The sequence below is a fragment of the Phyllobates terribilis genome, unplaced genomic scaffold, assembly GCF_046119375.1.
Source record: "Phyllobates terribilis strain yellow unplaced genomic scaffold, ASM4611937v1 Scaffold_322__1_contigs__length_2175068, whole genome shotgun sequence".
Taxonomy (NCBI): Eukaryota; Metazoa; Chordata; class Amphibia; order Anura; family Dendrobatidae; genus Phyllobates; species Phyllobates terribilis.
The window spans coordinates 2,024,498-2,168,676 of record NW_027363082.1 but is presented as its reverse complement, the minus strand read 5'-3'; the positions used below and the strand labels follow the sequence as shown (position 1 = coordinate 2,168,676).

At 43.8% G+C, this 144,179-nt stretch overlaps 1 long non-coding RNA gene across 1 annotated transcript; it reads right to left on the bottom strand.

Moving 5' to 3' along the window:
* Positions 1-39,185: 39,185 nt before the first annotated feature.
* On the bottom strand, positions 39,186-96,194 carry LOC141221145 (uncharacterized). The gene is made up of 3 exons (XR_012289194.1): positions 96,016-96,194; positions 75,203-75,231; positions 39,186-39,687 (listed from the first exon to the last, which is right to left on the bottom strand). It is a non-coding gene; the product is annotated as an uncharacterized lncRNA (long non-coding RNA).
* Between the last annotated feature and the right edge of the window lie 47,985 nt (positions 96,195-144,179).

The window sequence follows — 144,179 nt, the reverse complement described above, 5'->3', positions numbered from 1 at the left end:
CCATCTCACTGTGCTCTGCCTGTAATGACACCACTTTAATTGTGAGCAGCGGGCATTACAGTAGACAGAGAAGCAGGATGGTGGCGCTAATTATGGCGTTATCGCCACTCACCATCTTGGTGGATTCCTCAAAGTTTTGGAGGATGGCACAGATGTCAGACATCCATGCTGTTAGAACCTTGCTCTTAGTTTTTTTTTCCTTTGCTGGTCACATGACCTTGTTGGCCTATTTAAGCCTGCTCCGCCCTTCTGGCTTTGCTGGACTTCATTGTATATCTACTTTCTAGCTAGCCTGTGCTCTGTGTCTTGCTCTGTTAGTTTGCTTGGTCTACTGACCTCTATGTTCTATATATTTTGTTTGTTCGTCTGTCTGCTACTATTTCTGTTAGGAGGTGTCCCATATTCCTCCCAGTCCTTAGTACTTGTAGGGATTCCTTCCCCACATCTATAGGTCTCCGTACAGACTAGCTTAGGACTTTAGCAGGTCTGATCGCAAGATCAGGTCCCCTGTTACATCGTAGGGATTAAGCTGAGTTCTATCGTAGGGACAGATCTCATCTCTTTCCTTAGCTGTGGTAGCAGAACATAACAGTAAGTCCAGCCTGCAAATTCTCTAAGGAAAGATTTTTCTGTTCCATCATGGTGTCGGTTCAGGATTTGGTTCATCGCCTGCAGGGACTCTCTCTGGAGGTGGCCGAGCTCCGTCAGCACGTGAGTAACTGTCCTGGAGCACATTTCTTGGAGCCTAAGGTATGTTTGCCGGATTTATTTTTTGGTGAACACCGAGAATTTTTTTTCATTTAAAAATGCTTGCTTATTGTATTTTCGTTTGAGACCTAAGTCCTCTGGGGATGAATCCCAGCGCGTAGGGTTCATAATGTCACTTTTGCGCAAAAAGCCTCAGGAGTGGGCCTTTTCTTTGCAACCTAGTGATACATGCTTCAGATCAGTGGATAGTTTTTTTTCTGCTTTGGGACTATTATATGATGATCCTGACCGTGTCGCATCAGCTGAGACTGAGTTGAGACGTTTAAAACAAGGATCAGGTAATGTGGAAAAATATTGTACTCATTTCCGTCGTTGGTCTACTCAAACAGGGTGGAACGATTCTGCTCTGAAAAGTCTTTTTCTTGCTGGGCTCAGTGAAAGGGTTAAAGACCTGCTAATTGCTTATCCTACACCTGAAGATTTGCAACAGGCTATGCAATTAGCTATACGGGTGGATAGAAGACTGCGTGCAAGGGTTAATGAGAGCAAATCCTCTGCTATGTCAGTTTCTGGTTATGAGAATGTGTGTACTAACAGTGGTGAACCGATGGAGATTGGATCGGTGACACCTCGCTCTCAAGAAAAAGACCGTCGATTTTCTGAAGGCTTGTGTTTCTATTGCGGAAAATCTGGTCATTTGATTAAAGGCTGTGAGCTTCGTATGAAGAAAGAAAAAAAAATGGTCAGTCACGCCCGTATTGCCTGTTTAAATTCCAAGGGTATATTTTTAGCTGCTTCCACGATTGCTCAGAAAAAATTAATGGAATTTCGGGTATTTGTTGATTGCGGGTCTACTCTGAATGTAATTGATGGGGGATTCGTGGAAAGACTCAATTTAAAACCTGAACCTTTATCATCCCCCATTGCTGTGGTTTCTGTGGATGGTTCCCCTTTGAAGAATATTACTCTCAAGGTCTGTGAATTTCCTCTCACTATTAATGGTGTTCACCATGAGAAATTGGATTTGGTAGTTTTGAATAACTTGCCTTCTCCAGTAATATTGGGATTGCCCTGGTTAAAATTTCACAATCCTGTACTGGATTGGTCTACCAGTGAAATTAAATCCTGGAGCCATAAATGTTATGACAAGTGTTGTAACAGGCGTATTGCAGCTTTGGATAGGGGAGAATTGCCTGTTCCTATTCAGGATTTTTGGAGAGTTTTTTCTGAGAAGGAATCGCAGGTTTTGCCTCCCCATAGAGACTATGATTGTTCTATTGAATTTGTCCCTGGAGCGACTCTTCCTAAAAGTCGTTTATTTAACCTTACTATTCCTGAGAGGAAGGCTTTGGAGGAATACATACAGACAAGTTTGGCCGCCGGTCACATTAGGCCCTCTAAGTCTCCTGTGGCGGTTGGATTTTTTTTTGTGAAAAAAAAGGACGGCGGTTTACGTCCTTGTCTGGATTTTCGTGAGATTAACAAAATTACTGTACGCAATCCTTACCCACTGCCATTGATTCCTGATCTGTTTAACCAGTTAATGGGGGCCAAGTGGTTCTCTAAAATTGACCTTAAGGGGGCATACAATCTGTTGCGCATGAAGGAGGGTGACGAATGGAAGACTGCTTTTAACACTCCTGTGGGTCATTTTGAGAATCTGGTTATGCCTTTTGGTCTTACTAATGCTCCTGCATTTTTTCAGAATCTGATTAATGACATCCTTAGACCTTTGATCGGCAAAAATGTGGTTGTGTATTTGGATGACATTTTGCTTTATTCGCCGGATCTGGAGTCTCATTGGCGGAGCGTGCGTGAGGTATTACAGTTATTAATGGACAATTCGCTTTTTGCTAAGCTGGAGAAATGTGAGTTCGCTGTACAGAGAATTAGTTTTTTGGGCTACATTATCTCCAGCAAAGGTTTTGAGATGGATCCGGTTAAGGTTCAGGCTGTGCAGGAATGGCCTAGGCCTATTGGTTTGAAATCGATACAGAGGTTTTTGGGTTTCGCCAATTACTACAGAAAATTCATAAAAAATTTTTCTAGTATTGTCAAACCTCTGACTGATCTCACCAGGAAAGGTGCTGATGCTGTTCAGTGGTCTTCTGAGGCCATTGAAGCTTTTGTGTATCTCAAGGAGAGGTTCACCTCTGCTCCCATCCTTATGCAGCCTGATGTTACTAGGCCGTTTTTGGTTGAGGTTGATGCTTCCTCTGTGGGGGTTGGCGCAGTATTGTCTCAGGATAACGGGGATGGATTACATCCCTGTGCCTTTTTTTCAAAAAAATTTTCGGATACTGAACTGAATTACGATATTGGTAATCGGGAATTATTGGCTATTAAACTCGCATTTGAACACTGGCGCCACTTCTTGGAAGGTGCGGAATTTCCCGTTCAGGTTCTTACGGATCATAAAAATCTGATATATCTTGATGCTGCCAAGCGCCTGAATGCCCGTCAGGCTAGGTGGGCACTGTTTTTCTCGCGGTTTAATTTCTCCGTTACTTACAGTTATATGAAAAAGTTTGGGCACCCCTATTAATCTTAAGCTTAATGTTTTTTAAAAATTGGTGTTTTTGAAACAGCTATTTCAGTTTGATATATGTAATAACTGTTGGACACAGTAATGTTTCTGCCTTGAAATGAGGTTTATTGTACTAACAGAAAATGTGCAATCTGCATTCAAACAAAATTTGACAGGTGCATAAGTATGGGCACCCTTATCATTTTCTTGTTTTAAACACTCCTACCTACTTTTTACTGACTTACTAAAGCACTTTTTTTGGTTTTGTAACCTCATTGAGCTTTGAACTTCATAGCCAGGTGTATGCAATCATGAGAAAAGCTACTTAAAGTGGCCACTTGCAAGTTGTTCTCCTGTTTGAATCTCCTCTGAAGAGTGGCATCATGGGCTCCTCAAAACAACTGTCAAATGATCTGAAAACAAAGATTATTCAACATAGTTATTCAGGGGAAGGATACAAAAAGCTGTCTCAGAGATTTAACCTGTCAGTTTCCACTGTGAGGAACATAGTAAGGAAATGGAAGAACACAGGGACAGTTCTTGTTAAGGCCAGAAGTGGCAGGCCAAGAAAAACATCAGAAAAGCAGAGGAGAAGAATGGTGATATCAGTCAAGGACAATCCTCAGACCACCTCCAGAGAGCTGCAGCATCAAATTGCTGCAGATGGTGTCACTGTGCATCGGTCAACTATACAACGCACTTTGCACAAGGAGAAGCTGTATGGGAGAGTGATGCGAAAGAAGCCGTTTCTACAAGCACGCCACAAACAGAGTCGGCTGAGGTATGCAAAAGCACATTTGGAGAAGCCAATTTCTTTTTGGAAGAAGGTCCTGTGGACTGATGAAACCAAGATTGAGTTGTTTGGTCATACAAAAAGGCGTTATGCATGGCGGCAAAAAACCACAGCATTCCAAGAAAAATACTTGCTACCCACAGTAAAATTTGGTGGAGGTTCCATCATGCTTTGGGGCTGTGTGGCCAATGCCGGCACCGGGAATCTTGTTAAAGTTGAGGGACGCATGGATTCCACTCAGTATCAGCAGATTCTTGACAATAATGTTCAAGAATCAGTGATAAAGTTGAAGTTACGCAGGGGATGGATCTTTCAGCAAGACAATGATCCAAAACACCGCTCCAAATCTACTCAGGCATTCATGCAGAGGAACAATTACAATGTTCTGGAATGGCCATCCCAGTCCCCAGACCTGAATATCATTGAACATCTGTGGGATCATTTGAAGAAGGCTGTCGATGCTCGGCGACCATCAAACTTAACTGAACTGGAATTGTTTTGTAAAGAGGAATGGTCAAAAATACCTTCATCCAGGATCCAGGAACTCATTAAAAGCTACAGGAAGCGACTAGAGGCTGTTATTTTTGCAAAAAGAGGATCTACTAAATATTAATGTCACTTTTCTGGTGAGGTGCCCATACTTATGCACCTGTCAAATTTTGTTTGAATGCAGATTGCACATTTTCTGTTAGTACAATAAACCTCATTTCAAGGCAGAAACATTACTGTGTCCAACAGTTATTACATATATCAAACTGAAATAGCTCTTGCAAAAACACCAATTTTTAAAAAACATTAAGCTTAAGATTAATAGGGGTGCCCAAACTTTTTCATATAACTGTACATCCCTGGTACTAAGAATGTTAAGGCGGATGCCTTGTCTCGCAGTTTTTCTCCCATAGTCGGTGCTGAGAAAGAGGAGAACATTTTACAAGAAGGTGTTGTGATAGCTGCTTTGGACTCCGTTTTGGAAAATGAGATTCTTAAAGCACAGGAGAATGCCCCTTCTAACACTCCTCATGGGAGGTTGTTTGTGCCTGGGACCTTTAGGAGAGATTTGTTTGTTGAGTGTCACGAATCTCGGTTGGCAGGTCATCCCGGAATCTCTGAGACCAAGAGACTTGTGGGTCGCAGTTTTTGGTGGCCTGGATGGCAGAAGGAAGTCATTAAGTGGGTGCGTCAATGTACTATATGTGCTAGATCTAAGTCCTCACATACTCCTGCTGCGGGGTTGCTTTGTCCTTTGGAGGTTCCCAGTGCTCCTTGGACACATTTGGCTATGGACTTTATAACTGACCTTCCCCCCTCTGAGGGTTTTACTGTCATCTGGGTGGTCGTGGACCGTTTTAGCAAGATGTGTCACTTGGTTCCCTTTGTCAAACTGCCCTGCGCTAAAACTCTCGCTAAGGCCTTTGTCAAGGAAATTGTCAGACTTCATGGCGTTCCTACTGACATTGTTTCTGATAGGGGTCCTCAGTTCGTGGCTCGTTTTTGGCGTGCCTTTTGTGACAGGTTGGGAGTTCATTTATCGTTCTCGTCCGGATATCATCCTGAATCTAATGGCCAGACAGAAAGGAAAAACCAGGATGTTGAGCAGTTCTTGCGTTGTTTTGTGACAGACAATCAAGAGGGGTGGTCTGAGTTTCTGCCACTTGCTGAATTTGCTCTGAACAATCATACATCTTCTTCTGCTGGTTGTTCGCCTTTTTTTTGTTGTTCTGGGAGACATCCGTCGTTTGGGTCGTTCTCCAAGTTGGGATCTGCCGTGCCTGAGGAGGAGAATTTTTCCGGTGATTTGGAGAGAGTTTGGACGGATGTGCGTGGTAATCTTCAGGAGGCCAACAGAAAATCGAAGGACTACTTTGATAGGAAACGACAGGAGGTTTTGTTCGCTGTTGGTGACATGGTTTGGTTGTCCTCTAGGAATCTGCGGTTGAGGATTCCTTCTAAGAAATTGGGTCCCAAGTTTGTAGGGCCCTTTAAGGTGCTTCAGGTTGTCAACCAATCTACTGTTAGGTTGGAGGTTCCTACCTCCTGGAGAATTAATCCGGTATTTCATGTCTCTCTGTTGAAAAAAGCTGTTGTTTCGGATTGTGACGCCTCTGCCTCTGTTCCTCCGGTGGTGGAGGACGGGGAATATGAAATTTCTCGCATCCTTAACTCTAGACTGTATAGAGGTAGTTTGCAGTATCTAGTGGCCTGGAAAGGTTTCGGACCCGAGGATAACTCTTGGGTGAGGTCGGATGATGTTTCCGCGTCCAGACTTATCAGAGCGTTTCACAGGAGATTTCCTGATAAGCCTGGTCCTAGGGGATCCGGAGGATCCTCTTAGAAGGGGGGGTACTGTTAGAACCTTGCTCTTAGTTTTTTTTTCCTTTGCTGGTCACATGACCTTGTTGGCCTATTTAAGCCTGCTCCGCCCTTCTGGCTTTGCTGGACTTCATTGTATATCTACTTTCTAGCTAGCCTGTGCTCTGTGTCTTGCTCTGTTAGTTTGCTTGGTCTACTGACCTCTATGTTCTATATATTTTGTTTGTTCGTCTGTCTGCTACTATTTCTGTTAGGAGGTGTCCCATATTCCTCCCAGTCCTTAGTACTTGTAGGGATTCCTTCCCCACATCTATAGGTCTCCGTACAGACTAGCTTAGGACTTTAGCAGGTCTGATCGCAGGATCAGGTCCCCTGTTACATCGTAGGGATTAAGCTGAGTTCTATCGTAGGGACAGATCTCCTCTCTTTCCTTAGCTCTGGTAGCAGAACATAACACATGCTCACTCATCAGGTCTTATGAGTGGAGGCTGACCTGAATATCAATGGGCGTGTTGAAGCTGGTACTCAACAACTGCCCTCTGCTGCCCACAAATCATTCCCAACATATGCAACCAATGTGTGGTGACATCACTTACCAGTTGGTGAGCTGGAAGCTGCAAACGCTGCTTAAGTACGGCAAGGGCTGCGGAAACTGTTGCTGACTTTCTGAAATGGGCACACATGTGCGTACTTTCACAAGCAGCTCAGGCAGATCCAGGTAGGTTTTGCAAAACTGCTGAACTACTATGTTGAGCATATGGGCCAGGCATGGTATGTGTGCGAGGTTGCCAAGCCTCAGAGCAGCCACCAGGTTCCGGCCATTGTTACACACGACCATGCCTGGCTGTAGGTTCAGTGGTGAGAACCACAGATCATCCTGCTGTTACAGCTTTCAACAACTCTGCAGAGGTGTGTGCTTGTCAACTAAGCATACTGTCCAGCTCATTGTTATTGTAACCCCAAAAAGATACAGCAAATTATGTGCTCTCAAATCCAAATGACCCAATCCCTTCTGAGCCCCACAGTGTGACTAAACCACATATAGCATCCATGTTTTTGGCAGGGGTATAATTTACAAAATTGGGTCACTGGAGTTGGAATTCTTCTCTTCTAATACTTAGGGGCTTTGTACATGAAGTAAGCAAACAATTCAAAGAATATCAGCGCTCGAAGAGGCAAATAGCGCTCCTTCTCTTCCGATTCTCACCGTGTGGCTATGCAGTACTGTACAGCCACATCTGGGGTATTGCCACATTCAGCAGAAATAGTGTGACAAATTTTGGTGCCAATTTTACCCATTTCCTCTTTTTAAAATGTAAAATCTGGGGTTGAAACAAAATTTTTGTGTTAAAAATGTTATTATTCTTTCTTCACCACCGAACGGTATAAATTTTTGTGAGGCTCATATGGCGTCAATATGATCAGTGCACCCCTAGATGAAATAATTGAAAAGTGTAGCATGTAAAATGACATCACTTATAGGGTTGTTCTACTGTTCTGACACCTCAGGGGCTCTGCCAATGTGACATGGCACCCTCAAACTATTCCAGCAAAATCTGTTGTGCAATTTCTCATGCATGTGCCAATATGGCGCTCCTTCCCTTCTGAGCTTTGCACCTTGCCTCAAAAGTAGTTTTGCCCCGCACATGGGGTATTGGCAAATGCATGAGAAATTGCACAGCAAATTTAGGGTCCATTTTCTCCTGCTACCCTTGTGAATAAAAAAATTGGGGCTAAAAGATAATTTTTGTGGAAAAAATTTGATTTTATTTATTTTCTCTGTTCTACGTCATAAACTTCTGTGAAGCATCTGGGGGTTCAAGGTGCTCACCACACATCTTCATAAGTTCCTTGTGGGGTTTAGTTTCCAAAATGGGGTCAACTGTGGGGGCTATGCACTGTTTAAGCACATAAGGGGCAATCCAAGTGCACCATGGCGTCCACTCTCAATTCCAGCAAATTTTGCATTCAAAAAGTCAAATGTTGCTCCTTCCTTTCCGATCCCTGCAGCGTACTCAGGAAAAATTGCACAACAATTTTTGGGGTACATTATCTCTTGTTACAATGTTAAAATAAAAAGATTGGGTCTAATGTATTTTTTTTGTGAAAGAGTAAAAAGTTAATTTTTTCCTTCCACATTGCTTCAGTTCCTGTGAAGCACCTGAAGGGTTAATAAACTTCTTGAATGTGGTTTTGAGCACCTTGAGGGGTGCAGTTTTTAGAATGCTGTCACTTTTGGGTATTTCTGTCATACAAACCTCTCAAACTCACTTTAAATGAGATGCGGTCCCTAAAAAAATAGTTTTATAAATTTTGTTGGAAAAATTAGAAATCGCTCATCAACTTTTAACCCTTATAACTTCCTAACAAAAAAAAAATTCTATTTCAAAAATTGTGCTGATGTAAAGTAGACATATGGGAAATGCTATTTATTAACTATTTTGCATGACACAAGGGCTCTTTCACACGTCAGTGTCTCCAGTGTGTGTAGTGACAGCTTTCACACGCATCGGAGACACATACACAAGCAGATGACCAAATGAATGGGTCTGCGCACATGTCAGTGTTTCCACAGACCGTGACCGTGGTCAAAACACATTGACATGTCCGTTTTTTTTCGCGCTGCACAGACCACAAAACGTCCCACACTGATAAGGATGACATCAGTACTGGCGCCTGGGAATCAGTGTACAGTTAGTGCTATTCTCAAGCACCGGATGCTGAATGCTGTCCTCATCATAGTTCCCTGCTTGTGCTGCGAGATACGCCAGCAGGGGACAATGATGAGTGTAGTATTCTGTTCCCTCTGTGTCCTGGTGTAAAAAATAAAATAAAAAATCCTTATACTCACAGAGATGTCCCCCACTGTAATTCATGTGTCCGCTCATGCCAAGGAGTCAAGGTAAATGACTCGCTCCAGTGAGCAGGCCCCGGTCCTTAAGGGGTTAAAGGGAATCTGTCACCAGTAGGGATGAGCGAGCACTAAAATGCTCATTGCTCGGGTTCAGCAAATTGTAATGCTCAGGAGCTTGACCCGGGCAATGGGTCCAATGTATGTCTATGGGAAACTGAAGCATTTTTCCAGAGGTCTGCAGGGAGCCTAAAAATTCCCCAAATCTATGGGAACAGCATGGGGAAGACCCCTGGAAGCATCTCTGACTCCCAGGTTACTGCTGTGAACAATGTTGTCAGAGTATTTTGCCACTTTTACAGGGTCACAATAAAACATACAAAAACTAAACCAAAGTGGATTTTCATGGGAAAAATGTTAAAGATCATCCTTTCCATTATAATGACTTGTATATAAAGTAAAATACACTGCTCAAAAAAATAAAGGGAACACTCAAATAACACATCCTAGATCCGAATGAATGAAATATTCTCATTGAATACTTTGTTCTGTACAAAGTTGAATGTGCTAACAACAAAATCACACAAAAATCACCAATGGAAATCAAATTTATTAACCAATGGCGGCATGGATTTCGAGTCACCCCCAAAATTAAAGTGGAAAAACACACTATAGGCTTATCCGACTTTGATGTAATGTCCTTAAAACAAGTCAAAATGAGGCTCAGTATTGTGTGTGGCCTCCACTTGCCTGTGTGACCTCCCTACAACACCTGGGCATGCTCCTGATGAGGTTGCGGTTGGTCTCCTGTGGGATCTCCCCCCAGACCTGGACTAAAGCATCCGCCAACTCCTGGACAGTCTGTGGTGCAACGTGACATTGGTGCATGGAGCGAGACATTATGTACCAGATGTACTCAATCGGATTCAGGTCTGGGGAACAGGCGGGCCAGTCCATAGCTTCAATACCTTCATCTTGCAGGAACTGCTGACACACTCCAGCCACATGAGGTCTGGCATTGTCCTGCATTAGGAGGAACCCAGGGCCAACCTCACCAGCATATGGTCTCACAAGGGTTCTTCATCATCCACCACCTCGTCTTCGATTTCCGCACTCTGGTCCTCCTGCTGACTTTCTGGCAATTGTGTCTCATCATCATCCTCCTCTTGTGACAGTAATTGCACTCTCCCACCGTCGCCTTCGTGTGACCGTGGCTGCTTAAATATGTGGGCATCGCTACATGCGATCTCCTCTTGCCCGCTTGAAGCTGGCCGGAAGAGAGGCCCGAATCTATAAATGGAAAAGTGAACAGCTCTTCAGAGTGTCCAAGTGTGAGATCATTTGTCTTCGGTCACTCGGCATGGTGGGAGGAAGGAGGATCAGGGTGAGGAATTTGCGGTCTCACTACTGAGACTTGACCATGTGGAAGAGAGGATGGTGGTGGTGGCAAAGTCACTGAAAGCATTATCTGCTATCCAACCAACAACCTTTTGACACTGCTCTGGGTTCAATAGTGGAGTGCTGCAGTACCCTAGTAATTGGGACAGGAAGGTCGGGAAACAAGATTCATATCCCGTGAACTTTTCCACATTTTTTTCACATCTCCCCCACAAAATTAAATATATTTTATTTGCATTTTATATGCTATACCAACACAAAGTAGAAAGTATTTGTGAAGTGCAAGGGAATGTGCACACGTTAAGTATTTGGAGCAGAAATTTCTGCACCTCTTGGCAGGAAAGACACGTCATCAAAGACTTGCTTTTTTGCGGTGTTTTTTACATGAATTTTTTGGTGCAGATTTTTTCCAAACTCAGTAGAATGAGTGAAATCTGCAGCAAAAAGCTGAAAGAATTGACATGCTGCAGATTTAAATCTGCCCCGATCTCTGCAAGTCACAAATACGGTGGCATGTAAAAGTTTGGGCACCACTGGTCAAAATTACTGTTTTTGTGAACAGTTAAGCAAGTTGAAGATGAAATGATCTCTAAAATGCCTAAAGTTAAAGATGATGGATTTCCTTTGTTTTTTAGGCAAAATATATATTATCATATTTTACATTTTAAAAATTACAAAAAGGTAAATGGTCCAATGTAAAAGTTAGGGCACTCTGAATGGTTAGTACCTAGTAGCACCCCCTTTTGCAAGTATCACAGCTTGAAAACGCTTTTTGTAGCCAGTTAAGAGTCTTTCAATTCTTGTTTGAGGGATTTTCATCAATTCTTCCTTGGAAAATTCTTCCAGTTCTGTGAGATTCCTGGGTTGTCTTGCCTGCACTGCTATTTTAAGGTCTAACCACATATTTTCAATGATGTTCAGATCAGGGGATTGTGATACCTTCAGCTTGCGCCTTTTGAGGTAGTCTATTATGGATTTTACCCTGTGTTTAGAATCATTATCCATTTGTAGAAGAAATCCTCTTTTCAACTTTAGCTTTATTACAAATGGTGTTATGTTTGCATCATGAATTTGTTGAAATTTCATTGAATCCATTTTTCCCTCTAACCGTGAACTGTTCCTCGTACCATTGGTGTATGGTGCACAGGGCAGTAGTCATGGGTGAGGGGCTGCTGTGTTCACACACCCTGGCACCCTACAAATAAACAGTGTCCTGATTCACCTGTGCTATGCGTGTGGTGCGTAACACTCACATTTTGGTCACAGGCCTCTGCTGTCTCCGGTTCTTCAACTTCAGAAACCTTCGCACACACATTAGGGGACATCAAATTCATATTATAATAAAGAAGTTTCCTTAACTCTCCATTTTCATCATATTGAAACAGTATTGGGCACAAACTTTTCTGTTTTCAAAGTCCATAGCACAGCACGTTCTGATGTCCACTGTTCGCTTGCCCTGAGCTAACCCTTTCCTGTCTGGCATCTCTGACCTCTGGGAATCTCTGACCGGTTCTGCATCTTTCATGAGTCCAGTCCCAAGTCCCCTAGGCATTTACCCCTACGACTGCCTCTCATAGGAAGATATTCAGACACACTTCTCAGTGCCTCAGTTCGATTGCAGGCCCCCGGATGTTCCAGGAATGTCCGCTCTAAATTTATGGCTGACGTTCTCTTGCTGCTAAACAACCCGTGTTCCTCGTGCCCTCAGACCTCCAAATACTGCTCTCTCCATTTAATCTCCTACTCTTGACTGTGTAACATTGCACCAGGTGGTAGTTGTAGGCACGTGTCATGACTTTGACACTCCGGCATGCTACTGAAAACAGTGGTCTGTTTCCAGTGTGTCTGTTGCTGTTGTGGCTGTGGACACTTCTTGCCCACTCTGGTCTGCCTTAGCGTGGCTGTGATTTCCCGCGACCCCACAAATGGGAGACCACCACAGTGTACAGGAACATTTTAAACTTTACACAAAGTACAGCAGGAGACATCTTTCTTTAGGTTGCAGTACAGAGACAAACTATTGGAATTAGTAGCTTTCAAGCTTCCTAGACAGCCTCTTTGGCTGCTTCTTCCTACTTTCTCAAGCTTAAGCCACATTCAAGAACCACGTAAAGAAAGAGTCTGTGGCTAACTTCTTAACTGTATGTGCCCCCAATCTCGCTAACTAGTCTCTTCTTAGACCCACAGCTCTCAAGCTTTGGCTGACCCTTAGCATTCACGGAGTCCCATAGGATCTCTCCTAAGTTGCTGAATCAGAGTTCACTTCCCCAACTCGCCTACAAGGAGTATTCCACAGTCACCACTCAAGCTCTTCTTAGTCGCTTTCCTTCTCTGTCTGTCTGCTTCTCTGTTTTCCTCTTCCACACATACACTCACCGCTGCAGATCACCTTGACCAGAGGGTGTCCTGACTTCTTTCCTTGTCTGCGTTCACTCTTAGGCTATGTGCACACTGTACATTTTTTATGTGTTTTTGCAGCGTTTTTTCCATGCGGAAATGCACCAAAAGTGCTAGGTAATCGGTGTGCCAGCTAATGCAACGACAATCCTGTCAGAATTATCACTGCGTATAGATTGGCAGCTTGTCAATTCTTTGTGCGTTTTTGCGGCATTGTTCACCCATAGACTTGAATTGAGTCAGTCAAGTCCGCAGCAAAAATGCAGGTATAAAAATATTTGTGGATTTGCTGCGGAGGTTTGCTTCATATTTGACTGACTCAATTTAAGTCAATGAGTCAAAACTGTGGCATAAAAGCACAAAGAATTGCCTGGGGGAGGCTACTCCTCCCATGATCCGACGGCCGCTCCCGTTGACAATAGCGTGATCAGGTGCGGCTGAGGGGATGAGTAGTCTGTGTAAAAAAATAAAATAAATCAATATTAAAATAAAAACACCTGTCTGCTATACCCAGGGTGTACTACGGCAATCTGATCATCCGGCGTTACACTGACGGGAGCGTGATCGCTCCCGGCAGTGTACAGCGCTGCTGGAACTGAGTTCACCGGAGTTCATCAGCTGAAAACCAGCTGACGAGCTCCGGAGACCTCACTTGTGGCACCGATGCTGCGTGTGAATTTTGTCACGCAACACTGATGCAGTAAGTGAGGTCACTGGAGCTCTCAGCTAATCATCGGCTGATTGAACTCCAGCGACCTCTATCCTGCAGCACAGCAATGTACACTGTGATTACACTCCTGTCAGTGTATTGCAGCGCTGTCTTCTACAACAGCCACATTGGTGATTGCTCATGTGGCTGCTGTAGAAGTGACCCGGATCATTGTGGGACACTGTTGATTACATCATCATGGCGGGTTAGGGTGTTTTTTTATTTTTGCTTTCTTACAGGAGATGAGGGCATCAGCAATTAGGAGTTAAGTGAGTATACAGTGTTTTTTTATTTTTAAATAAAAGATTAAAAACCGTGTGGAATTTTATTTAAAATAAAAGACTTCATTCTGGCCGTGTCTATTTAAAAAATGTCAAAAACTGTACTACGGGGTTATTAAGGGGGTGTCTTATAGACACCATCCATTATTAACCTGGGCTTCATGTCAGCTGCCAATACACGGCCTACATGAACCTCAACCATATTACTACACTTGCCACCGCACCAGGGCAAGTTGGCGAGCATAGACTAAGCGCCAGATTTGGTGCATCTCATGGACGTGTCAGTAGTGGGGCTGCTGAGAGCTGATATTATTAGCCTCAGCGGGGACTAGTATACATGGCCCCTTCTCTCGCTATTAAAATCAGCTCACAGCTGTCTGCTGGTTAGATTCTATAGGGGTACCCTATGTCAATTTTATTCTGGGGTCCTCTGTAATCTAGCCAGTAAAGACGGATTTTGGTAAGACCTTACCTGTAAAATCCTTTTCAGCGAAGGAAGGAAGGGAGACACAGATCCATTACTAGTGGATAGGCGGAGCCCCACAGGATAGTTCACCTCAGATTTATAAAAAGTGACGACCGGCCCCTCCAGCTTAGGCTCCTCCTACTCCCATGTTCTTCAGTCCGTACACAAGCTAAGGAAGAGCAGACAACACCAGCGGAACAACACCACCCCTTCCGAAAATTCAGAAATGCAAGAGAACAGGTTATGCATATAACAGAAAAAAAACACACAGTCCCAGGCACTACTCACTGGACCTGACAACTGCGATGAGCTGGCAATACTGGAACAGAGCCCTAGCACGCCGACCCCAGCCCAGATGACCGCCATCAGAGAGGAGTCGCGCCGCATCTGGAAAACAATAATGCACTTCTGCCATGGGAGGGTGCTGTGTCTCCCTTCCTTCCTTCGCTGAAAAGGATTTTACAGGTAAGGTCTTACCAAAATCCGTCTTTCAGCAGCAGAAGGGAAGGAAGGGAGACACAGATTCATTACTAGTGGGACGTCCCAAAGCAGTCCAGAACTCAAGGGTGGGAAACAGTGGCAGAATCGCCAACACCCCAACAACTTAGTAAAGCGAGCAACAAGCGCCAAAACTAGATAAAGAGATAACCTAAACCACCGCCGCCTGCAGGACCCTGCGTCCCAAGGCCGCATCGGCGGAAGCACTCACGTCCACTTTATAAAATTTAGTAAAGGTGTGAATGGAGCGCCAGGTAGCCGCCCGGCAGAGCTGCGCTGCCGAGGCCCCCTGATGAAAAGCCCACGACGAACCAACAGCTCTCGTGGAATGAGCTCGAACCTTAACCGGACAAGGCTTGCCCTTGAGCCGGTACGCTTCCAGGATAGCCGAATGTATCCACTAAGCTATAGTGTCCTTGGAGGCCCGCTGACCACGCCGACGACCAGCAGAAATCACAAAAAGAGAGTCCGACTTCCGAAACCGTTGTGTGATTGAAAGATAGAACTTCAAAGCCCGCACCAAATCCAACGAGTGCAAGGCTCGCTCCTTTGGACTTTTCGGATTCGGACAGAGGGAGGGCAACACGATGTCCTGATTGACGTGGAAACGCGACACCACTTTAGGCAGAAAATCGCCACGGGTACGAAGCACCACGCAATCCGAGTGGAACTCGAGAAAAGGGGGCGAGCAAGACAGTGCCGCCAACTCAGAAACCCTTCTGAAAAGAGGTGACCGCCATCAGGAAGGCCACCTTCCAAGAAAGCAAGTAAAGCGTAGTTGAATCCATAGGCTCAAACAGCCCATGCTGAAGAGCCTCCAAGACTAGATTGAGCTGCCAAGGAGCCACAAACGCCCTCCGAGGCGGAAACTGACGTGCTACCCCACGAAAAAAAGAGCGCACATCCCTGCGCGAGGCAATCGCCTTCCGAAAAAGCAAGATACCTGACCCCGCAAGGTACCAACCGCCAGACCCTTGGCCAAACCGCATTGCAGAAAAGCCAAGAAGTTGGGAATGGAAAAAACCCTCGGGTTCCTTGACAATCCAGAACACCATGAATAGAAGGCCTGCCAAGTTCTGTGATAAATCCTAGTCGTAGCTGGACCTCTGGCTGCCCGCAAGGTGGCAATGACCTCGGCCAAAAACCCACGACGGGTCAAGATCTCGGTCTCAAGTGCCACGCCGTCAAACAAAGCGACTTCAGGTCCGGATGACAAATGGGCCCTTGGGTTAACAGGTCCGGGCGAAGAGGCAGTGGAAACAGAGGCGCCGCCAGGAGAGACACCAGCGTTGAATACCACGCCCTCCGTGGACAATCCGGCGCCACCAAAATTGACGGAATTCGTTCGAGTTTGATCCGCCGGATGACCAGAGGAAGTAAGGATACCGGCGGAATCAGTTCGAACTGGTCCCACGGGGCCACTAGAGCATCTACCGCCACAGCCTCCGGGTCCCTGTACCTGGACATGAACGTCGGAATCCTGGCGTTCAGCCTGGATGCCATCAAGTCCCCCAACGGGAGCACAGCAGTGCAAAAACATCCGGATGAAGACTCCATTTTCCGGGATCCACCTGCTCGCGACTGAGGAAGTCCGTCATGGTATTCAGCACTCCTGGGATTTGAATCGCGGAAATGGCTGGAACCCTGGACTCAGCCCAAACCAGGATCCGAGAGACCTCCATCATGAGTCTGGAACTCCTCGTCCCGCCCTGATGGTTGATATACGCGACAGCTGTCGCATTGTCTGTCTGAATCCGGACCGGCAGACCGCTCAAAGGGACCGTCCAATGTCGGAGGCAGAGAAATATCGCTTTCAACTCCAGGATGTTGATCGGCAGAGAAGACTCCTCTGACGACCAGACCCCCTGAACCCAGAGATCGTTCCAAACCCCCCCCAGCCAGTCAGGCTGGCATCGGTGGTAATGACCGACATCCGTGGGAGGAGGAAGGATTTCCCCAGGGATAAAGCCTCCGGACGTAAACACCATCCAAGAGATTCTCGCACCCTGCGGGAGATACCGATACAGCGATCCAGCGATCAATCCCAACGGGTCAGAATAAGATCTTGGAGACCCCGGGAATGAAATTGTGCAAACGGTACCGCTTTCATTGCCGCCACCATCAGACCCAGAAGGCGCATACACTTCCGAAGGGACATCGCCATCGCCGACCTCATAGCCTGGACATGGTGACGCAGGTTCGCTTGTTTGTCCGGAGGCAGGGACACCACTGCCCCTAAAGTGTCGAAATGCATCCCCAAGAACAGGATTGACTGCGACGGCTCCAATGACGACTTCTTCCAATTGACCAGCCACCCGAAGTCCTCCAGGTGCTGAAGGGAGAGATCGCGAGCTGTCACCGCCTCCTCCGCTGTGGGCGACACAATTAACAGGTCGTCCAGGTAGGGGAGAATCGTAACTCCTTGCCTTCGAAGGAGCGCCATGAGCGGCGCCAGAATCTTTGTAAAAACCCTGGGAACCGAGGCCAACCCGAATGGTAGGGCCACAAATTGGTAATGGGCCTGAACTATGGCGAAACGTAGGAAGCGCTGGTGAGCCCTGCCGATAGGGACATGCAAATAGGCGTCGAGGATGTCGATCGACACCAAGAAATCGTACTGTGACAGGGCCGCCACGAACAGAGCGAAGAGACTCCATACGGAATTTCCGGGTCCATACATGAACATTCAATTCTTTTAGGTCCAGAATGGGGCGAAACTTGTACTCCTTTTTGGGAACCACAAAAAGGTTGGAGTAAAACCCCCTTCCCTGGTCCTCCGGTGGAACCGGAACCACCACACCCTGCTGCAGAAGAGAGTCGACCTCCCGCAGCAGTGCGGCAGCTAGCTTGGGCTCGGACGGGATACATGACTGACGAAACCTGTCCGGGGGTCGAGAATGAAACTCTATGAAATAGCCTGCCAACATAACCCGCGTCACCCAGGCGTCCGATACGTGGGACGCCCAAATCGACCCGAATTGTAGCAGACGACCTCCCACCCGAGAGCCTTCGAGAGGGTTCCTGGCGTCAGTCCGCCTTAGCGGGCTTTTTGTCAACCTCCCGTTTGTCCTGACGGAAATGTTGTTTCCAGGGAGTACGGGATTTCTGGGTGGTCTTTTTCCCGGAAGACGAGGGACGACCCGATCTCCAAGAGGGCTGACCGAACCGTCCCCTGGGCCGAAAGGACCAATGACCACTACCGGAACTTGACTTGCCAGACGTAGAAACCGCTGCTTTCCGCTGCGGCAAAGCCGAATCCTTGGCCTTGGCCTTAGCAATCAGCTCCATGAGGTCCGAACCAAAAAGCTGACCGCCCTTGTACGCCAGACTCAGCAGACCTTGTTTGGATACTGCATCTCCAGTCCACTGTTTAAGCCACAGTGCTCTCCTGACTGTGACGGCCGAGGATTGAGTCCTGGACAGAACCGAAGTAGTATCCAGCACTGCGTCCCTGCCATATCAGGCCGCCTCTTCCAACAGCTGGAAAAGCCTTTCCACCTCAGACAGCGGAGTCCCATCTTGCCACGCCGTCCGCAGCTGAGCCAACCACCGCAGAGAAGCCTCACTAGCCCACATGGCCCCCAAGGCCGCTCGAAATCCATGACCCGCGGCCTCGTAGATGGACTTCGCCGCTAACTCCGTCCTTCTGTCCAGCGGTTCCTGTAGACTCGCCTTCCCTTTAACAGGAAGCAAAGAGGATTTGCTCAGCTGAGACAATGGCACGTCCACTTCCGGAGAGGGGACCCAATTAGCGATCGTCTCCGTGGAGCAGGGATACACGGCATCAAAACACCGCATCCCCTGGAAGCGTTTATCCGGACACAGGCGTTCCTTCTCCACCACCTCGTTAAGTTCGTCGTGCGCTGGCAGCATCGAGCGAGCCCGACACGACTCCTGATACAGCCGGGCCGACTTGCCAGGGCGCCTCTTCAGACAGCTGTAACGCTTCCCGCATAGCTCCAATAAAGGCGTCCACGCGGCCCGAAAGCGAAGCAGAGCGACCCTGCCGATCCTCTTCATCAGAATCGGAGATCTCACCAGCAAAGTCTGTCGGTGATTCCGTAGCCTCCGACGCACTGCGCGGAGGAGACAGCGCCACCACAGGCCTGTGGCGCTTCTTGCCTCGTGACGTCGGTTGGGACTTAGCTGATACCCAATGACCCAGGAGGTCAGACTGTCAATGGAGCTAGTGAGCGCCTCCACTTTAACATCACTGAGACCCCCGACCAGTGTCGAACCTGACGCCGAAGACCCCGGCGTATCAGTTACGCGTGACCGATCCTGAAGCGGGCCGGGAGAGAGGTCCGCGCCCCCTGATCCGACATGCCGCCACACAGTTGCGAGCGTCGCGGATAAGGCGGTAATAACCCCTTACAATGGGTACAGGAACCGAGGATGTGTGATTCTGCTACCACAGCTGGGTCAGCTCCAGCGCGCGCTTTCCTGGCACTTCCTGTCTGAGGCTATGATGACAGGCAGCAGAGAGGCGCGAAGCCACGCCCCCTGCTGCCGCTACTAACGGAGCCCGCGCTCCTCTGTCCCCGCTCCCCTGCCGATAACACAAACGCCTGCAGCGGAGATATCCTCCTGCAGGGACAAAAAAAGCAGTCACCACATGAAACAGTAACAGCGGCTGCCGCAGCAGCCGCTGAAGCCCTCAGACCACAGAGAGCACTTACCCAGCTGAGCGCCACAGGGACCCCCAGGGATGTGTGGATCCGTGGCCCTTTGCTCCCCCCCACGGCGGAGCGCGCAGGGACCCCACAGAAGCGGTGTGCGTCTCCGCCAGGGAGCGCCCTGTATCCCCCGGGGCCGGCAGGCTTCTGCGGGGACCTCCTTAGGGGGTACACAGATCTGCCAGGGGAGGGTCAGGGGTCCCAGCAGCACCGAGACCCCCTGAGACCTCTAGACCACGGCGAGTCCAGGTCTCCGGAGTAAAATAAAAAATTCTTCTGAGGAGCTGCAAAGGCAGCGACTATCCTCTGCGACCTCAAATTTTAGACTGAAGAACATGGGAGTAGGAGGAGCCTAAGCTGGAGGGGCCGGTCGTCACTTTTTCTAATCTGAGGGGAACTATCCTGTGGGGCTCCGCCTACCCACTAGTAATGGATCTGTGTCTCCCTTTCTTCCCTTCTGCTGCTGAAAGGCTAAGCAAATAGCTGTGGGCTGTTATTAATAGCCAGGGAACATTTTTGGCTAATGGCCCCTTTCCCGGCTACTAATATCAGCTCCCAGCAGTCGGCTTTCCCTCTACTGGCTATGAAAATGTGGGAGCACAAGTCATTTCTTTTAATTTTAGGCTATGTGCCCACGATCCAGACATGGCAGCGCTTTGGACGCAGCATATTTTTTTGTGTCCAAAATGCTGCGTTCTAGTGAACACAGATAAATCTGCATGTGTTCACGGATGCAGATTTACAGCATTCAATACATTAAAGCTGCTAAATTTCTGTTGCAGAGATTAGCGACTCGGCAAGTAAATTTTACATGCTGTGGTCCTGAGAGACACGAGCACGTCAGTTTCCACGGGTGCTCCGCAGCCTCAGATGCATGCATAGTGGACATGGAATTTACAGAAATTCCATCCACTATGTTGTAACATCTGGCCGCTGCAGAACTGATGCTGCATCTTCAAACTTGCAGCATTTCCTGATCATGGGCACATACCCAAACTCACTCACAGCAGATCAATTTCTGTAGCGGAGACGTTACTCTCCACTGCAGATTATGACTGATTGAAATGTCATTACATGCGGTGGATCCGCATGTATTGACAAAACAATATGCAGCATAATAACACAGCTTTTTGGATGCAGCAAAAATATGCTGCATCCAAAGTGCTGCTGGTTGCTAATCATGGGGATAGTGGCTGAACATGTTTGCCTTCCTAGGTTAAAAATAGCAGCTCGCAGCTGCCCCAGAAATGACATTTGTATTCAGCCCCCCTGAGTCAATACTTTGTAGGATGCAATTACTGTTACAAGTCGTTTGGGGTAGTTCTCTACCAGCATTGAACATTTAGAGACTATGTTTGCCCATTCTTTGCAAACTAGCTCTAGCTCATGGAAGGAGAACAAAAAGGAGTGCGGCACTTCCATCCAGCGATTTACTAAAATGGGAACTTTATTGAAAAACTTTGCAACCCAAATCACATGTTAAAAGTCCGATGCGTTTCTGGTGCACAGTGGCCGTAGTCTGGAAACGCATCAGGAATTTAACATGTGATTTGGATTCCAAAGTTTTAATGTTATTTCAATAAAATTTCCATTTTACTAAATCGTTAGTTGGAAGTGCCGCACTCTTTCAATTCTCCTGCCATTGGCTGTGCTCTACTAGCAGTATCAGGCACCCTCCACACAGTCTACAACCGGGATATAGTGACTACACAGAGTGGTGAGCTCTTCCCCCTCTTTCCTTCCTTACTAGCTCTAGCTCAGTGAGATTGGATGGAGAGTGTTTGTGAACAGAAATTTTCACATCTTGCCTTAGATTCTCAATGGGATGTAGGTCTGGACTTTGACTGGGCCATTCACACACAAGAATATGCTTAGATCTAAACCATACCATTGTAAGTCTGGCAGTATGTTTAGGATCGTTGTCCTGCTGGAAAGTGAACCTACGCCTCAGTATCAAGTGTTTTTCACCTTGAAACAGGTTTTCCTCCAGGATTGTTCTGTATTTAACTCCATCCATCTTCTCTCCCTGCTGAAAAAAAGCCTCTTTCCACTCCACATCATAATGCTGCCACCATCATGTTTGATAGTGGGGATGGTGTTTACAGGGTGATGTGTAGTGTTAGTTTTCCACCTCGCAGTGATTTGAATTTAGCCCAACATTTTCTACTTTGATCTCATCTGCCCAGAGCACCTTCTTACATATGCTAGCTGTGGCACCTACATGACTTTTTGCAAACTGTAAATGGGATTTCTTATGGTTTGCTTTCAAAAATGGCTTTCTTTTTACAGTAGAACACAGGCAAGAAATTGTGAAGTTAATGCTGGATAAAGGTGGCCATAGTTACTATTTATGGAGTTCTACTATGTCCTCTGTGGTCTATTTGTATACACCTGTATAGGATGTGATTAACATCAGCGTGTGATATTGGGCGGATATAAAGGGACGTGTTTTGGATGACGAGAGGTAGTAACTGCACATGTGCATTATGTATACTGAGATTATTTGTAAAATACACATGGGTACAGGGTGTATGGGAGTCCTAAGGTGTCTTACATATAGATAGTATTCCTCTGCCAAGTATTTGGGTGGTGCATGCATAAGGAGTATGTCACAGATTGGAAAGTGGTGTTCGTATCGAGAATATGACTTTTAGAGGTAGAAGAGGAAGGGAGAGGAATATATGGATGCATTAAACAGAGAAATAAAAAAAGAGAGGATAGAGGAGAAAGATTATAAGTTGAAAGATAAAAAGGCCCATATTGTAAAGAAAGGGGAAATAAGGAAAAAAGATAATGAGGAATAGAAACTGTTATAAGGAAAGGAATATACCAATAATATGGATGATCTGTGTCCTAGCCATTCTGTAGAAAGAGGGATGTGAGTAAACCCATATAGTAATCAATTTATAAGCGATGGGAAAAAATTTGTGTATAAAACTGGAAATGTGATACTCCCCATAAGACCCTTAGGGTGAAGAGTTTGTAACCGATGGATCTATAATGCTTCCTTTCGCTTTAAATCCTGTTGATAATTACCAACTCGTCTAAGCGTTGTGTTGTGAATGTGTTCCAATACCTGAAATCTAAATTGAGCAATGGTGTAATTAGCTTGATGGAAATGGCATAGAGCTGAAAGACCTTTTTACCGGGAGTCTATAGGCAGCACAGTATGGGAAAACGTGCTGGCGACGGACTATATGAAAATTGCATCTATTCTTTTTTTTTGCAACTTTTGCAGGATATGCAGTCCCTTATGTGTTAGGTACTTAATAAATCTGTTATCATTTATAAATCAGTCCACATAGATATTTTATGGCATATAACAAAAAGGATGATTCACATGTGAAGCATTCTTTTATTGGGATGCCCTCCCGTGTGTGTGGATGGCACATTTTGTCACTTTTCATGATGTTGTTACACTGGACAAAATTTACTATCCACTGAAAGGTGGCTAATGGTCGCATAGTCGATGGGAGGTATGTGTCATAGAGATGGCTGCCCTACGTGATGCAGCCCGGAGTGTTTCTCTAGTGCACGTAAGCACTAAGAAGATTATTTGGTGCACCTGGGACCGGGTTATTGGTAGCTATGAGAGTTGGACGGGTCTAGCTACCGACATACCTCACCTCTAGGTGTGGTCAACAGCCTATATAATGGAGGCTGTTGTTTGGCACATTGTCTGTGTATCTGGAGGGAGAAGGCCTCCTGTGTGTGGTTGTTTCCCGACTGAGCTGTGTACTGGATGCTATCCAGCCTGTGTGACCACAGGACCGGTTTACTAGAGACTTTTCTTAAAGTACTGTTTTCTTTGTTTTTGCCTACACTAAAGGCTTTTTGTTTGCATTTTGCTTTTGACCGGTTTATGAAGTAAATAAACCGCTATGGACATTTAAATGAAAACGCTTCCTGTTTGCCTTCGACGCTCCCAAGTGGGTAACATCCCTTCACCACACATAGAGGTTCAGGCCAAAAACTGTTACTACATTTTCTGTAAGGAGATATTACAGCTGATGGTACAACAAGAATACCTGTGTTCCCAATATAAGGCTGACCCAATATATCTAGTTTATTAAGCAATAACACTTTGACATTTTTGTACTAAAAAAAGGCCAAAAAAAGTGAAATCTCTGTTTCTAGCTTGGCTGATTGGATTAGAATTCAATGAGGGTCCTCATAGCTATTGGAGGGATAACCCGTAGTTGGTGTAGCTTTTGGGGGGAGAGAGGGGGGTTTGCAAAGTTAGAAGTTGCTGTCAGGCCCTCCTACCATATAAGAAGACATCAACATTAGGCTATGCTCACACAGTGCGTTTTTTTTTCTGCAGCAAAGCCTGATCTCTTGTCAGGAAGGTTTGTTCAGGATTTTGCTACAGAAAGCTGCTGAGACCATGCCCACAGTATGGTCTCAGTAGCTTTCACTATAGGTATAATGCATTACAATCTAGTGCACTGCAATACATTGTACCTGTGATCAAAGGAAAAAAAGTGAAAGTCCCATAAAGATACAAAGTAAAAAAGTAAAAAAAATATTACAAAATAATAATAATAAAAATATTACACTAATAAATACACATTTTTAAGTAAAAAATAAATAAATAAATGAAATACAAATATTTGGTATCGCCACTTCCAGAACGACCCAACCTATAAAAGTGTCACACTAGTTAACCCCTTCAGTGAACGCCGAAAAAAAAAAAAAAAAAAAACAAAGAGGCAAACAATGCTTTATCATCATACCATTGGAAAAAAAGTGGAATAAAACGAGATAAAAAAACGAATATAATACAATGTTGGTACTGGTGAAAATGTCATCTTGTCCCGCAAATAACAAGCTGCCATACAGCTCCATCATCTGAAAAATGAAAAAGTTATAGCTCTCAGAATAAAGCGATGCAAAAAAAAAAAAATTTTTTATAAAAGGTTTTATTGTGTAAAAGCGCCAAAACATAAAAAAAGCTATAAATGTGGTACCCATGTAATCGCACCAACCTGAAAAATGAAGCTGCCTGATCAATTTTACCACACGCAGAACAGCATAAAAAAAAAACAATTCCTGAATTGCCGGTTTTTGTTCATTCTCCCTCCTTAAAATTTGGAATAGGAAGCGATCAAAAAATGTCATGTGCCCGAAAATGGTACAAATAAAAACATCAACTCATTCCGCAAAAAACAAGCCTTCACACGACTGTCCCCAAGGAAGATTCCCTATAATGAGGCAGATGGAGGCACTGTGTACTCCGTCTGACCTGTGATCCGGCGGCGTCTGTCTTTATGCGTGCATGAAAACGCGGTCGGCCACAGTTTTGGGCACCTCTGAAAAGAAGGACAACGCTGAACAGAGGCCAGACAGAGTCCAGAGTAACTCTGCTACCTCGTTAGAGTGAATGGATCCCTGCAGGGGTGTTATTTGAATCACGTCACTCAGAGATTAGGATGGAAGCCCCAAAGCAATTGCCCAGCATAGAGCGCAGGATAAATGTGACCCCAAATGTTATGTAAAATGTTCCCAATAAAAGCTTCAACTCAATCCACAAAAAATCCATCTATAAATGGAAACACAGGGGGCTTCCACGTCACTGGTAGCACAAAGGATCTGGAAAAGTGAAATTGCCCCCAAAAGAAATTCAGCAAATTCTGCACTCTGAAATTCTAATCCCCCCCCCCACTTCTGAGCTCCAGTGTGTGCCTAAACCACAGTTAGCATCCACATGTTTGGCAGGGGTATAATTTCCAAAATAGGGTCACCTGAGGGGGGGATTCTGCTCTTCTAGCATTTAGGGGCTCTGTATATTGAGTCCGCAAACTATTCTAGGAAAATCTACACTCCAGCAGGCAGATAGCGTTCCGTCCCTCCCGAGTGTCGCCGTGTGGCTAAGCAGTACTGTACAGCCACATATGGGGGGGTATTGCCAAGTTCAGAAGAAATTGTGGTACACACTTTGGTGCCAGTTTTATCCATTAAAATGTAAAATCTGGGGCTAAAGCAAAACTTTTGCGATAAAAATGTAATTATTTTTTGATCACTGCCCAATGGTATAAAATTCTGTGACATCTGTGGTGTCAATATGATCATAGTTTGTAAAATGGGGTCACTTACGGGTAATTCTGCTGTTATGGCACCTCAAGGAATCTCCCAGTGGGTGATGGCACCTGCAAACCATAACAGTAAAATCTGCACTACAATATAATGCTCCTTCCATTCTGACCTTTGCACTATGCCTCAAAATTAGTTCCTAATTACATGTAGGGTATTGGCAAACTCAGAAGAAATTGCACAACAAAATGAGAGGTCCATTTTCTTCTGTTACCCTTGTGAAAATAAAAAATTTGGGGCTAAACATTTTTGTTGGTGGAAAAAAAATGATCTTTTCATTTTCATGGCTCTATGTCATAAAGTTCTGTGAAGCACCTGGGGGTTCAAAGTGCTCACCACACATTTAGATAAGTTCCTTGAGCGGTGTAGTCTCCAAAATGGGGTCACTTGTGGGGGGTTTCCACTGTTTAGGCGCATTAGGGGCTCTCCAAAATGTGACATGGGGTCTGCTCTCAATTCCAGCCAATTTTGCGATCAAAAAGTCAAACGGTGCTCCTTCCATTCCGAGCCTTGTGGTGTGCCCAAACAGTGATTTTCCCCCACATATGGGGTATCAGCGTACTCGGGAGAAATTGCACAACTTTTTCAGTCAATTTTCTCCTGGTATGCTTGTGAAAATAAAAATATTGGACCTAATTACATGTAGGGTATTGGCAAACTCAGAAGAAATTGCACAACAAAATGAGAGGTCCATTTTCTTCTGTTACCCTTGTGAAAATAAAAAATTTGGGGCTAAACATTTTTGTTGATGGAAAAAATTAGATTTTTTATTTTCACGGCTTTACGTTACAAACTTCTGTGAAGCACCTGGGAGTTCAAAGTGCTCACCACACATCTAGATAAGTTTATTGAGGGGTCTAGTTTCCAAAATGGGGTCACATGTGGGGGTTTTCCACGGTTTTGGCACATCAGGACCTCTCCAAATGCGACATGGTGTCGACTAATTATTCCAGCAAATTTTGAATTCAAAAAGTCAAATGGCACTTCGTCCCCTCCAAGCCCTGCCGTGTGCCCAAACAGAGGTTTTCCCTCACATATGGGGTATCAGTGTGCTCAGGAGAAATGACACAATACATTTTGGGGTCCATTTTTATCTGTTACCCTTGTGAAAATAAAAAAAATTGGGTCTAAATTCAATTTTTTGTGAGAAAAAGTTAAGTGTTAATTTTTTTCTTCCTCATTGCTTTAGTTCCTGTGAAGCACCTGAAGGGTTAATAAACTTCTTGATTGTGGTTTTGAGCTCCATGAGGGGTGCAGTTTTTAGAATGGTGTCACTTTTGGGTATTTTCTGTCATAAACGCCCCTCAAAGTCACTTCAAATGTGATGTGGTCCCTAAAAATTGGTTTTATAAATTTTGTTGGAAAAATGAGAAATCGCTGGTCAACTTTTAACCCTTATAACTTTATAACGAAAAAAATTTTGGTTCCAAAATTGTGCTGATGTAAAGTAGACATGTGGGAAATGTTATTTATTAACTATTTTGTGTGACATATCGCTCTGATTTAACGGTATAACAATTCTAAATTTGAAAATTTCCATTTTTTCACAAATGAACGCAAGTCATATCTAATAAATTTTACAACTATCATGAAGTACAATATGTCACGAAAAAACAATCTCAGAATAAGTGGGATCCGTTGAAGAGTTCTAGAGTCATTAACTCATAAAGTGACAGTGGTCAGATTTAAAAAAATAAGGCCTGGTCATTAACCTACAAAGTGGCTTGGTCCTTAAGGGGTTAACCATAATTTCAAATGTAAAAGTGGGGGAGGTGAATTGTTTAAGAATAGTTTAACTAAAACACTGGCAGTGCATTGAGTTTGTATGATACTATTTATTTTCACATTATGATCTGTCAATGAATTGCTCAGGCATTATTCAATTTCACACGTATACTGTGAAAATTTACATGGGCCACAGGAATAGTTCAATCTTACACCTAGCTGAGCCAATGTTTACGCATCACTAATTTAATTAAACTGTACAATCCAAACTGCCATCTCAGGTGACCAAGACAAGATGGTAAAACCACAAAAATAAATGAGTTTCACATACTGCTCTACTTGCTTTTTTCACTAAAAACGCAGAAAAACCTGATAGCTATGTTCACACTAGGTGTTTTTTCAGCACCCATTAGTTCCAATGGATGAAAAATGCTGAAAAAACGCTGAAAGTAGTGACATGCTCTGTTCTCAAAAAAAAAAACATGCAAAGCACAATATACTGATCAAACAAAAAACAAGGTGTGTGCACGAGATTTCTGGAATCTTACAGACTTTGCTGGTACTGTAAAATACAGCATAAAAAAACTCTTAAAAAATGCCATGTGTGAACATAGCCTTATAGGTACCACAAGTGAAGCACACAGTTCCAGATTTCCCATTGGTGCTCATGTCACTTATGTTTGTCTCTTCTCAGTGAGAGGATTGTTTAGTATATTCTTCAGCAGGTCCTTCCTCCATACCGGGGTACTCCCGTACCTCGGTTATCACTGTATCTGTCTGCACGGCTCAGCTATGGAGTAGTGTGTTCATCACCGACAATGTAACCTGCTTATAGGTAAGACAGCTTTGTACTTTGCACACTGTATGCCACATAATATTACTCATGTATTATAGACATCATAGACATCTACTTCATCCCACATTTTGTTCGGTTGAACTTCTATTGTGTGTCACTTGAATTACAGTTCTATGTAAATATGTAGGCATCTCTGGTAAAATTGTGCTATCGATTTTCACAATGTAAAGCATACAACACAACCAGCACACAACAGTGGCCCATGAGTCGCAGCCCATCGGTATCATATTTACATGACTTCTTCATAAATTAGAGGTAACAAGGTTATTGGGATTCAGCTATGCAATTACAGATAAATGTTGCTGTCTGTACCAGTGCAATCATGTAGGTGAACAGAGGTCAGTGATAAAGGATCAATATAACTAGTTATCTTAGCTGTTAAACATCAGCATGTACTCAGTGTGAGGCTGGGGAGAAAAATGCTCCAATTTTGCTAATCAGAGTGGGATCTGATTTTCTCAGAGGTGGAGAGAAAACTAAAGTTTCTACACCTTCACCAGTATGTTAGTCTGGATAATCTGAGTCCGGACCCATTTTTTTCACAGACGCATAGACTAGAATGGTCAACCGCCATCCGATTTTCTGTGGCAAATCATGCGTGCTGCCAACATGGGAATGAGTGCTAGCCTTCAAAACCACAGACAGCGCTCGTTTCATTTAAACAGTTGTGTGCATGAGCCCTAAAGGTGGTCATAAGTATAGTAGTGTTACACCTGACCATTGTAATCCATGATTCTGCAAAGCGGTAACTCTGAATAGCTTTTTGTGTTTTTTTCAAACTTACTCACTTGGACAAGATATCAATGCACGCCTGAACTCTAGAACATGAAAAATGGTCATAGAGTGAAATATCACATATTAGGGCTCATGCAGACAAATGTGGATCACGAACCACAATGCACGGACTGGTCAAAGTTCCAGCTTCATATATTTCTGTTCTGGTTGGTAGACCCGTGGCCAGTCCGTGCATTGTGGTCCGTGATCGGACTGATATCCACAGACGTCTGCATGAACCCTTATGCTGTATGTAACATCTGATGCTCATCCAGTATACAGGAGAATATGTGTCTGGTGTATGATATACTGACACCCCATGTCACATACAGGATAATATGTGATTGTATATAAAGGCATAGAATATGAGATATTCTACCAGCTGCATTTTATCCTGAATATAACCTCTGTAGTCCGTATATCATGCACCAGCCACAATATACCACATACAGTGCACAGGATAATATGTGACTGGTATATGATATAATATGATGGTGTACTAATATGATGATATACAAATATCAGATGTGATAGAGTATAGTATCTGATGGTATATATTATACTAAGAGTACAGAACATCAGATATTATACCAGCCACATCTTATTTAGTATATGCAACCTGATGTCAGTACACATAATATATTCCAATAGAGAGAAGATGATGAAAAGCTGCACTCGCCGTTTATGTAAAAATAAGAGTCCTTTATTTCATATTCAAATAAAATGAATGGAAAGCAGGGAGTGCGGGGAGGAGGTGGAGGACAGCTGTGTCACATGGACCCGCAGAAGCGCTAGTCAGAGCGTGAAACAGCTGTCCTCCACCTCCTCCCCGCACTCCCTGCTTTCCATTCATTTTATTTGAATATGAAATAAAGGACTCTTATTTTTACATAAACGGTGAGTGTAGCTTTTCATCATCTTCTCTCTATTGGACTATTGTTTCTGCATTTTAAAGCTGGCACCGCAGGTTTATGCGATGTGAATTTGCCGTTAAGATTCAGGTGCGGTCATTATGCGCTTAGAAGGTGGTGCAGGCTCATTCTCCATTTAGCTACACATAATATATTACATACAGGAGAATAATATGTGACTGGTATATGTCATAATGTGGCTACAGCCATCACACGGTATAATATACAATAGTCACATATTATCCTATGATTACAGACATCATATATTACACCAGCCACATTTTATCCTCTATATAACAGGATGTCTGTGCACGTCCAGTATATGGAACAATATGTCACTGGTATATCATATACTGTGGCTACCGACATCAGACGGCATATACAGGATAAGATGTGATGGCATATATCAGGGGTGGGCATTTAATTTTCCTGAGGGTCCACATGAGAGACTGTGACTGATCTTGATGGCCAAACCAATAGGCTGGAATTAATTATGCTCAATATTAATATTAACATATTAATTATAATTATATTAATATTCTCCCTTAATATTGAGCAGAATTAAGTATGCGGAAAACCCCCTACATCCCACATGAGCCTCCACACGGCCTCTTGAATACAGTATGAGCCCCCATATAGCCCCTCTGTATACAGTATGAGCACTCACATAGCCCCTTTATATACAGTACAAGCACAAACATAACCCACTTTATTCAGTATGAGCCCCACACAGCCTCATAAACAATATGAACCCCCACATAGCCCCACTATATAAAGTATAAGCATCTACATAGCCCCTCTATATACCACATAAGCACCCACACAACCCTCTATATTTAGTATGATCCCTACATAGTCCCCTATATACAGCATGAGCCCTGCATAGCCTCCTATATACAGTATGAGCCCCCACATAGCCTCCTATATACAGTATGAGCCCCCACATAGCCTCCTATATACACTGCTCAAAAAAATAAAGGGAACACTTAAACAACACAATGTAACTCCAAGTCAATAACACTTCTGTGAAATCTACCTGTCCAGTTATGAAGCCACACCGATTGTGAATCAATTTTTCCTGCTGTTGTGCAAATGGAGCAGACAACTGGTGGAAATGATAAGCAATTAGCAAGATACCCCCTATAAAGGAGTGGTTCTGCAGGTGGTGACCACAGACCATTTCTCTGTTCTCATCCTTTTTGGCTGTTGTTTTGGTCAGTTTTTTCATTTTTCTCACCCCTAGATGTACAGTAGCATTAGGTGGTGTCTACAGTACAACCCACAGAAGTTGCTCAGGTAGTGAAGTTCATCCAGGATGGCACATCAGTGTGAGCTGTGGCAAGAAGGGTAGCTGTGTGTGTCAGCACAGTGTCCAGAGCATGGAGCAGATACCAGGAGATGTGGAGGGAGCCATAGGAGGGCAACAACCCAGCAGCAGGACCGTTACCTCCGCCTGTTGCACAGCCAATAAGCATGCGGGGATTGCCTGGGAGTCACTGTAATGCTGTAGCGATCTTGGTTGTGGCATTACTGTGATTGGCTAGCCATCTAACACCATTAGGCATTATAAAAGGACAGGCGGTGCCCGGCACACTGACACCATTGCACAGACACACTGAGAAGCTCTTTACAACATGATTTCTTGATTGTGGCCTCTCAACCTGCATGTTCCAAGAGGGACATGCTGTTTAGTGATGCACTTACCTTACAGCAGTCATGGCCACAAAAAATGACCCTGGATTTGGGATAAGTAGGAAGATGATGATGAGACACAGTAGCTGTTAAGTCTTGTTGTTAAGTCACGATATTAAGAGAACCAAGGTGCAATGCTGGAAGTCGAGGTGGTGGATGACAAAGTCATCATCCTTACCTAGGAAGCTGGCATGCACAGCGAGGCCAGCAACGCTGAGGGAGAGAGATTGGCAACATTGAAACAGACAGGAAGAGGCAGTGGGGTGACCAGAGGGAGAAGGCGGGCAACTGTTCCGCAGAACACCGACACTTCTGAATTTCTCCGTCAAAGACTTAGGTGTTCCCCAGTCTGGGACTCTTTTTAAAGAGTTCTAAGACAAACAAAATGGCCATTTGCAACCTATGACATGCAAAGATCAGCAGGGGCCTAACCACTAAAAATGTAACCACCACCAGCATGATCAGGCACATGTCATCTAAGCACCTGACTCGGTGGGCCGACACCTGGGTGACACCTCTGCCTCTTCCCTTATGCTAGGCGATTCCCAATCCCCTGTCCAAAACACTGACCTATCTTTGCACTTTGTGACTTATAATAAACAGGCACTTCCAAATCTTTCTCCCAGCCTAGCGTTTAGCTGTCCCTACCTCAGTGCTTGGAACGAAAATGAAAGTTTCTAGTGTTGCCATTTCGGCTGGCAGACACGGAGGATTTACGCCAATTTATGGCGGTGGTCGTTCCTTGGTTCCCAGCCGCCAATTTTTCTTTCAATTTGGCGTCCCCGCCTTGCATCAGCATGTGTACAGGAACATCAACTGCGCCCTTACCAACGTACTTACTAACATTGTCCACTTAATGACCGACATGTGGACATGCGCTTGTGGCCAGGGATGCTATATTTTCGTAACAGTCTACTGGGTGAACATTGTGAAGGCTGGGGCCAAGTCACACCTTGGCACGGCGCATGTGCTCCCAATCCCGAGGATTGCTGGCCCTACTTCTCTCAGGGTTTCCTCCACCTTCTACACCAGTTCCTGCATCCCCTCCTACTCCTTCTCATCCTCCACCTCTGATGTGCTATCTCAGAGCACATCATCCACATATCAGCAGGAAGCTCTGTAGCACTGCCTCTGCAAAGCAGCAACAGCCTCTGCTGAAGCGAGTTTGTCTAGGAAACAAACCGCACACTGCGGCAGAGTTACTTAAAGGAATAACAGACCAGACAGATCTGTGGTTTTTGAAGCTGAACCGTCAAACAGGCACGGTCGTATGTGATAATGTGCACAACTTGGTGGCAGGTGTGAAGCTTGGCAAGCTCACACATGTACCATGCTTGGCACACATGCTCAACGTGGTAGTTCAGCGGTTTCTGAAAACATACCCAGATTTGCCAGAGCTTCTGGGCAAGGTAAACCGCGTCAGCGCCCGTTTATGCAAGTCATATATAGCTGCCACCTCTCTGGCAGTTCTGCAGCAGTGCATGGAAGTGCCAGCTCATTGACTGGTTTGCAATGTGCCCACTTGCTGGAACTCCGTACTGCACTTGCTGGCAAGGCTTTGTGAGCAGCAGAGACTAGTGGTTGAGTACCAGCTCCAACACTCCCATCGTTATTCTGGTTAGCCTCCACACATAATAACTGAAGAGTAGGCATGGATGTCTGACAGATGTGCAGTTCTCCAAGACTTTGAGGACTCCACAAAGATGGTGAGCAGCGATGACGCCATAGTCAGTGCAACAATCCCGCTTCTGTGCCTACTTAAACAGTCGCTGCTCACAATTACACATGAAGCTATACATGCAGATCATTGAGTGACAGGACACAGCTCAGTGAGCTCAGCGCAGTTCAGGGGCCCGCTCGCTGTAGCGAATCATTCTACTCAGCTCCTCAGCGTGTGCGGCCGCCTCACGGCGCCGATCACACTGATGAAGAAATGTCAGTCAGATGGATTACAGGGTGGCACACTTATTTAATCTTCAGACAGGTGAGTATAAGGATTTTTTTATTTTATTCTTATTTTTACACTTGGAGTCAGCGGGAGCAGAATATTACTCTCAACATTGTCTGTTGCTAGCGCTGATCGCTCCCCAACCAGGGGACTATGATGAGACGTGCCTTCAACACCCAGCGCTTGGGAACAGCGGGAACTGTACCACTGATTCCTAGGCGCGGGTAAGTGTCACACTGATGACACAAGGATGCCATCAGTGTGTCATCAATGTGCACAGGTGTGGGACATTTTGCGGCCCGTGCTGCATGTAAAAAACGGACATGTCAGTGTGTTTTGCCCACGGACACATGGTCCGTGAAAACACACTGACATGTGCAAAGACCCATTCATTTGAATGGTTCTAGATGTGTAAGTACCTCCAGTACGTGTGAAAACTGGCACCACACGTACTGGAGATACCAACGTGGGAATGATGCCTAAGATAGGGTATACGCCACCAGGCAGATATCGCACTTAATTTTTTCACCTGTGGTCAAGCCTCCTAGTGGAAGGAGGTACAATCATGATCCTGTGTCCCCAATGCTAACATAGAGAAACATACAATTAGATAAAAAAAATATTTTCTGTGCCTTCATATTCTGAGAGTCATATCTTATATATATTTTAGTCTACAGAGCTGTGCAAGGCTATGTTCACTAGATGCGTTTTGATGTGTTTCTTTCTGCAGGAAAAACCTGCTCTATTGGCAGTAAAGAAGCAAGTAAAAAAAAGCAGGTTTTGCTGAGTTTTTGACAGCATTTTCTGTGGCGTTTTTGTCAGTGTACATTTGTTTCTTCTGCATGCTGATAAAGTTTAGTGCATAAAAAAATAATTGACTCAAAGTCATGAGGTTTTGGCACCAAAAAACGAAGCAAAACCTGATACTTGCGTTTTTTGCTCTACCCATTTCTTTCAACTAAGTAAAAAACGCGGCAAAAACGCTGAAAGAAGTGACATGCTACATTTTGCAAAAACGCATTTCTTTGACAAAACAGTCAGGAAAAAAAACAAGGTGTGTGCATGGGATTTCTGAAATCTCATAGACTTTGCTGGTACTGTAAAAAAAAAGCTGAAAATTTGCACTAAAAAAAGCATAAAAAACGCTGCAAAAATGCGTGAACATAGCCTAAGGGATTTTTTAGCATAATGAACTGTAGATTTAATTGACACCATTGTGTATTGTTCCGTATAGCAGACATGTTATATCTATTCTGCTGGACAATGTCATTTTTTTATTATCTTTATTTGGTCACCGGCTTAATACACTGTGTTCCAAATTATTATGCAAATAATATTTTCTCAGATTTTCCCAAATTACCTATATGAATTGCAGTCATTGTAATTTTCCAGTCAAATAACTATTAGAGTACAATTGAAAGGTTTTTGTACAAACTGCCTATGATAACAGTATAGTTTTAAAAAAATAAAAAACTCAAACTGCACTCAAAGCTTATAGCAGCCAGAGATGCAGATGTGTTATGTGCAGCATGAGACGGGGCATTATCATGCATTGAATGATCTCGATGGTCCAGATGGATGGAGTGGAGGATGGCTGGTTGATGGACACCCCATGCAAACACGGCTACGGCGCTAACAAGGAGGAGGTGGAGTAATGTTTTGGGCTGGAATCATGGGGAGAGAGATTGTCGGCCCCTTTTAGGATCCCTGAAGGGGTAAAGATAAACTCCATAATGTATGTTGAGTTTCTCAAACAGCACTTCCTTCCATGGTTCAAGAAGAAGAACCGTGCATTCCGCAGGAACATCATTTTCATGCATGATAATGCCCCGTCTCATGCTGCACATAACACATCTGCATCTCTGGCTGCTATGGGCATAAAAGGGGACAAACTTATGGTGTGGCACCCATGCTCCCCAGACCTCAACCCCATTGAGAACCTCTGGAGCATCATCAAAAGGAGTGTCTATGATGGTGGGAGGCAGTTCACATCTAAGCAACAGCTCTGGGAGGGTATTCTGTCCTCATGCAAAACAATTGAAGCAGAAACCATCCAAAACCTGACAAATTCAATGGACGAGAGAGTTCAGAAGCTCCTTGCGAACAAGGGGTCCTATGAGCAAATGTAACATCACCTAGAATAAAGTTTTGAGTTGAAAACTGTTTTATTTCAGTTTGTAATAACCTGCTAATGCTTATAATTTCAAAAATGACCATTTTTTTGTTCTTTATTAAAATGAAAAGTTTGAAAACTCTGCTGTGCATAATAATTTGGAACATGCATTTTGAGTGCAGTTGAGTTTTTTATTTTTTAAAACTATACTGCTATCATAGGCAGTTTGTACAAAAACCTTTCAATTGTACTCTAAGGCTGAGTTCACACGATGCATTTTTCATGCGTTTCCGCGGCGTTTTTGCAGTTGCGTAAACGCCGCGGAAACGCATGAAAAACGCATGGTAGAAGGGCAGCAATGTTCCCCAATGGAAATCCGCATGTGCTGTGCCCATGATGCGGATTTTTCCGCAGCGTAAACGCTGCGGTCAAAAATCCGCAGCATGTCAATTAATTTTGCGGAAACGCTGCTCTTTTGCCGCCATTGACTTGCATTAGACCGCATGGAATTCGCATCACTGTATATGTTGATGCGCTTTTCATGCGGTCTAATGTGCGGATGGTACCCGGGTGTGGATGAGAGGACTCTCATCCAGACCCAGGTACCATTAAAAAAAAAAGAATAAAATAAAAAATATATATATTCTCACCTTCTGACGGCCCGCGCTGCGTCCTGCTGGCTTCCCGGGCACTTCGCGGTTGAATGAAGGACCTTCGCTGACGTCAGAGTCATGTGACGGTTCACGTGACGCTGACGTCGGAAGGTCCTAAAGTCTTCACTGCCGGCAGCCGGGACCGATGAAGCAGGACACCGGGGGCCATCAGAGGGTAAAGTATAGATTTATTTTTTATTTTTTGACATTCACACACTATATAAATCCATGCCGGTTGCATGGATTTATATAGTGTGAAGTTGACAAGCACTTTCCAAGTGATGCTAAAATCTCTTGGGAAGCGCTTGTCAACCCGCATGCGGAAATGCATGTGGAGAACGCTTCATTTCCGCATGTCCCTGGCAGGAAACCGCATGTACAATCCGCATGCGTTTTTTCCTGCCAGAGAGATGCAGAAACGCTCAGGAAAAAATCCTGAGCATTTCTGCATCGTGTGCACATACCCTAATAGTTATTTGACTGGAAAATTACAATGACTGCAATTCATATAGGTAATTTGGGAAAATCTGAGAAAATATTATTTGCACAATAATTTGGAACACAGTGTATTTGCCGAATAGGATAATAATAATCTTTATTTTTATATAGCGCTAACATATTCCACAGTGTTTTACATACATTATCATCGCTGTGACCATCAGGGTTCACAATCTACATTCCCTATCAGTATGTCTTTAGAGCATAGGAGGAAACTGGAGAACCCGGAGGAAACCCACGCAAACACGGGGAGAACATACAAACTCCTTGGTGGGATCTGAACCCAGGACCCCAGCGCTGCAAGGCTGCAGTACTAAACACCGAGCCAGTGTGCTGTATGTATTTTTTACTAGTATTTTGGGGTATTTTCTCATTTTTAATCAATTTTGTTAGCAAGGATGAACAAAACAAAGAATAAATGTGCAATTGTTCTTAATGTTTATTGTGTTCACCATGCAGTATAATGTTCATGCTATTATTTTGGTTCAATATGATTACGGAGACACTCAATTTACACTGTCTTTTTTGTTGTTTTCATTGTGTGGGATAAATAATGACATTATTATCTATCAAGTCATTACAGATGCAGCAACATACTTTTTTAAAAACATTTTATGGAGTTTTTCTCCAAAAGTGACCCACATTAAGTTAAAGGGGCTCTAAATCCCTCTTACAGTTATATGAAAAAGTTTGGGCACCCCTATTAATCTTAAGCTTAATGTTTTATAAAAATTGGTGTTTTTGCAACAGCTATTTCAGTTTGATATATGTAATAACTGTTGGACACAGTAATGTTTCTGCCTTGAAATGAGGTTTATTGTACTGTTGTAAGTTCTCTCATGCGAGAGAATCGGGCTGATTATGCTAAGGACACTCGGCTCACACTCTGTCATTTTGATCTGGGTGTCATGTTAGTGTGATCCCATTCTCTCACATGAGAGAATCTCAGCACAGGTGTGGAGAAGACGGAGAACTTAATTTCTCAATCTTCTCCATTGTCTCTGTGCGCATACATCACACTGCACTCAGATTAAGTCCGAGTGCAGTCCGATATTTCACACACACCCATTGACTCGTAGCGAAATCATAGTGAAATCATAGTGATTTGCCCTGTGATTCACGGTCCAGGAATACCTGTCCTTTCATCTCTGGATACACTTGCAGATACACCTGATTCAGAACATGAAGAGCAGGATTCTGACGAAGGTTTCATACTAGTCCCAATGAGCCACAGCTTTTTCTTCACACTTTGAATAAAATGATTTAGTCAAGGACTTCCTAAATATTCTGCACAACTTTTAGGCTCTAGACTAAAGGAAAAGAACCCACTATTCCTGTTAACTGTTAATTCTTGGTACAGAAGCAGAGAAAAGGAATTCCTTCCATACTTTACTCAAGACGGTGCTCTAGTGTATTGCAGTGATATTCCTAGGCTGATGGAAAAATGTAACATTGAGTACAATGTGAGCAAGTGGAGATTCTTTATTGATTCATGAAAAAGTATGAAAGCTGTGCTACTGCACAATGGCAGCAAGTATGCTTTAGTGCCTGTAGAGCATTCTATGCACTTGAAGAAATGCTATGAGAATTTTGACTTTATTCTAAAGAAACTTAAAGAAGTTGTCCACTACTTTCACATTGATGCCCGTAGGAAAGGGCATCCATGTATGATCGGCCGGGGAACCCTCGCCGACCAGCTGTTATCGGTCCCAGCCGAAAGTCCTTACCTGCAGTGCTTGGCTGTCCATCTGTAGTGGCCGCCGGGGGGTACTGCACATTCAATTGAATGGGAGGTGGATGAGCAGTAACAAGCGCCAGCCACTACAACTTGACTGCCAAGCACCGCAGGTAAGGACTTCCGAAAGGCACCGATATCAGCTGATCGACGGGGGTGCCGCGTTCAGGACCCCAGCCGATCATACATTCATGCCCTATCCTAAAGATAGGGTATCAATGTGAAAGTAGTGGACAACCGCTTTAATTACAAGGATCAAGGAAGGTCAATATGTGGTGATCTGAAAGTTCTCTCATTGCTCCTTAAGCAGCAAGAAGGATGCGTGAAGTACCAATGCTTTTGTGAGAATGGCACAGCCGGGATAGGACTCATTACTGGAGCAAAAACAGTGGGTCAATAAGAACATCTTTGCAATCTGGGATTCAAGAACATAGTTGCGGAATGTTTAGTTAATTCCACTAAAGTTCTCCTGCCACCACTCCACATTAACATGGAGAGGAGAACTGAAGAGAAAAAGAAAAGGAATAAGAATTAATTTGCAATAAAGTTGCAGAATGAATGTTCAATAAATTTAAATTATAATATTGTTTGCATTTTTGCCTACAGTAAAAATTTTCCTTGTTCATCTCACTTGTAGGTAATTTCATGCGCATTTTGTGCATTATCCATATGTGATGGTTAAATTTATTAAAACAGTCATTGAATTTGAAAACATTTTCATAAACCCAATCGCTGCATACCTGTGCAGGCTGCAATTGTTTTTTCATACTGAATTGGCATGAGAAAATAGTCGGTGCTATGTACTGCCCCTTAGTATAATATTGGGTTGAGTGCTATTCGATAAAATATTGGATAGCTCAAGGCCGTGTTTTACGCCAGTGTGAGTGAGCCCTAAACATTACTCCCCGATGCAGCACTTCATAGGAAAACATACGTACAAACGTGTACAACAAAACACACACAAATATACACCTTACCATCAGTAAAATAGTAGTCGGGGTACTTCTCCTCAAACACGTAGATGGGTTTAGGCTTCCCTTTCAGCCTCTCGCTGACTCTCCTTACAAGCTCATACCTGCCAGCAAGCAAAATGCGAAATATAGTTACTAACATTTACTACATGTCTACTTTACGTCAGCAACATTTCTGACATCCCTTTTCTTAACATGTTTAAATGTTCAGCAGCATTTTTTCAATAACATTTCCAAATCTTTTTTTTTTTTTTTTTTAGAATGGATCACTTCGGTTCTGAAGTGACTGAGGGGCCTATATTTCAGAAACCCCACAATCAAGACCACATTTTAATAACGGCACCCTTCAAGGTATTAAAAACCACATTCAAAAGTTTGTTAACCTTTCAAGTATAGAAATTGGAGCCCAAAATTTGTTGTGCAATTTCTCCTGCATATGCCGGCACCCGATGTGTGGCCGGAAACTACTGTTTGGGCACACCATAACCATAGGGCTCGGAAGAAAAGGAGGGCTACTTGACTTCTGATGCAGAATTTTGGCAAAAATGCTTTGAGACTGCCATGTAACATTTGAGAAGCCTCGAGGTTGCCAAAACAGCAGAAACCTGCTGCAAGTGAAGCCATTTTGGAAATTACACCCTCTCAGTTGCGGTTGGACTGCACAGGTGTTCTCCAGAAATCAGAATGCAATTGGTGTTGCAGAGTGAAATCTGTATATTTCAACTGCATGATGATGAAACTGAGTGAAAACTTGTTTTTTGTGAGTTGAGTGGCAGCTTTTCTTGGTACCATTTTGCAGTAGATAACATTTTGCTTTTAAGGCTAAGTTCACAATTATCCCATGCTCTGCGCTGAGCACTTATGTCACAGCTTCCATTTAACAGACTTTACTTTAACCCCTTCACGACCTTCGATGTATCCATAAGTCCAGGTTGGTAAGTACTTCCAGATTTGTCACGCACAGACTCTGTGGGAGCACGAACACCGCCGGGTGTTCAGCGATTCTGACAGCTGACACCCAGCTCTCACTGAAGGGCAGTTTAACCCCCTACACACTGCGATCAATATCGATCGCGGCATTTACAAGGCAGGGGCCGATCATTGCCATGGTGACTCGACGTTGTCATGATGACATCTGGGTCACGAGTGCTAGCAAGCCAATTAGATCAAGAGCAGTGCATGATCTAACTAGCACTGACAGTTTATAAATCACTGCAATGCTTGTGCATTGCTATGCTTTAGAATCTTTATTATGGTGATCAGAGCTGCGAAAGTCCCATAGAGAGATTAAGTAAAAAGGTTTAAAAAAATATTGTAAATTATTTTTTATTCCCTTCACCCAGAACCTGTTTTCACCTTCCTAACCAGGCCATTTTTTTCAATTCTGACCATTGTCACTTTATGAGGTAATAACCTTGGAACGCTTCAACGGATCCCACTGATTCTCAGATTCTTTTTTTCATGACATATTCTGCTTTATAATAATGTTAAAATTTCTTCGATATGACTTGTATTTATTTGAGAGAAAAAAATCTGAAAACTGGCGAAAATTTTGCAATTTTTAAAATTGTAATTTTTATACCTTTAAATCAGAGCGATATGTCACACAAAACATTTAATAAATAACATTTCCCACATGTCTACTTTACATCTGCATCATTTTTAAAACATATTTTTTTTCTGTTTGAAAGTTAGAAAAGTTAAAAGTTGACCAGCGATTTCTCATTTTTAGGGACCACATCAGATTTGAAGTGACTTTGAGAGGTCTATATGACAGAAAATACCTAAAAGTGACACCATTCTAAAAACTGCACCCCTCAAGGTGCTCAAAACCACATTCAAGTATATTAACCCTTCCTTCAGTTGTTTCACAGGAACTAAAGGAATGTGGAAGGAAAAAATTAACATTTAACTATTTTCACAAAAAATTTACTTTAGACCCAAATGTTTTTATTTTCACAAGGGTAACAGGAGAAAATGGACCCCAAACACTGTAAAATTTCCCAAGAGTACAACATAGATGGGGGAAAACTACTGTGTGGGCGCACAGCAGGGCTCAGAACGGAAGGAGTGCTATTTAACTTTTGAAATGCAAAATGTGCTGAAATCATTGGAGGACATCATGTCACATTTGGAGAGCCCCTGATGTGCCTACAGAGTGGAAACCCACCACAAGAGACCCCATTTTGTTAACTAGACCCCTTAAGGAATTTATCTAGATGTGTGTTGAGCACCTTGAACCCCCAGGTACTTCACTGAATTTTTCAACACTGATCTGTGAAAATTAAAAAAAATATATATATTTTTCTCACAAAAATATTGCTTTAACCGCAAGTTTTTTCATTTTTACAAGGATAGCAGGAGAGAATGGACCCCAAAATGTGTTGTGCAATTTCTCCTGAGTACGCAGATACCCTATATGTGGTCCAAAACTACTTTTGAGGCACAGTGCAAAGCTCTGAAGGGAAATTTATACCGTAAATTTATCACTTAAACATGAGCCATGTATGAGGGTGTCAGAGCCGGAGTCGTGGAGTCGAAGGTGGAGTCGGTGTCATGGAAATTGAGGAGTCGAAGGTTTGGCTTACCGACTCCACATACCATTGGGCAGTGAAGAAAAATAATTAAATTTTTACCACCAAAATTTTGTTTTAGCCCCAGATTTTACACTTTCACACTGGGCAAAAATGGCACAAAAAAAATTGTCCCACAATTTTAGCTGAATGTAGAAATACCCCATATGGGTCATTTTCTGTCAAGTGATCCAAATCTGAATATTTTTTTTACCTGATGTCTTCGGATTTTTTTTTTCTTTGTTTTTTTTTCAGTGCTAATTTAGTGAATTTCAAAATAAGGTAGTTAATTTTATATAGATTTCTAAAGTTTTGAAAAAGTTAGAATTTTGGGCTTGCATAATGATAAATTTTTGATATGTCATATCTCGGGTTAGAAATAAGATAAAGAGATCTCCCACCGTTCTGTTTAGAAAGGTACAAGCTTTAATTTGACATGTCACAAGATTATGTTTGCTAATATTTTGTTTTTGAGGAGTCAAATTAAAAAGGAGCCATTACAGGTAAGAGGAGTGTATGGTGCCGGAGATCGCGGTAAGCGTAAGCACTGAACGCATACCGCGATCTAGGGCGCCATACTTTCATACTTACCTAACCGGGAGGTGTGTTGCCCCGGCGCCTCTGTTCTGGCCGGAGACTGGGTCAGGAATGCGGGGTCGGAACCGGCGCATGCGCATAGCGTGCTATCCGGCGCCATTTTACTGAAGACACATTTGCCATGCATACCAGGACTGGGGATGAGGGGTACCATACATACCAGGATACGGATGAGGGGTACCATACATACCAGGATTGAGGATGAGGGATACCATACATACCAGGATTGGTGATGAGGGGTGCCATGAATACCAGGATTGGGAATGAGCGGTATCATGCATACCAGGATGAGGGATGGGATGCCATGCATTCCAGGATGGGGATGAGGGGTACCATGCATACCAGCATAAGGCTGAGGGGCCATACATACAAGGATTGGGGATGAGGGAGCCATGCATACCAGAATTGATATGAGGGGTGCCAAGCATACCAGGATTGGAGATGAGGGGTGCCATGCTTACCAGGACTGAGGATGAGGGGAACATACATACCAGGATTGGGGATGAGGGGGGCCATGCATACCAGGATTGGGGATGAGGGGTCCCAAGTATACCAGGATTGAAGATGAGGGGTGGCACGCATACCAGGATAGGGATGAGGGGATACCATGCATACAAGGATAGGGATGAAGGGGTACCATGCATACCAGGATAGGGATGAGGGGCCATGCATACCAGGATACGAATGAGGGGCCATGCATACCAGGATAGGGATGAAGGGGTACCATGCATACCAGGATAGGGATGAGGGGCCATGCATACCAGGATACGAATGAGGGGCCATGCATACCAGGATGGGGATGAGGGGGTACCATACATACCAAGATAGGGATGAGGGATGGGGTACCATGCATACCAGGATAGGGATGAGGGGTACCAAGCACACCAGGATGAGGGATGGTGTGCCATGAATACCAAGATTGGGGATGAGGAGTGCCATGCATACCAGGATGGGGGTAAGGGGCCCATGCATGCCAGGATAAGGCTAAGGAGGCCATACATACCAGCATTGGGGATGAGGGAGCCATGCATACCAAGATGAGGGATGGGGTGCCATGTATACCAGGATTGGGATGAAGGGTGCCATGCATACCAGGATTGGTATAAGGGCTGCCATGCATACCAGGATTGGGGATGAGGGGTGCCATTCATACCAGGATAGGGATGAGGGGTACCATGCATACCAGGATAGGGATGAGGGGGTACCATGCATACCAGGATAGGGATGAGGGGTATCATGCATACCAGGATAAGATGGGGCAGCACATAACAGGATGGGGGAACAGGATTGGGTAGCACAAATACCAAAATGGGGAGCCACAAATACCAGGATGGGGGCTGCACAAATACCAGGATGGGGACAGCACAAATATCAGGATGGGGACAGCACATAACAGGATGGGGGCGCAGAATAGGGGCAGCACATAACAGGATGGGGGACCATATACCAATAAAAATGCTCGCCACCCGGGCGTAGAACAGGTTCAATAGCTACTATGTTATAAAAAATTTTAAATAGGTATAAGTGTTACCTGTGTTTTTGGTTACATTTGTACAAGGACTCAAGTTGGGATCTCTCCTTGGGACAATACTTTTATATGTTTAATACTAAAGTAAAAGAAGCAATATTAACCCCTTTAAAGGCTGTTTGCACGTTAATGACCAGGCTAATTTTTACAATTCTGACCAGTGTCACTTTACGAGGTAATAACTCTGGAACGCTTTAACGGATCCCACTGATTCTGAGAAAGTGTCTGGCTGTGACGGCATAAAGATGAGCCGAGGTCATGTCCAATGAACTCAGCTCACCTCATGCACGTCACTGACAGCGTGGGAGAATTCTACTGCGCATGCGGTGAGCGTGAGAGAATTCTCCCATGCTGTCAGTGACGTGCATGAGGTGAGCTCATGTCCAATGAACTCAGCTCACCTCATGCACGTCATTGACAGCGTGGGAGAATTCTCCTGCACTCAGCTCTTGAGCAGGAGAATTCTCCCACGCTGGGATGGCATTGAGATGACAGGCTGGATCGCAGCTGAACGCTGCCATCCAGCTTTTCATCCTTCAGAGACACTGCAGAGTGCAAGCATGCCTGCGCTCTGCAGTGTCTATGAAGGATGGCATGCTGGATGGCAGCGCTCAGCAGCGATCCAGCCTGTCATCTCAATGCCATCCCAGCATGGGAGAATTCTCCTGCTCAAGCGCTGAGTGCAGGAGAATTCTCCCACGCTGTCAATGACGTGCATGAGGTGAGCTGAGTTCATTGGACATGAGCTCACCTCATGCACGTCACTGACACCTTGGGAGAATTCTCTCACGCTCACCGCATGCGCAGTAGAATTCTCCGACGCTGTCAGTGACGTGCATGAGGTGAGCTGAGTTCATTGGACATGACCTCGGCTCATCTTTATGCCGTCACAGCCAGACACTGAGGAGCGCAAGCATGCCTGCGCTTCTCAGTGTCTGCGGCATGGCAAGCTGGATGGCAGCTTTCGGCTGCGATCCAGCCTGTCATGTGAATGTAGCAGAGCTGGAGCCATCCTGGGAACCATCGAAAGGTAAGGATGAAGTTGCTTTATTATTTTACTTTTATTGCAGGAGATCGTTGGCTTTAGCTGGAATGGGCGTGATGGTAAGTATGGTTTAATTTAGAACAATAAAGAATTGTGTGTTTATTTCAATTAAAGGACTTTATTCTGGGTGTTTGTGGTTTTTTTTTTTACTTTGACTATGGGGTTAGTAATGGGGGTGTCTTACAGACGCCTTTCCATTACTAACCTGGGCTTGATGTCAGCTGGCATTATAAGCTGACATCAACCCCAGCCCTATTACCCCACTGCCACCGCTACAGGGCAGTGGGAAGAGCGAGGCTAAGTGCCAGAATTGGCGCATCCTATGGATGCGCCATTTCTGGGGCGGCTGACGGCTGGTGTTTCTAGCCTGGGAGGGGGCCAATATTCATGGCACCCTTCCTGGGCTACTAATATCAGCCCCCAGCTGTCTGCCTAGCCTTTGCTAGCTATTAAAATAGGGGATTCCCCACATCATTTTTTTGGGGGTCCCCCATTTTAATAGCTAGTAAAGGCTAGGTATTCAGCTGGGGGCTGATATTAGTAGCCTGGGAAGCTCCGTGGGTATTACCCCCTTCCCAGGCTTCAAACATCTGCCCCAGCCATCCGCTTAACCTCCGCTAAAGACTAAAATTACAGGGAACCCCACGCCAATTTTTTTTTTAATAAATCCTTTATTTTAACACTAAATGACAAGCACAGTAACCAACACTATCACTGTACTTCTTATATATGTGACTGACATGTTTCTATCTATCTAATCTATGTGTGATGCTCTATTCTTTCTATTCTAAATTGTCGGGTACCGATGCTGAATTGCCGGCCGGCTTTTTTAAAGAGACTGTGCATGAAAACACTATTATTTTTTTTAATAAATCCTTTAACACTAAATGACAAGTACAGTAAGCAACACTGTCACTGTACTTCTTATATATGTGACTGACATGTTTCTATCTATCTAATCTATGTGTGATGCTCTATTCTTTCTGTTCTAAATTGTCAGGTACCGTTGTATGCCGCTGCTGAATTGCCGGCTTTTCATGTAATACATTCTACATTATTCTTAGTTGTTTTCCTTCATGTAGAATTAACCTACAAGGAAAGAAAGGGTTTATTTTCATTTCGATATTTGTGTCCCATTGACTTGCATTGGTTTCCAGTATCGGAATCGGCGATATCCAATATTTTTTGGGTATCGGTCCGATCCAATCCGATATTTCGCGATATCGGAAGGTATCGCTCAACACTAGTTGTCATATATCAGTTGTGTAAGTCAGAAATGAATTTAGTAGCCCATGGATGTGTGGTACAGGCTGAAGCATTCTTTCATACACAGGACAGGTTTGTCAGTGCAGGTGTCGCATTCCGTAGCACACTCAGCACCTCTTTTGTGACTTACCTTTTTTTCTGCTTTGAGGGACTTCCCCCGGGAAATGTTGGCATTGTACTATACGAGCACCTTCAGTTCCGGAATTACTGGGGCCTGCTCCTTCCTCACTGCCAAATAACAGGGCCTTGATCACTACCTCCTGGAACCGAAAATACGATGTAGCGGTCTGGCCTGCACATCGTGATAAAAGAAAAGTGTTATGCATTGCCATCTGTACGATGTGCACGGCCACCTTCTTGTACCACACCTTGGCCTTTCTCAAAGCACTGTACGGCTGGTGGACTTGATCAGAGAGATCAACTCCCCCCCCCAGTACACAATCTGGTTTGACGACCTGTGTAGAGGTACCTCGTACAGTGCTGGGAGTGCTGCCATCACCATGTATGGTGGTCAAGAGAAGGACATCCCTCTTGTCCTAGTACTTGACCACCAGCATGTGGTTGCTGCATTGGGCTCTGCTCTCACCCCTTCTGAGCAGCTGCCCAATTAGCATCTTCGAGAGGCATCTGATTTTTGCGGACAGTATTTCAAGGCTGCGGTACCTCACACAAAGAGGGACTTAAAGAGTGGGATGTTGGTATAAAAGTTATCCACGTAGAGGTGATAAACTTGATCCAGCAGTGGGCGCACCAAATCCAACACAATTTTACCACTCACTCTCAGGACAGGGGGGCATTCAGTGGGCTCAATGCAGGAGTCCTTTCCTTCATAAACCCTAAACTTGTGGGTGTACCCTGAGGTACTCTCACACAGTTTGTACAGCTTCATTTCGTACCTGGCCCTCTTAGTGCGCAGGTACTGCCAGAATTTAAGCCTCCCCTTAAGATGAATTTGGGACTCATCCACGTAGATGTCATTTTGAGGCATGTACATTTCAGTAGACTTGTTGTTGAAGTTCTTCGATGACCGGCCGAACTTTGAAAAGATGATTGGGATCATCTCGGTGAGAACAACGTACATTATCATTTAATGCAAGAATTTGTGGATGGTCTCAAAACGTGTCTGGATCATGACCATTCGGAACAATGGAGTGTTATACAAAACGTTAACACTCCAATGAACTTCTAGCTTCTTCAGTATCCCCATGTGAAGGACCAGGCCCCAAAACTTCTAACTTCAAGTTAGAAAATGATGAGTGGTTTTGTGACAAAAATTGTTGAGCGTACAAATTAGTTTCGCCCACCATCAGGTTTAAAAAATCCTCAGAGAAAAAGACTTTGAAAAAGTCTATTTCTGTGAGGCGGGTGGTGTCAAACTTGATTCCTTATTGCACCAGAATATGCGGAATCTGTGGCTCATAATTTTCGAGGGTCTAGGTCCACATGGGGTCAATAATGGCTGGCGCTGGTTCAGCTTTTGTCCTAGGGCGTCTTTTTGGCGGTTCAGAATCACCCGAGGAGGAAGAGGGGGACGAGGATGAGGAAAAATAAAGAAAGGTGGGATCCTCTCCCTTACTGTCAGTGTTGAAGGCAAGGAAAGTAGTGTATGGCTCCTTTACTGAATACCGTGTGTGGGACAAGCGGGACAACATTTTTTTTTTCATGTATGTGGTGTTTGTATCAGTACTTTATTCAGTTGTGTGTGTGAGAGTGCTTGGTGTAAACTTTTTTTTTTTTAAAGAAAAAAAGCAATAACAGGAGGTGGTGCAAAGGGGGGGGGGAGAAAAAAAAGTCTATGAAACAAAACAGTGGAAAACAGCAAGCATGAGTGCGGATCAGAGATGTGCGCCACTGATCAACACTTGGCGGCTGCTGGATGTGCGCACGGAGGTGGTGCAAAGGGAGGGGGAGTGCAAAACAGCAAACACGAGTGTGAATCAGTGATCTGCATCACTGACTAACGCTCGATGGCTGATGGATGTGCACAAGGAGGTGGTGCAAAGGGAGGGGAGAAAAAAAGTGTAATGCTCGGCAGCTGCTGGATGTGCGCACAGAGGTAGTGCAAAGGAGGGGGGGAATGGACAGAGACAAAAAAAAGTCCTGGAAAACAGCGAGCACAGACGTTGATCAGTGATTTGCGTCATTGATCCATGCTCAGCCGCTGCAGGACGCACGAAAAAAAAAATCTGCCAAAAATCAAGTACTGATCATCACTCGGTGGCAGAAAGGGGGAGGTGGGGAGTTTGATAAAAAGAGGGGGAAAGGAGGAAGAGGGGGATTGAGGTGGATGAGGAGAGATCAGGCAGGGATCTTCTTTCTTCTATTTTCTTTATTTGCTAGCAGCAGGAGCAGCAATTGTGGGGTCACAGGCTTTTGTCGCACCACAAGGCCAGCACGGCACACAATCTGACAGCGTGACCGCCCTGTACAAGTCCTCAGCTACTATGAGGAAGTGCAGGACAGTCACAGCCAGGTCACAGCGCATCTGTGCGCTGTGACTGGTGCGATCGATGTCATCGTCGATAACACCAATCATAGCGGGCTCAGGTGAGGCCTGGCGTTGCCAGGCACCAGCCTGTGATCGGTGCTCTTACAGCCAATCACAGCGGTCATAGTTGCAGGGGGGCGGTGACATCCTCCTAGGATGACGACGCCTTCTACCCTGAGGTAAGATGCACCAGAATTTAAATGTGATCACTACGACTCCGGTCACGGTGCCTCATTAAAGATGAGAAGTAATAATAAGTACCTGGTCCATAAGACCCAGGGCACAGGACAGTATTATTACATACAATGTCAGAAAGGGTTATTTAAATACACGTGTTTCAATTTTTTTATTATTAATATTACAACACTAGATATGTACTTTTTCAAGTTTTTAAACAGAGTATAGTAGTTAAATCACCAAGCTTTAAAATAAAACAAAATTAACTAGTCTGAACAATTGAATTAATAGTAAGTCCTTTTGTTTCATCAATTTGTCCCTTCTACTGGGCAAGATTTAATCTTGTCAACAATCTCTTATAACAATGGCCGTTTTCTTTTGTGTCAGTATGTATGGTTGTTATGGTGTTAGAGTCCACCTGAGTTAATATCTGATTTTTGGTTACTTTTAATAGCTTTGGTTTTCTTGGATACACAAAGGAAGGGGACGGACCAGAAGGATGCAGAAAAATCCCTTCTACTTCTTCATTAGCATAATCTTGGCAGAGTACATTAGCCGGCAGCCACCAGTGCTGATCATATTCACAGGTCACATAACCAGTTATGTCACCATTGCCAATCTTGTGCCATCTTCAATCACTTCATGGACTTCACTGTCGTTGCTGAATGAATGTTTTTATTTCTGTGTCACTCAGTGGAATGAAAGTGTGGTATTGTGAAGTTCTTGTGATGGGTTCTACTTCCTGTAACTAATGTTTTAACAAAATCTCCTCTTCTTTGTAGTCCTGGTTTGTACAGTACATGAACTGAATGTTAGGAATATTTTCTCACTGCAGCTGAATAGTTGGCGGTGTGTTAAGATGTGGTCTGAATATGGCCTCTGGAGGCTAGCCCGAGCTGCAAGACGTTGCACGCTGCCTTCTTAACCATCACATACACCTTTGCCATGAGCTGTAGAAAAAAGAGCCATTCAGCTTCCACTCCAAATTCTTTCTTGTGATGGCAGACATTTATAAAAACATGAGTTTTTTATTTGTAAAAAAAGACCTTATACTTTTAGACCACAGACTGAACAGATCTGAATTCAAGATTTTCGAATTGACAGTGTTTATACTGTTTTGTTTTAGTTTGTTTTTTAACCACTTAACAACATCTGACGTACTAATACGCGTCTGTGCCCTGGGACTTTAGAGCCAGACCCGTATTAGTAAATCATGGCGATCACGAGCGCACACAGGCTGTGCGGGCGTGATCGCCGCCGGGTGTCAGCTGATTGTCACAGCTGACACCCGGTACTATGTGCAGGGAGCGCTCAGGCACCGCTCCCAGCACATTAACCCCCGCGATGCTGCGATCGAAGTCGACCGCAGCATTGCGGGGGCAAGGGGAGGTGATCGCAGATACTCACCTCCTCTTCTGGCTTCCAGCGCTGTCTGCCGTGGCTTCCAGGATGTTGCCATGACAACCCGATGTCGTCATGACAACATCCGGGTCACCAGACAGCAGGAAGATTGTTTGGACATGCTCAGTGCATCTCCAAACTATCTTCTCCCTGTCCAGCACTGACAGCCTGCATGGCACAGGGATGGTGCTGCATTCCTGTGCCATGCAGGCGATCAGAGAAAAAAAAGTGAAAGTCCCATAGTGGGACAAAGTAATAAAGTATAAAAACTATCAGAAAGTGAAAAAAAAAAAAGAATTGTAAAAATATATAAAAAAAAATTAAAAAAATAATCAACCAAAAATAAAAATATAATGTACCCATCAATAAATATTATTATAAAAAAAAAAAAAAAAAACAATCAATAAAAGTACACATATTTGGTATCGCCGCGTCCGGAACAACCTGACCTATAAAACTGTCCCACTAGTTAACCCCTTCAGTGAACACGGTAAAAAAAATGAAAAAAAACGAAGCAAAAAACAATGCTTTATCATCATACCGCCAAACAAAAAATGGAATAACACGCGTCAAAAAGACGAATATAAATAAATATGGTACCGCTGAAAACGTCATCTCGTCCCCCAAAAAACAAGCTGCCACACAGCTCCATCAGCCGAAAAATAAAAAAGTTATAGCTCTCAGAATAAAGCAATGCTAAAAAATATTTTTTTCTATAAAATTGCTTTCATTATGTAAAAGTGCAAAACATAGAAATACGATATAAATGTGGTACCGCTGTAAACGCACTGACCCGAGGAATAAAGCTACCTTATCAATTTTACCACACGCGGAACAGAATAAAAAAAACAAAAAAAACAATTCCTGAATTGTTGGTTTTTGTTTATTCTGCCTCCCAAAAATCGGAATAGAAAGCGATCAAAAAATGTCACGTGCCTGAAAATGGCACCAATAACAACGTCAAGTCATCCCGCAAAAATCGAGCCGTCATATGACTGTCTGCCAAAATCTGGAAAAATTATAGCTCTCAAAATATGGCGATGCAAAAACTAGATTTTACAAAAAATGCGTCTTTTAGTGTGTGACAGCTGTCAGTCAGAAAAACCCCATAGGATTCTGGTATCGCTGTAGTCTCACCGACCCGAAGAATAAGGTCGTCTAATCACTTATACCGCATGAGGAACGACGTAAAAAATAAACTCTCAGGTTAGGGTTGTGCTAGGGTTAGGGTTGTGCTAGGGTTAGGGCTGGGTTGGGGTTAGGGTTGTGATGGGGTTGTGATTTTTTACAAAAGAAAAAAACATGACAATAAGGCGACTAGTGTTGAGCGCAAGTGCTCGCTACTTGAGTTTGCATCGGGTGCTCTGGTATGCATTGAGTATCGTGGGTATTTGAGTGACATGCTCGAGTCTCCGCCCCATAAGCTTCACGGCCCAAAAAACTTTGCGGGGATTGTCTGCCATGCATGAGCGATCCCCGCATGTTTTTTTTTGGGTGTCTAATAACCGTGAAACATCCGGGCGGGGACTCAAGCATGTCACTCGAGCACACGCAGTACATGGTGCATACCTGAGTACCCGATGCAAACTCAAGTAGCGAGCACTTGCGCTCAAGACTAATGACAACTTATTCAATATAATGACCTAATGTTATCAAATTCTGTGTCGTACCTCTGGGTTCAAAATGTTCACTATACACCTTAATAAAATCCTTGAGGGGTTTAGTTTCCAAAATGGGGTCACTTGTGGGGGAGCTCCACTGTTTAGGCACATCAGGGGCTCTCCAAACGCGACATGGTGTCCGCTAACAAATCAGGGGCTCTCCAAACGCGACATGGTGTCCGCTAACAAATTGAATGGAAAATCGGCTCAAATTGTTAGAGGACGCCATGTTGCGTTTGGAGATCCCCTGCGTGCCTAAACTTTGGAGCTCCCCCACAAGTGACCCCATTTTGGAAACTAGACCACCCAAGGCACCTATCTAGATGCATAGTCAGCACTTGGAACCCTTAGGTGCTTCACAAATTGATTCGTAAAAATGGAAAAGGATTTTTTTTCCACTTTTTCATTTTTACAAATCAATTTGTGAAGCACCTGGGGGTTCCAACTGCTCACTATGCATCTAGATAGCTGCCTTGGAGGGTCTAGTTTCCAAAATGAGGTCACTTGTGGGGGAGCTCCAATGTTTGGGCACACAAGGACTCTCCAAACGCAACATGGTGTCCGCTAACAAATTGTCGGCTCAAATTGTTAGCGGACACCATGTTGCGTTTGGAGAGCCCCTGTGTGCCCAAACATTGGAGCTCCCCCACAAGTGACCCCATTTTGTAAACTAGACCCCCCAAGGCACCTATCTAGATGCATAGTGAGCACTTGGAACCCCCAGGTGCTTCACAAATTGATTCATAAAAATGAAAAAGTGTTTTTTTTTTCACTTTTTCATTTTTACGAATCAATTTGTGAAGCACCTGGGGGTTCCAAGTGCTCACTATGAATCTAGATAGGTGCCTTTGGGGGTCTAGTTTCCAAAATGGGGTCACTTGTGGGGGAGCTCCAATGTTTGGGCACAAAGGGGCTCTCCAAACGCAACATGGCGTCCGCTAATTATTCAAGCAAATTTTACAATGAAAAAGTCAAATGGCGCTCCTTCCCTTCCGAGCCCTGCCGTGTGCCCAAACAGTGTTTTTTCCCACATATGGGGTATCTGCGTGCCCAGGGGAAATTGCACAACAAATTTTGCGGTCCATTTTTTATTACCCCTGTGAAAATAAAAAAAATTGGGTCTAAAGTAACATTTTTGTGAAAAGAGTTAAATGTTCATTTTTTTCTTCCACATTCCAAAAATTCCTGTGAAGCACCTGAAGGGTTAATAAACTTATTGAATGTGGTTTGGAGCACCTTGAGGGGTGCAGTTTTTAGAATGGTGTCACTTTTGGGTATTTTCTGCCATGAAGACCTCTCAAAGTGACTTCAAATGTGATGTGGTCCCTAAAAAAATGGTTTTGTAAATTTTGTTGAAAAAATTAGAAATCGCTGGTCAACTTTTAACCTTTATAGCTCCCTAACAGAAAAAAATTTTGGTTCCAAAATTGTGCTGATGTAAAGTAGACATGTGGGAAAATTCAAATTGTGAAAATTGCCAAATTTTCAACATTTTCACCAAATTTCCATTTTTTTCACAAATAAACGCAAGTGATATCGAAGAAATGTTACCACAATCATGAAGTACAATATGTCACGAAAAAAACAATCTCAGAATCAGGGGGATCCGTTGAAGCGTTCCAGAGTAATTACCTCATAAAGTGACAGGGGTCAGAATTGTAAAAATTGGCCTGGTCATTAACGTGCAAACCACCCTCGGGGGTTAAGGGGTTAAGTATGATCCCATTGAGATGCCAACTTGAATTTTGGTACAGATGTGGCTAGGAGCATAGGAGGTACATGTTATTTTTTTTGCAAATTTAATATTAGATTGATTTTTTGGAAATCCATTTTGAAATTTTGTGTTTGATTCCGCATGGGTAAAATATTAACAATATTAATAATCTTTATTTTTATATAGCGCTAACATATTTCACAGCACTTTACATACATTATCATCGCTGTCCCCACTGGGGCTCACAATCTAAATTCCCTATCAGTATGTCTTTGGAGTGTGGGAGGAAACCAGAGAACCCGGAAGAAACCCACGCAAACACGGGAAGAACATACAAACTCCTTGCAGATGTTGTCCTTGGTGGGATTTGAATCCAGGACCCCAGTGCTGCAAGGCTGCAGTGCTAACTATTGAGCCACCGTGCTTTTTCCACAGTAAGAGCTCAGGTGTGATCTATATGGCAACCTGCCCATATCCACTTAATTATGTGGGCAAAACTAAGAGAGAACTGAGGAGGAGAGTGAGTGAACATCTGGGTGACATCAGGAATGATCGACATACCCCACTGTCAAGACATATGAGAACAACACATCTGGGTGAAGTAGATGAAATTCTCTTTACAGTTATTGAGGTTGTGAAATCTAGCCCCAGAGGGTGCGATCAGGATAAGGACCTATTGAAACATGAATGTGAATGGACCTTTAGAGTGGATTCCCTTACCCCTAAGTGGATAAACAAACAAATTACATAGGCCTGTTTCTTATAACCATGAGACGTTATGATGGACCTTTGAATCGATTGGATTGTTTTGGCTGACCATATAAGCTAGTTTTTTGTCCCCTCATTGTGGGCTGCACAAATTCTTGTGTCTATTTTTTTATCTGGATTAGACTTCATCATTATATATAGTTTCTGCAGCTAGCACCTGTTCACACTTAGGATGTGCTGGTCAGTTTTCTTATTATATATTACTATAGGAGGTTGTAACTGCCTCCTGTCTGACCTGGCATTCCCCCCATTTAACCAGCAGGTGATGTATATTCTATTCTACCAGCCCATTTGAATTGTAGGTGTTTTAGCCCAGAAGTGACATGTTCTGTCCAGAGTTATAGGCTTGTAGCCCAAGAGAGGCACGTAGGCAGAGAAGTACCCATCAGACGGGAGGTCACCTTGCAGCGGTTGATGGGCACACATGAATTGGCCAATTTATGCGCTAAGAACCTCCGTTTATTGTAAGTAAAGTCCATTGAGTAATATCACAGTTTATATCAAACGTTTTTATTGTCTTTATGTATTTTGGCCATAATAGAGTGCTGCTGTGCTTTCTTTTCATATATCTTATTCAGTTTCTGCAGCTTGCACCTGTTCACATTTAGGATGTGCTGGTCAGTTCTTTTTACACATTTACACATATATATACAGTACAGACCAAAAGTTTGGACACACCTTCTCATTTATAGATTTTTCTGTATTTTCATGACTATGAAAATTGTACATTCACACTGAAGGCATCAAAACTATGAATTAACACATGTGGAATTATATACTTAACAAAAAAGTGTGAAACAACTGAAAATATGTCTTATATTCTAGGTTCTTCAAAGTAGTCACCTTTTGCTTTGATGACTGCTTTGCACACTCTTGGCATTCCCTTGATGAGCTTCAAGAGGTAGTCACCGGAAATGGTCTTCCAACAATCTTGAAGGAGTTCCCAGAGATGCTTAGCACTTGTTGGCCCTTTTGCCTTCACTCTGCGGTCCAGCTCACCCCAAACAAATCTTGATTGGGTTCAGGTCTGGTGACTGTGGAGGCCAGGTCATCTGGCGTAGCACCCCATCACTCTCCTTCTTGGTCAAATAGCCCTTACACAGCCTGGAGGTGTGTTTGGGGTCATTGTCCTGTTGAAAAATAAATGATGGTCCAGCTAAACGCAAACCGGATGGAATAGCATGCCGCTGCAAGATGCTGTGGTAGCCATGCTGGTTCAGTATGCCTTCAATTTTGAATAAATCCCCAACAGTGTCACCAGCAAAGCACCCCCACACCATCACACCTCCTCCTCCATGCTTCACGGTGGGAACTAGGCATGTAGAGTCTATGGCTGTGTGCACACGATACGTTTTTTATGCGTTTCCGCAGCTGCGGAAAAGCTGCGGAAACGCATTAAAAAAGCATGGTAGAAGGGCAGCAATGTTCCCCAATGGAAATCCGCATATGCTGTGCCCATGCTGCGGATTTTTCCGCAGCGTTTATGCTGCGCTCAAAACTCCGCAGCATGTCCATTAATTTTGCGGAAATGCGGCGTTTTCGTCGCCACTGACTTGCATTAGACCGCATGGATTACACATCACTGTATATGTAGATGCGTAATCCACGCGTTCTAATGTGCGGATGGTACCCGGGTGTAGATGAGAGGAGAGTCTCATCCACACCCAGGTACCATTAAAAAATCTGTAAAAAAAAGAATAAAATAAAAAATAAATGTATACTTACCTACTGTCGGCCCGCGTACCGCTCCTGCTTGGTTCCCGGCACTTTGCAGTGAGTTGAAGGACCTGCGCTGACGTCAGAGTCATGTGACAGGTCACGTGACGCTGACGTCGGCAGGTCTTTAAATTCAGTGTTGCCGGAAGGGAGAACGGAGTGAGCTGGACAGCGCGGGCCATCGGAGGGTAAAGTATACATTTATTTTTTATTTTTACCACTCTCTCGGGTCACACTATATAAATCCATACTGTTTGCATGGATTTATATAGTGTGACCTAGTTGTCAAGCACTTTCCAGGTGATGCTAAAATCGCCTGGAAAGCGCTTGTCAATCCACATGCGGAAACGCATGTGAATCCGCATGTATTCCGCAGGAAAAACGCATGCACAATCTGCATGCGTTTTTTCTGCCAGGGAGATGCAGAAATGATGCAGAAATTTTCTGCTTCATTTCTGCATCGTGTGCACATACCCTATCTGTTCACCTTTTCTGCGTCGCACAAAGATCTCAAATTTGGACTCATCAAACCAAAGCACAGATTTCTACTGGTCTAATGTCCATTCCTTGTGTTCTTTAGCCCAAACAAGTCTCTTCTGCTTGTTGCCTGTCTTTAGCAGTGGTTTCCTAGCAGCTATTTTACCATGATGGCCTGCTGCACAAAGTCTCCTCTTAACAGTTGTTGAAGAGATGTGTCTGCTGCTAGAACTCTGTGTGGCATTGACCTGGTCTCTAATCTGAGCTGCTGTTAACCTGCGATTTCTGAGGCTGATGACTCGGATAAACTTCTCCTCAGAAGCAGAGGTGACTCTCGGTCTTCCTTTTCTGGGGCGGTCCTCATATGAGCCAGTTTCTTTGTAGCGCTTGATGGTTTTTGCAACTGTACTTGGGGACACTTTCAAAGTTTTCCCAATTTTTCGCACTGACTGACCTTCATTTCTTAAAGTAATGATGGCCACTCGTTTTTCTTTACTTAGCTGCTTTTTTCTTGCCATAATACAAATTCTAGCAGTCTATTCAGTAGGACTATCAGCTGTGTATTCACCTGACTTCTGCACAACACAACGATGGTCCCAACCCCATTTATAAGGCAAGAAATCCCACTTATTAAACCTGACAGGGCACACCTGTGAAGTGAAAACCATTTCCGTTGACTACCTCTTGAAGCTCGTCAAGAGTGTGCAAAGCAGCCATCAAAGCAAAAGGTGGCTACTTTGAAGAACCTAGAATATATGACATATTTTCAGGTGTTTCAATCTTTTTTTGGTAAGTATATAATTCCACATGTGTTAATTCATAGTTTTGATGCCTTCAGTGTGAATGTACAATTTTCATAGTCATGAAAATACAGAAAAATATGTAAATGAGAAGGTGTGTCCAAACTTTTGGTCTGTAGTGTATATATATTTACAGATATACACACATACACATTTGATTGTCCTATATGGTCAATGGAGCTCCTCCTTGCTCTCCCCTCTTCTTGTCTTGTCCTCTACCCCTCCCTAAAAAAAGTTATTGTATCATCAGTCTTCATCATCCCCTTATTTTTAGTATAATTTTTTGCCTTGCCGCTCTGTAAATATATGTGATTATAAAATACTCTATCATATGTATAAGTATTGAAGGTGAGGTTTAGAGAGTAATTGCAATTTTATCTGTCTCTCAATTTCCCCGTTTATCAACCAATAGAGTAGTTGTGATAAATATGGTATCCACAGTTTTATCTTTGGCTATGTATATTGGTGGTCAGTGGTTGCGCTCCCGTTTGGAGCGAATCAGAGGGTTGGGCACACCTAAATTGGTTGTTGCTGTTATCCAGCGGAGTTTCTGGTCATGCACAGTACCGTGCGCTCCACAGTAGCAAGGAGAATGTCTGAGGCTGGATCGCACTGCTTCATCTGCACACGTTATTTCCGGTGTAAAGTTTCCGGTCATGTGCAGTACTGTGTGTTCCATAGCATTAAGGTGAGCATCCTGAGTCGGAACGCATCGCATCAGTGGGACGCGTCACTTCCTGCGGTGGCTGATAGGCGCGTACTCCGTGATAATGTATGGTGGTGGATGGGTTGCGCTTTCTGAGCTTTAAATGATCTTAGCCTGACTGCTTCATATGTGGTTTATATCAGGGCACACTGAGCGGCGATTATTGAGTAATGGGGGTTATATCTAGAGAGGGTCAAAGGGGCGGTTACACAGGAAGTTATCAAAATGATTGGGGAGGAGACTGTTTGAGAGGGAGCTCTATATAAAAGGACATGTAAACAAACTGCGGCCCACATAATAGATAGTGTGGGTAGGGGGTCTAAAGAGGAGGGCCAACCCCCATCTTCACACACAAGTGCCTACTCAAAACCATATATATATAAATAGGAGAACTATTGAGTATAATGGCATAAGAAGCTTTATTTCATAAATAATTCATTTAAAATTAGTACATCACATCAAAAATATGAAATATTATAAAGACAGAGACATACAGACAAATAGTCCCAATTTTTATTGCTGACCTCTACGAAGGGTCCATCCAAGGGGTCATAAAGCATACTAGTGCAGGGATAGAGAGAGAAGCAAGTGATCAAACGGCTTACATGCAATTATACTAAGTTCATGGAGCCCACTCTACCACAAGAGCTAAATTGCACCTCACTCACCGAGTAAAGGAGAGCCCAAGTCTGAGAGGAACGGCACAGGGACTGGTCAATGGCAAAAGAGAGCCTCGACGCACGTTTCGCCAGTGATTAACCTTGGCTTTCACAAGAGGCATGTGTGGTTGCGCTTTCAGGACCTTTAAATACGCCCCCAAGAGATCACGTGTATAGTCACGTGACTCTCCAATATGGCTGCCGAACATCAGATGAAAGGCGGCGTATGTGCTGCGGCTACCACCGCCTCCATGTGCGCGTCCCAGCCGTCATGACGTCAGCACGTGACCGGAAGTGCGGGTAAGCGATATTCCCGGCGACGCGCCGAAGGCTTATTGACAGCTGAGCGCAGCCATAGGGCGGGGGAGACCGGGCGCATGCGCACAACATCTGTGCACAGACAGGCATAGGGGGAAATAATAATATTCATGCATTGAACCTAATATCACATAAAGTATGAGGGATTATAGCACTCAATGATAATCATAAGGATGCTAGCAAACATCAAAATACAAAGGGGAAACATACATTATACAAAAATATATGTGCATATATTCTTTGCCATCTATCCAATCTATTACAGATATCAGGATGAGAGGGGTCCACAGACAAAGTTCGTCTCTACAAATGGTATGGGATAGACGGTTCTTAAGGCGCCATCAATTATACGAAAATATATATGCACAAATTCTTCACCATCTATCCAATATATTGCAGATGTCAGGATGGAAGGGGTCCACAGACAGAATACGTCTCTACAGATGGTATAGAGTAGACGGTTCCTAAAGTGCAATCACTATATAAAAGAAGTGAGTACAAAGAATAAGAACAAATAAAATTTTAAAAAATTAAGAATAAAAACATAGAACCATGGTCCCTAATTTAGGGACCATGGTTCTATGTTTTTATTTGTTCTTATTATTTGTACTCACTTCTTTTATATAGTGATTGCGCTTTAGAAACCGTCTACTCTATACCATTTGTAGAGACGAACTTTGTCTGTGGACCCCTCTCATCCTGATATCTGTAATAGATTGGATAGATGGCGAAGAATATATGCACATATATTTTGTATAATGTATGTTTCCCCTTTGCATTTTGATGTTTGCTAGCATACTTATGATTATCATTGAGTGCTATAATCCCTCATACTTTGTGATATTAGGTTCAATGCATGAATATTATTATGATCGGATGGCACTTTAATTTGCTACCACATTGATTCTTGGCAGTAGATTTGTCCATTACATACATATTTCCCCCTATGCCTGTCTGTGAGCAGATGTTGTGCTCATGCGCCCGGTCTCTCCCGCCCTATGGTAGCGCTCAGCTGTCAATAAGCCTTCAGCGCGTCGCCGGGAATAGCGCTTACCCGCACTTCCAGTCACGTGCCGAAGTCATGACGGCTGGGGCGCGCACATGGAGGCGGTGGTAGCAGCAGCACATGCGCAGCCTTTCATCTGATGTTCGGCGGCCATATTGGAGTCACGTGACAATACACATGATCTCTTGGGGGCATATTTAAAGGTCCTGAAAGCGCAACCACACACGTCTCTTGAGAAAGCCAAGGATAATCACCGGCGAAACGCGCGTCGAGGCTCTCTTTTGCCATTGACCAGTCCCTGTGCCGTTCCTCTCAGACTTGGGCTCTCCTTTACTCGGTGAGTGAGGTGCAATTTAGCTCTTGTGGTAGAGTGGGCTCCATGAACTTAGTATAATTGCATGTAAGCCGTTTGATCACTTGCTTCTCTCTCTATCCCTGCACTAGTATGCTTTATGACCCCTTGGATGGACCCTTCGTAGAGGTCAGCAATAAAAATTGGGACTATTTGTCTGCATGTCTCTGTCTTTATAATATTTCATATTTTTGATGTGATGTACTAATTTTAAATGAATTATTTATGAAATAAAGCTTCTTATGCCATTATACTCAATAGTTCTCCTATTTATGTATAAAAGGACATGTGTTGAATCAGACAGACATGCAAATATCCACCACATTTACCTGCCATCAGGCCTCCTGAAGAGCTAACAGGGCGAAACGTGTAGAGGCGATGTAGAGGATCTTTATCACACATTGATAAGTACTTTGTTTCTATCATGGTTTATTATCCTTGAAGTATAATTGCTCACATTGCTAAGGAAGATATTATTAAAGTCTCCTTATATGTATTCATAAATCGATATAAGTGTGATCCATATGGGCTGCTGGTGCAATTGGTTAAATCACATTTATATGGTCAATTTTGTCTCATGCACAGTGCACTTAAACTATGGTATAATCTTTTAAAATGTATAGGTCTGATCAACTAAATATTGATCTGCTATGGACCTGATTGTTATAGCACTATGAACTTTGAATCACTTCTCTTTCCATTATTATCAGTAAGATAGTGATTTCAAACAGAGGTGTGTGATAATGACACTACTTTAATTTCATATAATTTGATTGATTATCATTTGTTGCATTATGACTTACCCTTAGCACACTAGGAGTGATCTATGTATAGAAACAGAGCTTCCTGTTAGGAGATATAGACATTTATGCAACAAATAGAAAAATGAATAGCAGCACTCACCTTAGTCCTTTGGCTAAAAAGTCCTTTTTGTCATAGCATTCTGGACAATCATATGCAGCGGTCTATCGGAGGTGCAGCGGAGACAGCGGGGAGACGAGAGGACGACGGCCGTTTCGCGACTTACAAACGCTTCTACGGGTCCAAACTTTAAAGGAAGTGCAAAAGATTCTTCCTTTATAGGAGGAGTTTAGTATACATAATTAAAAGCTAATTAACATAAAAACATTCATTAAAAAAACATACAGATGCTATACAATATTCTATAAAAAGACTGCCATATCTAGCTTTTCATTTAGCCCTAGCGGGCCCTGGGCTTCTTCTTTTAATATCCATTTCCCTTCTCTTGCTAACAGGAAATGATTGTGATTTCCCCCTTGTATGGGGTATTTTAACTGTTCAATGCCTGGAAATTGCAGTACACGAGGGTTTGCATTGTGACATTCCCGAATGTGTTGAATCAATCTAGGTGAGCCTTTACCAGAGGAAATGGAATCATAGTGTTCTCTAAATCTGACAAATAAAGGGCGGATGGTTTTTCCGATATAATAGAATTTACATGGACAGTATAATATACACTGCTCAAAAAAATAGAGGGAACACTTAAACAACAGAATGTAACTCCAAGTAAATCAAGCTTCTGTGAAATCAAACTGTCCACTTAGGAAGCAACACTGATTAACAATCAATTTCACATGCTGTTGTGCAAATGGAATAGACAATAGATGGAAATTATTGGCAATTATCAAGACACCCTCAATAAAGGAGTGGTTCTGCAGGTGGGGACCACAGACCACATCTCAGTACCAATGCTTTCTGGCTGATGTTTTGGTCACTTTTGAATGTTAGTTGTGCTTTCACACTCGTGGTAGCATGAGACGGACTCTACAACCCACAGAAGTTGCTCAGGTAGTGCAGCTCATCCAGGATGACATATCAATGCGAGCTGTGGCAAGAAGGTTTGCTGTGTCTGTCAGCGTAGTGTCCAGAGTCTGGAGGTGCTACCAGGAGACAGGCCAGTACACCAGGAGACGTGGAGGGGGCCTTAGGAGGGCAACAACCCAGCAGCAGGACCGCTACCTCCGCCTTTGGTCAAGGAGGAACTGGAGGAGAACTGCCAGAGCCCTGCAAAATGACCTCCAGCAGGTCACAAATGTGCATGTGTCTGCACAAACGGTTAGAAACCGACTCCATGAGGATGGTATGAGGGCCCGAAGTCCACAGATGAGGGTTGTGCTCACAGCCCAACACCGTGCAGGACACTTGGCATTTGCCACAGAACACCAGGATTGGCAAAGTCACCACTGGCACCCTATGCTCTTCACAGATGTAAGCAGGTTCACATTGAGCACATGTGACAGAGTCTGGAGAAGCCGTGGAGAGCGATCTGCTGCCTGCAACATCCTTCAGCATGACCGATTTGGCAGTGGGTCAGTAATGGTGTGGGGTGGTATTTCTTTGGAGGGCAGCACAGCCCTCCATGTGCTCGCCAGAGGTAGCCTGACTGCCATTAGGTAATGAGATGAGATCCTCAGACCCCTTGTGAGACCATATGTTGGTGCAGTTGGCCCTGGGTTCCTCCTAATGCAGGACAATGCCAGACCTCATGTGGCTGGAGTGTGTCAGCAGTTCCTGCAAGATGAAGGCATTTAAGCTATGGACTGACCCGTCCGTTCCCCAGACTTGAATCTGATTGAGCACATCTGGGACATCATGTCTCGCTCCATCCACGAACGTGACTTTGCACCACAGACTGTCCAGGAGTTGGCGGATGCTTTAGTCCAGGTCTGGGAGGAGATCCCACAGGAGACCATCCTCAACCTCATCAGGAGCATGTCCAGGTGTTGTAGGGAGGTCATATAGGCACGTGCAGGCCACACACAATACTGAGCCTCATTTTGACTTGTTTTAAGGACATTACATCAAAGTTGGATCAGCCTGTAGTGTGTTTTTCCACTTTAATTTTGGGGGTGACTCCAAATCCAGGCCTCCATCGGTTAATAAATTTGATTTCCATTGGTGATTTATGTGTGATTTTGTTGTCAGCACATTCAGCTTTGTACAGAACAAAGTATTCAATGAGAAGATTTCATTCATTCAGATCATGTGTTGAGTGTTCCCTTTATTTTTTTGAGCAGTGTATATACCACATGTTTGGTCCTGCATGAGAAATTATTTTACTTCGTGCCATATAGCTCCTATTTTTAGATTTTTCCCTGTAATGTGTGCCTGGCAAAAAGAACAATTACCACACCTGTAATTTCCAGTCAACGAATTTTCTTCTAACTATGTCTTTTTTTCGGTAGTGCGTCTAAATCTATTATGTATCAATAAATCTCCCAAATTTTTATTCCTTTTATATGAAAAAAAGTAACAGCTACCAATATGCTACTTCATTATGACAGTGCACATCTTTCTCATACTAAAAGAACTGTACCATATAGTCAATACTTGAGCATAAGAAAAATTAACAATACTGATCAAGGTTTTTTGAAACAGGCAGAGGAACTAACAGGTTCTCTAGGAGAGGATAGATACCCAATTACACTACCGAGAGAAGCACAAGATAGAGCACACAAGAAAAAACAACATGAATTAATCAAACAACAACATAAAAATGCAAAAGTAGATTCTAACCAAAAGAGAAAATGTATTTTTAATTTTAAACAAAGTGCCAACACAGATCTAATACAGAATGCAGTAAGGAACAATTGGCATTTACTTGAAAGTGATCCGGATCTCTGTGATATAGCTTTGAACAAACCATTATTTTCATATAGAAGGAATAAATATTATATTATAATATTATACTGTCCATGTAAATTCTATTATATTGGAAAAACCATTTGTCAGATTTAGAGAACACTATGATTCCATTTCCTCTGGTAAAGGCTCACCTAGATTGATTCAACACATTCGGGAGTGTCACAATGCAAACCCTCGTGTACTGCAATTTCCAGGCATTGAACAGTTAAAATACCCCATACAAAGGGGAAATCACAATCAGTTCCTGTTAGCAAGAGAAGGGAAATGGATATTAAAAGCAGAAGCCCAGGGCCCGCTAGGGCTAAATGAAAACCTAGATATGGCAGTCTCTTTCTAAAATATTGTATAGCATCTGTATGTTTTTTTTAATGAATGTTTTTATGTTAATCAATTAACTTTTAATTATGTATACTAAACTCCTCCTATGTGTAGAAGCGCTTGTAAGACGCAAAACGGCCGTCGTCCTCTCGTCTCCCCGCTGTCTGCGCTGCACCTCCGATAGACCGCTGCATCGAAATAAAGGACTTTTTAGCCAAAGGACTAAGGTGAGTACTGCTATTCATTTTTCTACTTGTTGCATAGATGCCATCCTTTAGCCTTTGCACCACTATTATTGTCCTTTATCACTGCTGGTGTTCAGCTATATAAATATCACACAGTGGTGCCTGAAGATTTTTTCCATTCTCCTGTTGGATATAGACATTTGACTCGGGTCATCCAGGGCATCTGAGGGCTAGCCGCCGTGGAGCGGGGGCGCCGTAACGCTTTCCCGATAGGGTGCCAACCTCCGCTGTTAGGCAGGGAAATTGATAGGTGTTAAATTAGGGTCATTTAGATAGTCAATATACAGAATTTTGAGGTATTTGAAAAGTTTCTTTTGGGTAAGGGTATGTGCACACTGTCAGGAATGGCAGCGCTTTGAAAGCAGCATACTGATGCTGCGTCCAAAGCGCTGCACACAGGTAAATCCGCATGTGTTTATTGAACACATGCGGCGTCACCGCAGCCTATACATTATACTAGTAGAATTTCTTTTGCAGTATGGAAGAGAAATTCTACTAGTGTAATGTATAGTCTTCACAGACAGCAGCATGTCAATTTCTCTTGCGGAGACTAGCATTTCAGCAAGAGAAATTGACATGCTGCGGTCTGTGAAGACGTGTCGCATGTCCTTCTCCGCGGGTGAGCCGCAGGAGCAGACAGACGGATAGTGGGCATGGGATTTATATAAATCCCACCCACTATGCTGTAACATCTGGCCGCTGCAGATTGGAAGCAGACCAAGTGTGCTGCGTCCAATCCGCAGCAAACACTGACCGTGTGCATGCACCCTAACACTTTATGGTGTCTGTGTGTTCGTGGTCATATTTTTGACATTTTAAAAGCCCTCGTCAATAAAAATTTATGTTTTAACTGGTCCTATTATGATTCATAAATTAGCTTTTCGGGACATTTTTCTTAAATAAAATTCAGGAGCTTACAGGTCATCGCCCCTGGGTGACCCCGCGGCCATCTTTCGGCCCAGGGTCACCATGGAGACCATCGGCACAACGCCGATGGGCGCAGAGAGGGAGCTCCCTCCCTCTGTGAAACTCCTCGATGTCGCTGTCACTATTGATAGTAGCATCATAGGGGTTAAAAGCCCGCGATCAGTGCTAGCACTGATCATGGGCACTGCTACAGGGTGTCAGTCCTCATATAGAGCTAACACTCGCACTTGATCGCGGTGGCGGTCTCTGTGAGCCTGCCCGATGCGAGGAAGTATATGTAGGCGGTTTGCGGGATAGCAGCTCCCGTGGCGCCGTACATATACTGCTAGTCAGGAAAGGGTTAAAGAATCACAAAATAATGAAAAAAAAAACATGGTATGCGCTACCGATTCCAGACAATTTTGCATTCAAAAAGTTGAATGGCGTTCCTTCCCATTTGAGCCTTGCACCCGAACAGTAGATTTCCACAACATATGGGGTATCGGCAAACTTAGGAGAAATTGCACATCAAACTGTATGGTGCAATTTCTCCTGTTGCCCTTGTGAAAAAAAAAAAAATTGGGGTTAAAAGAACATTTTTTTTGTAAAAATTTGATTTTTTTTATTTTCACAGCTCAACTTTATAAACTTCTATGAAGAACCCGGGGGTTCAAGTTGCTCACCACACATCTGGATACATTCCTTGAGGGGTCTAGTTTCTATTGTTTAAGCACATCAGGGACTCTCCAAATGCGATATGGCGTCCGCTAGTGATCCCAGCAAATTTTGCATTCAAGAAGTCAAATAGTTATTTCCCTTCCGAACCCTGCCATGCGCCCAAACAGTAGTTTTCCATCACATATTGGTCATCGGTGTACTCAGGAAAAACTGCATAACAAATTGTAAAGTGCACTTCCTCCTGTTACCCTTGTGAAAATGCAAAATTTGGGGCTAAAAATTTTGTAGGGAAAAATGTGATTTTTTTTTTTTCATAAGTTATGTTATAAACTTCTGCGAAGTATTGGGGAATTCTAGGTGCTCGACACACATCTAGATACATTCCTTCAGGGGTTTAGTTTCCCAAATGGGTTGACTTGTGGGGGGTGGCTTTCCACTATTCAGACACACCAGGAACTCCCCAAACACCACATGGCATCCGCTAATGATGCCAGCCAATATTGCATTCAAAAACTCAAATGGCACGTCTGTTCCGAGACCTGATATTCGCACCAACAGTACTTTTCCTCCACATATGGGGTATTGGCGTACTCAGAAGAAACTGCACAGCAAATTGTATTGTGCATTTTCTTACCCTTGTGAAAATTCTACTGTGTCATGAAAGTTAGCCGCCATCTTAGGTATGATACGTCATACCTGAAGATATTCCCTATTGTCACACAGCTTCTACCATGTCAGATTTCTGCAGCCCCTGGTAAACAGAGCAATTCGCCCCCACCTCTGGAGATCAGTCTCCAGAAACGTTTTTGATATGGTAAATAGATGGGCCATTTTTTCTGTGTCCAAGAAGGACAGAGTCAGCTAGGCCCCAGGGGGGTAATTAACACCTTGATGTCACTGGAAACCAAAAGCAAACCATTTGTGCATGCCTGCAAACCTTTCCATTGTCCAGGAACCATGTGCTTTCTTTGTGGAAAATGGCCACCCAAAAGCTACAAGATACAGTATCAATTTCTAACCACACGATACAAGTTAGGGAACCCAAATAAAATGTATCATGTGAGGAAGGTGCCCGCGGACACAATCATGGGACTCATAAATCCCTGAGTGGCCTGGAAAGCTGGATATTTAGAAGAACCATATACAAGGTCTCAGGGGAGGCATGTTTAGAGTCAATGGCTTCCCCACAAGAGGAGGATCACGATGAGACCTCTGGTGATACGATGAGGTCACCCCAGGGAAAGTTATGGGTACTTTTCTAAAATGAAGCTAAAATGAGCATTGGTTGGGGGGCGGGTTTTAGTAAACTGACATCACCAAGAGTGGGCGTGACAGGACTTTAGTATAGCCGACAGTCAGAAACCCCCTCAGTTTGACCCAGGAGATGATGTGAACAACTCCTACCGTCGGGTCCAGGTATCTGAGTGGGAGGAGCACCTTTGCCATGTGCTACTGAGGCCTGGACGACTGCAACTAAGCTTGAACCTGTGGGATCGCAATCCTCCCTTGCACCACAAGAACGGTAACTGATTTATCGTTGTTATTCCTGTGTTTTGTACTTCTAATTGCTATATTTCTTATTCTGGCCAAAATACCATTGTATAGTTAATGGTATAGCCTTGTAATCTAGTGTATTCTTATAATCGATTAAATCATAAATTAATCGTGGGCTGTATCCTTTACTCTGCATATACGAATCCATTGGTCCGGAAACGCTTGGCTGAAACGCTACTGGGTTGGTTCCTGACCCGATACAAGTCTATTAACGGACCGGGCTTGTATCAAACGAGAACTGGTGGCAGCATACCATCTGGGGGATTTGAGGAAGGCTAGCAGTGACGGTCAGAGGTGTGGATATATATTACTGGCGCAGCCAGGGGAATATATATACCGCCCTCACTGAAGAGGGCCTCAAATACCCAGAGGGCTACAGGACGGCCTCTCCGGCGACCACTCACTCTAGGTGCAGTACCTTGACTGACCTGAGAGGCAAGGGGGCGCCAGAGAGTTGTGCCTGTATCGTGGCGTCACGGATTGGTGACGTGTAAGGGACAACACACCACCGTGCTTTCCCCCCCTGGTAGCAGCTTCCTGGCACCACTTACTCTAGGTGCAGTACCTTGACTCACCTGAGAGGTAAGGGGGAGCCAGAGAGCTGCACCCACCGGCCGGCTTTCATCAAATCTACATTTGGGGCTTAATGAACATTTTTGTGGGAAAAATGTGACTTTTTATTTTCACGGCTCTACATTATAAACTTCTGTGAAGCATCTGGAAGTTCAACGTGTTCAACACACATCTATATACATTCCATGAAACAGGGGCGGACATACCGTCGGTGCAGCTGCACGTGGGCTCGGAGGTGCAGGGGGGCCCTTGCAGGGTGGCTAATAATGAGGGCAATTGCCCTCATTATGAGCAGCGGGCAGGGAGCGATTGATGCATCTCCGTTGCCAACAGGAGATAAGATAATGGCTGTGGAGCTGCACGAATCCATCCTCTGCTTCCTGCCCAGTGCTTTCTCTCTCATACAGGCGCGCACGGCTTGATGACATCAGCATGTAGTGCGCGCCTGTGGTAGAGGACAATGAATGGAGTGGGGAGAGGACAATGAGGAGTGGGGGAGATTATAATGGGGGGGTGCAGAGAGGTCAATGATGGGGGTGGGGAGAGAACAATGAATGGAGTGAGGAGAGGCCTCAACTGTACTTGAGGACACTTTCAAAGTTTTCCCAATTTTTCAGACTGACTGAATATATATATACAGTACAGACCAAAAGTTTGGACACACCTTCTCATTTAAAGATTTTTCCACATTTTCATGACTTTGAAAATTGTATATTCACACTGAAGGCATCAAAACTATGAATTAACACACGTGGAATTATATACTAACAAAATAGTGTGAAACAACTGAAAATATGTCTTATATTCTAGGTTCTTCAAAGTAACCTTTTGCTTTGATGGCTGCTTTGCACACTCTTGGCATTCTCTTGATGAGCTTCAAGAGGTAGTCGCCCAAAATGGTTTTCACTTCACAGATGTGCCCTGTCAGGTTTAATAAGTGGGATTTCTTGCCTTATAAATGGGGTTGGGACCATCAGTTGTGTTGTGCAGAAGTCAGGTGGATATACAGCTGATAGTCCTACTGAATGGACTGTTAGAATTTGTATTATGGCAAGAAAAAAGCAGCTAAGTAAAGAAAAAGGAGTGGCCATCATTACTTTAAGAAATGAAGGTCAGTCAGTCCGAAAAATTGGGCAAACTTTGAAAGTGTCCCCAAGTGCAGTTGCAAAAACCATCAAGCGCTACAAAGAAAATGGCTCACATGAGGACCACCACAGGAAAGGAAGACCAAGAGTCACCTCTGCTTCTGAGGAGAAGTTTATCCGAGTCACCAGCCTCAAAAATCGCAGGTTAACAGCAGCTCAGATTAGAGACCAGGTCAATGCCACACAGAGTTCTAGCAGCAACATCTCTACAACAACTGTTAAGAGGAGACTTTTTGCAGCAGGCCTTCATGGTAAAATAGCTGCTAGGAAACCACTGCTAAGGACAGGCAACGAGCAGAAGAGACTTGTTTGGGCTAAAGAACACAAGGAATGGACATTAGACCAGTGGAAATCTGTGCTTTGGTCTGATGAGTCCAAATTTGAGATCTTTGGTTCCAACCACCGTGTCTTTGTGCGACGCAGAAAAGGTGAACGGATGGACTCTACATGCCTGGTTCCCACCGTGAAGCATGGAGGAGAAGGTGTGATGGTGTGGGGGTGCTTTGCTGGTGACACTGTTGGGGATTTATTCAAAATTGAAGGCATACTGAACCAGCATGGCTACCACAGCATCTTGCAGCGGCAAATTATTCCATCCGATTTACGTTTAGCTGGACCATCATTTATTTTTCAACAGGACAATGACCCCAAACATACCTCCAGGCTGTGTAAGGGCTATTTGACCAAGAAGGAGAGTGATGGGGCGCTACGCCAGATGACCTGGCCTCCACAGTCACCAGACCTAATCCCAATCAAGATGGTTTGGGGTGAGCTGGACCGCAGAGTGAAGGTAAAAGGGCCAACAAGTGCTAAGTATCTCTGGGAACTCCTTCAAGATTGTTGAAAGACCATTTCCGGTGACTACCTCTTGAAGCTCATCAAGAGAATGCCAAGAGTGTGTAAAGCAGTCATCAAAGCAAAAGGTGGCTACTTTGAAGAACCTAGAATATAAGACATATTTTCAGGTGTTTCACACTTTTTTGCTAAGTATATAATTCCACATGTGTTAATTCATAGTTTTGATGCCTTCAGTGTGAATGTACAATTTTCATAGTCATGAAAATACAGAAAAATCTATAAATGAGGTGTGTCCAAACTTTTGGTCTGTACTGTATAACAAGTGTATTCTTGTTATTTCTGTTAGTCACAGTGCCCTCTTTTATTACATATATAAAATGCCATAAAAGGAGGGGTTCTAGGCACATTTCTTGCACAGGGTCCCCAAGATGTCAGTGTTCGCCCCCGCCTTGAATGGTCTAGTTTATGGAGGTTTCCATTTTTAAATCACATCAGGGGGTCTCCAAAAGTGACATGGCGTCCGCAGTCGATTCCATCCATTTTTTGCATTCAAAAAGTCAAACAGTGCTCCTTCCCTTCCGAGCCGCTGTGCGACAAAACAGTAGCTTTCCCCCACATATGTGTTATTGGCGCACTCAGGAGAAATAGCACAAAATATTTTGGAGTCCATTTGTGAAAATAAAAAATTTGGGGCTAAAGTTACAAATTTTAGAAAAAAAATAAAATGTTAATTTTTTTCCTTCCACATTAATTCTTGTGATGCATTAATTCCTGCGAAGGGATAAACTTCTTGAATGTGGTTTTGAGGACTTTGAGGCGTGTAATTTTTAGGCCCTGTTCACACATGTTGTTTTTTTATGTCAAAAATCTGCAGCAAAACTGATCTCTGGAAGGAAATCAGCTGGGTCAAAAACAGAGGTTTTGCTGCATTATTTATGTTGTTTTGGTGCGTTTTTGGATTTTTTTTTTGCAGAATTATCTCTTGTTCATGCTTTGTCTCTTTTATGCATGTAAATTAAGTACAGTGAAAAAAAAAATCTCATTCTGGTTTTGGCATAATAGTGGGGGAGGTAAATTGTTCAGGATTCATACTCATACGTCCAAGGTTGTAAAGGGGTTAAGGGTATAAAAATTAAAGGTTTGAAAATTGCGACATTTTCACCAAATTTCCATTTTTTTCACAAATAAACGCAAGTCATATTGAACAAATTTTACCACTAACGTGAAGTACAATACGTCATGAAAAAACAATCTCAGAATCAGTGGGATCCGTTGAAGCGTTCCAGAGTAATTACCTCATAAAGTGGTCAGAATTGTAAAAATTGGGCTGGCAGAAAGATGAAAACAAGCTTGGGGGGTGAAGGGGTTAAATAAAATTTGGTGAGATCATGGTCAAATGACCTTGATGTCACCAAACGTCCTTAGGAAGTCTTAACCTCGGAATAAAAACGCTGGTGACCTCTAAGGCTATGTGCCCACGATGCAGAAATGCTCAGGATTTTTCCCGAGCGTTTCTGCATCTCCCTGGCAGAAAAAAACACATGCGGATTGTACATGTGGATTGTACATGCGGATTGTACATGCGGATTGTACATGCGGATTGTACATGCGGAATGTACATGCGGATTGTACATGCGGATTGTACATGCGGATTGTACATGCGGATTGTACATGCGGAATGTACATGCGGATTGTACATGTGGATTGTACATGCGGATTGTACATGCGGATTGTACATGCGGAATGTACATGCGGATTGTACATGCGGATTGTACATGCGGATTGTACATGCAGATTGTACATGCGGATTGTACATGCGGATTGTACATGCGGTTTTCCTGCCAGGTACATGCGGAAGTGAAGTGTTCTTCACTGGCATTTCCACATGCGGGTTGTCAAGCGCTTTCCAAGCGATTTTAGCATCACTTGGAAAGTGCTTGTCAACTTGGTCACACTATATGAATCCATGCAACCGGCATATAGTGTGACCCGAGAGAATGTCAAAAAATAAACAAATAAATATATACTTACCCTCCGATGGCCCATGCTGGCTTGCTTCACCGTCCCGACTGCTGGCAGTGGTAAACTGAAGGACTTGCCGACGTCAGCGTCGCGTGACCCGTCACATGACTGTGACGTCAGCGCAGGTCCTTCATTCCATCGCGAACTGCCACCAAGCAAGGAGGAGCGCGCCGCGGGCCGCCAGAAGGTAAGTATCATATTTATTTTTTATTTTATTCTTTTTTTCACAGTTTCTATGGTACCCGGGTCCGGAGGAGAGTCTCCTCTTCTCTAGACCTGGGTACCAGCCGTACATTAGAACGCATGGAATGTGCATCTACATACAGTTATATGAAAAAGTTTGGGCACCCCTATTAATCTTAAGCTTAATGTTTTATAAAAATTGGTGTTTTTGCAACAGCTATTTCAGTTTGATATATGTAATAACTGTTGGACACAGTAATGTTTCTGCCTTGAAATGAGGTTTATTGTACTTACAGAAAATGTGCAATCTGCATTCAAACAAAATTTGACAGGTGCATAAGTATGGGCACCTCACCAGAAAAGTGACATTAATATTTAGTAAATCCTCCTTTTGCAAAAATAACAGCCTCTAGTCGCTTCCTGTAGCTTTTAATGATTTCCTGGATCCTGGATGAAGGTATTTTTGACCATTCCTCTTTACAAAACAATTCCAGTTCAGTTAAGTTTGATGGTCGCCGAGCATGGACAGCCCTCTTCAAATGATCCCACAGATGTTCAATGATATTCAGGTCTGGGGACTGGGATGGCCATTCCAGAACATTGTAATTGTTCCTCTGCATGAATGCCTGAGTAGATTTGGAGCGGTGTTTTGGATCATTGTCTTGCTGAAAGATCCATCCCCTGCGTAACTTCAACTTTGTCACTGATTCTTGAACATTATTGTCAAGAATCTGCTGATACTGAGTGGAATCCATGCGTCCCTCAACTTTAACAAGATTCCCGGTGATGGCATTGGCCACACAGCCCCAAAGCATGATGGAACCTCCACCAAATTTTACTGTGGGTAGCAAGTGTTTTTCTTGGAATGCTGTGTTTTTTTGCCGCCATGCATAACGCCTTTTTGTATGACCAAACAACTCAATCTTGGTTTCATCAGTCCACAGGACCTTCTTCCAAAAAGAAATTGGCTTCTCCAAATGTGCTTTTGCATACCTCAGCCGACTCTGTTTGTGGCGTGCTTGCAGAAACGGCTTCTTTCGCATCACTCTCCCATACAGCTTCTCCTTGTGCAAAGTGCGTTGTATAGTTGACCGATGCACAGTAACACCATCTGCAGCAAGTTGATGCTGCAGCTCTCTGGAGGTGGTCTGAGGATTGTCCTTGACTGATCTCACCATTCTTCTTCTCTGCCTTTCTGATGTTTTTCTTGGCCTGCCACTTCTGGCCTTAACAAGAACTGTCCCTGTGTTCTTCCATTTCCTTACTATGTTCCTCACAGTGGAAACTGACAGGTTAAATCTCTGAGACAGCTTTTTGTATCCTTCCCCTGAACAACTATGTTGAATAATCTTTGTTTTCAGATCATTTGGCAGTTGTTTTGAGGAGCCCATGATGCCACTCTTCAGAGGAGATTCAAACAGGAGAACAACTTGCAAGTGGCGACTTTAAGTAGCTTTTCTCATGATTGCATACACCTGGCTATGAAGTTCAAAGCTCAATGAGGTTACAAAACCAAAAAAAGTGCTTTAGTAAGTCAGTAAAAAGTAGGTAGGAGTATTTAAAACAAGAAAATGATAAGGGTGCCCATACTTATGCACCTGTCAAATTTTGTTTGAATGCAGATTGCACATTTTCTGTTAGTACAATAAACCTCATTTCAAGGCAGAAACATTACTGTGTCCAACAGTTATTACATATATCAAACTGAAATAGCTGTTGCAAAAACACCAATTTTTATAAAACATTAAGCTTAAGATTAATAGGGGTGCCCAAACTTTTTCATATAACTGTATACAGTGATGCGTAATCCATTTGTTCTAATGCAAGTCAATGGCGGCGAAAACGTAGCACTTCCGCAAAATAATTGGTAGTGCTGCGTTTTTTTCCGCAATGATAATCCACAGCGGAAATTTCTGCAGCATGTGCACAGCACGTGCGGATTATCATTGGGGAACATGGCAGGCCTTCTACCATGCGTTTTTTAAGCATTTCTGCAGCGTTTTTGCCGCTGCGGAAACACTTAAAAAACGCATCGTGGGCACACAACCGACGAGAGTTGGGGTCTTGGTCAATTGCCCAGTTTGCTCTCCACCCACTTTAATGCTGGCCTTAACTGTAACTAGGGCTTATTTTTGGGGATTATATTTCAAGCATACGCCAAAAACTCTGTAAAATCATGCAAAGGCTTATTTTAGGTGTAGGTTTTATATCCAGGAAAACACAGTATTTATAAAGATATTGTCCTAGTAATGGACATAAGAGAATGAAATCAGACTTACCCTCTTCTGTGCCGTTTAAGCTTTGTCTGCTGAAGAAAAAAAAATGTCAAGTATTTAGGATTTACACAGAGAGTGATACTACGCATCAAACACGTTCCTCCAACCTGGCCCAAACAGGTTCTGGGCAATAGAACTGTCACCAAATTGAGTTATTAGAAAATTTTCTGCGCAGAAAAAATCCTGACCATGTGCACAGAACTTGCAGAATGTCATAGGAAGTCATGGGAAAAGGTATGCAATGCGTTTCTGGAGCGTTTATGCGCTGCAAATACGCAACAAAAAACGCACCAAAAAAGCATCGTGGGCACACAGCCGAATAACTTGTGTTTTTGAAGGGTTATATAACCCTGAGCCACTGATCTCACACCATAATTACAGAAAAAGTGATGCCCTGCATCAAATTCAGGTAATTCCAGCCTAGTCCAAATGGGTTCTGGGTATCAAAAATGGCATCAAAGTAGGCAATTAGCCAGTTTTCACAGATTTGAATAAGTATCTGGTGTTGCTAAATGGTTGAATGAATATTGGTCTTACATCACCAGCACACAGAAGAGGAACACCCATATTATAATCAATTTCCTTCAGGATGGTCAAAGTGGTTACTGATCTGAAAAGCTGGCATCAAAGTGGACAAAAATTGTAACTTTGTACTGATTTGAAGAAGTTACTGGTTTATTTTTAGAGTTAGAGGGGTTGTCCGGCCTTAGGTTACAAGTCTGAAGTCACTGCATGTGATTGCAGACTTGTGAATCCTCACAATGCACACACTGCTCACTGTGAGGATCCTCCGGTGCCAGCGCCATTAGTGGGCAGTCATGTGACCACAAGTATGCAAATTGCATACTTCCAGCCACTTTCTGACTAGATTGTATCCAGCCTCACTTAATACACTTGCATTGAGGGAGGTCACGCTCATATAGTCAGGATATGGCTGAAGTATGCAAATTACACATGACCGCCAACTCCTTGTGCCGCCATCGGAGAAATCTTACAGTGAGCAATATTTGCGATGTGAGGATTCACAAGTCTGCAGGTACATACAGTAGCCTAAGGCCGGACAACCCCTTAAACTCTAAAAAAAACTAAATCAGTAACTTATTCAACCCACGACAAAGTTGAAATTTGCCCACCTTGATGCCAGCTTTTCTGATTAATAACCACTTTGGCCATCCAGAAGGAAACTGTGATGTGGGTCTTCCTCTTCTGTGTGGTGGTGCAGTAAAACCAGTAGTACTAAGTCATACAACCATTTGCCCACTTTGATGCCAGTTCACATGCCCAGAACCCATTTGGGCCATGCTGGAGTGACCTGAATCTCATGCAGGGCATCACTATTGTATAACAGTGATGTGAGATCACTGGCCCACAGTTATTTAAAAGGGGTACCCCAGGGAGATAGACATTTATTTTGGACTGTTCCTGCACTCAAATTATAAAGAGGAGATGCCCAGTGCAGATACATAATCTTTTTAACCCTTTTAATTCCGTGACAGGATCTGCTCTTTCACTGCTACCCCCTCCCGCCTGGGTCATTACATCATACACTAAGTGCTGCTCCCGCATGTAGGGAACAGGTAGCCTGAGGAGAGGAGGCGAGGCAACTCCCGTTGTCGTCAGGGAAACAACTATTAGACTGGGTAATAACAGCGAGGAGCTGCACACTGCTGTAATGTCCCAGACAGAGGGGTGAGCAGTGCAGTGAAAAGCAGCGCCTGTCACACCAGCCCCATAATGTCTCCCTGTCTGCAGTCCCAGGTGAGGGGACATGTCGAGGGCATCGCCTGCTCACAGCTTCTAATAGCAGCCCCTTGATAATGTCTCATTCACAGGGCTACTAGCAGGGAGCAGGAGTTATAAAGATTATTATAGCGCGCTGGGCATATCATCTTTATAGTGTATGAGTGCAGGAACAGTACAACTTTTTTTTTTTTTATCTCCCCGGAGTACCCCTTTAACCAATTAAAAAAAGTAACTTATGCAAATCTGTAAAAATAAGCTAATTGCCGACTTTGATGTCAGTCCTGATGCACAGAACCCGTTTAAGCTGGGCTAGAGAATTTATGTTTGATGAAGGGCATCCCTATATGTGTAACAGTGGTGTGAGATCAGTGAACCAAAGTAATTTAACCCCTAAAAATACCAGTTCTAATGCTTGAGACAAGTTAAAGTGACCTGATTTTGACTCGGACCATCACTATTGTGGGGAGTTCACACTACATACCATATAATGTATACATAGCACTATACTATATACCAGTGTTTCCCAAACTCCAGTCCTCATGGCCCCCACAGGTCATGTTTTCAGGATCTCCTTAGTATTGCACAGGTTAGAGAATTCATGATGCCTTGATAGTAATTCCATCACCTGTGCAATACTAAGAAGATCCTGAAAACATGACCTGTGGGGGCCATGAGGACTGGAGTTTGGGAAACATTGCTATATACCATCATCTAGTAGACACCTCGTAGTGTAAAACTGTACCTGTGTATATAATATGCAGTGGGGAGTTCACACTATATACTAATGTATACATACTCTATACTATATATTATTGTATAGTATATAGCTCAGAGTGAAGCTTTGCATGTGTACATCATATTTAGTGGGGCATTCACACTATATCTTGTATACAAAGTGCTATACCACATACTATCACATAGTATATACCTCATTGTGTAAAGCTGTGCCTGTGCATATAATATATAGTGGGGAGTTCACACTATATACTACATATTGTATACATAGCTCCATACTGTATACTATTTGTCAGGAAATATAAAAAATATCTCTCTCTCCAAGCCCCTCATCCCCACAAACCCTATACCATAGTAAGGAGTAAAGCTGACAATCTAAAAAGCTGCTTCAATGTAAAGTGGCAGTGCACACAAGAAGTGCCAAACTTAATTATTCAGGCTAATTACCATAAGAAATGGAGCCCTTAGTAAAAGACACATGCGATGAATAGACACCTTGAAACATATGGACTAGAGCAGGGGTCCTCAAACTACGGCCCGCGGAGGATTTTTATCCGGCCCGCCGAGCTGGGGGCAGAGGAGAGCGGTGCCAGCGCCCGCCCTTCCCCCCGCTTGCTCATGGCCCCGGCAGCCGGATACTTACCTCTCGTGCCTCCGCAGATCCACTGTCTTCCTGGAGCATGCTCCCTGTGACGTGTCAGGTCAGAGGGTGCGGTGACGTCTTTACACCGTGCCCTCCCCTGAGCCATCACAGGCAGCGCAGAGCAGGATGAGGCCGGCAACGCTGGAGTCCGGAATTGAGCAGCTGCAGCAGGTGAGGAGGAGGGAGGTGAGAATTGCATTTTTTTTTTAATGTATGGAGGCATGGGACATAATATTAAGGGTGACATCCTGCATGGGGCATTATATGGGGGAGGGGTGACATGCTGCATGAGGCATTATATGGGGGGGGTGACATCCTGAATGGGGCATTATAACGACAGGGGAGTGATATCCTGCATGGGGCATTATATGGGGGGGTGACATGCTGCATGGGGCATTATATGGGGGAGTGACATGCTGCATGGGGCATTATATGGGGGAGTGACATGCTGCATGGGGCATTATATGGGGGGGTGACATGCTGCATGGGGCATTATATGGGGGAGTGACATGCTGCATGGGGTATTATATGGGGGGGGTGACATCCTGAAAGGGGCATTATAACGACAGGGGAGTGATATCCTGCGTGGCGCATTATATGGGGGGGTGACATCCTGAATGGGGCATTATAACGACAGGGGAGTGACATCCTGCATGGGGCATTATATGGGGGGGGGGGTGACATCCTGCATGGGGCATTATAACGACAGGGGAGTGACATCCTGCATGGGGCATTATATGGGGGGATGATATCCTGAATGGGGCATTATAACGACAGGGGAGTGACATCCTGCATGGGGCATTATATGGGGGGGGGGTGACATCCTGCATGGGGCATTATAACGACAGGGGAGTGACATCCTGCATGGGGCATTATATGGGGGGATGATATCCTGAATGGGGCATTATAACAACAGGGGAGTGACATCCTGCATGGGGCATTATATGGGGGGGGTGACATCCTGAATGGGGCATTATAACAACAAGGGAGTGATATCCTGCATGGGGCATTATATGGGGGGGTGACATGCTGCATGGGGCATTATATGGGGGGGTGACATCCTGCATGGGGTATTATATGGGGGAGTGACATGCTGCATGGGGTATTATATGGGGGGTGACATCCTGAAAGGGGCATTATAACGACAGGGGAGTGATATCCTGCGTGGCGCATTATATGGGGGGGTGACATCCTGCATGGGGCATTATAACGACAGGGGAGTGACATCCTGCATGGGGCATTATATGGGGGGGGTGACATCCTGCATGGGGCATTATAAAGACAGGGGAGTGATATCTTGCATGGGGCATTATATGGTGGGAGAAAGGGACATCCTGCATGGGGCATTATATGGGGGTGACACCCGGAATGGGGCATTATAACGACAGGGGAGTGACATCCTGCATGGGGCATTATATGGGGGGGTGACATCCTGCATGGGACATTATAAAGACAGGGGAGTGATATCTTGCATGGGGCATTATATGGTGGGAGAAAGGGACATCATGCATGGGGCATTATATGGGGGGTGACATCCTGCATGGGGCATTATAAGGGGGGAACAGCCTGCATGGGGCATTATAAGGGGGAAATAGCCTGCCTATTGAGGACCTATGCTGCCTATTGGGGTCATTTACCTGCCCATTGAGGACCTATGCTGCCTATTGGGGACTTTTACCTCCCCATTGAGGACCTATGCTGCCTATTGGGGACATTTACCTGCCTATTGGGGACATTTACCTGCCTATTGGGGACCTATGCTGCCTATTGGGGATATTTACCTGCCTATTGGGGACCTATGCTGCCTATTGGGGATATTTACCTGCCTATTGGGGCCTATGGTGTCTATTGGGGACATTTACTTGCCTATTGAAATACCGGTTTATCTAACTTTACTTGTTCTTCATTTTAAATATTGTATTAGTTCCTGTATTGTTTTTTTACATCAAAATAAGATATGTGCAGTGTGCATAGGAATTTGTTCATAGTTTTTTTTTAAAAAAACTATATTCCAGCCCTCCAATAGTCTGAGGGACAGTGAACTGGCCCCGTGTTTAAAAAGTTTGAGGACCCTTGGACTAGAGACTGAATGAGTTGTGTAAAGGTAACCATTATGACACCTGAGAGAGATAGGAAACATCTCCTTAGGCTTCAAAGGGAATCTATCACACTCCTGAGAATAGCCGGGTCATTTCCAGTTGCAAATGCGTTTAATCTCCAGACTTTTAGGTACCGAAAGTAAGTGTGGAATAGGGGAATTTCTATAATTCTGATTGTGATGGGACCTATATTTTTAGCAGCGGGGCTATGTGGGGAACAGTATGCATATTTTTCCATATCTGCGAGCCCTGCCGTTGAGCTGTAACGCAACAGGGCAAAGATAACTGAAAGCAGCCATGTCATGTTTGATCTCTAAGGAAAAGTAAAATCACAATAAAAAATATGGATTCACTTGCTAACTTCTGCGATCATCGAGCGAGGAGATATCACAGAAATTAAGAGATTTAAAAAAAAACATGAAGGGCGCAGACCAGCCCACGTGACATCATCACAGGGGAGTGTGTGGGCAGGGCCCAATCAGGCATAAAAGATCAAGCCGAATATTGATCTTCGCTCATGCTGGAAGATACATATTTTCGTGTAAGCAAGGGCCACGTTCCTTAACAGTCAAATCGAAGCGCTTTCCTTCATCTAAACTGAATCGTCTCTGCGATCGGTATAGTAAGCTTTTCTGTTAATCCCTTTTATTTCTGTAACTGTATATGCTGTATTGTTTTGTCTCCCTTTGTAAAATCTTTTGTATATTTTTTCATAAACACTGTCTCCCTTTGGATTAAATATAAAATGTAATAGTTCTGTTTCTTTTGCTCTGTAATCGTTCCTCCCCCAAAGCCACACGCTACCTATAAGGCATCCAATCGACCGGAACTGATTGGTGGTGGCAGCTAATAATCTTAATTGGGTGATCGTGAAGCTAGTAGTGATCTACGGAGCTCTATACTATATACAAGGTATATACTATATGATAGTATAGCGTATTACTATGTATACAATATAAAGTGTGAACTACCCACTATATATTATATACACAGGCACAGTTTCACACAACGAGGCATCTACTATATGACAGTATAGAGCTATGTATAAACTGTATAGCTTATAGTGTGAATGCCTCACTATATATTGCACTAGCTATTAAACACGTTCTACGCCCACGTGGCAAGCATTTTTACTGGTACATTTTTAATTTTATTAAAGAAGTTGTCCAGTACTTTTTATTACCCCACAATGGATCCCCCCCCCGGGGCCCCTAAGGATTTTTGTAAATACCTTAGGTTGCTGTTTCTACCTGTGAGCGGTGCTATCCTTGGCCGCTCACAGGCATCACGTGACCCCGCGCTGACATCACAACAAGTGAGGAGTGACATCAGTGATGCGGTCCCCGCGGTGGCTGCTGGGTTGTGGGCGGGGCTACCCCGTGTCACACCCAGCATCCACCGCGCGCTTTCCCAATGAATGGGGAGAGGCAGAGCACACAGTAGATGCTGGGTGTGACGCGGGTAGAGGGTAACCCCGCTCACAGCCTGGCATCCACCGCGGAACGCAGAAGACAGAGACCCCTGGCTGCTGCCAGCACTTGTCGTGACATCAGCGGATGTCAGAGCCGGCTGTAGTCGGGGTTCACGTCATGCCTGTGAGCGGCCAGTGATCGTGCTGCTCACAGGCAGTATCTGCAACATAAGGTAATTACAAAAATCCTTAGGGGACCCGGGGGGATACATTGGGGGGGGGGGGGTAATATAAAGTACTGGACAACCCCTTTAATGGCGCTGGAGTCAGCATGTGCACATACAGCGCTATCCTGCACCATTTTTTTAAAGAAACTGGGTCTGCAAATTTGCATACACAGTGTCTTCAATAAAACAGCGCCTATTTTATTGAAGTAATGTACTCCAACGTCAACATAGCAGTGCGCACAAGCTGACTATAAGGATAATGGTGATGGCCGGCTTGTAAGCACTGCTATACTGATGTTGTAGTAGAATTCTTCAATAAAATGGTGCAGGAGTAGACACGTGCGCATCCTGCGATATCCAGCTCCATTTTGTTGAAGACACTGTATCTGCGAATTCGCAAGCACAGTGTCTTCAATAAAATGGCGCCGTAGTGCGGTATGCGCACGTGCTGACTCCGGCGCCACACTGAGCAGTCTCCGCCCATCCCGGCTTTGGAAAGAAAGACGAGTCCAGCATTATATAGGATGTACTGATAATACAGGGGTGTACTCACTTATGCTAAGCGCTGTATGTGTGTGTGTGTATATATATATATATATATATATATATATATATATATATATATATATATATATATATATATACTGTATATACAGTACAGACCAAAAGTTTGGACACACTTTCTCACTTAAAGATTTTTCTGTATTTTCATGACTATGAAAATTGTACATTCACACTGAAGGCATAAAAACTATGAATTAACAGATGTGGAATTATATACTTAACAAAAAAGTGTGAAACAACTGAAAATATGTCTTATATTCTAGGTTCTTCAAAGTAGCCACCTTTTGCTTTGATGACTGCTTTGCACACTCTTGGCATTCTCTTGATGAGCTTCAAGAGGTAGTCACCGGAAATGGTCTTCCAACAATCTTGAAGGAGTTCCCAGAGATGCTTAGCACTTGTTGGCCCTTTTGCCTTCACTCTGCGGTCCAGCTCACCCCAAACCATCTCGATTGGGTTCAGGTCTGGTGACTGTGGAGGCCAGGTCATCTGGCGTAGCACCCCATCACTCTCCTTCTTGGTCAAATAGCCCTTACACAGCCTGGAGGTGTGTTTGGGGTCATTGTCCTGTTGAAAAATAAATGATGGTCCAACTAAACGCAAACCGGATGGAATAGCATGCCGCTGCAAGATGCTGTGGTAGCCATGCTGGTTCAGTATGCCTTCAATTTTGAATAAATCCCCAACAGTGTCACCAGCAAAGCACCCCCACACCATCACACCTCCTCCTCAATGCTTCACGGTGGGAACCAGGCATGTAGAGTCCATCCGATCACCTTTTCTGCGTCGCACAAAGACACGGTGGTTGGAACCAAAGATCTCAAATTTGGACTCATCAGACCAAAGCACAGATTTCCACTGGTCTAATGTCCATTCCTTGTGTTCTTTAGCCCAAACTTGTCTCTTCTGCTTGTTGCCTGTCCTTAGCAGTGGTTTCCTAGCAGCTATTTTACCATGAAGGCCTGCTGCACAAAGTCTCCTTTTAACAGTTGTTGAAAAGATGTGTCTGCTGCTAGAACTCTGTGTGACATTGACCTGGTCTCTAATCTGAGCTGCTGTTAACCTGCGATTTCTAAGGCTGGTGACTCGGATAAACTTATCCTCAGAAGTAGAGGTGACTCTTGGTCTTCCTTTCCTGTGGCGGTCCTCATGTGAGCCAGTTTCTTTGTAGCGCTTGATGGCTTTTGCAACTGCACCTGGGGACACTTTCAAAGTTTGCCCAATTTTTCGGACTGACTGATCTTCATTTCTTAAAGTAATGATGGCCACTCGTTTTTCTTTACTTAGCTGCTTTTTTCTTGCCATAATACAAATTCTAACAGTCTATTCAGTAGGACTATCAGCTGTGTATCCACCTGACTTCTGCACAACACAACTGATGGTCCCAACCCCATTTATAAGGCAAGAAGAAATCCCACTTATTAAACCTGACAGGGCACACCTGTGAAGTGAAAACCATTTCCGGTGACTACCTCTTGAAGCTCATCAAGAGAATGCCAAGAGTGTGCAAAGCAGTGATCAAAGCAAAAGGTGGCTACTTTGAAGAACCTAGAATATAAGATATATTTTCAGTTGTTTCACACTTTTTTGTTAAGTATATAATTCCACATGTGTTAATTCATAGTTTTGATGCCTTCAGTGTGAATGTACAATTTTCAAAGTCATGAAAATACAGAAAAATCTTTAAATGAGAAGGTGTGTCCAAACTTTTGGTCTGTACTTTATGTATAATGTATTGATAATACAGGAGTGTGCTCACTTATTCTGAGAGCTTTATATATAATTTTGTGAAAATACAGGGGGTGCACTCACTTACTCTAAGCACTCTATATAATATACTGATAATACAGGGTTTGTACTCACTTATGCTGATTGCTGTATATATAATGCACTGATAATATGGGGGTGTACTCAATTATGCTGAGTGCTATATAAAGTACTAATAATAAACGGGTGTACACACACTGAGCACTTTGTATATAATGTTCTGATAATAGAGGGGTGTACTTACTTAAGCTGAGTGCTGTATATATAATGTACCAATAATAAGGGGGAGTACCTACTTAGGGCTCTTTCACATGTCAGTGTGTCCAGTACGTGTGGTGACAGGCGAGTAAATGTATTTTATTATTTTAATCTTATTTTACACTGAGACACTGTAGGAGCAGACACTACTACACCCAACTTTGTCTCTTGCTCGTGCTGATCACAGCGCGAGCAAAGAACAATGATGAGGGCAGAATATAGCACCCAGGGCTTGGGAACTGTACACTGATTCCCAGGCGCCGGTACGGGTGATCCTGATGCGCCACAAGTGTGACACACACAGACACACCGGATATGTATATCTCCGATATGGGTTTTTCCAGTCCCGGAAATATCCAGACGCATGAAACCGCCCTTATGCTGAGCATTGTAAAAATAATGTACTGATAATACAGGGGGTGTACTCACTTATGCTCAGCACTGTATACAAGTGCTTCTCACTAAATTAGAATATCATCAAAAAGTTAATTTATTTCAGTTCTTCAATACAAAAAGTGAAACTCATATATTATATAGCGTCATTACAAACAGAGTGATCTATTTCAAGTGTTTATTTCTGTTAATGTTGATGATTATGGCTTACAGACAATCATTATACAAAAGTCATTATCTCAGTAAATTAGAATACTTCATAACGCCGTCTTGAAAAATTAATTTAAAATCCAAAATGCTGGCCTACTGAAATGTATGTTCAGTGAATGCACTCAGTACTTGGTCGGGGCTCAATTATTGCATCAATGCGGCAATGTGGCATGGAGGCGATCAGCCTGTGGCACTGCTGAGGTGTTATGGAAGCCCAGGTTGCTTTGATAGCAGCCTTCAGCTCGTCTGCATTGTTGGGTCTGGTGTATCTCATCCTCCTCTTGATAATACCCGATAGATTGCCTATGGGGTTAAGGTCAGGCGAGTTTGCTGGCCAATCAATCACAGTGATAGGCTATGTGCCCACGATGCAGAAATGAAGCAGAAAATTTCTGCAGCATTTCTGCATCTCCCTGGCAGAAAAAACGCATGCAGATTGTGCATGCGTTTTTCCTGCAGAATACATGCGGATTCACATGCGTACCCACATGCGTTAACGCATGTGTTTCTGCATGCGGACTGACGAGCACTTTCCAAGCGATAGCATCACTTGGAAAGTGCTTGACAACTAGGTCACACAATTTAAATCCATGCAAAAGGCATGGATTTACATAGTGTGACCGTAAAAATAAAAAAATAAAGCTATACTCACCCCCGATCCCCCGCCGCGTGTGCTGTCGCGCTCGTCCTGGCTTCTTCCGGGTTGCCGGCATCTCGCGAGACAGCCTGCGGTCACATGACCGCGACGTCATCTCAGGTCCTGGAAGGAGAAGCGCTGCAGGGGCCGCCGGACAGGTGAATATAAACTTTATTTATTATTTTATTCTTTTTTTTACAGGTACAATGGTACCCAGGTCTGGATGAGAGTCTCCTCTCCTCCAGAACTGGGTACCATCCGCACATAGAGACGCATATAATCCGCTTGTATAAATGTACAGACGCGCATTATATGCGTCTCAATGCAAGTCAATGGCGGCGCTTCCGCAAAATTAATGAACATGCTGCGGATTTATTTGCGCTGCAGAAACGCTGCGGAAAAATCCGCAGCATGTGCATTGACATTGCGGAATGCCATTGGGGACCATGGGGTGCGGATTACCATGCGTTTTTGATGCGTTTAAGCAGCGGAAAATCCGCAGCATAAACGCATGAAAAAAGCATCGTGTGCACGCAGCCATACTGTTGTTTTTAAACCAGGTATTGATACTTTTGGCAGTGTGGACAGGTGCCAAGTCCTGCTGGAGAAATTTTCAACTCTTAAAAGCTTGTCGGCAGAGGGAAGCATGAAGTGCTATAAAATATCCTGGCAGACGGCTGCGCTGACTTTGGTCTTGATAAAACACAGTGTACCTGCACCAGCAGATGACATTGCTCCCCAAACCAGCACTGATTGTGGAAACTTCACACTAGACCTCCAGCAGCTTGGATTGTGGCCTCCCCACTCTTCCTCCAGACTCCTGAGACCTTGATTTCCAAATGAAATGCAAAATTTACTATCATCTGAAATCAACACCTTAGACCACTGACAACAGTCCAGGTCTTTTTCTCCTTGGCCCAGGTAAGACGCTTTTGGCGTTGTCTATTGGTCATGAGTGGCTTGACACAAGGAATGCGACACTTGTAGCCCATGTCCTGGATACGTCGGTGTGTGGTGGCTCTTGAAGCAGTCCACTCCTTGTGAATCTCCCCCAAATTTTTGAATAGCCTTTTCTTAAAAATCCTTTCAAGGCTGCGGTTATCCCGGTTGCTAGTGCACCTTTATCTACCACACGTTTTCCTTCCACGCAACTTTTCATTAATATGCTTGGATACAGCAGTGTGTAAAAAGACAGCTTCTTTAGCAATGACCTTTTGTGGCTTACCCTCCTTGTGGAGTTTGTCAATGACTGTCTTTTCGACAACTGTCAAGTCAGCAGTCTTCCCCATGATTGTGGAGCCTACTGAAACAGACTAAGGGACATTTTTAAAAGCTTGTTTTTTGTTAATTATTCTAATTTACTGAAATAATAACTTTTGTGTTTTCATTGGCTGTAAGCCATAATCATCAACATTAACAGAAATAAACACTTGAAATAGATCACTCTGTTTTTAATGACTCTATAAGTTTCACTTCTTGTATTGAAGAACTGAAATTAACATTTTGATGACATTTTAATTTAGTGAGATGCTCTTGTATATAGTATAGTGATATGTATACATTTTATGGTATGTAGTGTGAACGCTTCATTATATATTATATACACATGCACAGCTTTACACGACGAGGTATATAATATATAATAGTATATAGTATAGAGCTATGTAAACACTTTATAGTTTATAGTGTGAACTCCCCACTAGATGTTATATACACAGGCACAGCGTCACACTACTATCATACCTTATAGTGTGAAGCTGTGCATGTGTATCTATAATATAACACTACAAGCGTCCCTCTGTCTGAAGCCTCTATAGACTGCACAAGCTAGACACGCCTGCGCAGTCTGGCTCCAGACAGATAAATGCATGGAGCTGTTACAGGTAAGAGGAGTATATGGCGCCAAAGTTCGCAGTATGAAAAGACACTGAACGCATACCACGATCTCCGGCGCCATACTTACATACTTACCTGACCGGGAGGAGCGTTGCCACAGCACCTCTCTTCTCGCCAGAGACCAGGGCAGGAGTGAAGGTGTCGTAGTCGGCGTATGCGTATAGCGCTATCCGGTGCCATTTTACTGAAGACACATTTTCAGTGTGTCTTCAGCAAAATGGCACAGGACAGCGAAGTATGGGCACGTGCGTACTCCGGCGCCGCACTCCTCAGAAGAACAGGACACCGCAGCGCTGGAGCACAGAGAAGAAAGGTGAGTATAAATGTTTATTTTTTTGTATGTGTGCAGCGTGAAAGGGATGAGGGGACCACACATACCAGGATTGGGGGATGAGGGGGCCACGTATACCAGGATTGGGGGATGAGGGGGCCACTCATCTCAGGATTGGGAGATGAGGGGGCTACGCATCCCAGGATTGGGGGATGACGGGGCCACGCATCCCAGGATTGGGGGATGACAGGGACACTCATCTCAGGATTGGGGGATGAGGGAGCCACGCATCCTAGGATTGGGGGTTGAGGGGGCCACGCATACCGTGGAGTTTTGTGTGAAATGATCAATGATTTGATTTTTGCTTCGTTCTCTTTTGTGTTTTTTCCTTGCAAGCAAATTAAATGAAGAGAATAATACCAAAGAATTTGTGATTGCAATCATTTTCAGGAAGAAACTGAGTATTATCTGACAGAATTTTAGGGGTGACAATACTTTTGGCCACCACTGTAGTAGTATGAAGCTGTGTGAAGCACGATGCTGCAGTTGGTTTCTTATTAGGCAGTTTCTTATTAGGTAATTTATTTTTTTCTGTTTTTTACAGATTTAAAGCGCACCTGTCAACAGGACTGTCCTCAGTAGGCTGTGTGCCCACGATCCGGAGCCGCTGCAGGTTTGACGCTGCGGACTTATGCAGCGTCAAATAAGCAGGAGACAAATGTTACAGTACAGTGGATGGCATTTCTAGAAATTCTATGTCTACTATGCGTCTGTGGCTCACTCACGGAAACTGACATGTGGCGCGTCTTTCCAGACCGTAGCATGTCAATTTCAGTTGCAGGTCCGCTTGCAGGCTTTCCCCATAGACCTAACCTCTATGGGGAAAGTCCGTAGGTAAAAAAAAAAGGTGCCGCTCATTTGAATATCCGCATGCGGCCCCTCCGCAGCATCGGGGCCATAGGCTGGGAGGCATCGTGGGCACACAGCCTTAACCACATACACTGTCAGGTGGGCGACATTAAACTGATTAAAATTATACCTTGGTTGATGAAATCCGTCCTGTGGTTCTTGTGTAGTCTTTACTTTCAGTTTGGAGATAATGATATGCTCGTGCTTCGGGGCGGCCTGTGGGGGGGGGGCGCTCTATCTGGTGCTCTGCTTACATATTCATCTGTATGCTCTTATTACAGGTCACTGTGCCTTCACTGACCTGACTCTTATTTTACCCCGCACTAATGGATGCATTATGTAAAATAGGAGGCTCCTCAGGCCGTCCCTGATCACGAGCATATTATTATCTCCAAACTGAAAGTAAACATTACACAAGAACCACAGAATGGATTTCATCATTTTAATCAGTTTAATGTCGCTCACCTGACCGTGTATGTGGTTTACTGAGCACAATCTTTCTGACAGGTGCGCTTTGACAAAAAAAAATGCATTAATATAATACAATGCAGCGAGGTGCCCTGATTAGAATACAATTAAGAGCAGCTACAAAAGTTATAACAATGGCACAAAAATGGGCATCAAAGTGGGCAGTGGGGTTAAGTGTTTTTGGGCCCCTGATCTCACACCACCATTACATAGTGATTGCCCGCATCAAATACAAGTCACTCCAGCCTGGCCAAAATAAGTTTTGGGTATCAAAACTGACATCAAAGTGGAGATATAACCAATTTTCACATATTTGAATAAATAATTGGTGTTTTTCAAGGGTTAAATGACTTTGGGTCACTGATCTCTGACCACCATTACATACATAGTGATGGGCGCATCAAGTTCAGGTCATTCTAGCCCGTTTAAATATGCTCTGGGCATGAGAACTGCCATCAAAGGGGGCAAATAGCCAGTAACTGGTGTTTTTCAAGGGTTAAATGACTTTGGGCCACTGATCTCAGACCATCTTTACATATAAGCCACGCTCACTGAACAGTCGAGTCACTAGTTGGGGCGCAGCCTCACTTTATGCAAGTGCATGAAGCGAAGCCACACCCACTAGTCGGAATCTGGCCAGGAGTATGTATAACGCATATGGCTCAGACACAGGCGAATCCCCGCAGCTCACAGTGTGTGCTCTGAGGGATTCATAAGTCTGCAGTTACATAGAGGGACTGCAGACTTATAGATTTAGAGTTGTCAACCCCTTTAAAGTGCACCTGTCAGTAGGATTGTACTAAGTAAACTACATACACTGTCAGGTTGGCAGCGTTACGCTGATTAAAATGATAAAATTAAGAGCATTGCTTGCTGATATGTGCAACTGAGCATGCGCCGTGGCCGTTTTGCTGGAGCCAGATTGGCAGTGGTGCGTGTGCAGTAGTATCTATCACCAAGAGATGCTCTCAAACTGGGCAAGCGCCGCCCACCTTGCGCAGATTAAAAGCATCGCTTGTTGATAGATGCAACTGCCCACACGATGCAGCAATTTTGCTGAAGACTAATTTTTTTTGCTCCAACAAAATGGCCGCAGACCATGAGCAGTATTATCTATCGCCAAGCGTCAAACAAGGTATCATTTTAATCAGTGTAATGGCGCCCACCTGACAGTGTGGGCACACAATCACAATCCTGCTGACAGGTGCGCTTTAAAGTCAGAAAAGATCAGAGGCATAAGCACGATGCTGAAGTAGATTTCTTTTTCGGCAATTTATTTTTTCTGGGGTTTTTTACGGGTTTTACGACAAAGAAAATTACATTAATAAAATACAAAACAGTGCGCTGCTCTTATGTGAGTAAGCTTAAAGGCAACCTGTCACATCCCCTATACCCTCCAACCCAGCAGCATTCACCTATGTATCAGCAACTTCCCTGCCTAACCAGCCCCGTATAACATTACTGAGTGAAAACAAAGTTTACAAAACATTCACATGCTCCCCATTGCCTATGCTTATGAGGGCTTTGACTAGTTGATGGGGCATGATTACATAATTTGCACGAGCGGCGTCATTGTCGCTCATGGAAATCTTGCACATGCGCCGCTCATTCCGGCACCGTCACTGCTTTTCTGAGGCCGGGTGTACGCTTCTTGGCTACAGAGGCACACTGCACATGTACGGAAGTCATCTTCTAAACTTCCGAACATGCACAGTGCGCCTCTGATGCGGAGAAGCATACACCTGGCTTCAGAGATGCAGTGACGCTGCCAGAATGAGCGGCAAATTATCACGCCAACACGGGCGTGATAACATGGAAAGGAGGCTGACTCTTCTGGGAGCAACTAACACCCACTAGTCGAATCCCTGATTAGCATAGGAAATGAGGACCATATAAATGTTTTTTAAACCTTGTGCTCTGTGGGGATTCAGAAGTCTGCAGGCACACAGAGTGACTGCAGACTTAATGATTTAGAGCAGACAACTCCTTGAAAATTAACCTGTCAGCAGGATTGTGCTAAGTAAACTACATACACTGTCAGGTTGGCGCTGTTACACACATTAAAATGATACCTTGGTTAATGAAATCCGTCCCGTGGTTCTTGTGTAATTTTTACTTTCAGTTTGGAGATAATGATATGCTCGTGCTCCGGGGCAGTCTGTGAGGTGGGCTCTATCTGGTGCTCTGCTTACATCTGTATGCTCTTATGACAGCTCACTGATCGATCACTGACATGTCTCCAATTTTTAATTTACATAGTGTATACATTATGGGGGGAAAAAAATGACATCAATCAAAATGGCGCTCGCGCAGGCGCATCTATCTCATGCCACGGCCATTTTGTTGGAGTAAAAAAATTATTCTCCAGCAGAATGTCTGCGGCGCAAGTGCAGTAGCATCTATCGGCAAGTGATCCTCTTATTCTGCGCAAGCGGCGCCCACCAGTAGGCAAGGCCTGCGCAAAGTAAGAGCATCGCTTGCCGATAGATTCAACTGCTCACGTGCTGTGGCCATTTTGCTGGAGCCAGATTTTTTGCTCCAACAAAATGACAGCGGAGCAATTGCAATAGTATCTATCGCCAAGTGATGCTCTCAATATGCGCAAGAGCCAGCCACCAGTGGGCGGGGCTTGCGCAGATTAAGAGCCTCGATTGCTGATAGATGCCACTGCGCACGTGACGTGGCCATTTTTCTGGAGACAAATTTTTCTTTTGCTCCAACAAAATGGCCACGGCACGTGCACAGTAGCATCTATGGCCAAGCGATAGATGCTATTGTGCCTGTGCGGGCGCCATTTTGCTTGATTTGTTTGTTTTTTCTAACCCCACATTATGTATATAACATGTAAAATAGGAGGCAGGTAACTGAACGATCAGTGACCTGTCATAAGAGCATATAGCTGACTGTATAAGCAGAGCACCAGATAGAGCCCACCCTACAGGCTGTCCCAGAGCACGAGCATATCATCATCTCCAAACTATAAGTAAAAATTAACCCCTTTTTGACGTGTGCCATAATAGTATGACAAACGTGAGAACCCCCTGTTTGGTGCGAGCTCCAGCACTGAGCCCGCAGCTTTCCAGGTACACGACAGCTGATATATACAGCTGACATGTGCCCGCAACAGCTGCGGGTGGAATAGCGATCCCCCCCCCCGTGGCTGTTAACTACACAGTGTTCCAAATTATTATGCAAATAATATTTTCTCAGATTTTCCCAAATTACCTATATGAATTGCAGTCATTGTAATTTTCCAGTCAAATAACTATTAGAGTACAATTGAAACAGTTTTCAACTCAAAACTTTATTCTAGGGGATGTTACATTTGCACATAGGACCGCTTGTTCGAAAGGAGCTTCTGAACTCTCTCGTCCATTGAATTTGTCAGGTTTTGGATGGTTTCTGCTTCCAATTGTTTTGCCTGAGGACAGAATAGACTCCCAGAGCTGTTGCTTAGATGTGAACTGCCTCCCACCATCATAGACACTCCTTTTGATGATGCTCCAGAGGTTCTCAATGGGGTTGAGGTCAGGGGAGCATGGGTGCCACACCATAAGTTTGTCCACTGTTATGCCCATATCAGCCAGAGATGCAGATGTGTTATGTGCAGCATGAGAAAGGGCATTATCATGCATGAAAATGATCTTGCTGCGGAATGCACGGTTCTTCTTCTTGAACCATGGAAGGAAGTGCTGTTTGAGAAACTCAACATACATTATGGAGTTCATCTTTACCCCTTCAGGGATCCTAAAAGGGCCGTCAATCTCTCTCCCCATGATTCCAGCCCAAAACATTACTCCACCTCCTCCTTGTTAGCGCCGTAGCCGTGTTTGCATGGGGTGTCCATCAACCAGCCATCCTCCAATCCATCCATCTGGACCATCGAGATCATTTCATGCATGATAATGCCCCGTCTCATGCTGCACATAACACATCTGCATCTCTGGCTGCTATGGGCATAAAAGGGGACAAACTAATGGTGTGGCACCCATGCTCCCCTGACCTCAACCCCATTGAGAACCTCTGGGGCATCATCAAAAGGAGTGTCTATGATGGCGGGAGGCAGTTCACATCTAAGCAACAGCTCTGGGAGGGTATTCTGTCCTCAGGCAAAACAATTGGAAGCAGAAACCATCCAAAACCTGACAAATTCAATGGATGAAAAAGTTCAGAAGCTCCTTTCGAACAAGCGGTCCTATGTGCAAATGTAACATCACCTAGAATAAAGTTTTGAGTTGAAAACTGTTTGATTTCAGTTTGTAATAACCTGCTAATGCTTATAATTTCAAAAATGACAATTTTTTGTTCTTTATTAAAATGAAAAGGTTGAAAACTCTGCTGTGCATAATAATTTGGAACATGCATTTTGAGTGCAGTTGAGTTTTTTATTTTTTAAAACTATACTGTTATCATAGGCAGTTTGTACAAAAACCTTTCAATTGTACTCTAATAGTTATTTGACTGGAAAATTACAATGACTGCAATTCATATAGGTAATTTGGGAAAATCTGAGAAAATATTATTTGCATAATAATTTGGAACACAGTGTAGTTAAATTCTGCTCTCAATCTCTGACAGCGGCATTTAACTCGCGCTTCCCGGAAGCGTGTCGTTGGCTCCGCACATCGGCGACCGTGTTACATGATCGTGGGTCGCCGATAGGTTGGCATGACAACCCAGGTCTGCAGGAGACCCTAGCCATTGTCATTGCCAGATTGTGGTCGGCGCTCATAGCAGGTGAGCATTTCTGCTACACACAGGAGATCTGATCATCCCCTGTGTGTAGCAAAGGCGATCAGAGAATTGCAGCTTCTAGTCTCCCATTGTGACTATTGAAGCTAGTGTAAAGTAAAAAAAGTTTAAAAATATTAAAAAAATTATATTAAAGTTTAAATCACCCCCTTTCGCCCCATTCACAATAAAACAAAAAAAATCACTCATACACATATCCACATTCAGAATCACTTGATCTATCAATATGAAAAAATATTTAATCCGATCGATAAACGGTGTGACGTGAAAAAAATTCAAAATGCTATAATTACTTTTTTTTGGTCGCCGCAACATTGCAATAACCGCGATTAAAACATTGGATCTACCCCAAAATGGTATCAATAAAAACGTCAGCTTGGCGCGCAAAAAATAAGCCCTCATCTAGCTCCAGATCGTAAAAAATGGAGATGGTATGGGTCCCGGAAAATGGAGCCATTTTTTTTTTTTTTTTAAGCAAACTTTGGATTTTTTTTCACCACTTAAGTAAAAAAACTATACCTGTTTGGTGTCTACGAACTCATAATGACCAGGAGAATAATAATGGTAGGTCAGTTTTAGCATTCAGCAGACATGGTGAAACAAAACCCCAAGAAAACAACTGTGGAACTGCACTTTTTTGCAATTTCACCGCACTTGGAATTTTCCTGTTTTCCAGTACACGATGTAGTAAAACCAGTGGTGCTGTTCAAAAGCACAACTTGTCCCGCAAAAAATAAGCCATCACATGGCCATAGTGACCAAAAAATAAGAAAGTTATGGCTCTGGGAAGAAGGGGAGCAAAAAACGAAAACACAAAAATGGAAACTGGTCTGGTCATGAAGGGGTTAAACAAGAACCACTGGATGGATTTCATCAGCCAAGGTGTCATATTATTCATGGTAATGGCGCCCACCTGACAGTGTATGTAGATTACTGAGCACAATCCTGCTGACAGGTGCGCTTTAAGGTCAGAAAAGATCAGAAGCCCAAGCACGATGCTGAAGTAGGTTTCTTATTCTGCAATTTATTTTTTTCTGTTTTTTTACAGGTTTTACCACAAAAAAAATGACATTAATAAAATACAATGCAGCGTGCTGCCCTTATGTGAATATGCTTAAAGGGAACCTGTTAGGTCCCCCATGCCCTCCAACCCAGAAGCATTCACCTATGTATCAGCAAATTCCCTGCCTAACCAGCCCCGTATAACGTTACTGAGTGAAAATAAGGTTTAAAAAACATTCACAAGTTCCCCATTACCTATGCTAACGAAGGTTTGACTAGTCGATAGGGCGTTCGTTCCCCAGACTAGTCAGCCCTCTTTCCATGTTGTCACGCCCCTGTTGGCGTGATGACATAATTTGCACGAGCGGCGTCATCGCCAGCTGATGCTAATCTTGCGCATGCGACGCTCATTCCGGCAGCGTCACTGCTTCTCCGAGGCCGGGTGTACGCTTCCCCGCATCAGAGGCGCAAACCATCTTCTAAACCTCCGAACATGCGCAGTGCGCCTCTGATGCGGGGAATTGTACACCTGGCTTCAGAGATGCAGTGACGCTGCCGGAATGAGCGGCGCATGCGCGAGATTTGCATGAGCGGCGATGATGTCGCTCGCGCAAATGATGTTATCACACCAACAGGGGCCTGACAACATGGGAAGGAGGGACCTAACACCCACTAGGCAAAGCCCTCATTAGCACAGGAAACAGGGACAGTAGAAATGATTTCTAAAGCTTTTTTCCACTCAGTAACATCAGGGCTGATTAGGCAGGGAAGTTCTATTGCCTGCTCTTCTCACAGCCCATCAGCACACAGCGCCTCCATCTTGTAACTTACCAGCCTCGCCATTTTAGGTGTTGATAGAATGGCCATCTCCTGCCAGCTGCCACAGTCTCCTGGAGATGAGAAGATGTCTTCTTGTTCGCAGTGGATGTCGCTGTATCTGTAGTAACGGTCGCTCTCTCTCACCCGCTCCCGCCAGATACGTTGTGTACTGCACGCAGTATACCAGCGACTGCCTCTGCGGGCGTTAGCTCGAGATGCTAGACTCTGCGGTGACGTCATCGGGAGGGGCGGAGCCTCCACGTCACACGGCTCTCATTGCTGTTGTCTCCAGGAAGGGAAGCTGCTTTTGCTGTGTGTGGAATATGGCTTCCAACAGGTCTCCATTCTGAATAGAGGTGACCAGACTGGAGCCTCTGAAGGGGAGGCTATCACAGCAGGCACCAGCTGTAGACAGTTTATCAGTGACATGGCTGCTGGAATGGAGGGGATTCTAGTCTGCCTACAGAGCAGGCTGCTGAGAGAGTCCCCAGTGCTATTCTCCCAGGCCTTTATCCTGGAGTAATGTGTATATAGCCACACATATGGAAATCCTTGCGCTGACACACAGCACAGTCACCCACATGTGTACATCCATGTACACTATATGCACAGTCCACAGGTCCGTATTCGCCACTAGGCACGGGGGTCCAGTGTTTAGGGAGCGACGCCTGAATCAAGATTAAAAATATTTATTATCCCCTTAAATGACAGCTGGCATTCTGTGGCATCGGCCCGGACGGATTTGGAACCGATGGGGTCCGATTAACCCGTTAAATAACGCTGTTACTTGCAACAGCTGTATCTAAAGGGTTAAATGACCCCATGTGATGACCACAGGGTACAGTGGCTTGTTAGAGACCAACGACGATCAAAGTAAAAATTATATATGTCCCGCAGTGAGACTAAGTGAAAAAGTAAAACAAAAAAAAAATAAAATGTCTGTAAAAATCCAAAAAGAAGCACACACAAATCACAAAAAGCAGCATTTGCGTTATAACAAAGATAAAAACTCGTACACATAATTGGAATTTTCGCGTCTGAAACGACCAGATCTATAAAATTGTCACATTATTTAATCCGTATGGTGAACACAGTAAAAAAAAAAAATAACACCAAAAATGTCGCTTTTTCATCATATTAACACACAAAAAATGGAATAAAAAGTTATCAAAAATACATATATAAAGAAAAATGGTATAAAAGAAAACTCAAAATTGTCCCGCAAAAAACAAGCCCTAATATGACTTACTCTAGAAAAAAATAAAACTTATAGCTCTCATAACATGGCGGAGCAAAAACAAATCCATTTTTGTAAAATATTGTTTTTAGTGTATAAAAGTAGCAAAGCATAAAAATTATATAACATCAACCACACAAAAATAAATTGAAACAATCAATCATTTAATTGCTGTTTTTTCTTCATTCTGCATCTAAAGAATTTGAATAAAAAGTGATCAAAAAAATGTTATGTTCCCCAAAATGGGGCTTCGCGCAAAAAATAAGCCCTCGTGCAGCTCTGTTCGCCAAACAATAAAAAAAATACAGCTCTCAGAATATGGCGATGAAAAAAATATTTTTTATAAAAAAGCATTTTACACTGTGATGGCAGCAAAACATAAAAAATATATATAACGCTGGTTTCGCTGTAATTGTACCGACCCAAGAATAAATCCACCTTATCTCTTATACCGCACGAGGAACCGCACAAAAATAAAAATAAGGACTATTGTACTGCTATTTTTTTGTTCATTCTACCTACCAAAAATCAGAATAAAACTCAGGTCACGTTTATCCTGCGCTCTCCATTGACCACTTACATTGGGGGTTCCTTTTAACCCCTTCACCCTAAAAGCCTGTTTTCACCTTCCTGACCAGGCAAATTTTACAATTCTGACCAGCGTCCGTTTATCTGGTAATAACTCTGGAACGCTTCAACAGGATCCCGGTGATTCTGAAATTTTATTTTGCTAACTTATTGTACTTCATGCCAGTGGTAAAATTTGTTCAATATGACTTGCGTTTATTTGTGAAAAAATCTGAAATTTCGCAATTGCAAACTTTTAATTTTTATGTCCTTATAACAGAGAGTTATGTCACACAAAATAGTTAATCAATAACATTTCCCACATGTCTACTTTACATCTGCACTATTTTTTTAAACTTTTTTTTTTTTAGGAAGTTAGAAGAGTTTAAAGTTGACCATTAATTTCTAATTTTTCCAACAAAATTTACAAAACCATTTTTCAGGGACCACATCACACTTGAAGTGACTATGGGGGGCCTATATGACAGAAAATACCCAAAAGTGACTCCATTCTAAAAACTGAACCCTTCAGGGTACGTGCCCACGATCCGTAATAGCAGTGCTGCGTCCAAAACGCTTTGTTCCATATTGGAAGCATAGTGGTGGGATTTATAGAAATCCCATGCCCACTGTGCTTCTATTTGATGCCGCGTAAACTCACCCGTGGCGCGGTTTTTACGAGCCGCAGCATGTCAGCATTTCCGCAACAGAAATTTCCCCAATAGAATGTATTGGATGCAGTAAATCCGCATGTGTTTAATGAACACCTGCGTGATCGGTCCCAGCTTTTTGGACGCACCGAAAATACATTGTGCCCAAAGCACTGCTATAGCCTAATCGTGGGCACATAGCCTGAAAGTCCTCAAAACCACATTCAAGAAGTTTATTAACCATTCAATTGGTTCACAGGAATTAAAACAACGTGGAAGAAAAAAATTAGCATTTTACTTTGTTTCACAAAAATGTTGCTTGAGCCCCAAATTTTATATTTTCACAAGGGTAACAGGATAAAATGCACCCCAAAATTTGTTGTGCAATTTTTCCAGAGTACTCCGATACCCATGGCCGGCTCCAGTTTTTCGTAGACCCTGGGCGAAAGTGTCTCATGGGCCCCTTTTACACATACCATGGTACATGATGCACAGATACAGCAGAGAAATATACTGTAGGTATAGTACAATGCCCAAGATTTCACTTATTTCTTACATTACATGAGTGATATCTATTGTAAATAGCTCAGAAACTGGTGAATCCCCGCAGCGCACAGGGCGTGACCTGGGGGGATTCTAAAGTCTTCATTTTAGACCGAACAGTATAGTCTTCCATACAGTATTCTGGGCACCACATATTCCTCCATACAGTATTATGGGCACCACATAGTCATCCATACAGTATTATGGGCACCACATAGTGCTCCATACAGTATTATGGGCACCACATAGTCATCCATACAGTATTATGGGCACCACATAGTCCTCCATACAGTATTATGGGCACCACATAGTCCTCCATACAGTATTATGGGCACCACATAGTCATCCATACAGTATTATGGGCACCACATAGTCCTCCATACAGTATTATGGGCACCACATAGTCCTCCTTACAGTATTATGGGCACCACATAGTCCTCCATACAGTATTATGAGCCCTATATATTGCTCCATGCAGAATAATGGGCCCTATATAATGCTCCATACAGAATAAGGGCTTCCATATAATGCCTCATACAGTATAATGAGCCCCATATATTGCTCCATACAGTATAATGGCCCTATATAATGCTCCATACAGAATAATGGGCCCCATATAATACTGCATACAGTATGGGCCCCATATAGTGCTCCATGGAGAATGGGCCTCATATAATGCTCCATAGAGAATGGGCCCCATCAGTGGCGTACCTACTGGGGGGTAAAGGGGGCGTCACGTTGAGGGGCCCACCCTGTTAAGCAGAAGGCGACCGCGGCTCTCTGAGGTGACGCTGCTGTTCTCTTTCTGAGCTGAGACTCTGCAGGCTGCACAGCACAGCAGCCAATTGCAGAGTCTCAGTGCAGTGCACGGTGAGGGCTAAAGTGCTGCTAACCTCATCTTCTTCTACAGGCTGGCAGCGCTGCGGTTAGCTCCACACCATCAGTGCTCTGATTGGTCCACGCTGGACCCTGGGTCCTAGTGAGCTGCTGCAGTTAGGTTGTGCAACCTGTGCCAAGACAGGGCCTGGCCCGGACCAGTCATCAATCACCTTCATATGTAAGTGCTGCTGGAACCAGTTTTTTTAGTTTTAAAATAAATGACAGCATATGATGTTACTGTGGGAGACAGTGGGGTGAATGTGAGGGGAAGAGGGGGAGCTGAATTGGGGTAGTGGGGGTGGGGGTGGCGCTGAGGGCCTTGTGTTCTGAGATTATGTGCAATCTCATGTCATAGTTGCTGTCTGGGGAGGGTGGAGATAGGGAGGTAGGGGACTTAGGGCTCGTTCACAGGTCAGGATCTCCGGTACGAGTGGTGACAGTTTCCACACGTACTAGAGACACTGACACACGCAGACCCATTCAAATCTATGGGTCTGATCACATGTCAGTGTGTTTTCACAGACCGTGTGTCCGTGTGCTCCACACACTGACATGTCCGTTTTTTTGCAGATGCACGGTCCGCAAAACATACCACACGGATTTTATTATTTTATTCTTATTTTTACAAAGGGACACTGCAGGAGCAGACACTACTACTACCCTCATCATTGCCACTGCTGGTGATGATCGCAGTGATGGCACTGAACCATGATGAGGGCAGCGTTCGGCAGCGCTACCTGGACACTGATTCCCAGCCGCCCGTACGTGTGATCCTGATGCGGCACACGGGCCGCACACGGGTGCAACACGTATAACACACACCGGCATACAAGAAACAGATATCTCCAGTAGCGGTTTTTCCGATACCGGAAATATACGGACATGTGAAACCAGCCTTATTATATTTACCGTTTAGGTCTTATTATAAGCCCCTGCCTGATAGTATAACAAACCCCCATACACTAACCATGGCATGAGCTGTACAACATTTAAAGGGATTGTCTGGTCTAAATGTACAAGTCTGCAATTACTTTATGTGGCTAAAAAACCAAGCAATGTGAACTGAGGTCTAAGATGGTACACATGCAAGAAATAGGAGCATGTTCACACTAGCAAAAAGAAGCAAAACCTACAAAAGACAAAAAATATATCTCATACCCTACCATCATTATATATAAATGTAAAGCAAAGTTGCATATTAAATATAGGGTACTTAGTGAACTATTTTTGTATACTTTTTTTGATCAAAAATAGTTCACTAAGTACCCTATATTTAATATGCAACTTTGCTTTACATTTATATACAGTTATATGAAAAAGTTTGGGCACCCCTATTAATCTTAAGCTTAATGTTTTTTAAAAATTGGTGTTTTTGCAAGAGCTATTTCAGTTTGATATATGTAATAACTGTTGGACACAGTAATGTTTCTGCCTTGAAATGAGGTTTATTGTACTAACAGAAAATGTGCAATCTGCATTCAAACAAAATTTGACAGGTGCATAAGTATGGGCACCTCACCAGAAAAGTGACATTAATATTTAGTAGATCCTCTTTTTGCAAAAATAACAGCCTCTAGTCGCTTCCTGTAGCTTTTAATGAGTTCCTGGATCCTGGATGAAGGTATTTTTGACCATTCCTCTTTACAAAACAATTCCAGTTCAGTTAAGTTTGATGGTCGCCGAGCATCGACAGCCTTCTTCAAATGATCCCACAGATGTTCAATGATATTCAGGTCTGGGGACTGGGATGGCCATTCCAGAACATTGTAATTGTTCCTCTGCATGAATGCCTGAGTAGATTTGGAGCGGTGTTTTGGATCATTGTCTTGCTGAAAGATCCATCCCCTGCGTAACTTCAACTTTATCACTGATTCTTGAACATTATTGTCAAGAATCTGCTGATACTGAGTGGAATCCATGCGTCCCTCAACTTTAACAAGATTCCCGGTGCCGGCATTGGCCACACAGCCCCAAAGCATGATGGAACCTCCACCAAATTTTACTGTGGGTAGCAAGTATTTTTCTTGGAATGCTGTGGTTTTTTGCCGCCATGCATAACGCCTTTTTGTATGACCAAACAACTCAATCTTGGTTTCATCAGTCCACAGGACCTTCTTCCAAAAAGAAATTGGCTTCTCCAAATGTGCTTTTGCATACCTCAGCCGACTCTGTTTGTGGCGTGCTTGTAGAAACGGCTTCTTTCGCATCACTCTCCCATACAGCTTCTCCTTGTGCAAAGTGCGTTGTATAGTTGACCGATGCACAGTGACACCATCTGCAGCAATTTGATGCTGCAGCTCTCTGGAGGTGGTCTGAGGATTGTCCTTGACTGATATCACCATTCTTCTCCTCTGCTTTTCTGATGTTTTTCTTGGCCTGCCACTTCTGGCCTTAACAAGAACTGTCCCTGTGTTCTTCCATTTCCTTACTATGTTCCTCACAGTGGAAACTGACAGGTTAAATCTCTGAGACAGCTTTTTGTATCCTTCCCCTGAATAACTATGTTGAATAATCTTTGTTTTCAGATCATTTGACAGTTGTTTTGAGGAGCCCATGATGCCACTCTTCAGAGGAGATTCAAACAGGAGAACAACTTGCAAGTGGCCACTTTAAGTAGCTTTTCTCATGATTGCATACACCTGGCTATGAAGTTCAAAGCTCAATGAGGTTACAAAACCAAAAAAAGTGCTTTAGTAAGTCAGTAAAAAGTAGGTAGGAGTGTTTAAAACAAGAAAATGATAAGGGTGCCCATACTTATGCACCTGTCAAATTTTGTTTGAATGCAGATTGCACATTTTCTGTTAGTACAATAAACCTCATTTCAAGGCAGAAACATTACTGTGTCCAACAGTTATTACATATATCAAACTGAAATAGCTGTTTCAAAAACACCAATTTTTAAAAAACATTAAGCTTAAGATTAATAGGGGTGCCCAAACTTTTTCATATAACTGTATAATGATGGTAGGGTATGAGATATATTTTTTGTCTTTTGTAGTTACTTTATGTGGCTGCAGACTTGTGAATCCTCACATTACACACACAGCACACTGTCTGGGCTCTCTGGTTCGGGGAGCGGGTTGTCATGTGACCTTAACCCCTTAACAACGCTTGCCGTATTGGTACGCACATTTGCGTACCCCCCGTTCAGTGAGGGCTCCGGCGCTGAGCCCGCACTGAACGGAGCACATGTCAGCTGATTATTACAGCTGACATGTGCCCGCAACAGCCGCGGGTGGAATCGCGATCCACCCGCGGCTGTTAACATGTTAAATGCCGCTGTCAATCTCCGACAGTGGCATTTAACGCGCGCTTCCGGGTAGCGCGGCATAAGCCCCGCCCATCGGCGACCCCGTCACGTGATCGCGGATCACCGATGGGTGGGCATGACAACCCAGGGTCTGCAGCAGACGCCTGTGGTTGTCATGATCTGGTCGCTATGAGCGCCACCTATTGGTCGGCGCTCATAGCACAGGACCATTTCTGCTGCATGCAGGGGACCTGCTCGTCCCCTGTATGTAGCAGAGCCGATCGGACAGTTGCTGCTTCTAGTCTCCTATGGAGACTATTGAAGCATGCAAACAGTAAAAAAAAAAAGTTTTTAAAAATATAAAAAAAAGTAAAAAAATATAAAAGTTTAAATCACCCCCTTTCGCCCCATTCAAAATAAAATATTAAAAAAAAAAACCTACATAGACATATTTGGTATCGCCGCATTCAGAAACGCCCGATCTATCAATATAAAAAAATAATTAATCCGATCGGTAAACGGCGTAACAAGAAAAAAATTCTAAACGCCAGAATTACGTTTTTTGGACGCCGCAAAATTGCAATAAAATGCAATAACGGGCGATCAAAACATCGGATCTACCCCACAATTTTATCAATAAAAATGTCAGCCCGGCGCACAAAAAATAAGCCCTCACCCAGCCCCAGATCACGAAAAATGGAGACGCTATGGGTGTCGGAAAATGGCGCTATTTTTTTTTTTTTTTACCAAATTTTGGAATTTTTTTCACCACTTAAATATAAAAGAACCTATACACGTTTGGTGTCTATGAACTCGTAATGACCTGTAAAATAAGAAGGGCAGGTCAGTTTTAGGATTCAGTGAACGTGGTAAAAAAAAAAAAACAACTGTGGTATTGCACTTTTTTTGAATTTTACCGCACTTGGAATTTTTTTCCCGTTTTCCCGTACACGATATGGTAAAACTAGTAATGGCGTTGAAAAGTACAACTCGTCCCGCAAAAAATAAGCCCTCACATGGCCATATTGACCAAAAAATAAAAACGCTATGGCTCTGGGAACAAGGGGAGCAAAAACGAAAATGCAAAAACGGAAAATGCTCCGAGGCTTAAGGGGCTAAAGGGTTTTTCCCATGAACCAAAGTTGATTTTAATCAATAGATCTTGGAATAATAATAAGTTCCACAATTGGATGTGTTTAAAACGTTCCTGTGCTGAGATAATCTTATAAATGTTCCCCTGTGTAATGGCCTTGTCTGACCATACAGGAACATGGTCTGATCATACCACATCTCCTGAACAGGGTGGGAAACAAAAGAGTATACAGACATTATAGCACGGGATCACAGATGATTCTTTCTGTGAGGTAAAACATTTCCCTGTCCATTTTAAACAATGTTTTACTTAAAAGAAAGAATCAGCTGTGCTCCCCGGCTGTAATGTCTGTACGCTCTTTTGCTTCCTCCCCTGCCCAGGAGGTGTGGTACAATCAGACCATGTTTCTGTACGGTCAGACACAACCATTACACAGTACACAGCAGGGGAACATTTATAAGATTATCTCAGCACAGGAACATTTTTATAAATACATCCAATTGTAGAAATGATTATTATTACAGTAACTATTGATTAAAATGTACTTTTGTTCGTGGGAAATCCCCTTTAAGTATGTGATTTACATGCTCCTGGCCCCATTCCAACTTCGCGGCCCCATTCAATACAAGTGTATTGAGCAAGACCGGAAACAGTCTAGTCGGAATGTGGCCAGGTGTATGCAAATCGCATACTTGAGGTCTCATGACAACCCGCTCCCCGAACCAGAGAGCCTAGACAGTGTGCTGTGCATGCAATGTGAGGATTCACAAGTCTGCAGTCACATAGTCACAGCAGACTTGTAGCTTCAGACTAGACAATCCCTTTAATAATAATTTCATAATAAGCAGCTTATTATTTGTATAAAGTTATTAAAGGGGTTGTGCGGGCTTGGGATAAAAGTCTGCAGTCACTCTATGTGACTGCAGACGGGCAAATCATGACAGGGTATGGTGCGCCTGCTGTCATGAGCCCCCAATTTCAACAGTGGGATCGGGCGGGCATGTGACCACATGTATGCTATTTGCATATGTCGACTAGCTTCTCTCAATACAAGAGAATTGAGACAAGCTGTGAGAGTCTAGTCAACACATGCAAATAACATACATGTAGTCACATGACTAACCGACCACATAAACAATGCTGGGGACTCATGGGTCATTATTACTGTACATGGGGGAATCAGTGGACATTATTAAATGTTAAGTGGGCACTTAAGAATCATTATTGTTATAGGGGCACTTACGGTATTGTGGCCGTCAACGGTGCACCTGACGCATTATTACTTTTAGGGGCAAAATGTGGGCACTGTTTTCTAGGGCACTTGCACAGGGCAGTAATATTTTAAAGGGGTAGTTTTACCATCTAGAGAGCACAAAGGGGGGATTTTACTTTGTAAGAGGCACAGTGTTAGCATTATTATGAGGGGGCACAGTGGTGGGCTTTATTATTTGGGATACTAAGAGGATCAGTAATAGGGACACATTCAGCAGCAGCGGCTCAGCATTGGGGTATCAGCAGGATGAGGGGTTTGTGCAGGTTGGGATAGATGGGGCTGGTGCCTGAAATGTGAGAAGTCATATGTGTCTTTGTTGTGATCTCTGCAGATGAGCTGTGGCTGGAGAAGTCGTTATATCGGTCTGGGACAGGTGGAAAAGACGGGAAAAGTGAATGACTCTAGCAGAAAGGACGTCACCTGTAAGGTACTATATATATCTGTACTGTAATCTCTTATATGCTCTGCAATACTGGTATCTACTACTATATGGTCAACACAGTATGGCAGTAATATCAGTGTTAATCATTGTATAAAGATTTCTTTTAGCAACAGCACGGTCATCTGCTGAAGTTCTCCTACTTCCACTATTAGGGTGCACCACCATATTTGTAATCAGGGTTACATGGTTAGGGGCCCACTCAGAAGTTTTGCCCCCCCTGAACCCAACCCTTAGCTATGCCTCTGGGCACATGCTCCATAGAGAATGGGCCCCATATAATGCTCCATAGAGAATGGGTCCCATATAATGTTCCATAGAGAATGGTCCCCGTATAATGCTCCTTAGAGAATGGGCCCCATATAATGCTCCATAGAGAATGGGCCCCATATAATGCTCCATAGAGAATGGGCCCCATATAATGCTCCATAGAGAATGGGCCCCATATAATGTTCCATATAGAATGGGCCCCATATAAAACTCCAAACAGTATGGGCCTCATATAATACTCCATAGAGAATGGGCCCCATATAATGCTCCATAGAGAATGGGCCCCATACAATGCTCCATAGAGAATGGGTCCCATATAACGCTCCATAGAGAATGGGCCCCATATAATGCTCCATAGAGAATGGGCTCCATATAATGCTCCATACATTTAAAAAAAATAAATAAATACTCACGTTTCATTGCTGGTGGCAGGTCAGGACTCCTCAGCGTCTTCTGACTCTCTGCACTGTCAGAGCTGAGGGCGCAGTGTACTGATGTCATTGCGCCCTCTGCCCTGACACATCACAGTGTCAGAAGACACGGAAGACACCGGAGCTGCAGAGCATTGAGATGAGGTAAGTATAAATGCCAGGGCCCTGAACAAAGCATGGGGGCTCACTCGCGAATGCTGGCACCATGCTCCCCCGACTCACTGACCCCATAGCGCACCAGGGTCCCTAACGGTGAGTGAGCACCCCCGCTTGCCCAAGTGCTGATGCTGGCCCTGCTGATACCCCATATGTGGGAGAAGACTACTCTATAGGCACATGGCAGGGTTCGGAAGGTAAAGAGCTCAGTTTGACTTTTTGGACTCAAAAATGGCTGGAATCGAGAGTGGACGCCATGTCGCATTTGGAAAGCCCCTGATGTGCCTAAACAGTGAAAAACCCCTATCAGTGACTCTATTTTGTAAACAATAAACACTATTTTATAGAAAAAATAATTATTTTTGCATTACTCTATTCTGAGAGCTATAACTTTTTTATGTTTTTCCTGATGAAGCTGTTTGGCAACCTGCTTTTTGCCGGACAAAATGGCATTTTCAGCTATACCATTTTTATTTACATTCGTCTTTTTGATTGTTGTTTTATTCCACTTTTTGTTCGGCAGTATGATAAAAAAGCATAGCTTTTGCCTCTTTTTTAAAATATTTATTTTTATTGTGTTCACTAAAGGGGTTAACTAGTTTGACAGTTTTATAGGTCGGGTCGCGGCAATACCAAATATGTTTACTTTTTTGGTTTTTTTTTACATAAAAATATTTATTGGTTTAATGTAATTTTTAATTATTATTTCACTATTTTTTTTTTTTTACATTTTTACAAATTTTTTAAACGTTTTAAAAAATCTTTCGACTTAGTCCATCAAGTGGACTTTCACTTTGATCGCTGTTATAAAGCATGCCCAAGCATTACAGTTAGTGTTGAGCGAGTATGTTCTATTAACCCTTTCGCCGAGTATGCTCGGGCCGAGCTCCGAGTGTTTACAGCTGCTCGGTGATATGTTCTACTTCCTCCAGCTCTTCCAAGTCGTCTTCTCCTTCAGGTAGGTGGGGCATTCTTGATAGGGCGTCCGCGTTGGCGTTGGTTCTGCCGGCCCGGTATTTGATTGTGAAGTCATAATTGGATAGCCGGGCCATCCACCGCTGTTCTAGGGCACAAAGTCTTGCATTGTCCAGGTGTATCAGCGGGTTGTTGTCCGTGTACACAGTGAACTTTGCGGAGGCCAGGTAATGCTTAAACCGTTCTGTGACGGCCCACACCACTGCCAAGAATTCTAGCTTGAAGGAGCTGTAATTCTCCTGGTTTCTTTCAGTGAGCCTCAGCTTCCGGCTGGCGTACGCGATCACCCTTTCTCTGCCCTGTTGGTTCTGCGACAGTACGGCTCCCAGCCCCACATTACTGGCGTCGGTGTGGAGAATAAAAGGCTGGCCATAATCAGGGTAGGCCAGGATCTCATCCCCCGTGAGGGCCATCTTCAACTGTCGGAACGACTCCTCTTCCGGCTTGTCCCACTTGAAGGGTGGCTTTTGGCTTCTGGTCTTAGATTGCCCTATCAGGAGGTCTTGCATAGGGGCTGCCATCTTAGTGAACCCGGGGATGAACCTTCGGTAGTAGCCTACCAACCCGAGGAATTGCCTCACTTCTTTGATGTTAGAGGGGCTTGGCCAGCTCTTGATTACTGTGACCTTGTCGGGGTCGGGGGCTACTCCCTCAGCGCTCACCACGTACCCTAGGTACTGTACCTTCGGTTTTAACAGGTGACACTTTGAGGGTTTCACCTTCAGGCCATAGCCTGCCAGGGCTTCGAACACCTCGGCCAGGTGCTTTAGATGTGAAAAGAAAAGAAAGGGCGCATGTGTAGACTCACAGGGCTATTTAAATAATTTAAAAAGTGCCAGTACACTCAGCTGTGATGGTTGTGTACGTCTACACAACCAAGATTAAGCGTGTGATTAATGAGGCTCCGGGTCGCCTCTATTTGTAGTACCGTCCTGTCGGTGTTTGCCTCGCAACTCCGTGCTCCTCAAGTGGTCACACGATCCTGCTGGACCAGATACTACGTCACCGCAGGTCCTCAGTAGTTTAACCCGGTGGCTGGATAACCGCAGGTCCTCAAACATCCAAATAGACCAGGCTGCTCCTGCCGCTTTGGCTCCGTATGGAGATATTTCACAAGTAAACAATGGTGCAGCGGTCTCAGGGAGCGCCAAAGGAATACTGGACAATTTAATAGATGGCAACCGACTTTTATTCTTCCTCCAATACCACTGCCACAACGCGTTTCAACGGTCTAAGCCGTCTTCATCAGGTGGGGTCTTAGTCAGCATTCCATCAGCCTCTGGAAGGCCCTGGTGCATTGCAGAGCCTGAATGGCATACAGTTGAATTCACTTAATCCCATCGGGGTGGTGAAGGCGGTCTTCTCCTTGTCAGCCTCTGCCACAGGAACCTGCCAGTACCCGCTAGTAAGGTCCAAAGTAAAGAAGAAGTTAGCTGATTTTAGGGCTGCTAAAGACTCCTCTACCCTAGGTAACGGGTACGCGTCTTTATGGGTGATACGGTTGACCTTCCTATAGTCCACGCATATTCTCATGGTACCGTCTTTTTTTTTTTACCAAAACTAAGGGAGCTGCCCAGGGGCTACAGCTATCTCTAATGACCCAGCTTCTTTCATTTCTCTCAGCATGCCCTTTGCATTCTGATAATGTGCAGGGGGTACAAGTCTGTGTCTCTCTTTTATTGGTGGGTGGCTCCCCGTGGGGATGTGGTGTTCCACTCCCTTCACTTTTGGGAGGCATGGCAATGGGGAACGGGTCGCTTATCCTCACGCTACCGATCTCACCACCAGACAGTTCTATCTGTTGCCGTCTCATCAGGGCTCTTATCTCTTTCTGGAGGACCCTCTGTTGACTGGAGCTCGCATTCATCGCCACCTGCTGCAAAATCACAATTACTTCTGAAAGACAGTTTTCGATCACATTAGTACCCAAGGTTATTTTAGGGTGACTTTCACGACGGTCAATGTCCACAATGATCACTCCCTGTGCCGGCAGTTCAACCTTACCAATCTTGATGGTCACCTCTCTGAACCTCACCTGCGGCACGGGTTGGCCATTGCTGGCAATGATACTTAAGTCATCGTCTGGATAACGGGTTATATCAGTGTCACTCCAGTACCGCTTGAAAAGTACGTAGGGGATGGTAGTCACTTGAGACCCGGTGTCCAGCAGTGCACTCATGAGGATACCGTCCAGCACTACGGGTAAGACCGGGCGTCCCCCCACGTACTTATCGCGCCAATTAGACGGGCCTGATGACCTTATGCCTGGGGGTTGGCCCTCTGCCCCAGGTCGGACCCATTTAAAGTACAGTACCTGGCTATGTGTCCTGGCTGGCTGCAACGGCGGCAAATCGGCTGTCCATCCTCAGTGTAACGGTCGGTGGGCCTCCCTCTGAACGACGGGATCCTTCTCTGTCGACACCACGGGACATCCTCCAGACTGGAAGCCAACTTGATTGGTCTTGACGGTTCCATCTGCAACGACTGTACGGTCCTGGTCAGTGCAGCCACACTCTTTGTTAGTTCTTGGACCTGATGGTGCAGGTTTGCAGGCTGGGATGGATCTAGGGCCTGCGCATCAGCCCCCACAAGGTCTGCGGGGTAGGGCGCCACCCCCTGGTGGAAAGTGATGGCGGGGCGCCGGGAAACCACAGCGCCACCTGGTGCGGGTTCTCGGAGCACCCGGATGGCCCTATCTTTGAACTGCGCAAAAGTCAAATCGGGGTTCTGTAGGGCCATGAGGCGCAGCTGGGTTCTGTGGGCGCTGGACAGCAGACCTTCTATGAACTGGTCAGTCAACAGTTTATCAGTGTCCTGCACGCTGCCAGGGTCAGCTTGCTTGATTGTTCCCAGAGCTTCTTGCAGGTTCAAGGCATAGTCTCTGATACTATCTTGGGCTCGCTGCTTACAGCCATAGAACCGCACTTTGATTTCTGCTGAGGTACGGGTGTCAAAGGTGTCCCGCAGACGGGTCAGAACCCCCTTTACAGTCCTTTTCTCCTCAGCTTTCCAAGAGTTTACCTCACGTTGGGCCGCACCAGTTAACTGCCCTATTAGTATGCTTACTTTCTGTTCTTCTGTCAGGGGATAAACCTTGAATAAGCCATACAGTCTTTCTTTAAAGTCGCCCAAGGTATGCGACTCGCCAGCATACTGTGGTAGCCAGGATATAGGGCATGGAAAACGACATCACAGCTGCAGCGGCTACGCTGGTGGTAGAGGGTCCCTCCGTGTCCGAATCTTCCTCCCCCCTAGTTAACCGTGGCCTACCTTCCGACGATCCTCTTCTGTAGGCCGCGGCTCCGCTCGCGATGCTCTGGATGAGGACCTTGCGTCGCGGGGTGATAACGTCAGCGTCGCTCTCTCCCCTTCCAGGACCTTGCGCAGCGTCTCAGCATAGGGCGGAGCTTCAAGTCTCACGCGTTTTTGACGTCCATGCCCCTCTTCTTCCCGCGCGGCGTCCTGAAGATGGCGTCCGATGGCGGGAAACGGCTCCGGATGGCAGGAAATCTCTGCAGTCTTTTCAGGCACGCAATACCCGTTTGTGGCGGGTTGGTCACAATCCTGCCGACTACGCCAAAAGCTGACTCGCCCCCTGGGCCGTGGGGCACCCGGAACCGGGCTTCAGTGCGATGATGGGGGTAGTAGTGGCAACCCGATCCCGTGGCTCAGGGTGGTCAGACCAAATGCTGTGGCAGTCTATTTGTAGAGTTATGAATGTCCGACTACGCCACCCGTGGATTGCGGTCAGGGATGACAGCCGCTGCAAGGCAGACCGCTGAGGCTGATGTTGGTGTGCTGCACAGGGATAGGATAACTCCCCACGGGAAGAGTGTAGCCTCAGGGCAGCGTATGTGAATGCTGGAGGTGATAGTGCAGGCCGCAATAATAAGAGTTCAGAATCCGCTTCAAACAGTCCAGGGTCTTTATTGTAGGTATTACTAATGACCCAACAGGAGTACCGGGTAGGAATGGGCCTGGGTGTCTGAGAGCATTCGGGCGAGACCCACTGGTCAGGGTGAGTGTGAAGGCCTACCGTTCTCTCTCTGCCCTTGCTGACTATCCCCCTTTTCGTGTTGTAATAGCCCACGTCCCTGAGCTGGCCGTGTACTTCGCCTGTATGGCTTGCGACTCGGGCCTTAGGCACCTTTTGCTTCTCCGTGCTGTACTGGTCCCTCTGTGTGGCGGAGCCTCCAGGCTTCTTAGGCCAAGGGACCTGAAATCCCTCGCGGGTTGGTTCTCTGCTGCTGGGCTTGCAACCCTGACAGCCTCGGACCCCAATGTCCGGTAGTGTAGTTCTCTCAGCCTGGACCGGCTCTCGTCCCCTCTGTCCCTGGCTCGCAGCTTCTCCTCTGTATCACGGACTCCTCGGCTACAGCTGAACTGTCCCTACTTCTCTCGGACTAGTCTCAGTCCTGAGCTAGGTCATCCAGTTCTCCCTAACCCTGCCCTCAGTTCCAGTTTTTATAGGGGCAGCCAGCTCCCCCTACTGGCCTGGGACAGCAGGTGCTGTATGCTAATTGTCCCTGACCAGGTAACCTCCCTCCTGCTCTCAGACACAGCCTTTAATATTTGTGGCATCCAGGCCTGGGGTGACACACAAATCCCCCCAAAAAATGTGATTCAGATAAGGCAGATGGAGTCACTTTAGACTCAGTCTGGTCTCTGTTCCGGCAACGTTTTATCATTTTAAGTGTCTTTTTAGCGCACACGTGTGGTCGACCACAGTTCTGTGCACGTCTGAAGACGGATACCATGGAACAGATAGCAAACAGAGTCCAAAGTATCTCCATCTGCCTCATTACAGTGAGTGGTTCCGTGGGGGATTTAGTTTATATCGCATTTTTGCGGGATTTACACGGAAACCCCAACTTAAGTGCTCAGCGTAGAACTTATACTGAAAGCAATCAAAAATGTTATGTACCCCAAAATGTTACCAATAAAAACCCTAACTTATCCTGCTCAAAGCCAACCTCCAGTCAGGTTAGTCATCTGTCACTGGAACTATAGGGGGTTCCCAAGTTTGTGGCAGGCACTGACATATTGCACTGCTGTGGCCGCTGCACTTTCCTCTTCCTCTTCAATGGAGGTGAAGTCTGGGAGGAGATCAGACAGTGTCCTGAAGTGAGTGTCCCTCACTGCTGAGTATTTGGGGCACCTCAGCAAGAAGTGGACCTCATTCTCCAAGACCTCCTGGGGGCACTGCTGGCAGAGTCTGCGCTCTTCCCGCATGTAGTTCTGTCAGTGCCTCCCGGATTCGATGAATAGACTGTGGGCGCTCAGTCTGTACTGGCTCAGAATCTGTCGCTCTTTGGAGTTTGCTAGTTTCTTTAGCTATGGGGCCAGTTTGTATCCCTTCTGTAGGTTCTGGTATATCATCAGTTTCTGTGATTTGTTTATGTCGTTCCTCCAGACACTGATATATTCCTCTTTGCCGTTGTGTACCATCTTCCGGATTTAACCTTTTGTCAGGCCATGCAGGTTGGTGGCTTGGTCAGGCTGGTTTGGGATGATTTGTGTTGGGGGGTTCGTTCTCCTGGGGCTTCCTGATGTAGCGAGGCTTTGTTGATGGTAGTAGCTGGGACTACTACTTTATAGATGAGAATGATATTGCCTTCTTCTGGGTCACAAGGTGTAATGGGAATATGACCAGCTCTGCTTGGCCGGCGCTGTTTGATGTGCTCCGATGGACTTGGAGGAGCAGTTTGTAGATCTCTAGGTGGAATATTTCTGTTGGTCCAACGTTCCCACTTGGATCAGTTCGGGTATGAGACTGGACCCCAGACTTCTCTGCCATTCAGAAGGATTGGGGCAATGATGGTATCAAAGATTTTTAGCCAGATGGTTACAGGCGCCTTAAGATGGTAAAGATGTCTTCTGATGGTATAGAAGGCTTTGCACGCCTTGTTTTTCAGCAACTGTATGGCTTGCTTAAAGCTCCCTGATTGGCCGAGTTCAAGGCCCAGGTAGGTGTACTTGTTGGTTTCCGTAAGTAGACAGCTGTCTATTATGAAGGGGGTGCGGCCTGCTGCTATCTGCTTTCTTTTTTGGAACACCATGGTATTAGTTTTCTTCCGGTTGATTGGCAGTGCCCCTGTGGTGCTGAAGGTCTCTAGGAATTTCAGATTAACTTGGAGGCCTCTCTTAGTTGGTGATAACAGCACAAGGTCATCAGCATAGAGCAGAAATTTCACCTCTGTGTCAGGGTGAGTCCTGGTGCTGAGAAGGACTCCAGAGCCACCACCAGCTTGTTGATGTAAATATTGAAGAGCGTTGGACTGAGGCTGAAGCCCTGTCTTACTCCTCAGTTCTGTTGGAAACAGGCCATCCTCCTTGCATTTACCCTCATGCTGCAGCTGTTCTCAGTGTAGGAGCTTTGGATGACATCATATGTTCTGCATCATATTCTGCTCCCCAGCAGTTTTAGGACTAGCCCTGGGTAACACACTGATTTGAAGGCCTAATTGAAGTCTATAAAGCAGTCATGGACCCTCTCATGCTTTGTATTGTGGAAATGGTTCTTGATGAGGCTGTGCAGGGTGTAGATGTGGTCGGTGGTGCAGAGATTTGGCATAAAACCTCCTTGGCTTTTGCTGAAGACATTGTATTGGTTGAGGAAGATGATGATCCTCTTGTTCAGGATGCAGTTTAAGAGTTTCCCCAGGTTGCTGCTGACACATATTCCCCTGTAGTTTGCTGGGTCGTACTTATCCCCATTTTTATGTATCGGGGTTATGAGTCCTCAGTTTCAGTTTTTGGGAAAGTAGCCAGTCTGCAGTACAATATTGAATAGTTTTGCTATCGCACCCTGGATGTCTGGCGGGCTGTATTTTATCATTTCTGGGAGTATCCAATCTGGGCCGCTGGCTTTTTTTTTTACCTTTCATCAGTGTGATCCTTTCTGTTATTTCTGCCAATGTAATTGGTGTGTTCAGAGGGTTTTGGAAGTCTTTGAATTTTTTCTCCATATCCTTCAGTTTGTTCACAAACTCTTTGTGTGCCACTTTCAGGTCATCATTTGGGATGTCTTTTTTTTATAACTGTAATTTTTATTAAAATTTTTCACATATTTTTAGGAAACATAGAACACAGAGAAGTCATTCACATTTTCATATCAGAGAAAACACTTAGGCCTCCAACAGGACGACCCATTAGAGATCACTTTAAAGCTTTCAAATTCAAATATCTGATATGAAATCCATTTTAAATAACAGTCCATGAAACACAGAAAAAAAAAAAAAAAAAAACTAAGACAACACTGAGAGAAAGAAGGGAAAGGAAGAATGATATAGACAAAGATCATGAAACAGTTGGTCATTCACTACGCTGCGCCCAATAGTAGTTCCATGGGGCCCATACTGTCTTGAACAGGTCCATCTTTGCATTAAGACTTGTGTTCAAAGACTCCATCCACCTCACATCACAGACCCTAGCGTAGTACTCTTGTCTAGAGGGTGGTGAGTCCCTTTTCCAGCATAGAGCAATCATGCATCTCGCTGCTGTCAACAAGTGGAGGTGCAATTTGGAAGAATGTTTACCCATTCCCCTAGGGGTCACATTGAGAAGGAAAACAGAGGGCTCCAGAGAAATCTCTGTAAATAGCACCTCCTGAACCAGTTTTCTTATTGTTTCCCAAAAAGGAACTATTTTGCTGCAGGTCCAGAAAACATGTGTCAGAGTGCCGACAGATGATCCACATCTCCAGCATATACTCGGGACCTGCGGGTTTATTTTATTCAGGATATCCGGCGTATGGTTCCAGTGCATTAAAATTTTATATTGGTTCTCCTTGTATAGGGTGCAAATTGATGTCTTAGCTGCTTTAGACCATATTGTCTGCCATGTCTGAGGGGAAAGCCTCCTTCCCAAGAATCCCTCCCACTTAGACATATAGGGGTGCTGGAAGATGGGTCCACCCACCGGTGAATTGATTGTTTTATATATATCCGAGATCAACCCCTTGGTAGAGGGACCTCTCCTGCACAGCCTCTCAAACTCCGTGGGGATGGACACTTTATATTAGCCAAACAGGGATCTTGCAAAATACTGAATCTGTATGTACTTATAGAATTCCCGATTAGTGATGTTAAAACTTTCTTTTAAATAATCAAACTGATTATTACTAAGGTGTTTCTGTCCACTATATCCGCAAATCTAAATAATCCCGCATTGATCCAGGGGTGAACCATCGATGATTCTAGGCTCTGAGGGAGCAAAGGCTGAAAGACAAACGATATCATCGGGTAGTGTTTAGAAGAAAGAGGAAATCTCCTCCTACAGGTGTCCCATATGTCTCTAGTGAATTGCATAGGGCCCAGTAAAGTGGTTTGGAGTTTAACAGATTTCTCAGACCACAGCAGTGAATTCGGATGAACTGGGGCTATCCATAATTTTTCAATTTCTGTCCACTAATTATATGCCCAAAGGGATGACCACGAAGGAATCCTTCTCAAGTGAGCCGCTCAATAGTATTTTACCACATCCGGGACCGATAACCCCCCCTGCTCCCTCCCCGAGATCAGTACCTGCTTGGAGATTCTATGCCTCCCATTATTCCATATAAACTTCATTATGCAGGATTGGAGAGCCCTCAACTCCCCCATAGGAACCCCAACTGGTAGAGTTTCAAAATAGTAGTTGAGTTTAGGAATAAGGGACATTTTCACCGCCGATATCCACCCCAAAAATGAGATATGAAGATTGGCCCACTTGACCATAAGACCCTTCAATTCTTTAAAAAGGGGCAGAAAATTATGAGCAAACAGGGTCCCATAGTCTGACGTTATGTTAATCCCCAGATATTTGATACTCTCTGACTTCCACCGGAATTTTTAATTCAGCTTAAGATGATCTAATTCTTCATGCGTGTTACGGGTCCGGGGGGTGGAACCTCTGTGCTGCGGTGCAAGGAGGGACCCAGAGGGGCGTAACTAAGTATCAACCTGCTGGACCGACCCTGGTCGTACGGCGGCTAACTCCGTGACCAGGGAGGGACCGAGCCGAGGGACCAGGTGCTACTCTGGGGACCACCTTGTAAGGGAGCAGGTGACTCCCACGGTACAGATGGCAGGGACTGACCGGAACAGCAGGCAGGCTGGCGAGCGGAAGCCTCCAGGTAGGCTATCAGGAAAACACGGCAAATAACGGCAGGAGTCTCTAGGTGGGCTGGCAGGTGGTCACGGCAAGTGACGGCAGGAGTCTCGATGTGGTCACGGCAAGTGACTGCAGGAGTCTCTAGGTGGTCACGGCAAGTGCTCCCAGGTGAGCGGGCTGGCAGGCACGGCAGGTAACAGGCAGGCAACAGTCAAGTGCTCCCAGGTGAGCAGACTGGCAGGCACGGCAGGTAACAGGCAGGTAACAGGAAAGTGCTCCCAGGTGAGCGGGCTGGCAGACACGGCAAGTAACAGGCAAGTAACAGGCAAGTGCTCCCAGGTGAGCGGGCTGGCAGGCACGACAGGTAACAGGCAGGTAACAGGCTGGCGGGCAAGACTGGTAGTCAGGCTAGCAGCGGGACCTGAGGGCTGAAGCAGAGGTCAGAAACACTGTGCAACAACTTTTGCTCGGGCACCTCCTTTTTGGAGGAGGTGCTTTATATATGGGAGGACCCACGGCTATTGGCCGGGGACTCCTTAGGACGGCGTGCGCGGCCCTTTTAAGAGGGAGGGAGCGCGTGTGTCCTAAGCACAGTGCCCGGGGAGCTGCGCGCGCCAGCAGCAGGAAGAGGAGCGCTGGTGAACGCAGAGCGGGGAGCGAGGAGGTGAGTGGGATGGCGTCTCTGCCTGGCAGGGGGGCAGAGATGCCGATGCTACAATGGGGAAGGTTTAGTGGAAGTGCCTCTGTTTTTTTAGAATTAATCTTATATCCTGAGATCATGCCATATTCCCGAAATATCACTTTAAGATTAGGGAGGGTGATATGCAGATTCGTAAGGGTCAGTAGCACATCGTCTGCAAATAGGGAAATTTTAAATACTTTACCCCTTACCTCCACCCCCGATATGTCAGGATTAACTCTTATTGCTGCCTCTAGAGGCTCGATACACATGGCAAACAAGAGGAAACCAGGGGAGGAGTCCTGAGGAGATAATTTGCATATTCCCACTGCATTTTGGGGTAAGTGAAGAGTCTCCGCGAGCTCAAAGAACACTGGATTTTGGCTGTTAGAGCTGAAAAGAGGACATCGGTAAACCAGGGGAGGAGTCCTGAGGAGATAATTTGCATATTCCCACTGCATTTTGGGGTAAGTGAAGAGTCTCCGCGAGCTCAAAGAACACTGGATTTTGGCTGTTGGAGCTGAAAAGAGGACATCGGTAAACCAGGGGAGGAGTCCTGAGGAGATAATTTGCATATTCCCACTGCATTTTGGGGTAAGTGAAGAGTCTCCGCGAGCTCAAAGAACACTGGATTTTGGCTGTTGGAGCTGAAAAGAGGACATCGGTAAACCAGGGGAGGAGTCCTGAGGAGATAATTTGCATATTCCCACTGCATTTTGGGGTAAGTGAAGAGTCTCCGCGAGCTCAAAGAACACTGGATTTTGGCTGTTGGAGCTGAAAAGAGGACATCGGTAAACCAGGGGAGGTGTCCTGAGGAGATAATTTGCATATTCCCACTGCATTTTGGGGTAAGTGAAGAGTCTCCGCGAGCTCAAAGAACACTGGATTTTGGCTGTTGGAGCTGAAAAGAGGACATCGGTAAACCAGGGGAGGAGTCCTGAGGAGATAATTTGCATATTCCCACTGCATTTTGGGGTAAGTGAAGAGTCTCCGCGAGCTCAAAGAACACTGGATTTTGGCTGTTGGAGCTGAAAAGAGGACATCGGTAAACCGCGCGCCAGTAGGTGCGCGCATTTTTAAGCTTTTTTCACTGTTTTCAGAACATTAACAGTAAGAACATGGAAGAGTCCAGGAGCCATTTGGTGAGCTGCATATCCTGCTACATGTTCACAGACTTGCCAGTGGAAAAGCCAAACTTCACATGCCAGAAATGCAAGCTTGTGTCCCTGTTGGAGGAAAAGTTGCGAAATCTAGAAGAGAGGTTAACTACCTTGAAAATCATTAAGGAAGGTGAAGAGTTCTTAGACAGAGCAGAATTATCTCTTCATGATTCAGAAAGAGAAGAAATTCAAACTGCACCTGATGAAACAGAGGAATGGAAGCATGTGACCCACAGAAGCAGGATGATCGAGAGGCAGTCAGCACCCATACTGCTCAGGAACCAGTACCAGGCTCTCACGCAGGAGAACCATGAAGAAATACAGCAAAATAAGACTTTGCCAGCAATGAATAACCTTGTAAGCCCTTAGAATCCTCCTGGATGGAAAAAGAAGAATGTTGTGAAGAAAAAACGGAGAGTGGTGGTCATGGGGGATTCCCTGTTAAGAGGAACAGAGGCCGCTATCTGCAGACCAGACATAACCTCAAGAGAAATGTGCTGTCTTCCAGGAGCAAAAATTAAAGATGTGTCTGACAGGATATCAAGACTCTTCAGACCTACAGATCACTACCCATTCCTGCTAATACATGTGGGGACAAATGACACCGCAAGAAAGGACCTGGAAACCATCAGCAGTGACTTTGAAGACTTAGGCAAGAAAGTGAAAGAATTGTGAGCGCAGGTGGTCTTCTCATCCATCCTCCCAGTGGATGGCCATGGAACAATGAGGTGGAATAAGATTCTACAGGTGAACAACTGGCTACGTCGATGGTGCCGTCAACAAGGATTTGGATTTCTGGATCACGGAATGAATTACCTATACGATGGACTACTTGCTAGAGATGGGGTGCACATTACGAAGACTGGAAAACATGTATTTGGAAGTCGCCTTGCTACACTCATCAGAAGAGCTTTAAACTAGAACAATGTGGGAAGGGAAGCAAAAGGCCAGAAAAAGCCATACAGCTGACAAATACTATTGAGATCTCTGCTAGTGGAAAGGAAGAACAAAAACAAAACAATTTAAATAATAAAAATATGGGAGGAAGAGAAACCAATCACAAACTAAAATGTTTTTATACAAATGCACAAAGCATGGGCAACAAACAAGGAGAATTGGAACTACTAATTCAGGAAAAGAAATATGATGTCATTGGAATCACTGAAACTTGGTGGGACGATACACATGATTGGAATAAAAGGCTAAAAGGATACAACTTATTTGCAAGAAACAGACTTGATAAACGAGGAGGAGGTGTCGCATTGTATGTTAGAAAAGCGTATATCTGCCCAGAGATTGAAGCTTCAGAGACTGGGAGTTCTGTGGAAACTGTTTGGGTAAGAATACAAGGAGAGAACAACGGAAAGGACACCATTGTAGGCATTTACTACAGGCCACCTGGGCAAGCTGAAGATATGGATGAACTCTTTATGTATCAAATGACCAAGTTCTCCAAAAAATATGACGTAGTGGTCATGGGAGATTTCAACTATCCAGACATTTGTTGGGAATCTCTCTCAAGTAAAACTAACAGGTCAAGAAAATTCTTATCCTCTCTTGCTGACAACTTTATCTTCCAAAAGGTAGGGGAGAAAACAAGGGGATCTGCTACTTTGGATCTAATCCTTATAAACAGGGAGGAAATGGTTGAGGAGGTAAAGGTGGCTGGGACCCTAGGAGGCAGCGATCATGCTATTATAGAATTTTGGATAACTAGAGGAGGAAGACATGTGAAGACTCAAACTTCAAGGTTAGATTTTAGAAAGGCAGATTTTAATAGACTCAGAAAGAGAATAGGAGGGATCCAATGGCTGGATGTCCTTAAGGACAAAAATGTCCAGGAAGGATGGGAAATTTTTAAAAATGAGATTCTCAAAGCACAATCGTTAACAATCCCGAAAAGTAGGAAGAATGGGAAGCATTTAAGGAAACCAGGATGGATGAACACAGAACTTAAACACATGCTAAAAAGAAAGAAAGAAATGTTTATTAAATGGAAAGAGGGAGGCATATCTAAAGAAGATTATAATGCAGTCTGCAGATCCTGTAGGGCACGTATCAGGTTAGCTAAAGCTGACAATGAATTAAGGCTTGCAAGAGATGTCAAAAGCAATAAAAAAGGATTTTGGGGGTATGTCAAAAGTAAAAGAAAAGTCAAAGATGCTATAGGATTTTTACAGGATGAAAATGGAGAAATGGTAAGAGAGGATGTTGAGAAGGCCGAACTTTTTAACTCCTATTTTGCATCTGTTTTCTCTCAGAAAGAAAATGTAACATCAACTGATCTTCACTGTCCTTTTAAAGGAATAGAGGAATCCAAGTTATCTGTAAACAGAAAGATTGTGAGGGAATATTTAGCTAACATAAATGAGTTCAAGTCTCCAGGTCCAGATGAATTACACCCCAGAGTACTGAAGGAGATCGTAGAAGAAATTTTAGAACCACTCTCCATAATCTTTGAAAATTCTTGGAGAACAGGAGAAGTCCCAGAAGACTGGAGAAGAGCAAATGTTGTTCCTATCTTCAAAAAGGGGAAGAAGGTGGACCCAGGGAACTATAGGCCGGTGAGTCTGACTTCTATACCAGGAAAGATCTTTGAACAAATTATTAAACAACATATATGTAAGTACATGGATAAGAATGAAGTGATTAACCAGAGTCAGCATGGATTTGTAACTAACAAGTCATGTCAGACTAACTTAATTTCCTTCTATGACAGAATCACTGACTGGGTGGATCAGGGAAATGCTGTAGATATAGTATATCTTGACTTCAGCAAAGCATTTGACAAAGTATCTCACACCATCCTTATTGAAAAAATGACCAAGTATGCAATGGACCAGGCTACTGTTAGGTGGATTCATAACTGGCTTAGTGATCGGACTCAAAGGGTGGTTGTAAATGGCTTCACATCCAGCTGGATGAATGTCTCAAGTGGGGTACCACAGGGCTCTGTCCTGGGACCTGTATTGTTCAACATCTTTATCAATGATTTAGATGAAGGAATTGAGGGTAAACTGATTAAATTTGCTGATGACACAAAGCTAGGAGGGATAGCTAATGCTAGAGAAGAGAGAGAGAGGATTCAAAAAGACCTAAATAAACTGGAGCAGTGGGCAGCAACCAACAGAATGGTTTTTAACAGGGAAAAATGCAAAGTACTACATCTGGGCAATAAAAATGAAAAAAGCATATACAGAATGGGAGGAATAGAGCTAAGCAACAGTACATGTGAAAAAGACTTAGGTATACTAATAGATCATAGACTGAACATGAGTCAACAATGTGATGCAGCAGCAAAAAAGGCAAATACAATTCTGGGATGTATTAACAGAAGCATACAGTCTAGATCACGTGAAGTCATTATTGGTCTTTACTCCTCTTTGGTCAGACCTCATCTGGAATACTGTGTACAGTTTTGGGCACCACATTTTAAAAAAGACATAGACAAACTGGAGCAAGTTCAGAGAAGAGCGACCAGAATGGTGACTGGTCTGCAAACCATGTCCTATGAGGAACGGTTGCAGGATTTGGGAATGTTTAGCTTGCAAAAAAGAAGACTGAGAGGAGACTTAATAGCTGTCTACAAATATGTCAAGGGCTGTCACATTGTAGAAGGATCATCTTTATTCTCATTTGCACAAGGAAAGACTAGAAGCAATGGGATGAAACTAAATGGGAGGAGACACAGATTAGATATTAGAAAAAACTTTGTGACAGTTAGGGTGATTAATGAGTGGAACAGGCTGCCACGAGAGGTGGTGAGTTCCCATTCAATGGACGTCTTCAAACAGAGGCTGGACAGACATCTGTCTGAGATGATCTAGTGAATCCTGCTTTGAGCAGGGGGTTGGACCAGATGACCCAGGAGGTCCCTTCCAACTCTACCATTCTATGATTCTATGAAGAGCGGGGATAAAGGACAGCCTTGCCTTGTGCCATTTACTATAGAGAAACTGGGTGATACACAATGGGGAAGTTTAATGGACGCTGTGGGAGAAGAATAAAGGGCCTTTAGTGCTGTTAGAAAAGCACCTGATATCCCAAAAGTCTTCACTGTCTCAAACATAAAGGGCTGTAAAATAATACTCTTCCTGTATTATTTTTTCCTACCGAGGACTTCGCAAAGTATCAATATCACGATATTCTTATAAAAAATGTATCTATTTATTCTTGGATTGTCCATTAAAAAGAATCAGATTGCAGCAGGTACATACAATAATTAGTTATAAAGTAATTGTCCATTTGTCCATAATTAGCTTAATTGTTGAGATTCACCCATCTTTCCTTGGATCCTGGCTGGTAAATCATGTCTTTGTCCAGCACGTGTCCAGGCCTACATGTCAGATACTTCTCAGCATGAAGATTCTTCTTGTGGGGTGGGAAGAGCAAGAGAGCCCCCCCCCTTTCTGTACCATGGGCTTTTATAGCCAGTCGTATGGACACCTGTTCTACATATGGTAGTGAACCAAAAATACACACACAAATAGCGCATGTCAACTAGACATGATGGCTGAGGCATAGAACTCAGAAAAATGATTATCGATTAACATTCCAAATGAATTTCCATAATTAACCATTTAACATTTCCCCCTTTTTTGAGAATAAAAGGACTTTAACTGAAAATTCTCAAAAGAAGATACATTCATCAATCATTTTTTTCTTTCCTTCTTCCTTGGCAATATCATTAAATTTCCATAATAATAATAATAATAGTAATAATAGTATCAATATCGGATTATTGTTATATAATGATGTGAATTCATGTTATGGTAAGCCGTGACTAATATTCATTTAATATGTATAATTATACTTCCCTATATCTAAATTGAAGTAATCGCGGGTTCAATCGTCATCATCTGATGTCATCGGGTCTTCGTCTCATCTTCTTCTTGGTTCTTTTATAACACAGTCTTTAGATGAAAACTCCTTTGAAATAAATTACAGCGTGTAGATATGGTACAGTCCATAATTGTGTTCATTATTGTGCAGTCCATAAACTGTACTCTTTATTAGAAAGATCATGTGTATCAACTGATAAGAAAACAAAGTCCATGGATGAAATGTAGCTTTAATATCTGTGCGATATTCTGGAATCTTCCATATGTCCGCACTGGTCTAGTGTCACTTTTGGAACAGATGTGACGTCTTTGGTCAGTAAAGCAAGGGTTAACTTGACACTTCGCTGCTTTATATAGCACCATAACCAGTACTCAGTCCTTTATATACAGGACACATATGCCAGGTATTACCTGTTCACCAGCTTTCATTGAAGCGTTGCAGGTGATAAGAAACCACTGGAACGTGATGAAACTTGAACACAACACAGTTCATTCAGGATCATCGTCCTCTGCCGTCCTGGTGATCAGTGGTGTGAATTGTATTGTATGTAATTGACACAGTCTATTATCACTCAGCATTCACACCTTCTGAGACGTCCGGATATCAGTTGCTTCTTTTTGTAACTTTTGAGAATCTCTTTGATTTATAAAAATTAAAAGTCTTTATTAAGATAGAATTCATAATTGCGATGTCTTGATTGAAGTCTTCATTCCCTAATCTGATACCAAATCTGGCAATTTTCCTAACCTATAATATCACAGCGTACCATAGCAATCAATAATATCCATCTAATTATTATCAAAATATTAAAATAAATTATGTTTGGAATAATAAACAATAATAGATAATAATTCAATCAAGTTCTCCATGTGATAAAATATTTTTATGTCATAGGTGTAATTACCTTTTTCAACCCATAGGTGTCAGTGTGTTTTGAAACAACAAGTGTTTATATCTTTATTAAACCAATAATACCAAAGAATGTATGTATACTCATGGATCAAAAATGAATAAATATATGAATGAATGAATGAATGAATGAATAAATGAATGAATGAATTGTTGTGTTTACTCAGAAAATGTAAACATTTTTCTTATAGTAATTCATATCATCATTATATTTAATGAAGCAATATTCTTTGTACTTGACATTACCCCATTAAATATTAATGTGTTTTCTCAATTGAAATATTGAACTGAATTAAAATCAAAATTGAAAATTAAAAATGAAAAATGGAAAAATAAGAAAATAAGTAAGAATAAAATTTGAAAAATGAAAAATAAAATTAAGAGTAAAAATAAGAATAAAAATAAAAATAAGGCCTTTAAATTTTAATGACAAATGCAGAGTAATTATATTCTCCATAAAAAATACCCTTATATCTCCATTATCTGGATGATTTCATATTTGTCATAACCTTGTATCACCAAAAAATTATTAAACTATGCAACTTTGCATGTAACACCCTTCTTAATTATATCATTGTACCTTATTATTGTTTCTTCTTTATTAAAATGTGTGGAAAATAAGTATTGATCAAAAGTGATTATGTAATCAGGATCAAAAACACATTTTCCCCCTTAATACCAAAAATATTATTTTATAAAATTTATGTATATATCAGAACCAAATTAAAAATAGTTATTCTTCTAGAAATATTGTGCATAAATTTCATATCGATGAGTAGCATAGATTTGTCTAAAGAGAGGTGTGTACCTATTTAGGTAACCATTAAAAATAATATCATAGTTATTCAAGAATATTATCATGTGGAAAATTATTCTAAATATAAATTTGCTTTGTAAACCATTTTGATGTGTGGTTGCTCTTATCCACTATTAGTTAAATCAAGAAATAATAATTATTAAGAAATATAGAAGTATATATATATATGTAGATAATACCTAATTATGTATTATAATTTTTCTCAGAATTAAATATATTTGTGTACCTTCACATAAAGAAACATTTATTTATTTTTTTTCAAACATACAAACGTACAAGGCCTCTGTCACATCAATCACGCTTAGCAGCTGCTGATTTGCTCATCTGTCACCTTCACTCTGACATTCACAGATCTGTTCAACTCAAACATTCCACATATGAAGTTTTAGATATATATATTTAACCCAAAATTGTTGTATCCCAATTTATTAATGCGCATTTAATATCTTAATATTTCTTTGAATATTCCCCAAATACATATTATATAATATGAGAGTAAGTCACTTAAATTTCAGACACTTAAAAAAACTATTGTCTTGCAAAAATAGAAATGTCCTTAGGTTCCTTTTTTTTTTTTACTCACTGGCTGCCAGGTTTTAAGTTACATCAGCTGGAAATAGAATGAATGGGATCCTATACTATTAGCTCAAAAGTCAAAGGCCGCAGCTGTCACACGTCATGCTGTAAAGCTACAGGTTAAAACGAACACTTCATGCACAGAAAATATTAGCAACACAAAAGAATTAATAAGTATTACATATATATTATAGTCCAACTAGTTATATTGTTATTATTTTAAAATGTAACACACATAAAATCATGCAATTTTTTCCACTTCCTGTGTGAATAAAGAAATAAATCCATTTTAGAGTTGTTTGATCAAATCCTGCTTTGGAATGAAAACTCTAAGGAAATATAAGAAAACAAAATTAAATATCAAATTCATACAGAAACAGAATTATTTAAATATCTTATACATATATTGGTTGGTTCTAATGTAATTCAAAATATTGTTACTTAAATTTATATATGAAGTTCTAATTTATTAATTAATATATATATATTTTATAAACATATATATAAATACAATTATACACAATCTCTACTTAGACAAGTGTATATATATATATACATACATGAACTACTAGAAACTATGTAACTACAATTTTACTGCATAAGATTATAAATAAATATTGAGACATTGTATAACATTTTGATACAACATCATAATTACAGTTTTTCCTTAGCCACTCCCTAAACCAAATCTTCTGTCTCTCTCAAATATCTCCAGGAACGCCCTATTTAGGAAAGACATTTTTCTATCCTTCAAAACCTCAGAGAACTGTCTGTTCTTCTGTCCACATTCCATGACGTCACTGTGAGCCGGTCGTCTCACCTGTCTCTGTCCGTCTATTTCGGCCATTTTCCTTTTTAGAGAATCACAGTCCTGACTGAGAATTAACTCATTCTGTGGAGAGATGGATCTTTACACTGGCTGATATGGCTTATAACAGATATGAAATCTCCTGCGTATTTGATAGAGTTCACTATGAGGATGACTCAGTCTAGGAGAGTTTGATATTGGCTTTTGGTAAGATTTTACCTTTCCTGGTTTTATAAAATTAACTTGATTTATTTTCTTTGCACGATTCTCATGTTTTCTAACAGAATCCAGCAACTGCGCACATTTGAATAGGGATTCTTTTTGTGACGCTATAACTCTAGATACTGGATCTAGGAATTTGAATTTTTGTACAAAAGTTGTTATCATTTGTTGTACTTTTCCATTTTTGATGAGAGCTTTGTACAACCGTTCAAATATGGACATGAATGTATATGTACATTCCTTCCTACCAATCCTTAGTTTCTGCAGATCTTCTATGTTGGGAAAATCTTTTGTGACACAATAAATCAAATATCTTAATCTGTCCGAATCATTTTCCCATCCATTAGGAGAGTCATTTTCACAGGGCATTAAATGTAAACGTCTGGACAATGTGACAGGAATCCATATTTTAAATAATTGATTCCTCTCCTCATTGGATAAATCAAACTTATCAGAGAAGCTCTCAAATGTCTCTGAATTTCTACAGGCATGGATTTTGACATCATATTTTGGCATGATTTTGTATAATTTCAGCAAATTTTTCCTCATTTTAATTTGTAGTTGAGCCTGGGTAATTCCTGAATTCTCTGATATTTTTAGTGGCTCTTGAACGTCCGCTCCTCCTACGTCACTCACGTCTCCTCCCACTTCACCTAATATGTCAGTTTCTCGTATGTCAGTCATGTCTCCTCCCATGTCAGGTTTCTGTATGTCCGTCTCTTGGTCAGACCCAAGGTCACCTTCAGTTACAGACACGTGTCTTACTTCTTGTTCATTTTCCACATTACAGTCAGAATCAGTATCACCATCTGACACTTCTACACTATTTTCCTGCTTAGAAATCTCTAACACAAGACTATGAAAAAAATCTACCAAATGTAGAATATTTCTCAATTTCTGTTTGTCTCTATTTACCAATTTAGAAGTTAACTGTAAATTCTGCAATTCACATTCTTTGTATAAACTGAGCCACAAAACTTCTATATCATCTCCTACATTAACTTTGAAATTAATATTACTTTGTTTAGCAAAAGAAGAAATTATATCCATATTTTGCTTACCTTAAGATTCCTTAGCTTCTCTTTATCAGCACGTCCTGTCTTTAGTTCGTCTGATTCTTTTCCTGTGTGTAGGTCCTTTCTGCTTCTCGTGACAAATTAGTGAATTTACTGACACGTGAACAACAGCTGTTCAGCTCGTCAGGACTTCCCCCCTTGTTCACGGAAGAAATTCACTTACTTAATTAAAAAAAAAAATGAAAAAACAGGACTGGCTGGCTCACCATTGTAAAATAATACTCTTCCTGTATTATTTTTTCCTACTGAGGACTTCGCAAAGTATCAATATCACGATATTCTTATAAAAAAATGTATCTATTTATTCTTGGATTGTCCATTAAAAAGAATCAGATTGCAGCAGGTACATACAATAATTAGTTATAAAGTAATTGTCCATTTGTCCATAATTAGCTTAATTGTTGAGATTCACCCATCTTTCCTTGGATCCTGGCTGGTAAATCATGTCTTTGTCCAGCACGTGTCCAGGCCTACATGTCAGATACTTCTCAGCATGAAGATTCTTCTTGTGGGGTGGGAAGAGCAAGAGAGCCCCCCCCCTTTCTGTACCATGGGCTTTTATAGCCAGTCGTATGGACACCTGTTCTACATATGGTAGTGAACCAAAAATACACACACAAATAGCGCATGTCAACTAGACACGATGGCTGAGGCATAGAACTCAGAAAAATGATTATCGATTAACATTCCAAATGAATTTCCATAATTAACCATTTAACAAGGGCCAATTAAGGCGGTCAAAAGCATTTTCCGCATCAAGACTGTGGAGAAGCGCCCGAGACTTATTCCTATTGACCACATCCACCAGGTCCACAGCCATCCTTGTGTTGTCTCTTCCCTGCCTGAAGGGCACAAACCCCACCTGATCCTTATGAATCATGTGCGGAAGCCAGACATTCAGTCTGTTTGCAAGGAGACGGGTAAATATTTTTAAGTCCGAGTTCAAGAGGGCTATGGGCCTATAGCTGGCGCAGTCAAGGGGATCTCTACCAGCCTTGTGAATTAACACCAAATATGAATGAGACAGCGAGCTAGGAATCGGGGTTCCCGTCAGAAAGGAGTTAAAAAGGTCAACCATATAGGGGAGTAGTATATCCGCAAAAGTTTTATAATATAGATAGGTCAAACCGTCCAGGCCTGGTGACTTACCCAGGGGCAAATCTTTCAAAATGTCAGTTAATTCCTCAAGAGTGATCTGTTAAGGGAATCTTGTGCCTCCGTCAAAAGAACTGGTAGACTAATTTTCCGAAAACAGCTGTCTATCTTTGATCGCATATATTCTGGATTGCCTGCCAGTGGGTCCTGAAGATTATATAATTTCTTATAAAATTTATAAAAGATATTTGACAATTCCCCCGGGTCATAGTGGGTAGTTCCCTCATCGTCTCTAAGAGCCTGAGGAGCCGCGGCCACAGAGTGATCCTGCAATTGCCTAGCCAACAAGGTATGGGCCTTGTTCCCCTTTTCATAATATCTCTGTTTTGAAAATACAAGCATCTTCTCCACTTTACAGATGGAGAGATCCTTCAATTTGTACCTAGTGGCCAACAGCTTCCTCAGAGTCCCAGTTGACGGAGAAGAGGCAAATCTAGGTTCCAGAAGGCGAATCTGAGAATTAAGATTCGAGAAAAATTGCCTTGAATTTTTTTTAAGCCTCGCTCCCTCTGCAATACAGCACCCTCTTATTACCGCCTTATGCGCTTCCCACAAAATAGGAAGGGAGGGCACAGATCCCGAATTTAGTTCAAAATACTGGGTTAAATGATCTGATAAAGATTTTCGAATACAGGGATCCTTTACCAGAAATTCATGCAGTCGCCAGTGACAGGCTCTGGATGAACTGAGACCCAACTTAAAATTTAATATTACCGGCGCATGATTCGACCATGTTATGGACCCCACCTCTACATTCTCTATAATTCTAAGTGTGACAATATTAGCAAAAAAGTAATCAATTCTGGTATGAGTCTGATGCGGATTTGAATAAAAAGTGTAAGCTTTTTCTTTGGGATGATCTATTCTCCACATATCAAAAAGGAAATTTGCCCGGATCAATTTTCTAAATTCCAATGATAATCAGGACGAACCAGCAGATGGAGGGTTCCCCCTCAAGGCAAGCCTATCATTTATTTCTGAGAACGGGATATTAAAGTCCCCCCCCACCAACAATGCCCCAGGCTGCAGCCGTCGAAGGCTAGCTAGAACCTTGCGAATAAAGGGTATTTGGCCCGAATTTGGGGCGTAAATGTTGCACAATATTATTGCTTTGCCCTGAAAAAAGCCCTCCTGTATCAAGAATCTACCTGCCGGGTCCTCATGAGATTTAGAGATTTGAATTGGACATAAAGATGATATAAGTATGGCCACTCCACCCTTTTTATTATTGTTATAGGCAGAGTAGGCAAAAGGGTAATGATGCACCGCAAATCTAAACGTCCCACTCCGGTTATAATGCGTCTCCTGTAAAAAGGCAATGTCCGCTCTCTGAGCCTTCAACTCCTGCAGTGTGAGCCTTCTTTTTCTAGGGGAATTAAGCCCCTTTACATTCAAAGTGATCAACTTAACCATTGCTAGTGAGAAAAGGTGAGCTACTGCTTATAATCATACTCACTGACAATCGTTGCAGCCTCCCGCCCCATAATGACCTGCCAAGGAGCTCCATGAATAACCCCTGCTCTCTTGATAAGGAAAAGAAAAGGTAAAAAGGAGGGAGGGGAAAGACAGTGGGATGCGGGGGAGACACAGACTGAAACAAACCAACATAAAGAGAAAACATGTACAAATATCAATACAGATCAGAACAATTTTCCCAAGAGTAACTCTTGGAAAAGGGTTATTACTGTGGCACAAGGTGAGCCCACTAAGTTTCAAAAACGTAGTATGCAGTTAAGGGAAATCACAATGTTCTTGCTATCCAACAACCCTTTGGAAAAATATATTGGAGGGAGTCCAGAAAAAGGGGAAAAAAAACTTTCCTGTGAGATGAGAAACAATAACCAAAATCCTTGTCCTGAAACCCAAGGAACCCCACTGGGCATTTATAAACAGGTTGTCAAAGTGACACTTTAAAATATTCATTCATTTAAGGCATAGAAAAAAATCAAACATAAGTATCAGAACTTGACGTTGAGTACCGGCTTGTAAGTGAAAAAGAGCGATAAAGACAAAAAGTAAACCCTCTAGCGAAGCCGCTTATGCTCTGGGTTTTACAGTCAACCATAGTTATTCTTATGCACTCCAGAGGACGGGCCCTGCTCCCCAGGCCTGCGAGGCGTCGTTCCCTCTTTGCCCCGCCTCCCCACCTTTTGCCATACGGGAGGTGGAGCCTCCGTGGGGCAAAGATTGTTCCATTCCGGAATGTTCGGTGCTGTTAGTTAGAGGTCCCCACAAAACTTGTCCAAATCCCCCATAGAGCGGAGCGCTGCTGACACCCCATCCCTGCGAGCCATTAAAGCAAAGGGGAAGCCCCATCTATAGGGAATCTTCTTATCCAGGAGCATGCTGAGCAGAGGTTTAAGATGCTTTTGTTACGAACTGCTACAAACACTAAGGAAAGATAGGAAAACTGTCCCTACAATAGGACTAAGCTGATTCCCTACGATGCAGCGGGGGACCTGTTCCTTGTGAACAGACCCGCCTAAGTCCTCGGCTAGTCTGAACACAGATCTATAGATCTAATGGAGGGGTCCCTACAAGAACTAAGGACTGGGATATAGTTGGACACCTCCTAACAGAAATTGTAGCAGAGCAAAGACAAACAAACAAAAAGTACTAGTGGTCAAAAGACCAAGCAAACTACAGAGTAAGGTACAAGGAACCTGGCTAGCTTAAGAGTAAATGTAACACTGAAGTCCAGTAAGGCCAGAAGGGCGGAGCTGGATTATATAGGCAGAAAGTCATGTGACCAACAAAATAGGAAAAAAACTAACAGGAGGGTTCTAACAGTATCCCCTCTTCTATGAGGATCCTCTGGATCCTCCAGGCCCAGGTCTATCAGGAAACCTCCTGTGAAACGCTCCGACAAGTCTAGGAGCAGAGACATCATCCGCCCTTACCCAGGAGTTATCCTCGGGACGGAAACCTTTCCAAGCGACGAGATACTGCAATCTCCCTCTATGCCATCTAGAATTAAGAATGCGAGAAATTTCATATTCACCGTCTTTCACCACCGGAGGAACAGAGACAGTGGCGTCCCTATCAGAAACATCAGCTTTTTTCAATAAGGAAACATGAAACACCGGATTAATCTTCCAGGAGGTAGGAACCTCCAACCTAACAGCAGATTGGTTAACTACCTGAAGCACCTTAAACGGCCTTACAAACTTCGGGCCCAATTTCTTAGAAGGAATCCTCAACCGCAGATTCTTAGAGGACAACCAAACCATGTCACCAACCGTAAACAAAACCTCTTGACTAGTGTTGAGCGATACCTTCCGATATCGGGAAATATCGGATCGGACCGATGCCCAAAAAGTATCGGATATCGCCGATTCCGATACCGATACCGGAAACCAATGCAAGTCAATGGGACAGAAATATCGGAATAAAAATAAACCCTTTCTTTCCTTGTAGGTTAATTCTACATGAAGGAAAACAACTAAGAATAATGTATAATGTATTGGGGGAGGTGGGGGAGACAATAAAGGCATAGAGGTTTAGCCCAATCAAATGGAATAGCAGGAATTAATATTTTTTAAGACGTTCTGAGTTACGGAAATATTGACTATGTTAAGTTTTTTTATATTTTGTCAGATATTTATGTTTCATTACTTCCATGCTCTTCACCTTCTTTTTTACTTCTCCCACACTTTCCCCATTCATCATCCTCAGCATCAGCATCTTTTTCATCAACTTCTTCTTCACCTTCTACATCTTTTTCTTCTTCTTCTTCTTCTTCTTCACCTTCTTCCTATTATTCTTTTTTTTTTACATTCTTCATATTCTTCTTATTCAACTATTATTCTTCATATTTTACTTCTTCATCTTCTTCATCTTCTTCTTCTTCATCATATTCTTATTTGTGACAGGCATTCCTGTAGTTGTTATCTATAAAAGTTTGAACATTACACCTTTCGTTCTGTCCGTCACAAAAGATTTACAACAGGATATGTCCGCGTTCAGTTTGGCCTGCAGCAGCAGGTCTTTTCCAGGGGCACCACGAGGAGGAACAGACTCACCCCCATACACTGCTTAGTCATCTTCTGCTTATAATTTAGATATTATCTTTTGCTCTGATTTTTAGTCTTATGCTTAATGTTCTTCCGCTTTTTGTTCTGCAGCTTCTTGTACTTCTGCTTCTTGGTTATCTGTCTCTTGTTCTTCTGTATCTTGGTGGTTGTCTTCTTCTTCTTTGTCCTCTTGGTCAACTCCTTCAGGGTCATCTTCTTGGTCTTCTTCGGGGTGATCTTCAGGGTCGTCGTCTTCAGGGTCGTTGTCTTCCGGGTCCTCGTCTTCGGGGTCCTCGTCTTCAGGGTCATCGTCTTCGGGGTCCTCGTCTTCTTCTGGGTGGTCTTCAGGGTCCTCGTGTTCAGGGTCGTCTTCGGGGTCATCGTCTTCTTCGGGGTCGTCTTCAGGGTCCTCGTCTTCAGGGTCGTCATCTTCGGGGTCCTCGTCTTCTTCGGGTTGGTCTTCAGGGTCCTCGTCTTCAGAGTCCTCGTCTTCGGGGTCCTCGTCTTCTTCGGGTTGGTCTTCAGGGTCCTCGTCTTCAGGGTCCTCGTCTTCGGGGTCCTCGTCTTCTTCGGGGTGGTCTTCAGGGTCCTCGTCTTCAGGGTCCTGGTCAGGGAGATCCAGAGTGATTACCAAGAACCATTTCAAAAAGCTTGAACTTGGAAATGTAGCAGAAGGTACAAGAAGGCTGAGGAACTGCCGAGAACCAGCTGATGGTACTGGAACCTGGATGGGTAGCAGAAGGTACAAGAGCCAATGGAACTACCGAGGACCAGCTGACGGTACTGGAACTCGGTTACTGAGCAGGAGGTACCTGTGCCAGAAAGCACTACCAAGGACCAGCAGACGTTGGTGGAACTTGGATACCGAGAAGGAGGCACCTAAGTCAAAGGCACTGCCGAGAACCAGCTGACGGTACTGGAACCCGGATGGGTAGCAGAAGGTACCCATGTAAAAAAAAGTTGCAAGGCCGCGAGCCGGCCGCAGTACCAAAACCCACAGTCCTACAGGGGGTGCTTGTCCTATTGGCACTATGGAACCAGCCTTCATTGCCAGATCCTGCAGCCCACATAGGAGTCACCTAAACTGCAGGCACCACAGAGTCGGCTAACCCGACCGCAACACGACAGGACAACGCATTGGAGGCAAAGTGACGTTGACACTACCCGGAAACAGCTGGCGTGCTGGAACCAGGCTGGGCAGGAGGGAGTACCTGTGCCAAAGACACCGCTGGGAAACAGCTGGCGGTGCTGGAACCCAGGGTAAATACTAAAGACAGAGTAGAGCCAGAGGCCTAATTGGAGCAAGTTTAAAATCAATAGTAGTGTGAATGTGGACAGAGCAGGAGAATTTGCCGGACACACGGCAGGGAAACAGATGATGTTACTGAACCCCAATAACACGGCAGCAAGCGTTGACTGTGCAGATGGCACTTCTGAGCAGCAACTAGCGGTATTGGAGCCCAGGGTAAATACTAAAAACAGAGGAGCCAGAGGTAATTGGAGCAAGTTTTAAATCAGTAGTACAGTGGATGTGGACAAGGCAGGAGAATTTGCCAGACACACAGCTGGGGATCAACTGACGTTACTGAACCCCAATAACACGGCAGCAAGTGTTGACTGTGCAGACAGCACTTCCGAGCGCCAACTGGCGGTGTTGGAGCTCAGGGATAATACTGAAAACAGAGGAGCCAGAGGTGTAATTGGAGCAACTTTAAAATCTGTAGTAGTGTGAATGAGGACAGAGCAGGAGAAATTGCCGTCCGCACAGCAGGGGAACAGCCGACGTTACTGAACCCCAATAACACGGCAGCAAGTGTTGACTGTGCAGACAGCACTTCTGAGCAGCAACTGGCAGTGTTGGAGCTCAGGGATTACAGTTCAGGTGGTAGAAACATGAACACAACAGGAGACCTGGATACTGTTGCCAACCAATTATTTATTCTGGAAGAGGACTGGCAAATTCATGCAAGATCCAGGCCTTGTTCATTTTGAGAAAAGTAAGCCGGTCAACGTTATCGGAGGATAGTCGCATGCGACGGTCTGTTAGTACACCACCTGCGGCACTAAAGACGCGTTCCGATAATACACTAGCAGCAGGGCAAGCTAGCACCTCCAATGCATACTGGCTAAGCTCTGGCCATGTATCCAGCTTACAGACCCAAAACTTGAAGGGAGAAGAGCCGTCTGGGAGTACACTGAGAGGGCAAGACATGTAGTCTGTCACCATCTGACGGAAACGTTGCCTCCTGCTGACTGGAGCCGTCTGTGATGGTGTAGACATTTGTGGCGGCGGGGACACAAAACTTTGCCACATTTGGGCCATACTGGTCTTGCCTTGTGCTGAGGCGCTGCTTCTGCTCCCTCTTTGTGTAGAGCTTCCTCCACTGTCTCGACGCACTGAGCTGCTTTGTAAAGCACTAGCAGCACTGCTCTCGGTTGGAATGGAGAACATGATGGAATGCACCAGTGCGTCTTGGTACTCCCGCATTTTAGACTCCCGGTTCAACGGTGTTATGAGGCTTTGTAAGTTGTCCCGGTAGCGAAGATCTAGGAGGGTGGACACCCAATAATCAGCCGTGTTGAGAATGTGGGCGATGCGGCGGTCGTTTCTCAGGCACTGCAGCATGAAATCAACCATGTGCTGCAGACTGCCAACTGGCCAAGAAACGCTGTCCCCTGCTTGAGGCGTGATCTCTGCCTGCTCTGCATCACCCCACCCTCGCTCTAGATACTGACTACTAGAGCATTGTGTACCTCCCTCCTCTGGACAGATGTATTCCTCCTCCATTGACTCCTCCTCATCCTCCTCACAAAGTGTCCCCTGCGTAGGCCTTTGTGAGGAACCACGTTGCGCAGACTGTAGAGAATCAGATGGCATTTGTGACTCCTCATGCTCCACCTCTTCCAAAACCTCGTCCCTTAGTGCTTGCAGTGTTTTTTCAAGCAGGCAGATATGGGGGATAGTCATGCTGACTAGTGCATCATCTGCACTCGCCATCCACGTGGAATAATCGAAGGCACACAAAACGTGGCAAATGTCCTTCATAGAGGCCCACTCAGTGGTGGTGAAGTGTGAACGGCGCGCACTGCGACTTGTTTGCGCCTGCTGCAGCTGGTACTCCATTACTGTTACCTGCTGCTCACACAACTCTCCAACATATGTAACGTTGAATTCCACCTGGTGGGTAGGTCACATATGATGCGATGTTCCGGAAGATGTAATCGCCGCTGCAGAGCTGCAATGAGCGATCTTGCGATGCTGGAACGCCGCAAGTGAGGGCACTCTATGTGGACCTTGTGAAGCAGTGCATCAAGATTCGGATAGTCCCTCAAAAAACTCTACACGACCAAGTTGAGCACATGTGCCAGACATGGGATGTGAGTGAGGTTGCCTAGGCCCAGAGCTGCCACCAGATTTCGGGCATTGTCACACACTACCATGCCTGGCTGGAGATTCGCTGGCACAAACCACATGTCGCTCTGCTGCTTGATGGCATTCCAGAGCTCCTGCGCTGTGTGGCTTCGATTCCCCAAAGAAATTAATTTTAATACGGCCTGTTGACCTTTGGCCACGGCTGTGCTCATATCGGTCATCACAGCAGGTAACCGTTCACGGGTCGATGTGGAGGTAGACCGTGACGGCTACTGCAGCGCTGATTCAGAGGAACTGGAGTATGAGGAGGAGCCAGTGTGTACAGACTGGATTCCTGCAATCCTTGGAGTTGGCAGAACACGTACAGCGCCACTCTCAAGATCTGTACCCGGCTCCACAACATTTACCCAATGGGCAGTGAGGAAAAGGTATCGTCCCTGTCCATGCTTACTGGTCCACGCATCGGTGGTCAGGTGGACCTTGCTACTGACGGCGTTTTGTAGCGCATGTTTAATTTTTCCCTCCACATGACGTTGCAGGGCAGGGACAGCTTGCCTGCTGAAATAAAAGCGGCTGGGCACGTTGTATTGTGGGACTGCCAATGCCATAAAGTTACGGAAGGTGTCAGTCTCCACCAGCCTGAATGATAGCATTTCAAGGGCCAGTAGTTTAGCAATGCCAGCATTCAGAGCCTGTGCTCGGGGGTGGTTTGCCGAGTATGGGCGCCTTTTCTCCCATGCCTGTGCTAACGATGGCTGTAGACTGGCCTAGGAGTGTGAGGATGACAGGGAAAGTGGTGCTGTGGGTGGAATTACACTGTGTCTCTGTACAACAGTGCCAGAGATTCTTCCATGGCGATCCTGTGAGGAAGCCGAACCAGCTGTGTGTGAGCTGGAGGAAGAGGCTACAACACGAGCTGAAGAGGTGGTAGGTGGCGCTGTAGGTTGGCCTAGGTCTTCAGTGTGTTTTTGTAACTCCACCACGTGCTTGGTCCGCACATGTTTCCACATATTTGTGGTATTGAGGTTGCTGACACTTTTCCCTCTTTTCACCGTCTGATTACACAGCTTGCATTTGACAAAGCAAATGTCATCTTCAACTGTGTCAAAAAAGGACCAGGCACTGCAAGTCTTGGGAGCGCACGCTTTGGATTTTGGAATAGCCATGCTCCTAATGGGTGCCGAAGTGGAGGCTACAGGCAACCAAGTCTGCTCCCTCCCTCTCCCTCCTTTTTGGACCGTTCGGGGAATCTCTTCCTCAGAGCTGCTCCCACCACCTTCCTGTCCCTCACGCCATGATGGGTCAAAGACCTCATCATCTACACCACCCTCTTCAAACAACTGCTTCTCCTGGGTAGTCTCGACAGTACAGTACGCACCAGAAAGTGGCACCTGAGTCTCATCATCAGATGCGTACTGAGGTGTGCTGCTGACCATAGGCACTGGCCCACCTGCCTCTTCAGATTCAGAAAGACAAAACGGTTGTGCATCACTGCATACTACCTCTTCTTCAAATTCTTGAATTCTGCTTGGCTGGCCCCCTCTTTCCAAGCCAAGAGATTCAGAGAACAGAAGTAGAGATGGCTCCTGTCCAGGGCTCTCTGACTGTCTGGGCAATTTGGCAGGCGGTGAAGAGACAGATGGGTGCTCTTCAGTGCTCAGGACTTGAGAGGATCTGGAACTAATTGAAGTCGATGCGTTAGCTGCCATCCATCCGACAACGGCTTCAATTTGGTGCTCCCGCAGCAGTGGGGTACGGCTAGCTCCTACAAACCTGCGCATAAAGGACTGTTCCCTGGTAAAACTGGGGGATGCTGAGTCACTGGTGCCCGCAGCAGGCACAGAATCCCCCTGTCCTCTCCATGAAGGCACAGAATCCTCATGTCCTCTCCCTGCAGAAACTCCACGACCACGACCACATGCCTTACTCCCTGCCTTCTTCATCTTGATAGACTGATAAAGATAGGCAGAAATGTACTAAGGGCTTAGTGTGCTTATTCCTGAACAGCTGCTAACAGGTATAAGAAACACTCATTTTATAAAGTGTGGACTAGACTTTAATATGAGCTAATGTGGCCTACACAACTGTAAAGTGGAGTGTTTGGTGAACTTTATTTATTTTTTTTTGTCACAAAAAGACACTGGATGTGCCCAAAGATGTAATACCGATAGTATCACAAACTTTTTGTAGCTATTACAATGTAGGAAGGTAACCTACAATGCAATAGATGAGGCTACAGAAAATAGGCTAATACTAATCTGGCTGGGGCTGCAGGGCACAATGCTGCAGAAAGGCTCCTCTAACTACTCCTATATAGTGTGTTTGGAACCAATTTAGCTGAATACGGATGGAACCACCACACTAATAGGAGAAATGAGGAAAAATTATGAATTGGCAATAAAGGACAATGTATGAGGCAGTGACACACACTGAGTGCACTACAACCAGACGTGGCTGAAGCACACACTACAGGGTGAGCTGCACTCACACACACAGACCTTGCTGACAGCGGTGAACAGTGCAGATGCAGAGCACTGTGCACTAGCGCTGCAAGACAAAAAAAAATTCTCTATCTACTCCTATATAGTGTGTTTGGAACCAATTTAGCTGAATACGGATGGAACCACCACACTAATAGGAGATATCAGGAAAAATTATGAATTAGCAAAAAAGGACAATGTATGAGGCAGTGACACACACTGAGTGCACTACAACCAGACGTGGTTGAAGCACACACTACAGGGTGAGCTGCACTCACACACAGAGACCTTGCAGACAGCGGTGAACAGCACAGAGAACTGTGCACTAGCGCTGCAAGGCACAGCGATTTATAAAGTAGCTTGGGTAAAGCAGAATAGACCAAATAGGTAGCTAAAACTGTCCCTCAGAACAACAGCGTCCTATTCCTAACTGAATTCACAGCAGAGTGAGCTGAAAATGGCGGCGGCGGCTTTTATAGTGCATCATGACATCATTTCAGCAGCCAATCACAGCCATGCCATTAGTTAAGATGCCTACATGCCTAACAGGATGTGCCCACAATTCTTAGGATCCTCATTGGCTGAATAAAATGAAACTGGCTCATTGCATTATGGGAACTTCCGATTCCGGTATACGATATTGTAAAAGTACCGGAATTAAGTATCGGAATTCCGATACTGCGAATATCGGCCGATACCCGATATTTCAGTATCGGAATGCTCAACACTACTCTTGACGTTTCCCGTCAAAGTACCTCTTGGACTTTTTGTTAGCCTCTTGAAGGTTACAACGTACATCAGTCCAAACTCTCTCCAAATCACCGGAAAAATTCTCCTCCTCCGGCTCAGCCGATACCAATTTGGAGAATGACCCAAACGACGGATGTCTCCCAGTACAACAAAAAAATGGAGAACACCCAGCAGAAGAGGATGTATGGTTGTTAAGAGCAAATTCAGCCAGTGGCAAAAACTCAGACCACCCCTCTTGATTGTCAGCCACAAAACAACACAAAAACTGTTCAACATCTTGGTTCTTTCTTTCTGTCTGTCCATTAGACTCAGGATGATATCCAGATGAAAATGACAAATGAACTCCCAACCTGTCACAAAAGGCACGCCAAAAACGAGCCACAAACTGAGGTCTCTATCGGAAACAATGTTGGTAGGAACGCCATGGAGCCTGACAATTTCCTTAACAAAGTGTGCAAATTGAAGTGGTCAGTGGGGCGCTAGAAACTGGATAAGGCGCTGGAAAAGGATAAAACAAACCTCTTTATTGAAGTATTAATGCCCACAACGCGTTTCTGCAGCGGTCTGCTGCCTTCATCAGGTGGAGTTAATTTCCTTAACAAAAGCCTTAGCGAGTGTCTTAGCGCAGGGCAGTTTGATGAAGCGAACCAAGTGACACATCTTGCTAAAACGGTCCACGACCACCCAGATGACAGTGAAACCCTCAGAGGCAGGAAGGTCAGTAATAAAATCCATAGCAAGATGCGTCCAAGGTGCACTAGGAACTTCCAGAGGGCAAAGCAACCCCGCAGCAGGAGCATGTGAAGACTTAGATCTAGCACACACAGTACATTGACGCACCCACTTAATGACTTCCTTCTGCCATCCAGGCCACCAAAAACTGCGACCTACAAGTCTCTTAGTCTCCGAAATTCCTGGATGACCTGCCAACCGAGACTCATGACACTCCACAAACAAATCTCTCCTAAAGTTCCTAGGTACAAACAACCTCCCAATGGGAGTGTTAGGTGGGGCATCCTCCTGGGCTTTCAGAATCCCATCTTCCAAAACGGAGTCCAATGCTGCTATCACAACACCTTCCTGTAAAATGCTCTCCTCCTTCTCGGTACCAACCATGGGAGAAAAACTGCGAGATAAAGCATCAGTTTTTACATTCTTGGTACCTAGGATGTAAGTAACAGAAAAATTAAACCACGAAAAAAAAAGTGCCCACCTAGCCTGACGGGCATTCAAGCACTTGGCAGCATCAAGATAGATCAGATCCTTATGATCAGTGAAAACCTGAATAGGAAATTTAGCACCTTCCATGAGATGACGCCAATGTTCAAATGCGAGTTTAATCGCCAGAAATTCCCGATTACCGACATCGTAATTAAGTTCGGTCTCAAAATTTTTTTGAAATAAAAGCACAGGGATGTACTCCATCCTTGTTTTCCTAAGACAAAACAGCACCGACCCCCTCCGAAGAAGCATCAACCTCGACCAAAAAAGGCTTGGTCTCATCAGGCTGCATAAGGATGGGGAAAAAACCAAGCAATGTGAACTGAGGACTAAGATGGTACACATGCAAGAAATAGGAGCATGTTCACACTAGCAAAAAGATGCAAAACCTACAAAAGACAAAAAATATATCTCATACCCTACCATCATTATAAATAAATGTAAAGCAAAGTTGCATATGAAATATAGGGTACTTAGTGAACTATTTTTGATCAAAAAAAGTATACAAGCCGTCCCACCAGCGACAAGGTGACCCTAAATTGGGACGGTCCTACACTGTCTATATTAAAAACCTTACTGTATATCAAAGTTGAAGTAATGCATATAAAAGAGTAGACAAATAGAACTGGGTCCCAATATCAGACCACCTAAGCCCGTGGTAAGCTACATATATACTAACCAATTATTTCTCATTCCTCATTCTACATTGATAATTTAAATAAAGAGATCAAGGTACTCAGTAAATCTGCTATTTCAAATTTTTATTAATGTTATCACAAGACATACACACACCCCATAAAATCAAGTCAAAAAACCCCTAAGACATAGAAAGCCCCAATAAAATTGAGGCAGTGTGGTCAAGAGATATCACTATAAGCACAAAAAATACAGTTCAGAGAGTAGGAATGTAAGATTATATCAGTAAAATTCCAGACCTCTTAGTTCCATATCCTTAATAATAGATATAATCTTACATTCCTACTCTCTGAACTGTATTTTTTGTGCTTATAGTGATATCTCTTGCATATGAAATATAGGGTACTTAGTGAACTATTTTTGATCAAAAAAAGTATACAAGCCGTCCCACCAGCGACAAGGTGACACTAAATTGGGACGGTCCTACACTGTCTATATTAAAAACCTTACTGTATATCAAAGTTGAAGTAATGCATATAAAAAATAGTAGACAAATAGAACCGGGTCCCAATATCAGACCACCTAAGCCCGTGGTAAGCTACATATATACTAACCAGCTCAACAAGGGGGATGCCACACCCCTAATTTGCACAGAATGCAAACAAGACAAAAAACCAAGCAATGTGAACTGAGGACTAAGATGGTACACATGCAAGAAATAGGAGCATGTTCACACTAGCAAAAAGATGCAAAACCTACAAAAGACAAAAAATATATCTCATACCCTACCATCATTATAAATAAATGTAAAGCAAAGTTGCATATGAAATATAGGGTACTTAGTGAACTATTTTTGATCAAAAAAAGTATACAAGCCGTCCCACCAGCGACAAGGTGACACTAAATTGGGACGGTCCTACACTGTCTATATTAAAAACCTTACTGTATATCAAAGTTGAAGTAATGCATATAAAAAATAGTAGACAAATAGAACCGGGTCCCAATATCAGACCACCTAAGCCCGTGGTAAGCTACATATATACTAACCAGCTCAACAAGGGGGATGCCACACCCCTAATTTGCACAGAATGCAAACAAGACAAAAAACCAAGCAATGTGAACTGAGGACTAAGATGGTACACATGCAAGAAATAGGAGCATGTTCACACTAGCAAAAAGATGCAAAACCTACAAAAGACAAAAAATATATCTCATACCCTACCATCATTATAAATAAATGTAAAGCAAAGTTGCATATGAAATATAGGGTACTTAGTGAACTATTTTTGATCAAAAATGTATACAAGCCGTCCCACCAGCGACAAGGTGACCCTAAATTGGGACGGTCCTACACTGTCTATATTAAAAACCTTACTGTATATCAAAGTTGAAGTAATGCATATAAAAAAGAGTAGACAAATAGAACCGGGTCCCAATATCAGACCACCTAAGCCCGTGGTAAGCTACATATATGCTAACCAGCTCAACAAGGGGGATGCCACACCCCTAATTTGCACAGAATGCAAACAAGACAAAAAACCAAGCAATGTGAACTGAGGACTAAGATGGTACACATGCAAGAAATAGGAGCATGTTCACACTAGCAAAAATATGCAAAACCTGCAAAAGACAAAAAATATATCTCATACCCTACCATCATTATAAATAAATGTAAAGCAAAGTTGCATATGAAATATAGGGTACTTAGTAAACTATTTTTGATCAAAAAAAGTATACAAGCCATCCCACCAGCGACAAGGTGACCCTAAATTGGGACGGTCCTACACTGTCTATATTAAAAACCTTACTGTATATCAAAGTTGAAGTAATGCATATAAAAAATAGTAGACAAATAGAACTGGGTCCCAATATCAGACCACCTAAGCCCGTGGTAAGCTACATATATACTAACCAGCTCAACAAGGGGGATGCCACACCCCTAATTTGCAAAGAATGCAAACAAGACAAAAAACCAAGCAATGTGAACTGAGGACTAAGATGGTACACATGCAAGAAATAGGAGCATGTTCACACTAGCAAAAAGATGCAAAACCTACAAAAGACAAAAAATATATCTCATACCCTACTATCATTATAAATAAATGTAAAGCAAAGTTGCATATGAAATATAGGGTACTTAGTGAACTATTTTTGATCAAAAATGTATACAAGCCGTCCCACCAGCGACAAGGTGACCCTAAATTGGGACGGTCCTACACTGTCTATATTAAAAACCTTACTGTATATCAAAGTTGAAGTAATGCATATAAAAAAGAGTAGACAAATAGAACCGGGTCCCAATATCAGACCACCTAAGTCCGTGGTAATCTACATATATACTAACCAGCTCAACAAGGGGGATGCCACACCCCTAATTTGCACAGAATGCAAACAAGACAAAAAACCAAGCAATGTGAACTGAGGACTAAGATGGTACACATGCAAGAAATAGGAGCATGTTCACACTAGCAAAAAGATGCAAAACCTACAAAAGACAGAAAATATATCTCATGCCCTACCATCATTATAAATAAATGTAAAGCAAAGTTGCATATGAAATATAGGGTACTTTGTGAACTATTTTTGATCAAAAAAAGTATACA